At 52.1% G+C, this 111,472-nt stretch overlaps 3 protein-coding genes, 1 long non-coding RNA gene and 1 other non-coding gene across 7 annotated transcripts; 3 read left to right on the top strand and 2 right to left on the bottom strand.

Annotated features, from left to right (window-relative positions):
• Positions 1 to 16,617: 16,617 nt before the first annotated feature.
• LOC123604899 (complement C3-like) lies at positions 16,618 to 19,256 on the bottom strand. The gene is made up of 8 exons (XM_045491049.1): positions 19,194 to 19,256; positions 18,767 to 18,853; positions 18,511 to 18,556; positions 17,999 to 18,088; positions 17,597 to 17,704; positions 17,389 to 17,508; positions 17,175 to 17,307; positions 16,618 to 16,750 (listed from the first exon to the last, which is right to left on the bottom strand). The coding sequence occupies exons 1-8, from the start codon at positions 19,254 to 19,256 to the stop codon at positions 16,618 to 16,620; spliced, it is 780 nt and encodes a 259-aa protein (XP_045347005.1).
• A 25,319-nt stretch (positions 19,257 to 44,575) lies between these two features.
• Positions 44,576 to 57,555, top strand: LOC123605250. The gene is made up of 3 exons (XR_006715687.1): positions 44,576 to 44,862; positions 52,514 to 53,071; positions 57,447 to 57,555. It is a non-coding gene; the product is annotated as an uncharacterized LOC123605250 (long non-coding RNA).
• Positions 49,660 to 49,732, top strand: TRNAE-CUC. The gene has a single exon. It is a non-coding gene; the product is annotated as a tRNA-Glu (tRNA).
• Positions 54,936 to 61,191, bottom strand: RDH8 (retinol dehydrogenase 8). Its single transcript, XM_045491836.1, has 6 exons — positions 61,058 to 61,191; positions 58,194 to 58,355; positions 57,384 to 57,563; positions 56,322 to 56,415; positions 55,850 to 56,033; positions 54,936 to 55,726 (listed from the first exon to the last, which is right to left on the bottom strand). The coding sequence occupies exons 1-6, from the start codon at positions 61,158 to 61,160 to the stop codon at positions 55,511 to 55,513; spliced, it is 939 nt and encodes a 312-aa protein (XP_045347792.1). The 5' UTR covers positions 61,161 to 61,191; the 3' UTR covers positions 54,936 to 55,510.
• Positions 61,192 to 62,882: 1,691 nt separating this feature from the next.
• On the top strand, positions 62,883 to 98,964 carry COL5A3 (collagen type V alpha 3 chain). 3 transcript variants are annotated; one of them, XM_045491834.1, is made up of 67 exons: positions 62,883 to 63,116; positions 66,965 to 67,123; positions 67,217 to 67,406; positions 67,482 to 67,638; positions 68,231 to 68,335; positions 68,655 to 68,810; positions 70,614 to 70,727; positions 70,842 to 70,988; positions 72,037 to 72,084; positions 72,158 to 72,199; positions 72,513 to 72,575; positions 72,942 to 73,016; positions 73,113 to 73,196; positions 73,379 to 73,435; positions 73,527 to 73,580; positions 73,775 to 73,828; positions 74,397 to 74,450; positions 74,532 to 74,585; positions 74,772 to 74,825; positions 75,170 to 75,214; positions 75,322 to 75,375; positions 75,558 to 75,602; positions 75,763 to 75,816; positions 75,969 to 76,013; positions 76,935 to 76,988; positions 77,083 to 77,127; positions 77,272 to 77,325; positions 78,813 to 78,857; positions 78,974 to 79,027; positions 79,170 to 79,277; positions 79,718 to 79,771; positions 82,697 to 82,750; positions 83,198 to 83,242; positions 83,499 to 83,552; positions 83,664 to 83,708; positions 84,082 to 84,135; positions 84,235 to 84,288; positions 84,379 to 84,432; positions 84,571 to 84,678; positions 84,843 to 84,932; positions 85,192 to 85,245; positions 86,059 to 86,166; positions 86,283 to 86,390; positions 86,487 to 86,540; positions 86,988 to 87,041; positions 87,684 to 87,791; positions 87,866 to 87,919; positions 88,123 to 88,176; positions 88,292 to 88,345; positions 88,482 to 88,535; positions 89,087 to 89,194; positions 90,033 to 90,086; positions 90,249 to 90,302; positions 90,598 to 90,651; positions 90,788 to 90,841; positions 91,016 to 91,123; positions 91,270 to 91,323; positions 91,792 to 91,845; positions 92,043 to 92,150; positions 92,452 to 92,505; positions 92,586 to 92,621; positions 93,054 to 93,107; positions 93,692 to 93,905; positions 93,994 to 94,106; positions 95,878 to 95,946; positions 97,680 to 97,919; positions 98,001 to 98,964. In XM_045491834.1, the coding sequence occupies exons 1-67, from the start codon at positions 63,029 to 63,031 to the stop codon at positions 98,145 to 98,147; spliced, it is 5,247 nt and encodes a 1,748-aa protein (XP_045347790.1). In that variant the 5' UTR covers positions 62,883 to 63,028; the 3' UTR covers positions 98,148 to 98,964. The 3 variants fall into 3 exon arrangements, with proteins under 3 accessions (XP_045347790.1, XP_045347789.1, XP_045347791.1); XM_045491833.1 differs by having other exon boundaries at positions 66,962 to 67,123; XM_045491835.1 differs by lacking the exons at positions 76,935 to 76,988; positions 77,083 to 77,127; positions 77,272 to 77,325; ... (1 more) ...; positions 78,974 to 79,027; positions 79,170 to 79,277 and having other exon boundaries at positions 66,962 to 67,123.
• The last annotated feature ends 12,508 nt before the right edge of the window (positions 98,965 to 111,472 follow it).

The raw sequence follows: 111,472 nt of genomic DNA, 5'->3' as shown, positions 1-111,472 counted from the left end.
AGATATATGTAATAGGACAGAAGACAGTAGGTGCTACAATGAAAAATGAACTGGGGTAAGAGTATGGGTAAAGGGGGGGGGATCAGGGAAGGTGGTAGCAAGTAACCTCTGAGGGGAGACCTAAAAGGAGGTGGGTGAAGAGAGTTGTAGGCAGAATGAGCAGCAAGTGCAAAGGTCCTGAGGTAGGAGCATGGGACTGTTGTGACCAGTTGTAGTTGTTCTCTATTTGCTGCATAACAAATTATCCCCAGAATCAGTGACTTAAAACAATAAACTTACTGTCTCATATAGTTTTTTGTGGATCAGGGAATCTAGGAGTGGCTTTGTTGTGCTTTCTAGCTCCGGGTCTCTCATAAATATCGTGGTCAAGATTTTGGTCCGGGGCTGCAGTCACCTGAATGTTTGACTGGGGCTCGAGGGTCTGCTTCCAAGATGGCTCATTCAACATGGCTGGCTGGTGGGTGCTTGTTGGCCTGATGCCTCAATTCCTCCCTACGTGGGCCGCTTGAGTATGCCCCCAACTTGGCTGCTGGCCTCCCCAGGGCAAGTGATCCAACAAGAGAAGAAAAGCCAGGTGTATCTTTTATGACCTAGTGTTGGAAGTCACGCAGCATCCCTTCCACTGCTACCCTCTGTGTGTTAAAATCAAGTCACCAGATTCAGTTTATATTCAGGGCGAGGGAATCAAGACCCCACCTTCTGCCCATTCCCATCCTCCCATCTCCTGCTGGAGTGTCTCTGGCTGCACCGGAAGGCAAGGAGAACAGGGAGCCAGTCACTCTGCCAGTCTCTCAGGATGCAGAGTATTAGACAGTTGATCTGGAAGGACAAACAGCCGATACAACCGGAGCATTTGTAGAATTGGGGCATTTGTAGATGGACAGAAAAACAAACATTTCCAGCGATCACATGGGGGCGCTGTCTACCCACCAACAGTTCACTGAGCTTTGTGACCATCTTGGCCCGGCTGACAGTGTGGCTTGTTTGTACAGTGTGGTATGAGCATTACTGCCTTTCATCCTTTGTCTTCGTAAAAAGGTGTGGAGAGGGAGAAGATACATGCGCTGATAACACTGATAAGAAGTGTAGCCTCTGACACGTTGGTATAATTGAGTCAAAGACTGAGCCATTAACTGGGGCACCTGGCTGGCTCAGCTGCTTAAGTGTCCGACTTTGGCTCGGGTCATGATCTCACAGTTTGTGGGTTCGAGCCCCACGTCTGGCTCTGCGCTTTGGATCCTCAGTCTCCCTCTCTCTCTGCCCCTCCTCTCTGTCAAAAAGAAATAAACGTTAAAAAAAAAAAAAAAAAAAAAAAAAAAGACCGAGTCCTTACTGTTCAATCCAGTCATTAATTTGACAGAAAGTGCTGGGCACCATTTCTGCCCTTCCAGAACTCATGGTCTTTTTTTTTTTTTTTTTTTCAACGTTTATTTATTTTTGGGACAGAGAGAGACAGAGCATGAACGGGGGAGGGGCAGAGAGAGAGGGAGACACAGAATCGGAAACAGGCTCCAGGCTCTGAGCCATCAGCCCAGAGCCCGACGCGGGGCTCGAACTCACGGACCGCGAGATCGTGACCTGGCTGAAGTCGGACGCTTAACCGACTGCGCCACCCAGGCGCCCCGAGAACTCATGGTCTTAATGATAAAGAGAAACATGAAGCAGATAATATCACAAGTAATTATTATATTTATGATCTATACCAAAAAAAAAAAAAAAAAGAGTAGTAACTGAAGGGTCCATGAGAAAGGGGGACAACATGGGAACCTGACCTGGGGCAGGGTGTTCAGGGAGGGCTTCCTGGAGGAGGTACCTCTTGAGCTGAAGTCCTAACACTTTGAAACACTGTGAGAAGTGTTTGAAACTATGTATTTCATATGATCCTCTCCGTAACCTGATGAGGGGGGGTGCGGGGGTGGGGTGGGGGTGGGGTGCCGGGGTGGGTGATATTACCAATGGGAAAACAGGTTCAGGAACTTACTTGAGGCTCTCCGAAGGATGAAGAAGTTTCCTACTTGAATAGATGGAGCACGTATGCATGAGGTGGGAAGGGGTTTGTCCATTACAGGAAGCTAAAGGCCACTATGGCCAAGGGCTTAGTGAGTGGCGGGGGGAGTGGAGGGAAGGGAAGCTCTTGACTTTCAGCCGGACCCTTTGAGGCGTAAGCCTTTGAGGCATAAGCCTTTGAGGCATAAGCTGGGTGACCAGTTTAATTGTGGAGAAAACGGACACAATTGGAACATGGGTGTGTTTTTCTTATTTTCCCTCCCTTCCCCTATGTTCATCTGTTGCGTTTCTTAAATTCCACATACGAGTAAGATCATAGGTGTCTGTCTTTCTCGGACTGACTTATTTCGCTTAGCATAATACCCTCCAGTTCCAGCCTCCTTATTGGGAGAATGTGTGTGCTTTTCATAATCTAGTCAATTTCCCCCCAGTTTTACCAAATGAAGAAATTTAGCAGTGCCCAGAAGTGGGGGGGCGGGGGGGAAGGAACTCTCCAAACTGTTAGTGAGGGCATCTGTTGGTAAAACCTTTGGGGAGGGCACTTTGGCAAAACATACTAAAGCATTATGCATGCTTTTTTTTTTTTTTTTTTTTTTTTTTTTTACAGTTTATTTGTTTGAGAGAGAGAGAGCCTGATTGGGGGAGGGACAGAGAGAGAGAGAAGAGAGAGAGAGAGAGAGAGAGAACCCCAAGCAGGCTCCACACTGACAGTGCAGAACTCATGTGGGGCTCGAACTCGTGAACCCATCAGATCATGACCTCAGCCAAAATCAAGGGTTGGATGCTTAACTAACTGAGCCACCCAGGCACCCCAATTATTATGCATGCTGTTTTTTAAATTATTATTGTATTATTTTTTTAATGTTTATTTACTTTGGAGAGAGAGAGAGACAGAGAGAGAGAGAGTACAAGCAGGGGAGGGGCAGAGAGAGAGGGAGACACAGGATCTGAAGCACCCTCCAGGCTCTGAGCTGTCAGCACAGAGTCCAATGCAGGGCTTGAACCCACAAACCTTGAGATTGTGACCTGAGCCGAAGTCAGACGCTCAACCGACTGAGCCACCCAAGCGCCTCTCCACATTGGATATTTCTGTAACAATTGCATTTTTTTTTTTTTGCAATAAGCACTCATCACTTATGTAAGCAGAACCAAAAAAATACACAATAAGATAAATCCAATTACTTAAAAAAATTACATGCAAATCCATCTTTGACAATGACACCTAAGAGATGCAAAGTAGCTTCAGATTTCATAATTTGCAGACTCCTTAGTAAATGCGATGTCCTTTACAGCATAGAAATCTATTGTTTGAGTTTTGCGAAATCAGCTTTAAACACATTTCCAAGAATGCTTTATGTGTGAAGGTTGGGCAACTTGCTTGGGGCTCTGCTCAAATGACTTCAGGAAGTGGAAAAATTGCAGTGGCTAAGGTTCCCTGGATGTACGCACGGTGTGCTGGGTGCCAGGGTCTCGGGGGGGGGGGTGGGGGTGGGGGTGGTATCTTCAGGGCTTTCAGCCACTCAATCTTCCCTCCACCTTCTGGCTTCAGCATCACTGTCCCTTTTTCAGATGAAGGATCTGAGTTTCAGAGTGGCTAAGCAGAATGTGCAGGACACCCAGCTAGTAGGCGACATTGCCAGGACTTGAGCGCAGGCTTGCTGACCACAACACTCCTTCAAGCTGGGATTGAGGCTGGAGAGTAGAAAGGGCAAGGGGGGTACGCTTTGGAACCAGTCTGGGTTTGAGCCAATGGCTAACTCTTCCTTAGGCTTTCTGGGACTCTGTTTCCCCATCTCTGAAAGGGGAATAGAGTTGTACAGTTTTCACGAGTTAGTTTAGATAAGCCATGTAGACCTTTGCCATGGGCCACATGTGGCATCTGAGCTCCTGATATGTGGCAGATCCTAATCCAGATGTGCTATCAGTGGTGAACGCACACTGATTTTGAAGACTTAGGTAAAACAACACATCACTGTTTTTTGTTTTTTTTTTTAATTCAAGTTAGACGCAGTGTACTCTTGGCTTCACGAGTAGAAGCCGGTGATTCATCGCTTACATATGACACCCAGTGCTCATCCCAAAAAGCGCCCTCCTTAATGCCCATCACCCATCCAACCCATCCCCCCACCCACCTCCCTCCGGCAACCCTCAGTTTGTTCTCTGTATTTAAAGAGTCTCTTATGGTTTGCCTCCTTCTCTGTGTTTATCTTCCTTTTCCTTCCCTTCTCCTATGTTCATCTGTTGAGTTTCTCCAATTCCACATATGAGTGAAATCATATGATATCTGTCTCTCTCTGACTTTTTTCGCTTAGTATAATACCCTCTATTCCGTCCACGTTGTCCCTGGCTTTTTTTTTTTTTTTTTTTTTTTTTTTTACCTTGTTACATGTTAAAGTGATAATGTGTCGGATATACTGGGCTACATACAATTATCATAATTAATTTCCCTGGTTCCTTTTTACCTTGTTAATGGGACAGCTAGAAAATGTAAATGCAACTTGCTTTATAATGCCATGGGATTGTGCTTAGAGGATACAAAGCAAATAGTAACCTTCCAAGGGGCATGTAGCTATTTTTATTTCCATACCACCTTGGTTTATGTTGTGCTTCCTGAGGTGTGGGCTGTGGGAAGACAGTCCTCTGCCTGGTGGCCCTGTCTCTGTTCCTGGCAGCAGAACCATGCAAGGGTTAATCATTGACCCCATGTTCCAGAAACTGACAGGGAAAGTATTGGGAAAGTGTGTGAAGTACCCGCACCAGACCCTGAGCTCTGGGCCATCCCAGATGACTTCATCTCGTCAGAGTTGCCATTTTGAAATTTCAGAAATTGTGGCTAGCTCTCTGCACCAAAACAGGACACTTTGCCCTTTCTTTTCCTGATTACAAAAGTATAGTGTGCTTGTTCTAAAAAAAAAAAAAAAGTTAAGCATTAAGAAATGTTTGATTTGGAAAGAGGAAATCTGTCTACACAGAAAAATAAAACCTTAAGTTATAATTTTGTCTGTGACCATTGGGGTATATCCATAAGCATGGAGGAAAGGAGCCATCAGGACATATAAGCAAACTGGATAGTTCTGGTTGCTGGGGAGGAGAAAAGGATGGGGGCTTCCTGAGGGGGCCCCTACGTTTTCTTTTCTATATGTCTGCTTTTTGGGGAATCTTTTTGCTAGGATGTCCTCAAGTGTCATTGAAAATAATAACAACAGGGGTGCCTGGGTGGCGCAGTTGGTTAAGCATCCGACTTCAGCCAGGTCACGATCTCGCGGTCCGGGAGTTCGAGCCCCGAGTCGGGCTCTGGGCTGATGGCTCAGAGCCTGGAGCCTGCTTCCGATTCTGTGTCTCCCTCTCTCTCTGCCCCTCCCCCGTTCATGCTCTGTCTCTCTCTGTCCCAAAAATAAATAAACGTTGAAAAAAAAATAAAATAAAAAAATAAAAAAATAAAATAAAATAAAAAATAAAAAGAAAAAAAAAAAGAAAATAATAACAACAATACAACATTGCCCTTGCCCCAGGATAACTCCCATTAAATCTGATGTATATTTTCCCCAGATCTTTGTCCTTTGAACTACCTCTTTTTCTTTTTTTTTTTTTTAAGTTTTTAAACGTAAAGTCCAGTTAGCTAACATACAGTGTCATATTAGCTTCAGTTGTACAATATAGTGATGGAACACGTCTATATAGCACTCGGTGCTCATCACAACAATGAACTACTTATGTTTCTATCTGACTTCATCGTGGTGATATTCAAAGAAAAACAGGAACTTAAACAAACGTGTCTGGATATCTGAACAAACAGCGTTGGGGATTGAAAGCGGAACTTTGTTACCAGGAACTCCAGGAAGATACGCAACCTTTCAGTGCCTCTGTCTTCTCACTCACAAAACAGGAAGAAGACTGTCCCCATCTCAAAGAGTCGCAAGGAGAAGAAAACGTGTTAATGTGCGTGCTAATGTGCATGTGCAGTGCTTAGACCAGAGCCTGCACGTAACAGGTGCTCAGTAAGTGTTATGTTTTGACTCTTGTTACAAGATGCAGTCTCAGACCAGAGCCCAAGACCTCTCTCTCTCTGCCACTTACTCACGGGGGACCCTGAGCCCATGGCTGAACCTCCTGAAGCCCTTTGTTTGCTCATCCATAAAATGGGAACATGGCACTCATGCCTATTGTAGGGTTTAATAAATAAATGAGAGAATGAGCCACACTGGAGATACCCACTCTGCTTTCAAGGGGTCCCTAGGGGCCTCAAGAAACTACCATAATGCTCCATATGTACGTCCAGGCTGGCGGAGGAGGGAGCATCTGGCCGATGTTCCAGAAGGAGGTGTTATGTGGGGTGCAAGAAGCTTTAGCATGGAGTTGGGTGAGAGAAGGAGGAAGAGCTGAGCTAGGAGTTCTCAAACTTCCTGGAGCATCAGAAGCTCACTGGCAGCTTATTCCAAGGCAATTTCCCAAGTGCCCACCCTGGGTCTATTGGAGATGCTCCCGCACATCATGGGGGTCTTGTCCATTCACTAAATGCCGAATGCCAGGCGTTGCTCTGGGAGTGAGGAACATAGGCAAACATCTCTGCCCTCCAGGAGCTGTAGGCTTGTATCTTTCACCACTCTGGGGAGTTTTCAGCCGTTACTTCTTCAAACATTTTTTCTGTGCCACAATTCTTTCCCCTCTTTTTCTGGAACTCTGATGACAGGAGTCTTGGACCTTTTAATATTATCCCACAGCTCTGTTGTTGAGATTGGCTACTCTCTAGTGCCCTACCCTCCAGTTCATTGCCTCTTTCCTTTTCAATCTCCATCCTGCTACTTAGCCCATCCAGTGAATTATTAATTTTGGTTATTGTTGGTTTCAAGATTTCCATGTGGTTCTTTTTCTTTTCTTTTATGTGGTTCTTTTTCTTTTTTTTAAATTTTTTTTTCAACGTTTATTTATTTTTGAGACAGAGAGAGACAGAGCATGAACGGGGGAGGGGCAGAGAGAGAGGGAGACACAGAATCGGAAACAGGCTCCAGGCTCTGAGCCATCAGCCCAGAGCCTGACGCGGGGCTCGAACTCCCGGACCGCGAGATCGTGACCTGGCTGAAGTCGGACGCTTAACCGACTGCGCCACCCAGGCGCCCCAATGTGGTTCTTTTTCTAAACAACTATTTCTCTATTGAGGCTTTAGTGTGTTTCTGTTAGTTCAAGAGTGTTTGCCCTTACTTCTCAGGTATAGTTATAACAACTGCTTTAAAGTATTTGATAATTCTAAGGGCACCTGGGTGTTGCAGTCAGTTAAGTGTCTGACTCTTGATCTCGGCTCAGGTTGTGATCTCACAGTTCATGAGTTTGAGCCCCGCATCGGGCTCTGTGCTGATGGTGCAGAACTTGCTTGGGATTCTGTCTCTCCTTCTCTCTGCCCTTCCTCCGCTTGTGTTCTCTCTCTCTCTCTCTCTCTCTCTCTCGTAAATAAATAAACTTAAAAAAATTAAAAAATAAAGTATTTGATAATTCTAACATCTGCATCATTTTAGGGTTGCCACCTGATTTTCTTTTCCTTTGTGCGTGGTTAGGGATGCCGCACGTGTTCATATGTTGAGTAATTTTGGATTGAATTCTGGAAATTTTGGATATTATATATAACACGATGTTAAATTGTGATATGCTGGATCTTGTTTAAATCCTACGGAGAATGTTGATATTTTGTTTGGGCAGGCAGGCAAGCAACTCAGGTTCAGGTTGCAAGTTTCAACCCACTTTCTCCAAGATGTGGTTCTAATATCAGTCTGGTTTTCAAAGCCATTGCAGTGCTGTTTGGATCTATCCTGTGTGTGCAGCACCCATTCTCTATGACCTATAGGTCTTCCTTGCCTGCTCATCAGACCAGGATTTTTTTTTTTTTTTTGCATTTGTGTGTGTGTGTGTGTGTGTGTGTGTAAAGAATTCTTTTTGTCTTCCCCTAGTGAGTAGTTCTGAGTTTTGGGCTGCCTTTAAGTCTAGGCTGGGAAATACCAGAGGAAAATAATGACAAAATCATTGCTGGTTTAGTGGCAATTTGAGTTGTGGTTTCCTTCCTCATCCAGACTGCTACCACTTACTTAAAAAAAAAAAAAAAAAAAAAGACTTGGGCGCCTGGGTGGCTCAGTTGTGATTGACTTCCGCTCGGGTCATGATTTCACAGTTCATGAGTTCTAGTCCCGTAACGGGTGAGCTCGAGCCCCACTTTGGGTGAATATGTGCCCCACTTTGGGTTAAAAAAAAACAACAACACGAGCCCTGGGTAAGCCCCTCTTTTCTCTCTCAAAAAAATAGACTTAATTTTTTTTAGAGCATTTATAGTTTACAGAAAAATTGGGCAGAGAATACAGAGGCTTCCCATGTACCCTTCCCCTACCCCAGTTTCTTCCATTATTAACATCTTGCATTTTTATGGTACACTTGTTATAATTGATGAACCAATACAAACGCATTATTATTAAGTAAAGTCCACGATTTACATTAGGCTTCACTATTCGTGTTGTATAGTTCTGTGGGTTTGGCCAAATGCATAATGTCATGTATCCACCCCTACAGGATCATGCAGAATAGTTTCATTGTCCTAAAAAAAACCCTGTGCTCCACCTAGGCATCCCTTTCCATCTACCCCCACCAACCCCTGGCAGCCAATGATCTTTCCACTGTCTCTATAGTTTCGTCTTTTCCAGGAAGTCACCTCGTTGGAATCATACGGTGCATAACCTTTTCGTACGGTTTCTTCCACTTGTTTCCTCCACGTCTTTTTAAATTTTATATTATTATTATTATTTTTTAATTTTTTTCAACATTTATTTATTTTTGGGACAGAGAGAGACAGAGCATGAACGGGGGAGGGGCAGAGAGAGAGGGAGACACAGAATTGGAAACAGGCTCAGGCTCTGAGCCATCAGCCCAGAGCCTGACGCGGGGCTTGAACTCATGAACCGCGAGATCGTGACCCGGCTGAAGTCGGACGCTTAACCGACTGCGCCACCCAGGCGCCCCTAAATTTTATATTATTTTTAATTTTTTCAAATGTTTGTCTTTGAAAGAGAGAGAGAGAGAGAGACAGAGTGTGAGCAGGGGAGGGGCAGAGAGAGAGGGAGACACAGAATCTGAAACAGGCTCCAGGCTCTGAGCTGTCAGCACAGAGCCCGATGCGGGGCTCGAACTCACGGGCTGCAAGATCATGACCTGAGCTGAAGTCAGACGCTCAACCGACTGAGCCACCCAGGCACCCCGATATTGTTAGTGCTTTGGATTTTACCCATTCTTTTTTTTTTGTTTTGTTTTAAGTTTATTTATTTATTTCTTTTGAGAGGGAGAGAGAGAGAGAGAGAGAGAGAGAGAGAGAGTCTGTGCTGTCAGCGTGGACCCTGCCTCCAGGCTTCATCTTACCAACCGTGACCTTGTGACCTGAGCCGAAATCAAGAGTCAGAAACTTAATGGACTGAGCCACTCAGGTGCCCCTCTTATCATTGAATCTTAAGAATTCTTTGATCCTCTGTATATTTCGGATACAAGTCCTTTACTGGAGTTGCGTTTTGCAAATATTTTCTCCCATTTGTGGCTTGTCCTTACATTGTCTTAATCCATCTTTTCTTCAGAGTCCTCAGGTAGCTGTTCTGTACATTCATGGGTGAGACGGGGTAGACTGCTCCTTCCATCCTGATGAGAGCCAGAAGCCCTGGGCTGGAGTATTACAAAAATTTTTTTTTAATGTTTATTTATTTTTGAGAGAGAGAGAGAGACAGAGTGCAAGAAGGGGAGGGGCAGAGAAAGAGGGAGACACAGAATCCAAAGCAGGCTCCGGGCTCCTAGCTGTCAGCACACAGCCTGATGTAGGGCTTGAACTCACGAACCACGGGATCATGACCTGAGCTGAAGTCTGGAGCTTAATGGACTGAATCACCCAGGTGCCCCTCACTCAGAACATTTTCAAGGTTCATCTATGTAGAGTATCAGTACTGCAGGTTTTTTTTTTCCCTTTTCCTTTTCTTTTCTTTTTAACCTCCGAATAGTATTCCGTTGTATGGGTATTTTGTCTATTTCTCCCGAGTTGTTATTTTTTCTTCAGGTTTTATTACTTTTTATTTCAGTAATGGTAATAGTCGTTTGAGGGCACTGGAGGAGCTGCCTTCGGCAGCGGCCTTATTAGCTGCTTTTCCCTTTGCCAGCATGCCCTGCTTCTGCTTTGCCAGGCGCTTCCTGGCAGAATAATGGGTCCCAAGGTAGCGGTCGCGCCCTGGGAGGCCTTGGGCCACCCGGATGCACTGCTTCAGCTGCTTGGACAATTCTGCCTGTAGCTCTCGCCTTCCCTCTGGGGACAGGCTGTCAGCCTTTCGTGGGTGATGTTGTCAATTTCATGATTGACTTGCTAGTTTCTTGTCCATTACATCTCTGCTTCAAACGCGCTCCAGACGTCCTTTTGCTGGCACTCAGCCCCGCCCCGCCCCCGGCAGAATTCCCCGTGCAAGCAGTTAATACCTGTACTTTGCATGCTGCCGCTCTCAGACTCACGAGGGTCACGGTTCAGTGCACGAGGAAGTCAAAGGCCTTCGTCACGTAGGTGATGGGTTGGGCAGCGAGGTCTGCAGCGAGAGGGTTCTGGATACACATCCTTGGTCCTTGTCCCGGTCGTTCTGCAGGGCAGTGGAGCGCGCAGTAGGCTTTGCTTTTGGAGGGGTTGCCCCCTCCTTTGCCTGCGTCCCTTGCCTAATTTGCCCGCTGTTGCTCCTAGGCATTCTTTTTTATTCTTTTTAAATTTTTTTGTATATATTTTAAAGTAATCTCGGGGCGCCTGGGTGGCGCAGTCGGTTAAGCGTCCGACTTCAGCCAGGTCACGATCTCACGGTCCGTGAGTTCGAGCCCTGCGTCGGGCTCCGGGCTGATGGCTCAGAGCCTGGAGCCTGTTTCCGATTCTGTGTCTCCCTCTCTCTCTGCCCCTCCCCCGTTCATGCTCTGTCTCTCTCTGTCCCAAAAATAAATAAAAACGTTGAAAAAAAAATTTAAAGTAATCTCTACACCCAGTGTGGGGCTCGAACTTACAGCCCTGAGATCAAGAGCCACCATGCTCCATCTACTGAGGCAAACAGGCGCCCAGCTCCTGAGTACTCTTAAATAAAACTTTCTCGCTAAATTAGCCAGAGTTGTTTAAAAAAATTAGCCAGAGTTGTTTGGTTTCTGTGATTAAGCTAACAACCTTTACTAATCGTTAAATCTACACTGTTCATGTGTGACGGACATGATTTAAGAGTGAAAGAAATGTGCAGAGAAAAGTAGGGTTGGAACTTCATGCAGCCTCAGAGAGAGGAATTGCATATTTATATATGTGCATAGGTAGATACGTATCTGTATCTAGGTTATGCTTGTATGTGTAAGCTTTTAGTGCCCTGCTTTCCATTTCCTTGGTCTACGTGGGTTTCAATTGCACCTGTTAGGGACAATTCCATGCAATGCAAATTGCTCCCTCAAGAGGGCGTATGAATTTTTCTGTTCTTTCCTTCAGCGTCTCCTTGGTTCTCAGCATGTGCAGCTGTTAATGCCCTTCGGGGCAACTCTCACCCAGGAGCTGGCAGGTAACCAGGAGAACAGGGGCTAGTAGATAAATAAAACTAGCAGACTGAATCCAACCTCACATTAAGTAGGTTGTATGCCATGGCCAAGTGGGATCTATCCCAGGATATGTTCAGGGATTAGAAGACTCAAGCAGGTATTTGCACATCAGTGTTCACAGCAGCATTATTTACAACAGTCAAAAGGTGGAAATGACCCAAATGTCTATGGACAGATGAATGGACAAACAAAATACTGTGTATCCATACAATGGAATATTATTCGGCCATAAAAGAGACAAAGAACAAAGAACATTGGAAACATGCCAAGTGAAAGAAGCTAGAAATAAAAGGCTGCATATTGCCTGATTCCCTTTTATGGTATATCCAGAATAGGCAAATCCATAGGGACAGAAAGCAGATTAGTGGTTACCAGGGGATGGGAGGGGACATGGCGAGTGATTACTTAATGGGAACAGAGTGTTTCTCTGGAGTGATGAAAAACATTTTGAAACTGGAGAGAGGTGGTGATTGCTAAATATTGTAAATATATTAAGTGCCACTGAATTATACAGTTTAAAATGCTTAATTTTATGTTATGTGAATTTCAGCTCAGTAAAAAATAGAGACCTCAATCTATGGTGCAGTGAAAATATATACTGCCAACGCTATGAGGATCTAATTTAGTAGTACATGTGAAAGTTTAAATTTACTTACAAGGAGCCGCCTGAAAGATCTCCCCATGCCCCAAAGAGAATACTTTGAGCAAAAAAATCGAGTAGTATTGGGGGGTGCTTGGGTGACTCAGTCAGTTAGGCGCCTGACTCTTGGTTTCGGGTCAGGTCACGATCCCACAGTTTGTGAGATTCAGCCCCATGTCGGGCTCTGCGCTGACAGCACAGAGCCTGCTTGGGATTCTCTCTCACCCTCTCTCTGTCCCTCCCCTGCACATGCTCTCGCTCTCTCAAAATGAATAAACTTAAAAAAATCAAGTAGTATTGGGTTATAATCCAATTAGTCCAATTGAATAAGTTAACACATGGGGGAGAAGAGACTAGTATCCTGTGCAGAAGAATTCCAAATAATTTATGTAGATATTCTGCTCTCAAGCAAGGGGAACATAACTTCCCCATAGTACTGACTGGTAGAGAAGCTTTTCTCTAAAGACTGCCTTATGGAAAAGGGAGCAGGGATAGTACTTTAAAGTGGAGCAACCTGACAAACACTCCTTCAGCCAGTTGATCAAGGTCAACATCATTAGTCATGAATCATGTTGATTTATATACCCTTAATATGTGAAAATGGCATTTCACTTCTGCAATATTCCTCCTATAACCCCACAATTCTAATCATGAGAGAACATCAGATACATCCCAACAAGGGGTCATAATGCAATCTCCCTGCCCAATGTTCTCTCGAAGCTGTTAGGGACACAAAAACCAAGAAGCCAGAGATATTGTCGCAACCAAGAGGAGCCCAAGGAGCCATGAGGGGTAAATGTAATCTGGTGTCCTGGATGAGGTCTTGGAACAGAAAATGGACATTGGGGGAGAACTAAGGAAATCTAAACTGTGGATTTCAGGGAACAAAAATGTAACAATTTTGGTTTGTTAATTATAACAAATGTATCATAGTAATGTAAGGTGTTAATAATAGGAAAACTACAGAGGTATATAGAAACTCTGTACTGTCTTCTCAATTGTTCTGCAACTTTAACACTTATCTAAAAAATGAACCCTATTTAAAAAATGGGCCCATCCTTTGCCATCAAGAGACATCTGCGCATGGTGTTGAGTGCATAGACTCTGGAACCAGATTGCTTGGGCTCAAATCCCAAACTCTGTCACTAATTGTCGGTGGTTGGTAGCCTCCAAGATGGCCTCCAGGGACCCCTGAGAGTCATGCCCTTTGTAGTCCTTGTCCTCGCTGAATTGTGTTGGCTCGTGTGACCAATAGAATGTTGTGGAAATGATGCTGTACAGTTTCCGAGGCTGGATCTTTAAAGGCACTGTGGCTTCCTCCTTGCGCTTTCTCTCTGATCACTCACTCTGGGGAAAGCCAGCTGCCATATCATGAGGACACTCAAGCAACCTTGTGAAGAGGTCCACATGGCTGGGGATTGAGTCCTTCCATCAAGAGCCACCAGCAGCTTGCCAGCTACGTGAGGGAGCTACCTTGGAGGTGGCTTCTCCAGCCTCAGCCGAACTTTCAGATGACAACAGCCCCACCTGACATTTTAATTGCAATCTTGTGAGAGACCCCTAAGCCCAAATCGTGCAGCTCACTAGCTCCCTGTGGATTCCCAACCCACCAAAACTGTGAATGATAATACTTACCATTTAAGCCTCTAAGCTTTGGGGTAATTTGTTCCATAGCAATAGATAACTAAGGGACTAATTCAGGGGTAGGCACTTTTTTCCCCCCTAAAGGACAAGATAATAAATATTTTAGGCTGTTCAGGTCACATACAATCTCTGTTATACATTCTTCTTCTTCTTTTAACTCTTTGAAAATGTAAAAAAAAAAATTCTTAGCTTGAGGGCTGTACAGAAACAAGCCATGAACTGAGCTTCCTCCTTGCTGGCTTCTTTCCTTCTTCCTTCCTTTACCTTCTCCCTTCCCCCCTCCTCCCTTTCTTCTCTCTCACTCTTTCGTGTATTCAGTCATTAATTCAGCAAAATGAGCACCTACTATGTGCCGGGCCTTGTGCGAGCTGCTGCAGTTATATTTGTGATTAGGACAGACATCCTTTCTGCTCTCCTGGGACTCCCAGCCCAGTAGGGGAGACAGACGACAAAGCCGTAAGTTAAGAACCCAGTGCTAGAGGGACTGCAAGGCATCCAGAATGGCTTGATCTTGGTGTGTCAATGCCCCTCCCCTGCCCCTCCCCTGCATTATGCCTTGTAGCATCTACCCCTAGGAAACGAGCAGGTTGGGGGGAGAGATAAAGGTCCAATTTCAGCTAGCCGGGGTGGCTGGGGCAGGCCTCTCTGAGTGGAGATTGGAAGGATGAAGAGAAAGAAGTCATGGGAAAGGTGTTTGGGCAGAAGGAACAGCTTATGCAAAAGCCCAGAGGCAAGGAAGAGCTAGGAGTTTTGGGGAACCATGGGGAAAGCTAGTGTGGCTGGGGTGAGTGGGGTGGAGAGTGGGGGGCCAGGGGGTCAGGGAGGTGATGGGGCCACAATGCCGCGCCTTGAAGGCTTTGGTGTCTGAGTGATAGGGGCTTGGGAGGGCTTTGAGCAGAAGTTGTTTGACCTGCTTTTCTCTCTAACCTGTGGATTCTAGCAACTCCACTCTCTCCCATGGCCTCTTGTCTTCCTCACTGAAAGGCCAGTGAACATCTATTGAATGTTAACTATACACTGGCACTCACAATTACTCTCTGGGAAGTAATTAAAGATGAGGAAACCCGGGGTGCCTGGGTGGCTCAGTCGGTTGAATGTCCGACTCTTGATTTTGGCTCAGGTCATGCCTCAGTCGTGAGATCGAGCCTCATGCTGAGCATAGAGCCTGCTTGGGATTTTCTCTCTCCCTCTCTCTCCCTCTGCCCCTCCCCTGCACGCATGCTCTTTCTCTCTCAAAATAAATAAACATTAAAAAAAAAAAAGATGAGGAAACCAAAGCAAAGAGAGGTGAGTAATCATGCTAAGGTCACACAGTCAGGAAGAAGTGGAAGCAGAATTTGAACTCGGGCAGTTGCCACCATGCTCTCTTGTGGCCCCACAGCTCCAGCCTCCTCCCCAGATTTCCTGCCATCAACTCAGTTTTCACCCATCAACCAGCTGGGCTGGTCAGTTCCTCTCCTGCTCAAATATCTTCCGTGACTCCCTACTACCCTTAATAATGACCAAGCCCTCTAGCCTGGTATTTCAAACCTTTTATGAAGTCAGCTCACCCAGCAGCCTCCCAGGCCCGCCTTTCTGGTTCTCCTTCTCATCTCAGTCCCTCATTGACACACCAAGACCAAGGCATTCTGGATGCCTTGCAGTCCCTCTAGCACTCTTGGGGGTTCCTGGAGCCACGTGGGTTGCTGCCTTGGCTTGGCAGAGCTTTCAGTCCCATCCCAGGCCACATTGATAAAACTTATTCACTTTCCCCTGCCCCTTGTCTTAGCTCCCCAGTTGCCTGGGGCTCCCCATCTAACCTTCAGTCAGGACCAGGTACAGCATGGGCACCGAATTCATCCATCAACTCATGCATTCATTAGATAATCATTTCGTGAGCACCTACTCTGTTCCAGCACTTGCTGTAGGAACTGAGAATATCGCAATGAACAAGACAGACATGACCCCTGGTTTTAAGGAGCTGACACTGTAAGGCAGGAGAAATGCCTATTTAACAATCAAGCCAATAACTGTTACATGCGATATATTTATAGGTGTTGTTTAGAGAACGAAACAGGGTAAGCAGAGAGAGAGTGACAGAAGGGGGTCTATTTTAGATATGTCATTAAAGCAAGTATCTTTGAGGAAGTGACTTTTTTAAAAAGTTTGTTTATTTTGAGAGAGAGAGAGAGAGAGAGAGAGAGAGAACATGTGCGTGAGAGTGGGAGAGAGGCAGAGAAAGAGGGAGAGGGGGAGACAATCCCAAGCAGGCTCTGCACTGTCAGCGTGGAGCCCGAAGTGGGGCTCGGACTCATGAACCACGAGATCATGACCTGAGCTGAAATCAAATCAGAAGCTTAACCGCCTGAGCCACTCAGGTGCCCCAGAAGTGACATTTAAACAGAGTCCAAATAAGGGAAGCGTTCAGTCAATGCAGATATCTGGAGGAAGGGTGTAGTTGGTGGAGGGAACAGTGAGTGCAAAGGCCCTGAGGTGGGAATCAATGTGGGTGTTGGAAGGACACAAAGGAGGCCAGTGTAATTGAAATGGAGTAGGAGGGAGAGGGAAGAGGCGGGTCCACGCGATCGTAGGGCAGGTTGTGCGGGGCCTCCGATGAATGCTGAGCAGGGATAAATGTATGGAGTTTGGGTGTGATACTCCATGCTCTTTATTTGGGGTTAAGCCCAGTGGCCTGGGCCTGCTTGGAACAACCACCTGAGGGCAGCAGGCACCTCAGAGTCTTAGGACTCACGGCCATGTGTGCTCACATATTCTGAAAATCCTTCCAGCTGGTCCAGCAACTTCTTCTTGCCCACATCCCCTTCTGCTGGCCAATTCATGAGGCATGTCTCCTTGCCCAGGACACAGATGTAACTGTGGGTGAGAGATGGCAAGGAGGGTGAGGAGAGCCTGGTGCCCTGGGGGCGTGGAGCCCTCCCTGCCTTGCTCCTCTGTCCTGATTGGCAGCCTCCCACAGCCACAGGTTGTATGTCCACTCCAGCAGGCCCTCTTGGGTCCCCCAGCCTCCACATGGCTGGGGATCAGAAAAGGCGCCCCTTCCTCTGAGTCCTTATGGCCCCCTATTGGAAAGCCGAATCTATGTCTACATCTGCAACATCTCCTTGTGAATGGTGTTCCCCGGCATTGTTCAGTGCACAGTCTGCACCTCCCTTCAGGGCAGCCTCGAAACCCAGGACTCCTGCTGTTGGGTGACAAGTGCTAATAGGAGGTGTTGACACCAGGGGCTGGGCCAGGGGGCCATGCCTGAGTCCTGGGACAGCAGGAGTCCCCCACGTACTGAGATTGGACTCTCCACAGGTCTGATGTGTGGCCCATGATGTATGTCTCCCGTTCTTGCAGCCCCAGGGAGTCATGGCAGGTGGCATGAGAGACGAATTTCCTCCTGGCGAGGGCCAGGGCAGAGTCTGTACCTGGAGGAGAGAAAACCCGGGGTGAGAATGTACACAGGCCTGGCTCCTTCCCCCACTGGGACCCTCGGGGTAGAACCCCACCCTGCCTCTTCTGCCCCGTCGGACATACAACACTCTTGATGATGGCTTGGGGTTTCACGTTGTAGTAGATGTAGGGATTGGAGGTGGAGGCCTTCACAGACTCCAGCTTGACCTTGTATACTGGGAAAGCAAGGGCTGGAGGGTGTCCCGTTGGCATCTGGCCCGCAGGTGGACCTCCTCCTGTCCCCCCGCCACTTCCCACACTCACCAAAGTCCATGCCTGCCTCACAGGCTGCCGCCTGGAGCTCCTCCTGTCTCAGTAGGGCGCTGTCCTTCCTCAGAGATGGGCACCGTTCTGGAAGGTCAGCGGCTCGGGCTGCGCCGAGGGAGGGGGCTTCACCCCCCCCCCCGGTCTGTAGGGTGCTCTCTGTCTTCCTCCAGCTCTCCTTCTAGTCTCTTTCTCCCATCTGAGTCTCTTTATGTCTCGCTCCATTTTTGGCTGTGCCTGAGCGTATGTGACAGTCTCTGCCTCTGGGTCTCCTTTTCTCTGTCTTCCTATCTCACCATCTCTCTCGGTCTAAACTCAGCCCTAAGAGACAGCCAGGAGGTGATGCAGGGCTCCTGGGTCCCTAGCCTGGCAGCCCTGGCCTCGGCGTCTCCAGGACCTCACCCTCCGCACATCTGCACACGTCTTGGTGACAGATCTTGCGCATGGAAGAGTGCTCTGTGGGCAGGTTGAAGCGAGAGCCGCACCTCCGAGCTGAAAGAGGGACGAACCGCTGTGGGGTTGGCTTGGGCTCGCCTTCCTGGGGGCCGGGTCACCGCCTGGCTCCGCCCCCAAGCCCCGCCCCTCTCCCCACCTGGCCCTGCCCAGTCATTCTCTCCTCAGGCCCCTCCCCCTTGAAGACTCCTCCCTTCTCGCCCTGCGGGCCTTGCCCGGTCACTTCTCCGTCCCATCCCCTTCCAGACTCCCCACAACTCTGACCACCCAGGAAGGCCACGCCCCTTATCACCACATCCCTCTCGGTCCCTTTTAGCAGCCTTCTTGCTGCCCCAGTGCCCAGCCCCCTCTGGGCCACGCCTCAAACCCCCGTCCTGGCCCCGCCCCTCATCCTTTCCTCCTGGCCCTGTTCTTCTCAGTCCTCTTGGGGGATACCTGTGCACCCCCAGATCCCTGCTTACAAGGCTGGTAGTAGTCGTATACGGTGACCTGGGCGGCCTGCAGGAACTGCGGAAGGGAATCCTGTCTGAGCCACTGACCACGGGGCACTGACCACAGGGCCTTGGCCATAACCACTGACGACGTGACCTTGCGGCCTGAGGAGCTGACCTCAGACTGCATGGCTCTCTGGCAACACTACCCAAGGTGCTGACCGTGGATACTCTGCCCACCGGGTGGCCCACGGGCCCCTGGAGGAGGACACCCAAGCTTCCTCACCTTCTCCAGGTAGAGGACAACGGTGCTGTCGCTGTAGCTCGTCTTGGTCTCACACTGGAAGGCGTACATCTCCACGTTGCTTGTCAGCTGGGGCAGAGGGTGAGGCCTGCAGGTTGGCAGAGACACCCCCCCTCCAACCCTCTTCCCGCTGCCCGGAGGTCCCCAGCTCTAAGAGCTCTAGTCAGTGTGAAGTAACTCTCAGAGCTCCCAGCCCTTGTCCCATCAATGCCAGTGTCAGGGAAACGGAGGCCCCATCAGGGCAAGGCCTTGCCTAAGGTCATGCAGGGAGACAATCAGAAGTGACCATGGCTACTGACCATGGGGCACTAACCTTGGGGCCTTGACCCCCGTGCCCACACGGGGACTGTGGGATGTTGCTAGGGCATTCCCACCCTGCTCAGCAGCGGGCAGGTGGGACCTCTGTTACCTGTTCGAGGTCATTCTGGTTGGGGTAGAAGCCAGTGAGCAGGGAGACCTCCATGATGCTCATGGTGGCCTCTTGATTTCCCTGGAACCTGGGGATTTCACAGCCCCAGTCTTTCTTCACTCTCCTCCTTCTTCTCCCCCCATGCTCCCCCTGCCATCATCTCAGGCCTGGATGAATGCAGTCAGTAGCCTCCTCCTGGGTCTCCCCGCTACTCCTCTGCCCCCAGCAGCATACAGTTTAGCGAACAGGAGTCTCGTGTGTTGCCTCCTTGCTTAACAATTTTAGCAGGCGCTTTGTCTCATCCATCCACTTCACCCCCTCTCACCCCAGCCTTCATGTGATTGCTCTTAAGCATCTCTCTCCTGCCCCTGGACCTTGGCATATGCTGTTCTCTCAGCCTGGAGTCCTCACTCCTCTCTCTCTCTCTGCCCTGAAAGATCCTTCTTCCATCTTTACAATTTCCACTGATCCCTCCCTCCCTCTGGGAAGCCTTCTCCACCCCATGCACCTTGTCATTCTCTAGTTTGCCCTCCTGTGCCTCTGTAGACCTCTCCTTGGCCATATTTAATCACAGCTGTCATTCTAAATTGATTCTGGATGATTATATGGTGATTGTCCGTCTCCCCTGATAGGCTGTGAGCTCCATCAGGCAGAGAGGGGCTGCCTTGCTCACGGCTGTGCCCTCAGTTCCTAGAACAGAGCTCAACCCATGTTTTTATCTGGGGCAGATCTGGGTGAGGGCATTTGAGGGAAAGGGCAGGACTGGGGTGAGGGCTGGGGTGTCTGGAGAAGATGGGGATGGGGAGGCGGCAGGCTTGGAACCAGTTCTGGGCATCCGGGACGTGGAACATGTTCACGGTGGCGGAGTCCAGCATCCCGGGACAGGGAAGGCTGGGGGACACGACTGGACAAGCAGGGGAGGGGAAGGGAGGGCAAGATGGGAGGCAGGCTGAGGGGGCATGCACGGAAAAGCAAGCCTGGCTGGTTCCCACCCTCCATTCAGTATGCAGGAAGAGCTGGCAAGGGGTCTGGATGCTGGGAAGCGAGGCCTTCCTCCTGCCCAGCCCAAGATCCTGGTGCCCTGACCTTGTCTCCGCCCAGAGCTGGAAGGTCTCTTTGCCTTTTTTATTATCTGCAGAGAGAAGGCGGGAGTTTAGAGGCTGGGTAACACAGCTTCCTGGGTTCAAATCCTGGCTCTACTGTGTGACTTTGGGCAAGGTGCTTTAGCTCTCTGTGCTTTAGTTACCTAAACTGTAAATGAGGAGCATAATATTCCCAGCCCAGCCAGTCTGTAAGGATTTAATGAGTTAATAGGAGCAAAGGTCTTAACATCGTGCTTTATCACTCCTTGGTAACTGTCAGTTACTATTATTCTCATCAGTACTCCTATTGCTACCGCCACTATTATTATTATTGTTATTTTATTTTATTTTTATTAAAAAGTGTGGCCCAAACCAAATCCTTGGTCACCTTCATACCTGAAAGTCCTGGGGCTGGGGAGGCTCATTCCCCTCATCCCCACATTGAGTTCCCACTGGCGGAGTCTTGTCTCTTCCTTCTTGGTACCCCACCCAGACTAGGAACTCTAGAATCCCATTTCTGGTCATCTCCACATCCCCTACCCCGGTTCAGCCCCCATCGTCTCCCACAGGACCGGTGCAGTCGCTTCCTCCCGTGTCCCCCAGTTTCTCCCATTGCCTTCTACAGTCTGTGCCAGCGGGAGCCTGTGCAAACCTTCTCTCTCAGAACACTCCATGGCTCCCACTTCACTCAGCAAAAACCAGTGATCTCACTATGGCCGCAAGTCCTGGCATCATCTGCCCCCATAACCTCTCCAGCTCTTTTTCCTAAAACCCTACTCTTTGCTCCTCTGTGGGCACAATGGCCTCTTCAAACCGGGTGAGCTCATTCTTGCTTCCAGGCCTTTGCACCTGCCATTCCACCTGCTTGGAATGCTATTCCCTCAGATCCTTCATGGCTCATTCTCTCCCTTCTTTGGTGTCTGAGCTCAAATGCCATCTCCTCAGAGAGCTTCCCCTGGACCTCCTCCAAGTGTGTATCATCTTTTCCTGCTTTATTTGGTATGGTACTTATCATCACCTTCTACATATTTATTTTTATAGTGTAGATTGTTATAAATAAATAGCAGGAATATAATATATTTATTGTTGTATTACTGTTTGTCCCTCGCTACTAGAATGTGGGACCCAGGAGAAGATCATGCCTGTGTTCCCAGGGTCCAGAAACATGGCATGGCACAGTAAATTCTCAACAAGTATTTGTTGAATAGTTGAATAAGGCAATAAATGTGCTTACTGAATGATAGCTAAAATAAAGTGATGAAAAAGAAGGGCTGGAGTCCCCGGGTCTAGGCTCACCTTCCAGGGCACTATGGAGACTCACATTCCGGTGGTACAGGGCGCAGGTGCCCTCCTAGGACTCTGGGGACCTGTAGTACATGGTCAGGATCTGCCGGGGCAGGAAAGGTGTCAGAGACCATTCCCAACCACTCCCTTCCTCCTCACTCCAGTCCTCGCCTGCCCAGGTTCTGCCCCTGTGGATAATTCGCTTCAAAGTCTACCCCCTTCCCATAATTCTTGGGTACAGTGACCAGAACACTCTTTAGGTTCTAGACCACCTCAGTGTAATAGGACTTTCTTCAGTAATGTAAATAGTCCCTACCTGCACTGTTCATGTGGTAAACACTAGCCATATGTAGTTATTGAGCACTTGAAATGTGGCTAGTGCAACTGAGGAACTGAATGTTTAACTTTACTTAATTTAAATTTCACTGAGGCTCATGGGGGAGTGTGACATGCCCAAAGTCACACAACGAAGTCAGAGATTCAACCGTGACTCCATTGCCAGAAACATGAAAACAGGCTGGCTCAAATTTAGTGAACAGGGCATCTGTCCTTCTGGGCCACAGGGCATGGAGCCAGAAGATATAATGGAGCCCCTAGATGTTGGGGAAAGGGTAGAGTTATCCTCCAGGCATTGGAAGGCATGCTGGAGGGAGAATCTTCCTTTGGAGAGCAAAGAGACACCCTTCAGGGACTCAGCATGGGAGGGCAGACAGGTCCAAAGATCTCTGGCTTCTATCTCTCCTGACTCTTGAATTATAACAAGTGAAGACCTTTCTGAGTCTCTCCTTCCCTAACTGGTGAATGGAGTCCATATTTTTACCAACTTTCTATGGGCAGGCTTTGGGGTGTCCTTAACTTGGTTCCTAGCAAATAGTAGTGCCCTAAGTTGTAGTTAAAATTATTGCTAATTTTGATCTTGTCTTGCAGTCTAGATTGCCTCTGTTTCTACCAGTGGCGGGGTGGAGGGGGGTGCGGGGCTGGGCTCCAGTTAAGGATCTCAGGGTGGGACACCAGACCTACCGAGGTTGTGCCTCTCCCACTGCCACTGGCTTTGATCTCTAGGTCATCCTGGGCAGAGAACTGAAAGGAAGTGAGGAGAATTTGAACATGAAGGAAGCATCAAACCATGGATCCAATGCAGTGGGGTTGGGGAAGAAAGCATGCATGGGCACTGAGGCCTCAGTAACTTCCCTATCTTGGGGCCTAGTGACTCACTGCTCACCTGTCTCCATGTAGATGGTTTTTCTTTTCCTTTTTTTTTTTAACATTTATTCATTAAAAGTTTTTTTTTAATGTTTATTTATTTTTGAGAGAGACAGAGACAGAGCATGAGAGGCAGAGAGGCAGAGAGAGAGGGAGACACAGAGCCTGAAGCAGGCTCCAGGCTCTGAGCTGTCAGCACAGAGCCTGATGCGGGGTTCGAACTCACAGACCGTGAGATCATAACCTGAGCCGAAGTCGGACGCCCAACCGACTGAGCCACCCAGGCTCCCCTGAACATTTATTCATTTTTGAGAGACAGAGAGAGACAGAGCGTGAGTGAAGGAGGGGCAGAGGGAAGGAGACAGAGAATCTGAAGCAGGCTCCAGGCTCTGAGCTGTCAGCACAGAGCCTGATGCGGGGCTCGAACTCATGGACTGAGAGATCATGACCTGAGCAGAAGTCGGACACTTAACTGAGACACCCAGGCGCCCCTACTTTTCCTTTTTGGAAGAGTATTTGTGGTGGCTACACTGTCACTAGATCAACTACAACTGCCAACTCGGGCTCTGTCCTAATGTATGTCTGTTCAATCTGTCCACTTTGCAGTGTCTCCAGAGTTCCTTGTGCATGGAACCACCGCAAGACTTTTCTCCCTGGCATCTTTGCATCTACTCTTGTTTCCATCATACATTATTCCTTCAGTATAGACATTGGTTGTGAGATAACCTTGGAGAGGGAGACTGGCAGGGACATGACTCTTGGCCTCATCCCCAATGCAGACTTCATGTCTGCCCCTCAGTGCCCTACCTTTGCTGACCGCTGCTGGTAGGCATTGTTCTGATCCATGATCCACTCCAAGTTCAAGGCTCTCTTGGGGACGCTTATGTGGACGCGGAGATCCTGGACATCCTCGAAAGGGACAGCTTTGCGGAAGCCGGTGAGGGCCTCAAGGGCCACCACAGTGGTTTGGTGTTGGGATGGGGCTGAGTATCAGCACCACTGACAGCGCCCAGGGCAACACCCAGTGTGGCAAATCAGCACCACGGGCAGCTCCTTCCGGTGGGCCAAACTCGTCAGGACCTCGGCTAGCGCCCCTCCCCAGTCCCCTCTTTTCGGGACCCGGGTCACCTAGGTGGACTTGAGGCCTCCGCCTAGCTCCCGCTTCTCCAGTAGCCACTGGGCAATGGCGTGCGTCTCATTGTAGCGACCTAACTCCAGCTTCTGTATCAGCGCATAGGCTGTGGCCTCAGTGGTGTACCGGGAGTTCTCATCCAGGTGGCCCACTGGCCAGTGGGTTTTATCTGGGAGGTGGATGGCCACTTTGTCTTCCAGAACAGGGTCCATCTACCTAAACCTATCCTCTCCTTGTGTCATCTGGCCCAAGTGTTCTCATCTGCTATTTTATTGAGCACTTACTTTATGTGAAACTCTTTGAGGAGGCATATGGACATTTTATTTTCAGAACACTTTAGGAGACAGGGACGCTATTTAGAGATGTGGAAATTAAGGTTAAGAGAAGCTCTTCCAGGTTCCACCAGTCCCACTGCAAGCAAGTTTCTCTAACTCCATTCCTCTTGACTCGAGTAATGGAGAGGATGGGATAAGGGACCTTGGAGATGAGATAGGTACGGCCTGGAATGCACAGTTAACCACATGTTATGACCTTTCTATCCTTGAGCACGTCCAGCATTTTCCCAGTTCAGCGTATTTGCACATGCCATTCTCTTAGCTTGCAACGTCCTTGGCCTTTCACACAGGCCCTTTTCACAGAGCCAGTTCCCAGTTCTCCAATCCATACCCCTCTCCTCTCATCATCTCTCCCACCCATCCTGCATGTTATCATCTCAGTGCTTGTATCAATTTGTAGTTCTTTATTGATCTGTTTGTCTTTGTTTTCTTTTCCTCAGGGAAGGTGGGATCTTTGAGAGCAAGGACCATATTAATCTTGTTCACCTTGGTTTCTTGGCGTCTGAGCTCAAGGGGTGGCACACCATAGATGCTCAGTAAACGCTAAGGGATTCATCACACATTGCTGGATTTTAAATCACACAATCTCCCTCCCCCTGCCCCCCATGACTGTGGTTAACACACAGTTGATTAAGAAGTGGCCCACACTCACTACGGCTGGCAAAGCTGTCCAGGCGATCATTGGCTCGGGGGCTCTCAGTGAGGGCCAGAGCATAGGAGACTATGGCTACTGCAAAGGTTGTCTGAATTTAGGGAAGCCGTTTCTCCAGGAAGCTACGGGCTCGCTCCATGCTGGTGGTCAAATTCTGGAAGGTCAGAGAGAAGAAACTAGATGGGAGAGATTGGAGGAGAGGGGTCTAGGAGTTAGAAGACAGGGATGCACTGAGAGGGACATCAGGATGGGGGAACTTCCTGTGGGCAGAGGGTATAGAGGACTCTGCAGAGCCTGACCTCCTCTTTGGGTCTTACCTGTATCTTTCGGCTGCACAGTTCCTTTCCCTCATCTAGCGCAACCGGGACAAGAGCTGTGAGAGATATGTCTGCTTCAGAGCCTCGGTAGCCACCCTGTGGACGCAGGATCACACCCATGCTCCCCAGTGTCTTGGAGAGACTTTCCCCAACCTCTCCCGCATGACCTTGACAAACTCCCAGGTGCTCGGCTCTGGGCTGGAGGATGCTGGAAGCAGGATGGGGAGAGAGGAGGAGGAGGAACCACCCAGAACTCTGCCTGTGTGGGGGTCTGCATCATGAACCAAAGCCAACAGCCACGGAAGGTGATGCGCTAAACTCTACACTATCTCAGAGCATTCTTTCAGCAGCTCCATTTTCCTGATAAGGAAAGCGACGGTCAGAGAGGTGGTCTCCCCGTTGGTGGTAAATGACTGACTTAAGGTGTGAGTTCCTCTTTAGTCTGCTAGCTCTACCTTCAGCATCTGCTGGGTTGAATAGTGTCCCTCCCTCCCCTGAAAAAAATTCATGTCCACTCAGAACATCAGAATATGATCTTACTTGGAAATGGGGTCTTTGCAGATGTAATTGGTTAAGCTAAGAAGACATCATACTTATTAGAGTGGGCCTTATCCAGGGATTAGTGTACTTATAAGAAGACCATATGAAGACACACAAAAAGAAGGATGGACAGAGGTGGGAGGGTTGCAGCTACCGGTCAAGGAATGCTAAGGACTGCCAGAAGTCATCAAGCCAGAAGAGACAAGGAAGCGTTCTCCCCTAGAGCCTTCAGAAAGAGCATGGCCCTGCTGATGCCTTGATCTGGGACTTCTGGTCTTCAGAACTGTGACAAAATAAATACATTTCTGTAGTTTGGAGCCATCCAGTTTGTGGTACTTTTTACAGGAGTCCCAGGGAATTAATTCCCACCCCACAGTGGCCAAAGAAGCCTGTGAACTCTTGAATCAGATTGTGTCCCTCCTCAGTTTGGAACCTTCCATGGCTCCCATCTCACTTGGAGGAAAAGCTCAAGTCCTCCCTGCAGCCCAAAAGGCCCTGTGCAGTCTGTCCCATCCCCTCCCTCACCTTCTCCTCCTTCTCTCCTGTTGCTCATTCTGTCCCAGCCACAGGGGACTCCTCACTATTCCTCAAACATATTGGGCACTTCCAGTCTCAGGGCCTTTGCACATGCTGTTCCCTCTGCTTGGAACACTGTTTTCCTAATTATCCACATGACTTGCTCCCTCACCTCCTCACCTCCTCAGGTCCATACAAATATCATCTTTTCATGAAGCCTTCCAAAATTACCGCCCCACCACCTTGGTTCCCCTTTCCCCGCATCTTTCCCCATATCACTTTTAACAAGTCATGTCGTCTAGGTGTCTATCATGCTTATCTCCACACCATGAGAGCAGAGATTTTTGTCTATTTTGTTTGCCCCAGGTCCTCGGTGTTTAAAGCAGTGCCCAGCACACTGCAGGTGCCTGAGAAATGTTTGCTGGTGGAAAGAAACTCTGATCTGTGAGCCTGTGAAACCTGTGTGACCCTTCTCTGTACCACCTTCCTGTACAGCATCTGGCTCCTGCTCACACAGTGAGCAGGCCTCCACACTCCCTAACTCCCCGTTTCATCGGGGGACGCAATCTGTCTTTGCTGAGTTCCTGCATTCACCCAGAGTTTTGTTCAGCAAACATTTGCCAACTGTGATAAACCAGATCTGCTCACCTCCCTGGAAGGGCTCACAGAGCAGGGAAAGCAAACCCTGAGCAGACTATTTCAAGTCCTAAGGCCCCCCAAGACCCTGTGGGTTTCAGGGCCTGGCATCTCTCCTCCTTCTCAGGCCTCAGGACAAGCTATCCCCTTCCCCAATTTTGGGTTCTGTTCCCTTCCTTTTCCGCAAACGTGCCAGAGCCTCAGGGCCTTTGCACATGCTGCTCCTTTTGCCTGGCGCTCTCTTTGCCATTCTTCTCCCACCAACTGTGTTCCTTCATCAGCTTGCTGCTTGGTTGACATTTCCTTTTGCAGGTTTCCTTGACCAGAAATGGCCCCTCTCCTGGTATTTCTTTCCCATGGAACTTAGCACAATTGTGATTTAAACAATCACCGGTTATAATTATTTGGTGAATTTCTGTCTTCCTCCCACACCCCAGTTTGTGAGTACTACAAGGGAGAGGCTGTAAATGTCTTGTTTACCACCACATCTCCCCTGTGTGTAGTACAAAGCATGGTTGGAACACAGCAGTTGCTGGGTAAATATCTGTTGAATCAGTGAATGATAACCCTACTGTCATAGGTATGATCATAGAGACAGGCACAGGGCTGGTATTCAAGGAAGGCTCCTGGAGGAGGTGGGTCTGAGCTAAGTCTAAAGAGAAAACAGAATTTGGCCAGGCAAAGAAAAGAAAGGGGATGGAGTGTGGCTATTCCGTGCAGAGAGGGTCTCATAAGCAAAGGGATCTGTGATCAGAGAGTAGTGAGGGGCAAGGCTTGGGAGGAGATACAGAAGAGAGGATATAATAGAGAGATGTTGTCATAGACACTTGGGAGCCATGGAAGGTGTTTGAGCACGGATGAGACATCCCAGGCTGTTTGAAAGCTACTTCCGGAGGCTGATGTGGAGGTACGCCTGGTAGGGATGGGTGTGTTGGCTGGGGAGCTGCGAAGGCCCAAGCCCAGAGCGAAGACAGCCAAGAAGTGGAGCCTACTGCAAGTGGGGGTGAGAGACAGATGGCGTCCCAGATATGCCCAGCCTCTTGGACATTGTAACAGAGCGCAGGGTGGTCCAGAGCAGAGGGACGTGATGCTGGGTGCCGGGCCCTGGCTTTTTCCTGTTCTCGTTTTACCCATAAACAGGTCGGGGACCTGAGATTTGCCTATCAGTGCACAGAGCCCTGGGTTTTATTGGGGCAGCCCAGGCAGGGGGGCAGTGGGCACCACAATTACAGGGCCCTTCCCCAAGAAGTGCCCATCTTCCGCCTGCCTCTGGGTGATGATCCAGTTGTCAGTGGCACAGAGAGACATGGGTTGTCATGGTGGAGTAGACCAGGGCAAAGACCCGGAACACGTAGCTCGTGAGCCTGTCGGGGGCGGGGGGGGGGGGGAGGCGGGGCGGGTGATGACTGGGAATCACAGCCAAGGGGATTCTAGGACAGGGGCCTCTACACCAGGGGGAGTCTGCACAATGGACCTCACTGCTCCAGCCTGACCCTTCCTTCGCTGCTCCCCAGGTCTGCAGCACGGACATTAACAACCTTTCTCTCTGACATTCAGACACCAGCTCTCTGTTCAACAATAACCTTCAAGTAACACTCAGGCACTGTCCTCCCCAAAGTGACCCCTACACCGTAGACTCCCAGGTAACCTTCAGGGAATACCCAAGTAGCAATAGCTCTGGCCCGAAGGCTGCCTGCCCCAAGACCTGTGGTATGGGTGCTCCTGGGGTCATCAAGCCGCAGGCTGGTCCTCGAGTTTCATTAGGAACGGTGCCGGCAGGACTCCCAACCTCCTCGTCCTTACCAGGTGCACAGGTGGCGGAGAACTTTCGGGGAGATTTGGCATTTGGGTGTGGCTATGAAGGGGGGTCAGTTGTCAGGCATAATCTGGGGGGGGGCAAGGTATGGGTGTGACTTGGGGGTGCATCACGTCTAGATGTAACCATACAAGGGGACTTGTCTAGGTGTATCAGGAGGTGGCCGCAGGGCCCAGGTGCGACCGTGGGAGCCAGTGTGCTGTGTCATCTGGGAGGAACCTGGGAAATCGCCCCATCGGGGTACTCTGGGGAAGGGTGTGACTGGGAATTGTCAGAGGGATTGTGGGAGGTGAAACCCAGGAAAAGGGGTACCCTGGGGGCCACTACCTGGGGGTTTCCTCGGGGGCTGTTTCTTGGCTATAAACTAGGGGTGTCACCGTGTCTTTGCAGCTTAGGGGAGTCTACCCCTGGGTGTCATCTTGGAAGGGCACCTCTCAGATGCATTGTGAACACTGCTACTTGAGTATTACCTGAAGGTTGCTTGGGGGCTTATGGTTTGGGTGTGACTTTGGGGGTCACAGCGTCTGGGTGTTACCTGAGGGTTATTGTTGAAAGCACCTGGATGGAGAGTTGGTGTCTGAGCGTAACTGGGAAGAGGGCTCAGTGCCCAAACTAATGTGAGCGTCTCTGTCTGGGTAGAAGCAGGCACGTGAGTCTCTGGTTGTTACCTGGGAAGTTTGGCTATAACCTGGGAAGTTGTAACGGGGAGACCACCGCCTGGGATTATTCTGGAGTTTTCTGCTTGGCGTTCCCTAGGGGTGCAACCCAAGGCATGGCATTGATTGGGTGTAACCTAGGACAGTGACTGGGTATAATCTGGGGGTGGTTGCTTTGGGGTAAAGCAGGGTGTCTGTTGTCAGGCTATAGCCTGGAAGAGGGGTCCACATGAAGGAGTAATGTGGGGGTCACTGTTGGGGTCACCTGGGGGACTTGGTAACAGGGTATAATCTGGGAGTTGAGTCAGAGTGTGAATGTTCTTGTCTGGGACAGTCCCATGGGGACCGCCCCCAGCCCTGGGGGTGCCCCCAGCCACCCTTCCAGAGAGTCCCACTCTCACTGCGGTCCCAGGAGGGAACCCAGTCTCACCGCTGATGATGTTCTCTATCACCTTGTCCCTGAGTTCCACTCCAACCTTGCCCCACTGGCCGGCGGCATCCAAAAAGCAGGTCAGGATGATCACAGGTGCCAAGGAGCTCAGCGTCTGCTCAGGGCAACCAGTCGGGACCCTCAGCAGCCTCCGCGTTCTTTTAGGTGTCAGGGTGCCCAGGATTGTCTCACCAAGGATGTCACCTGTCTGGTGGGCAGAGTCATCTCAGGAATGACCTAAGCCGACATGGCTCCCTGATGACCCCACACAGACATCCCATCCTTTCCCTGTGCCTGGGCAGGCCGGGGCGGACCCAGCTCCCTGGTCTCCCACCCCCTCACCTAGGAGTCACCTCTGTCCTAAGCACCTTGGACACTGACAAACATTTCTGCCTCTGTATTGGGCACCTTGTTCAAAAAGTCCTGTCTTTCAGTCCCTCCCTCCATCCTGGTGTGGCCCCAGGATCCCACATGCCCCCACCCACAAACCTTGGGGGTTCAGAAGGATGCTGTGGGATATTTGCTGTATCTGCCCTCCTGCCTGTGAGACACAATGACGAAGCAAGTTAAAAACAACAGCAACGATAGTAATAATGACAATCACAATCGCAGTAGGAAGAGGCATTGGTTAGCTATAAAGAGCACAGACTCTGTATCCCAAATGCCTGGGTTCAAATCCCAACCCTTCTGTGTCCTAGCTGTGTGGCCTTGGGCAAATTACTTAACTTCTCTGTGCCTCGGTTTTCTCATACATAAAAGGTGCCTACCTCATATGGTTGTTCTAACAGCTCAATGAGTTGCTAATTTTTTTTTGTTTATTTTTGAGAGACAGAGCGTGAGCGGAGAAGGGGCATAGAGAGGGAGACACAGAATCTGAAGGAGGCTCCAGGCTCTGAGCTGTCAGCACAAACTCTGACACGGGGCTTGAGCCCATGAACGGTGAGATCATGACCTGAGCTGAAGCCGGACGCTTAACTGACTGAGCCACCCAGTTGTGAAATCTAAATATAAATAATTTTTTATGTGAAATATAAATAATTTTCCCAGCTCTCTGATTCTTCCTGGGAGTGATGATTATTCCCATCGTGCAAATGAGGACACGAAGGCTCAGAAAAGTTGAGTAAGTTGTCCAAGGTCACACGGCAGAGACAAAGCTTGAGCCCAAGTCTGACAACAAAGTCCCAAAGTGGGGGCTCTGTGACTGAACTTTCAAATTCATTCCCTTGCACCTCACTCGCATTGAAGAGGCCTGGTTGCTTTTTATTTTTTTTTTTCAACGTTTATTTATTTTTGGGACAGAGAGAGACAGAGCATGAACGGGGGAGGGGCAGAGAGAGAGGGAGACACAGAATCGGAAACAGGCTCCAGGCTCTGAGCCATCAGCCCAGAGCCCGACGCGGGGCTCGAACTCACAGACCGCGAGATCGTGACCTGGCTGAAGTCGGACGCTTAACCGACTGCGCCACCCAGGCGCCCCCTGGTTGCTTTTTAAAATAACATTTTTTTTTAATGTTTATTTGTTTTTGAGAGAGAGAGAGACAGAGCACAAGCAGGGGAGGGTCAGAGAGAGAGGGAGACACAGAATCCAGAGCAGGCTCCAGGCTCTGAGCTGTCAGCACAGAGCCCGATGTGGGGCTCGAACCCACAAACTGTGAGATTGTGACCTGAACCAAAGTCGGGCGCTCAACCGACTGAGCCACCCAGGCGTCTGTCTGTCCTGTGATCATAGCCTAGGCCCAGGGGAAGCCCCACTGTCTGCACTAATAACAGGGGTGGGGGCACCCATTACCTTGACCAGGAGTGTCTTCTTCACGTGGTCCTCGACCCCATAGCCCACAACCCTGGCCTCCACGTCCACTTTGCCAGTCTCAAGCCTGACACTGATGTGCTGTGTGGCCTCAAGAAAGCCCCTTAACCTCTTTGTGCCTCAATTTGCTCCCATCGAAACGAAAAGCAATGGTAGCAGCCGTTTGCTGGGGTGATTGTGCATTTTCTACGAGAAAAATACCTCAGGAGCTTTTCAAAAGGACAGCCACCTCGCTGGCCCCTTTGAATGATGGACACACTCCAGCCCCTTTATGAAATACACTGACAGATGGTCTGTGGGCAGGGGAGGGCTCAGGCTTCACCTTGACCTGGCGGCTCCTGAAACTGTACAGCACGGCTTGGATCTGGACCTGCTCATCCCTGACCATGGAGGAGGGCAACTTGAGATCCACCAAGAACGATTTCATAACTGTCAGCTCAGAGGGATCTGAGACGCAGAGACCTACAGCCAAGGGAGTACGTTGGCATTAAGCAGAGGCCAGCTGTCCCAGGGCTGAGCAGGGCCACCGTTCTCCCAACTCCTCGGCGCTGGGCTTGTGGGGTCACCTTGTCCAGCCTTGAGGCTGACAGCCACAAACTGCCACGTGGTGATGGAATCTGGCACAGTCACAAGGGTGCTGTTGTAGGAGAGGCTTCTGAAAGTGGCAGGGGTCGGGGGTGGACATCAGTGAGTTCGTGCTGCCTGGACAGAGCCTCTGCATTGGGAGGTTACTGTCCAGGGGCCAGTGGGTCACCCCATTGGAGGCCACCATCACTAGAAGGTCATCTTTTGGGAGGAACCGTCGGATTTGTATCGTCATACAGGGAGGTGCCTGTCATGGGACTATACTGAGAGCTCAATGTCACCACTGGGGACACTGGCTCTGACTGGCACCCACTGATGCACGGAAGGACCAGGAACCAGCTGCTGGCGTGGAGGCTGTGGTCCTACCCTGACTTACTTTTCGGCAGTGTAAACTTCTTCCAGAGCCAACTCTCAGGGAACAAGGTCCGGACAGGCTGGCCCTCCATGAAGATGTCACCAAAGTCCTCGTCTTCATCGGCTGCAGGGGGTAGATGTGGGGCAGCGTCTCTCCCACGTGTCTGTCCCCTGGCCCGCCAGACTCCTCAGTGAGGTCCTCCCACCCCATTCCCGCATGGCCCATATCATCCCTTGACTTGTCCCATGGCACTTTATGCCCCTCAAGCAAGCCCCAGCCCCCTGCCTCCGGCCATGACCTCCTCACATGTCCCCCAAAGCAGCTGTTCCTCTGGGGCCTCCCAAGTCAGGGTCTCAGGCAGGTCCTCTCCTCATACGCCAGCCCCGCCGGGGTCTCCAGGAGCCCCGCCTCACGGCACTTTCGTGCCAGGTCCATCTTGAACTTGTTCCCTGGGGGCCAGAGTTAGGGGGACAGAGGAAGGGTTGAGCGGGACCGGAGGAAGCTGGAACCCATCCGCCTCAATGCCATGCACATCCTGCCTCGATTTAGCCATAACTCTGGCAGGAGCTGGTTCTAGCACTTTGCCTGTATTGTCCCTCTGAAGCCTCACATTGAACCCATGCGGTGGGTTCTGATGAGGGAGCTCAGCAACAGAGAGGTTAACTCACTGGCCCAAGGTCACACAGCTCCCAGGTGGCAGAGCTGGGACTAAAATTCATGTTTCTGTTGCTTCTGCTTCTCCTTCTTCCCCGCCCCCTCTCTTCCTTCTTGACAGGGGTTGGTAATGCGTGTTTATGTATTAGAGACACCAGTTACAATTTCTGATTTTCATCTTGTATTTTTTAAACATGATGGGGCACCTGGGTGGCTCAGTCGGTTGAGTGTCCGACTTCGGCTCAGGTCATGATCCCATGGTGGGTGGGTTCGAGCCCCGCGTCGGGCTCTGTGCTGACAGCTCGGAGCCCGGAGCCTGCCACGGATTCTGTGTCTCCCTCTCTCTCTGCCCCTCCCCGCTCATGCTCTGTCTCTCTCAAAAATAAATAAACATTAAAAAATAAAACAAATAAAATAACAATGAAAGCCTAAAACTTGTTGTAAAGCATGATGTCAAGTTGAATGCTTCTAAGTTAGCAAAATGAAGAAATGCTCTTAAAGATGAAAATATAGCAATTCGAAAATCTTGTTGTCTACCATATGCCATGATTGTACTTACACAATATAACTTATCATTGCCGTGAATAACACAACACTTTATATCATAAACTTTTCGAAGGAGGTGAGCATGATTTTTTTAAAAAGTAGGTTCCACAACTAATGTGGAGCTTGAATTCACGACCCCGGGATCAAGAGTAGCGTGTTCTACGGACTGAGCCAGTGAGGCGCCCCAGCATGATTTTTTTAAAGTATCAAATTAGAGTTAAGGTTTTACTTCAATTTTTATTAGGCTTCTATGACCTTCTCTTTATGTTGAACTGCAAAGTCATAGGCGCCTGGGTGGTTCAGTTGGTGGAACGTCTGGCTTCGGCTCAGGGCACGAACTCGTGATTTGTGAGTTCAAGCCCCGTATCGAGCTTGTTGCCATCAGCCAGTTGGTGCAGAACCTGCTTCAGATCCTCTGTCCCCCTCTCTCTCTGCCCCTCCCCTGCTTGTGCTTGCTCTCTCTCTCAAAAAATAAATAAAACACTTAAAAAAATAATAAAAGAACCACAAAGTCATTAGCATTGCTCGAAGAGACTGAAAAATCTAATATTCATATAATCCATGCTTCCAACACCACTCGGTGCTGACTCCCATCTTCCTTGAACTGCAGGCTCAGAACTCTTTGTCTGGTCAACACCTTGGCCTTGGGGATGGCAAGGCTTGCTAGCTATTATCCACTGGCACTCAGCACCCATCTCTTCTTTTGCCCTCTTTTTATAAATTTTTAAATGTTTATTTCTTATTGACAGACACAGACAGTGCACGAGCAGGGGAGGGGCAGAGAGAGACGCACAGAATCCGAAGCAGGCTCCAGGCTCCGAGCCGTCAGCACAGAGCCCGATGCGGGGCTTGAACCCATGAACCGTGAGATCGTGACCTGAGCTGAAGTTGGACGCTCAACCGATGGAGCCACTCAGGCGCCCCTGCCTATGTTCCCTCTTGTATCATAGGGAAATTCTAGACATCTAGAAGCTACATTTCCCAGACTCTCTTGCTGCTAGGATTCTGGATGGGATTAGATTCTGCCACTGAGATGCTCTTGTGTAAGATTTGGAAGGTGGGAGAAGTGGAGACTGTCTTCCCTACAACAATGGTAGTTGATAGGTGAGCCCCGGTCTATGTGTGTTTCTGTTATTGGCACAATTCTGTACTTCATTATCTACCCACCAGCATCGTCAGAGATATCACCAGTCGTTTCCTGAGATTTCATGCATTGCAAGAACTACAGTGAGGTGATGTTGAGTCCCAGCAATCAGCTTTTCACCTCCACTTCTGTAGTCCGTCTAATGGTTTTGAGAGCACCAAACTCCCATCATTAAATCCTTCCCTCTCTACTTGAAGTACCTAGAGTGGTTTTTGTTTCCTGGTACCTCGAGTGGTCTTTGTTTTCTGAATACAGTAGGTTAGGGAGCCAGGAGGGGCATGTCCAGCTTTAGCTCTGACCTGCATTCCTCTTGGTCCCCAGCCTCTTCAGGGAGCAGCGATGGCATGTGGCAGTGGGGCTCTGAGGGCAGTGCCAGTCCAGCGGTCAGAGAGAAGAATGAGGGAGCCATTGTCAAGATCATTATAAACACCCTTGATATTTATTGGATGCTTACTGAATTCTCAGTGCTTTCTATGCGTCATTTCACTGAATCCCATGGTTTCCTCACGTTCAAGATTCACCACTTAAAAGCTGTGCAGTCTTCAGCAAGTCACTTAACCTCTCTAAGCATTAATTTCTCCAGCTATGAAAAATGGTATAATCATAGTTCTATCCATGAGATTATGCATATAAAAGTACTTAACACAGTGTCCAGCTTGTAGTAGACAGGAACTATTATTGAGATCACCATTTATAGCTGAAAGGACACTCCTAGTTGTCCCTGGTATCCAACCCCCCCAACTGTGGCAACGAAACCTCCCTCTGTTGCATATCACTCAGAATGAAGACTACGTTTCCCAGCCTCCCTTGCAACCAGGTGGGGCTACATGACTGAGTTCTGGCAAATGAGATATGAGAAAATATCTCCTCCTCCCACGTCCCTTCATACTCTTGCCTGGCATGAGGTCCTAATGACGTACCACCTTGGAATGTAGCAGGGCAACAAACTAGAAGGAGCCTGAGTCCCAGAATGACCTCAGAACTGTTACTGAGTGAGAAATAAACTTCTACTTTGTTTAAGCTACTGTTGGTTTGTTATTTCTATTATTATCCCCATTTTATGGATGGAGAAATTAAGCCTCCAAGAGGAAATATAACTGGCTCACTGTAAGTGGGAGAGTCGTAGATTTTAGCCTGACAGCAAATCCCATGTTCTCAACACTAGACAGCACTGCCCACCCCTTCCCCACCACTGCCCTTCCCAAACCTGAGCTTGCCAGGGTGTCTATCCCCCTGCCCATCGTCAGGTCCAATCCAGCATCGTTGAACACAGCAAGTCTGTCTTTCCCACTTCCTACTGTACAGCCAATGTCATGTTCCTCCACCACATCCCAGACCTGGGGGTTAAGAGAGGGACATGGATTTCAGGGAAGGAACAATGGTGCACTGTAATTGCTAGCTCAAATAATAATTCTCACACCATCTCACATTTGTCGAGCTCTTATTACCTTCCAATCTCTATGCTGTGCACTAGCTCCTTGAATACTTGCAACCATCAATGCATCCCATTTTGCAGATGGAGAAGCTGAGGCCCCAGTTAGAGCCTCCAGGCAACCTCTTTGCCCAAAGCCCACACATTCTCTCACCTTCTTCTGTGTGGGCTTGTGTTTGCTGTTCAAGACATAGACAGCCTTGTCCACGGCCACCAGCCTCACTGTGGCCTCAGCACCACCTATCACCTTCACTTCCACCTGGCGGTTGGGCTCCAAAGGCTGGAAGGGTCCTTCATTCTTCAAACCAACCTTCAGCTGAGCCAGGAAAAAGAGAGATGTCAGGAAAAGGGGCTCATATGCTACCAAGGGGCTTTCCCAAGTCAATTTTCAAGTTTATGCTCCTTATGGCTCTGATGGAACATCCAGGAACTTCACCAGGCCAATCCCAACTCCACACATTTACTTGCATAGTCTACATGCCCAAGGTTGAGCTTTTAAGGGCACATGCCCTCTTCCTCTCCCCTGCCCCCCGACTGGGAGCCCTTCAGCTTGGACAGACTCTCTGTCTATGCTTTATGATGGTGATGTACAACTTTAAGGAATTGGGCTCACCGTCCCCATGCATCTGTCATTCATGTCGACCCATATGGAGTCAGCCACCAGTTCAGGGTCCTGACCTTTTGCCCTGGGCAGTAAATAAAAGGCCAGGATGCAGAAGGAGGGCAGCGTCTCTGAAATCACATCAGAGATAATGGCTGATATGTAGACACTCCCATGCCTTTTTAACTGATGTTTGGCATACACAATCTGGCCCTTACTCAGGACCTTGGAGACAAGGGAGGCCAAGAATGAGAAAGGTAAGGTCAACCTTTTCTTGAGGCTGTCCCAGCTCACAAGGGAGACCCGCATTCCCTTTGCTTCAGCCCCTTAGTCTGAGGCCACCCCAGATGGTTCCCACCTTCATACCACTGTTCACAGTTCCTCCAAACCAGCTAGCCAGGGATGTTCCAAGGAAGGAATTTCTTGGCCTAGGTTTTAGTCCAAGACACTCACCAGGATGGTGACGTGAGTGATCTGGTTCTTGGTTGCAGGATTCTGATGTCTCGTGTTAAGGCTCAACTGGATGCTGCTGCCAACTTCTGTGCCCAACATCTTTACCTCAATGTACAGGAAGTTCCTGGACCCATCCTGAGTCAAGTAAGGCCATGCCGTCACCCTGGCTGAAGCCTGCACTTCTGGCTGGAGAGGCTCATGGTTTTCTAGCTGGGAAGTGTGATGGGCAAGTAAATTCCCAGCCCTTCTAGCTCACACAGCCCCACCATCCCTGCCCCATTAGGTCGGTACCAAGATAGGGAGCTGCTCCAGATCTACATCTGTGTTGGTGGTCAAAGTGGCCACTCCACTGGCTGAGGTGTACGCTTTATGGTTTTGGCATTGGACAAGGACTCTAGAGGCTGGGGACCCATCAGGATTCGAGACAAAGACCTGAGGTGGAATCTGGGGAGAGATGAAGGACAGACCTGGGGGTGGCCTGGCACAAGAGGTGGAGTACTGGGAATCTGATCTGGACAGGACTGCCTTGTATAGCTGTACAAGTTGTGCACTGAACAACACCAGGGGCACCATTCATATTAGAGTCTTTGAGAATGGCACCTCCTCAAGTCTTGCAGTGTGCAACCATACGTGGTGGCCCTGGGTGTTGGTGTGCTGGTGGGGTGGAGGTGGAGGGAATTAGAATGGAGAGATGTGGAGGGCTTGGGGACAATTTTAGTAGGATTGACATCAAAGGATGTCTTTAGTTTTCCTAATGTCCATCAGACATCTTAAAGTTACCCAAAAGGAATGCATGTAAAAACAGCATGCTTGCTGTGCAAATGTAGCCTTGGAATACTCCCTTGAGCATCACCTTCTAGGCTGACTGTGGCCACTAAACCCCTCACAGAGAAACTATGGAGCCATCCCAGTGCTTTGGGGGGACCTGGGCTGAGACTTGAGAGAGCCTTGGGGTTGGTCTGAGAGCAGGATGGATTCAGTTCTCAAACAGATGGACTGTGGATAGCAGGTGAGTCCAATGTGGGTTTTTGTCTCCTGAGAGGGGTCTGTTAGGGAAAAGGGGCCCTGAGTCCCTGGATGGAGTAAAGTCAGACTCTGATCCTAAAGCAGAAGGGCATCCCAGGCTTGAAATACTGGGGGGTCCTGGTGAACTTGATGTTGTATGGGTTCCGGACGATCTTCACCCCGGAGGTCTCAGCCTGGACCATCTCACCCCCTGGAGAGACAGGGTGACTGTGAGGTCTATGGATGAGGGTCAGTTTCTTGGGAGTGGCAGTGCTGCTGGTACGGGAGGCCCATCTTTGTGAGGACAGGGAAAGACGATAGCACAATCTCAGCTCCTCCCAGTCTTTCTAGCATTTTTGCATTTCTCTGATGAGGAAACTGAGGCTGGGAGGTAGCCCATTGTCACATGGGTGGAATGTCTAGGTTGGGTAAGGACAGGGTCCAGACTTCAGCCAGTGGCTTGGGGGAGGGTGGCACCGGTGGAGAACACGGTGACATTGACAAAGATTGAGTCCCCAATGAAGTCCTCTTCTGGGCCTTGGAATGTGGACATCAGCGTGTCCTTCTGAAGGGAGACGTGGCCCAGGCCTTCTGAGATCTGCTCTCAGAATCAGGGAGAGAAGAGGAGATGGTTTCTTGGGGGAATAGAGGAGAGTTGATGGAGGGGGAAGCTGGTGGGGAGAGGTCAAGGCTCAGTTACCTCCACTCTCTGCAGGGAACTCTGGGTGGGCATCCGGCGGGAATCCAGCTTCACCCTGAAGATGGCCAGAGCATGTCCATCCACTGGCTTGTTGCATATGTACCTGGGGGGTGGAGGGTCATCCCACTGGCTCTGAAGCACCCACACAACCTCGAGACCTGAAGGGATGGTCCCTACTACCTACAGGTGGCAGATGTGGTCCGGACAACCTGATGGAACAACGTAGTTGGCCAAGAATATCTCACGGGTAGCAAAGAGTACCTTTACCATCCTTAAGTGCTACAGAAGTGGCCTGCTTCTCTACCCATTCAGTTTCTCGACATTCCTGGTCTTCTGGCCAAGTTGGGGATAAGGGGACTCACCGGGCCTGGATGTCCACACCCAGAGCCTCATTGTTGAGTTAGAAGAAAATCTTATTTGGCATCAGCTGGACCTCAAATGATGGGAGAACTGGGTGGAGTACAAGCAGTGGATGCCCTCAGTATTTTGCTGTCTCCCCTGTCCCCGCCCTGTCCACTCTCTCCTCAGTGGCTCTGGCAAGCCCCAAGGACTGGAACACATGTCCTGTTCACCAGCATACAGCTTAGGCCCTGGTGCACAGTAGATGCACCACAAACCTTCCTTTCTATTTCCAATCCTGCTCCCTGCATGTCCCTCCTTGCCCTGCCCATCACATCCTACTCACCCTACGTCATCCCTGACGTCAACGGCCGCCTTGAACTTCTGCTTGGCTGCACTTTGGTAACTGGCTTCGATGCTCCAGGTCCCAAGACTGAGACCCAGAGAATGAGGAGAGATGGAGACTGAGAAGGAGAGCCTCCATCCATAGGGCTCCCAGCAGGGCACCTGACAATCTCTGGGAGGTGAGATTGCGAAGAAAAGAGCTCGCGAAGAAACCTTCCTTGGCCAGCAGATTCTGGCTGATCACGGTGATCCCCTCTGGGTTCTGTGGGGAGAGGGGGTGGGTGGTTCATGCCCCAGGCCTTTAGCACATGATATGACCTCAGTGTCTGGGAGCCACCTTCCCATCAGGAGAGGCCACCTTGATGTCCAGAGTGAATGTCCTGGTCACATGATCCATCTTGTGGTTCACAGCAAACACCCGGTATTGAACTGGAGGAAGAGGGAAAACTCTGAGTGTTGGATAGAATCTGGGGAGGGAGGTAGCCATCGGATCTTTTGCAGTGGGGGGACTTTGGATAGAGGGAGACCTCGAGAGGTGGGACATCTCAGGCATTGCTGGGGAGACTGGGAATGAGTCAGCATCTGCCCTAGGCCGAGTGCCCGGGGGCTGTACCCAAGTGCTCAGGGGTGTAGATAGTCTTGTCTGTCTGGGCGAATGTAGCCAGCGTGGGGAGCCCCCAGCACTATCTTCTCCATGAATGAAGAGTCCGAGAAGGGTGCCCAGCTTGCCCGGATGATGATGGACTGCTGCCCTGCTTGTGGGGGGTACACCAGGCTCTCGGATATCTGGGGAGAGATGCCCACGCTCCTCAGGCTCTGCTGAGGTCTCCATGCCTGGGAGCAAAGCCCTGGGCCAGATCTTGGAAAAACAATCGAATGGGGGCCCTCTGGCTCTGCCGTGGCCCCTGTACAAGGACATCTGGCAAAGGACTTCCAGCCAAGAGAAGGATGCAATCCAGTCCATGTTCAGTTCCTCAAGCCACCAGCAGAGGGCGCCTCCCATTAATTCCCACAGAGGCACCACCAGAGCTCATCACTGCCCTTCTTGGAGCCCAGACTCAGGGGACTTTGGATTTCTACCTGGACAGGACATACGAGGCGCAGTAAGTCTATCTAAACCCCGCATCTATTCTCCAGTGTCCCTCGTGTGGAGTCCCTCTAGAGTCTGCCCCTCTCCATCCTTGCTTCTGATCCAGAGCCTCCCTTTGTGGCCACCCATGCTGGCCTATCACCTACCATCACGGATGCCTGTTTCATAAAGTGGTTTTCCGGTGAGAGAATGAGCTGGCTCTTAGCCACCACTGTCTTCTTCATGGGGCCCATACGGTGAGGTTCACCTCGAGGGTCCCGGTGAGGGGCTGCGTGGAGTCCGAGTGAGCCTGTACGTGGATGTTCTCAGGGCTGCCGACCCGTAGGGCTCGGAGGGTCACCAAGATGTACCTGTCAGTAGACACGCGCAGGGACATGGTGGGGGGGGGGACCCGAGTGGGGGCGGCAGCAGCAGAGAGGCAGGGTCTCATGCAGGGAATCATGCAGACAACAGATATGCAGGCAATAGCTGAGTGCCCTCAGTTTCCCAGACTCACAGTGGCTCAGCGTGGGCAAGAGGGGTCCCCAAGAGGAGTAGAAGCAACCCCATGGGCCAGGACAAGTCCATGGTGGCGGGGGCGGGGAGGGGGAGGCTGATGTGTGCAGTGACAGGCCACAGACACCTGTCCTCTTGTCCATCCCAGCTCTGGTCTGTTTGCGTTGGCCTGGCCTGGTTGAGTTAACATCTAAACAGACGTGGGAGGGGACCCCCATAAATCCAATGGGGGAAGAAGAGGTTGCCCCCCCCTCCTCAGCCACCCTCCACGGAGGCCGGGGACAGCTGCACTAAGACGCATTCCAGGGTCGCCTCGGTGGCTGAATCGGTTAAGCATCCGACTTCAGCTCGGATCATGATCTCGAGGTTCTTGGGTTCGAGCCCCGCAGAGGGCTCTGTGCTGACAGCTCAGAGTCTGGAACCTGCTTCGGATTCTGTGTCTCCCTCCCTCTCTGCCCCTCCCCCACTTGCACTTTGTCTCTCTCTCTCTCTCTCTCAAAAATAAATAAACATTAAGAAAAAAAAAGTATTCCAGCTCCCCACTTGGGGGCCTGAGTGGTGGTGGTGAGGGGAGGGGTTGTCCTTTCCATGACCCGTGAGATCTTATCCTGAAGCCTTCCCCTCTACCAGCAAGGAGCCCAGGCCGCGTGCGTTGGGAGGCTGAACTCAGAGCTTGGTTAGGATTGACTGGTAGGGGCAGGAAGAAACAAGATAGTCCCTGCCTCTGCCCTTATGTAATCGGTGAGTTGCTGGGGTAGCTGCTCCAACAGGGGCTGTACAGGCTTTATGTATTCATTTCTTGGGTCACAGGCGTGAGCAGCCACGGCAGTGAGCCATCTGGCCCCAGGACCCACTATAAGGGAAGCGTCTCAAAAATGCACGGGTCAAATCCTCTCGCTGGGCTTCAGATCTTTCTGCACAATTACACTTGGTAAATTGTGACCATTGTCCATTGTTCTTAAATCATGCCAAGCTCTCTGGGCTCCTTTTTCCAGAAGGCAAATTATACATCTTGAACCAGGGACACAAACACATCATGCTTGAAGCATCTCTGGAAGAAGGCTTTCTCTATCCCGAAATAATTTTCACTGCCTGTTTAATATGCCCTTTAGAGATGTTGGAGCCTCTTTGTGGTCCTGCCTCTGAGAAGCAGAGGGGGCCGCAGACAAGTTTGTCTGGTTCTTCGTTTCTCAGTGAAGCCATTGCTGCCAGCTCGCAGCGCCTGGGAAAGCCCAGAGCTTCCAAAAAAATGACAATATGCACTTATCGAACAAAGATTGGATAGGTAGTTACTATGAGCCCAGTCCCCCCTTAGCATGCTGAGGACACAGAAGTGACCACAAGACAAAGTCCCTGCCCCTGTGGAGTGGACATTTCCTGAGGACTTGCTAAGGGCCCATGATGCATTTCCTCCTTAAACTTCACAGCCTCTTGTTAATTAGGTTCAACCCTCGCCTGCTTTCCAGACTCTACCTTTGCAGAGAGCTGGAAAACCAGACGTGTCCGAAACAAAGGGGGAAGGTGGAATCGAATCATTTATTCCTCGGGCATTTATTGAGCACCTGCTGTGTGCCAGGTGCTGTTCTACATGCTTTGTGTACACCGACAGAAGTCTCACATTTATGCTGAAGTGAGAATTACCACCCATTGTACAGATGAGGAAGCTGAGGCCCAGTGAAGGTAAGCAACTTGCCTCATGGCAGGCGGGTGAGCCGTGAGGCTCTGGGGAATACTCTTGAGACCATGGTAAACAATCTGTTATGAACCCAAGAATCAACAGAATCAAATAAAGGCCTGGGTCAGGGGAGCAGGTGAGACCCAATTTGGAAGGTTCTAGAACACTGGTGTCCATTCGGGGTGGCGTATTCCACTGCTGTTCCCTGCTCTCCGGGAATCTCCGCTGGTTCTGTTCAGCCGTCCCTCAGCTGGGTGTGAGCTCTCCCCCTCACATCTTTGTGACCACCCCAGGTGTCCACATCCTCCCTCTGTCCCAGGGGCTCCTAGGTGTCCAGAGCAAGGGGTCGTCCAAAGGTGAAGGATGGCAGGGGCGCTGTTCTCAGTCCCTCCCACCTTTCTGTCCAGTCTGGGCTCCCTGTTACTCTGCCAGTATCTCTGTCTCCCGAGGGAACTCTTTTTTTTTTTTTTTTAATTTATTTTGAGAGAGAGCATGAGCAGGGGAGCAGGGGAGGGGCAGAGAGAGAGGCGGGGAGAGAGAATCCCAAGTAGGCTCCACACCGCCAGCACAGAACCTGATGCAGGGGCTTGAACCCATGAACCAGGAGATCATGACCTGAGCTGAAACCAAGAGTCAGATGCTCAACTGACTGAGTCACCCCCGAGTGGGAATCCTTGTTAGGTAAACACATCTGAGGCTTTTGAAGCCTGCTCGACCTCCCTTGAGTTTCGGTTTTGACTTGGGGGAGGGCCCAGCACCGCCCTCGGTAGAGGGAGCAACAGAGGAGGCGGGGAAACACTTCGAAAACAAACGGTGTGTGTGTGGGGGGGGGGGTGGTGTCTGTGACACAGCTTAGTCATCCAGTGAATGACGGATGATCAGATTGATGGAGGAGTTGAACAAATGGATGGAGGCAAAAGTGGGTGCTGGGTGAATGAGCGACAGGAGCCCGCGTCTCATGAAGAATGAGCATTTGCTCAACAACTAATAAAATAAATGAAATAAATCTGAGCACCACTTGCATGGCTGGCTTTGTTGTCGGCGCGTGGGGGGGGGGGGGGACACAGCAGGGAACAGGACGGAAACCCCTTCCCCTGGGGTGTGGGTGTTTACTGTGGCTGCCATCACCTGGACTGTCCCTTTGGGTCCTCTCGGCAGTCTCAGGACCCACTGACCCATTTTGCAGATGCAAAAACCTAGGCACCAGAAGGTGAAGCGTCCTGCCCGAAACTGTGCAGCTAGGAAGCTGGGGCACAGGGAGGTTAAGTGAGTCGCCTTAGGTCACACAGCAAGTTCAGCGAACCTGTGTGAGAGGGAGCCGGAGAAGGGTAGGGGGTCGGCGGGCGACCCGCCGTGGGCTCCACCCGGGTCCGCTACGGCAGTTAAAGGTCGAGTCCAACTTTCGGCCACGAGAGGGCGCCAGCGAGCCTCAGGCCAGCCCAGGAGCGCTCGGCCCCCTCCCGCAGGAATGCGGGTGGTGGAGGGAGGGGACGTTGGCCACGCGCCCAGAGCAGCTGCTGCTGCCGCTCGGATTCCGCCCGCCTTCCCCTCCCTGGGACCCGGGGTTTGCAGCAAGGAGGCCGGGGCGGGAGGGACGGCGTTGCAGGGATGTGTGGCCTCTGTTTTCGCTCCCTCCTCCTCCAGGCTTCCAGCCCACAGCTTCCCGGGAAAGGCCGGGCCGGATCCAGGAGGCAAGAAATAATACAAATACCAGCATTTCAGCGAACGGCTGTCATTTGTGAAACACTTCAGTCCTGGCACTTAGCAGGGGCTCTCTCGCCAGCAGCCCTTCCATTTCACAGATGAGGAAACCGATGCTCAGAAAGGTGGCGTTTCTTGCTCAGGTAGGAGGTGTCAGGAGCGTCTCGGTCCAGATGAGGCCGCCAGGACGCGTTCTGCTTGGTCACCTTGTGTGTCAGCCCAGGCTCCTCGGTCACTTCTCGGTCCCTGAGGCTTCGGGAACTGGCTTTGCCTCCTGATCCCTAAGGACACGCCCCAGATGCCTCTGGTTCCCGGTCCAAGGAGGCCTGCTAGCAGTGACAAATTTCAGGGGAAGCTTGTTCCTTGCTGTGGGGGAGGAAGAAGAATTCAGCAGTCGCATTTGGGGTTGATTACTGGGTCTGAGAACACCGCGATAGGCGCCCTAACAGAAGTGAAAGCCTGATCAGGGAAAACTGCCCCCAAATAAGCAGCTAGGAGGGCCCAGAGAAACCTTCTAACCCACCCAGGCTGGGGAATCAAAGAAGGCATCCTGGAGGAAGCGGTATTTAGGCCGAGACCCGAAAGTCTGAAAGTCTCAGGACAGTAAGAGGAATCTGGTGGAGGGTTAGGGGTGGGAGACAGAAGAAGGTTTTGTTTCAGGGGGAGGGAACAGCCCACGTGAAGACGTGGAAGAGACGTGGTGCATTTGCGGAGTCGTAAGAAAAGGGTCTTGAAATGCTTAATAGGCTACAGGGAGTCTCATTTTTAAAATTTGTTTGATTTAAAACATTTTTAGTTTATTTATTTATTTTGAGCAAGAGAGCGCGAGAGCAAACGGGGGAGGGGCGGAGAGAGAGGATCCCAAGCAGGTTCCGCACTGTCAGCACAGAGCCTGTCGCTGGACTTGAACTCACTAACAGCGAGATCATGACCTGAACTGAAATCAAGAGTTGGATGCTTAACCCCGACCGAGCCACCCAGGTGTCCCAGACACGGATTCATTTTGATGCCTTAATTTACGCACCCATTCTTTCAGGTGTCAGATATTTGGGTATCTATCATGTGCCACATACTCTAGTAGGGGTTGGGGGTGTGGTCGAGGAGAGGGCAGTCTCCTCCCCAGGGAGGTGACATTCTAGTGGGGGGAGACAGGCAGGAAACATAACTTTCGTGTATGTCAGGTATCGACAAATAAAGCAGGTTCAGGGGATAGGGCGATAGGGTACGATCTTATGGCCTCTCTGAGAAGGTGACATCTGAGCACCTTCATGAACCGAAGGAGGGAGCCATGTGGCTCTCTGGGAAAAGCGTTCTAGGCAGATGGAACAGCAAATACAAAGGCCCTGAGGTAGGAATGTGCATGGAGCATTTAAGAAATAGTAAGGAAGGGCGCCTGGGTGGCTCAGTCGGTTAAGCGGCCGGCTTCAGCTCAGGTCATGATCTTGAGGTTCATTAGTTCGAGCCCCACATCGGGTTCTGTGCTGACAGCTCGGAGCCTGGAGTCTGCTTTGGATTCCGTGTCTGCCTCTCTCTCCCTGCCCCTTCCCTGCTCCTTCTCTGTCTCTCAGAGAAAATAAATAAATGTTAAAAAAAAATTAAAAAAAAAAAAAGAAATAGTAAGGAGGTCAGTGTTTCCAGAATGAAGCAGGTGAAAGGGAGAGAGTAGAAGATAATTTGGGATTAATATTTAAGGGTCAGAACATGTAGGAGGCCTCATAGCTGTGGATTTTGAGTCTAAGTAAGAGGGGGAACCATTGGAGAATTTTGAAAAGAAAAGCAATATTATCTTTCCGTTTTAACAGAATTAGTCTGGGCAGGTCCTTTCTTCCTCTGACCTGAAATCTAAAGGTGATTTTCACTTAGTTCAAAGCAATAAGAAGGGCAAATAATTCCATGACATAAAAATAAGGCCACATTATTTCACAGAAAAGTTGAAAAAATGGGGGAAGAGTGCACTTCATATTACAGGCACCCTAATCTCCATAATATGTAAAGAATTTCTAAGAATTGGGGCGCCTGGGTGGCGCAGTCGATTAAGCGTCCGACTTCAGCCAGGTCACGATCTCGCGGTCCGTGAGTTCGAGCCCCGCGTCAGGCTCTGGGCTGATGGCTCAGAGCCTGTTGCCTGTTTCCGATTCTGTGTCTCCCTCTCTCTCTGCCCCTCCCCCGTTCATGCTCTGTCTCTCTCTGTCCCAAAAATAAATAAACGTTGAAAAAAAAATTAAGAATTTCTAAGAATTAATAATAAAAATATAAACAATCCAGGGGCGCCTAGGTGGCTCAGTCAGTTAAGCGTCCGACTCTTGGTTTTGGCTCAGGTCAGGATCTCACAGTTGGTGAGTTCAAACCCCACATAGGACTCCGTGCTGGCAGTGCGGGACCTGCTGGGGATTCCCTCTCTCTTCCTCTCTTTCTGCCCCCCCCCTCAAAAAAATATAGATAAGCAGTCCAATAGAAAAACTTGAGCAAGGGGCACCTGGGTGGCTCAGTCGGTTGAGCATCTGACGCCGGCTCAGGTCATGCTTAGGTCATGATCTCGCGGTTTGTGCGTTCGAGCCCCATGTCGGGCTAGTGCTGACATCTCAGAGCCTGGAGCCTGCTTTGGACTCTGTGTCTCCCTCTCTCTCTCTCTCTCTCTGTCCTTTCCCCCACTCGCACTCTCTCTCTGTCTCTCAAAAATAAATAAAAGCGTTAAAAAGTCAGAAAACCTTGAGCAAAATGTGTGATCGGGATGTTCACAAAAAATGAAATACAAAAGGTTCTTTGACATGTGAAAGGACAGCCTGACTCACAATAAGGGAAATGCAAGTTAATATAAGAGAAATGTACACTGGGTGTTGTATGGTAACCAATTTGACAATAGATTTCATATTAAAAAAAAATAATAAGGGGCGCCTGGGTGGCTCAGTCGGTTGGGCGGCCGACTTCAGCTCAGGTCATGATCTTGAGGTCCGTGGGTTCGAGCCCCGCGTCGGGCTCTGTGCTGACAGCTCAGAGCCTGGAGCCTGTTTCAGATTCTGTGTCTCCCTCTCTCTGACCCTGCCCCGTTCATGCTCTGTCTCTCTCTGTCTCAAAAATAAATAAACGTTAAAAAATTTTTTTTTAAAAATAATAATAAAAAAATAAAACAGTATGGTTAAAAAAAAAAAGAGAAACGTGAAGTACTGATTTTTACCCATCAGGTTGGCCAAAATTTAGAAGACTAATCACGCACAGTGCGGTGAGGCTATGAGGAAGTGACCATGTTAACATATGGACATCAGTCCTTCCCAATAGAGATGAATTTGATAATGTTCGTAGAAACGACAAATGCATAGTGTCTTTGGCCAAGTAATCCCAAGACAGAGACGCTTGCACACGTGTGAAATGATGTATGCACACAAGGTCATCCGTTGCAGCCGTTTACACAATAGGAGAAGATTGGAGGGAGCCCAAAGATTCATCAGTACAGGACCAGTTGCATAAATTATTGTCCATTTACACAATGCAATATTTTGCAGCTGTGCAAAGGAATGAGAATGTCTGCTCGGGCTGATCGGGAAACACTTCCAGGATGTAGTATTCAAGGAAAGATCTCATAGTATGCTGCTTTTTGTGAAAAAGATCATATATATATATATATATATATATATTCAGTTTTTCCAGTATATTTATTTTTTTTAATGCGGTAAAATCTGCACAACGTAAAACTTATCATTTTAGCCATTTTTTTTTTAAATTTTTTTTTTCAACGTTTATTTATTTTTGGGACACAGAGAGACAGAGCATGAACGGGGGAGGGGCAGAGAGAGAGGGAGACACAGAATCGGAAACAGGCTCCAGGCTCCGAGCCATCAGCCCAGAGCCTGACGCGGGGCTCGAACTCCCGGACCGCGAGATCGTGACCTGGCTGAAGTCAGACGCTTAACCGACTGCGCCACCCAGGCGCCCCTCATTTTAGCCATTTTTAACGTACAGTGGAATGCTATCAAGCACATTCACATCGCCGTGCGACCATCCCCACCATCCATCTCTAGAACGTTCCGCCTTCTCAAACTGAAACTCTGTCCCCACGAAACACTTACTTCCCATTCCCCCTCCCCCAGCCTCTGTTAACCTCTGTTTTACTTTTTTGTCTATGGATTAGCATAAGTGGAATCGTACAATGTATTTATCCTTTTGTGTCTGGCTTATATCCCTCCGCTTAATGTCTTCGAGGTTCACCCATGGTGTAGCAGGTGCCAGAATTTTCCTCCTTTTTAAGGTGGAATAACATTCCTTTGCGTGTATATACCACGGTTTGCTTATCAGTTTTTTTCTTGTATAATCAGAAAGAAAATCTGGATATCGCGTTCTGTCTGTCTGTCTCTCTCTCAAAAACAAATAAACATTAAAAAAAATTTTTTTAAATGGGGCACCTGGGTGGCTCAGTTGGTTGGGTGGCCGACTTCAGCTCAGGTCATGATCTCACAGTCCATGAGTCAGAGCCCCATGTCTGGCTCTGTGCTGACACCTGGGAACCTGGAGCCTGCTTCGGATTCTGTGTCTCCTTCTCTCTCTCCGCCCTCCCCCATTCGTGCTCTGTCTGTCTGTCTGTCTCTCTCTCTCAAAAATAAATAAACATTAAAAAATTAAAAAAAAAGAAAGAAAATCTAGATAGATAACTCGAGGTGGGGGGTGTCGGGAATTGGGCAGTTGAGGGAAAGGGGAGGGCAGGAGAATTTTTTAAAATATTTATTTATTTTTGAGAGAGGGGGAGAGAGAGAACATGAGCAGGGGAGGGGAAAAGGTGGCGGGGGGGAGGATCTGAAGCAGGCTCTGTGCTGACAGCAGAGAGCCCGATGCAGGGCTCAAACCCATAAGCTGTGAGATCATGACCTGTGCCGAAATTGGACGCCCAACTGACTGAGCCACCCGGGCACCCCTAGGAGAATTGTTTTTTAAAGTATTCTTTCAGGTGTGCCTGGCTGACTCAGTCAGTAGAGCATGTGACTCTCAATCTCAGGGTTGTGAGTTCAAGCCCCACGCTGGGCATTGAGCCTACTTAAAAAAAAAAAAAAAAAATATATATATATATATATATATATATATGCACATATATATTGATTTTTTAAAGCACTGAGCATTTTAGCTAGTCAAAAGCTGATTTTAAACATCCTCTGGGGGGGGGGTGCCTGGGTGGCTCAGTTGGTTGAGCATCCGACTTCAGCTCAGGTCATGATCTCGCGGTTCGTGAGTTCAAGCCCCGCCTCGGGCTCTGTGCTGACAGCTCGGAGCCTGGAACCTGCTTCGGATTCTGTGTCTCCCTCTCTCTGCCCCTTCCCCGCTCATGCTCTGTCTCTCTCTCTCAAAGGTGAATAAACGTTAAAAAAAATAATTTAAAGATCCTCTGGGCTGTTGCGTGGAGAATGGATTGTAGGGGGAGCGAGTGCAGAAGCGGGGAGGGGGCTGGTGCAATGCTCCAGGTGAGAAATGATGGTGGTTGGACTAGGGTGGGGGCCCAGAAGGTGTTGCAAAACGGTTGGTTGGATATATTTGAATATATTTTACAGGTCAAGTGAGCAAGATCTGATTAACTGTGAGGTATGATGACTCCGAGAGTTTTGGCGTGAGCAATCAGAACAGACTTCCCTCTGCTAAGATGGGGAGAGAGGACAGAGGGGCAGGTGTGAGTGCAGAAATCGAGAACCAAGGGTTAGTGCGTCAACACCTTCTGAACGTCGGCCTATTTCTGTTGTAAGCAATAGCATCCAGCTACAATGTAGTAACAGTCCCTGCCCCAAAACACGCACTCTGCTTTTGCTTTTGTGTTGCCATCTGGATTGGTGGTGATTCTTCTTTATCTGCAACAGAAACTGGCTCAGGGTGATTTAAGCTGCAAAGGAATTTACCCGGTTGGATGCTGGGGGCTAATGAAATCACCAGCCTTCGAAGATGGACAGGGACAAAGTGGGGGTGCAGGGCAGGAGCTTAAATCCTCCTCCTGAATCCAACCTGAAACTCTGGCTTTCCGTGACACTTCTGTCAATGCCCCTGTCTCTCTTGCCACCTCCCTTTCCTGATCCCTCCTCCTTTGGGGGGGGGTGGGTTCTCAACTCTAAACCCTGTGCATCTGTTGAGTGGAATCGGGGTCACATGCTCACTTCCGTAGCTGCTGGGGAATCTGAGAAGAAGGTCTGGTATGTTCTCACACCAGGAGTCTATGAGTCTGGGGTTCAGAATACTGTATGCCCCACCTGTAAATAACTACCAAGTTTGGCTTCACGTACGGTGACTTTGATGGCTTTTCCTTGTTGGCAAGAAGATAAATTTGTCTTTTAAAATAATTTATTTGGGGCGCCTGGGTGGCTCAGTCGGTTAAGCGGCCGACTTCGGCTCAGGTCATGATCTCGCGGTCCGTGAGTTCGAGCCCCGCGTCAGGCTCTGGGCTGACAGCTCAGCCTGGAGCCTGTTTCAGATTCTGTGTCTCCCTCTCTCTGACCCTCCCCCGTTCATGCTCTGTCTCAAAAATAAATAAACGTTAAAAAAAAGTTTAAAAATAAATAAATAAAATAATTTATTTATTTATTTTTTATTTTTTTTTTCAACGTTTTATTTATTTTTGGGACAGAGAGAGAGACAGAGCATGAACGGGGGAGGGGCAGAGAGAGAGGGAGACACAGAATCGGAAACAGGCTCCAGGCTCTGAGCGTCAGCCCAGAGCCTGACGCGGGGCTCGAACTCACGGACCGCGAGATCGTGACCTGGCTGAAGTCGGACGCTTAACCGACTGCGCCACCCAGGCGCCCCATAAAATAATTTATTTAAGGGAGTTTTTGGTTTTTTTTTTTTAAACAAGAGAATATTGGACATAGAATTCAGGACAGTGGAGACTCTTGGGGTAAGGCAGGCAGCAAATATCAATAATGTTCTAATGGTGGAGTCTGATGGTGGGCTCGTGTGTATGTGTTTTGCTCCCCTGGTCTTTTGCACACATGCATGATGTCAGTCGGAGTCCCAGATGGAAAGAGATAGTACACTCAAAGCGGGTAATTTGGGGCTCCATGGAGACAGGGACAATTGCAAAAGTAGAGACAGAAGGTGGGTAGCCCTATGGAGTGCAGTGCCATTCTGCTGGCCTCTGGGGGGTCCTATCACCATCTTTAGCTGAAAGGGGCAAGAGGGGAGTGGCTCTTAGACACTGGAGCTGGGGCCTCAGCTGGGACCATCTGCCATAAGGCAGTGGCCCCCGTGGAGGGAGCTCTGGGGAGGGGGGGACAAATACTCTGGCCTTTCTCCTCCCAGCCTCTCATCCCCCGCTGATGCCTCCTATCGGCAGAGCCCCACACAACCAAAAACTAGATGCGGAGGAAACCGGCTGATGTAAACCTTGGGTGAACCTCTTGAGGCAGCCCAAAGACCTTTTTACACACGTGTGCCCCTTATATTCTTTTTAAAAATGTGTTTAAAGTTTAAATTGAGATGTAGGGGCGCCTGGGTGGCGCAGTCGGTTAAGCATCCGACTTCAGCCAGGTCACGATCTCGCGGTCCGTGAGTTCGAGCCCCGCGTCGGGCTCTGGGCTGATGGCTCAGAGCCTGGAGCCTGCTTCCGATTCTGTGTCTCCCTCTCTCTCTGACCCTCCCCCGTTCATGCTCTGTCTCTCTCTGTCTCAAAAATAAATAAAAACATTAAAAAAAATTAAAAAAAAAATAAATTGAGATGTAATTCATATACCGTGAAATCTGCCATTTTAAAGCGTGAGATTCAGTGGTTTGGGTCAAGTCACAAGGCTGTGCAACGGGCGTCATGATCTAATTTCATACATTCTTTTGTAGGTATTTCCAACACGCTTGAGAAATCCAATGTCGGGGAGGGGAAAGGAGGGGCGCATTTGAGAAAAAAATAGTAAGCAGCTCCATTATCTCTGACTCAAAGACATGTTTGGAGGGCCCTGGACTCAGTTTCCCTTTTCCTAGAAGATGTTACTAGAGGCCCCTGGAGGTCAGCATAGACTGAGTTGGAGAGACCCAGGCTTGATTCCTGCCCCTCCCTCTGCTCTGGACAACCTCGGTTTCCTCATTTATGAACTGGGCAGCTTCTGAGTGCCTCTGTCTACTAAGGCTGCAAAGAGCAAACATTGATGAAAACCCCTTCGCCCGGGGCCTGGCCCTCCAAGGTGGTAGCCAGACGTGAAGCATCACAAAGACTCCACCTCCAGCGCGTGGGACTCTTCCTGTCATTTCGGTGCTGTTACCGTTAGCTCTGCTCTCCGGGAGATGTCACCAGCACGTCACCTGCCCAGGGTCACCCAGTGAACAAGAAACAGAATCAACATTGGACACGGAGTCAGTCCATTTGCTTCCGAATTCTCCACATGAGGACCAAGAAACTTGGTAATACTCTCTTGGGGGCTCCAGTAGGACCCTTAGTACTTAAAATTTTTTTTTAAGGTTTATTTATTTATTTTAAGAGAGCGAGAGAGCAGGGGAGGGGCAGAGAGAGAGAGAGAGAGAGAGAGTCCCAAGCATGCTCCACACTGTGAGCGTGAAGCCCGATGTGGGACTCAAACTCATAAACTACAAGATCATGACCTGAGGGGCGCCTGGGTGGCGCAGTCGGTTAAGCGTCCGACTTCAGCTCAGGTCATGATCTCACGGTCCGCGAGTTCAAGCCCCGCGTCGGGCTCTGTGCTGACAGTTCAAAGCCTGGAGCCTGTTTCCGATTCTGTGTCTCCCTCTCTCTCTGACCCTCCCCCATTCATGCTCTGTCTCTCTCTGTCTCAAAAATAAATAAAACGTTAAAAAAAATTAAAAAAAAAAAAAAAAGATCATGACCTGAGCCAAAATCATGGGTCGGATGCTTAACCAACTGAGCCACCCAGGCTCCTGCTTTTTAAAAATTTTAAACTGTGGGGGTGCCTGGGTGACTCAGTCGGTTAAGTATCTGACATCAGCTCAGGTCATGATCTCTCATGGCTCATGAGTTTGACCCCGCGTGGGGCTCTCCTCTGTCAGCCCAGACCCCGCTTCAGATCTTCTGTCTCCTTCTCTCTCTGCCCCTCACCCACTCACGCCCTCTCTCTCTCTCTCTCTCTCTCAAAAATAAACATAAAAAATAATGAAAAATAAAAATTTTAATTGTGATAAAATGTACATAACACGAAATTTTCCATCTTCACTATTTTTAAGTGTTCAGTTCTGTGGCGTTAAGTACATTCTCGTGGTTGTGCAGCCCTCCCTACCACCCATCTCCAGAACTCATTATGTCTTGCAAACTGAGACTCTGTCCCCCCAAAACACTGCCTCCCCACCCCCTCCTGGAGCCCACCATCTACTTCCTATCTCTGTGAATGGGACTCCTCTAGGGACCTCATCCAAGTGGAATCCTACAGTATCTGTCCTTTCGTGTCTAGCTTATTTCACGGAGTATAATGCTCTCGAGGTTTATTCGTGTTGTAGCAGGTGTTGGAACTGACTTCCTTTTTTTTTTATTTTTTTTTTAATTTTTTTTAACGTTTATTTATTTTTGAGACAGAGAGAGACAGAGCATGAACGGGGGAGGGGCAGAGAGAGAGGGAGACACAGAATCGGAAACAGGCTCCAGGCTCCGAGCCATCAGCCCAGAGCCCGACGCGGGGCTCGAACTCACGGAACGCGAGATCGTGACCTGAGCTGAAATCGGACGCTTAACCGACTGCGCCACCCAGGCGCCCCTCTTTCTTTCTTTTTTTTTTTTTTTTAATTTTTTTTTAACGTTTATTTATTTTTGAGACAGAGAGAGACAGAGCATGAACGGGGGAGGGGCAGAGAGAGAGTTGACTTCCTTTTTAAGGCTGAATAACATTCCATCGTGTGGATGTACCTCATTGTGTTCATCCAGTCTTCTGTTGATGGACCCGTTGATGGGGTTGCTTCCACATTTGGCCGTTGTGAATCATGCTGCCATGAATGTGGGTGTGCCAATATCTCCTTGAGACCCTGCTTTCAGTTCTTTGGGGTCACACCCAGAAATGGAACTGCTGAGTCACGTGATAATTCTGTCTCGTTTTTTGAGGAACTATCGCGCTATTTTCCATAGTGACCGTACCATTTTACATTCTCACCGACAGTGCACAAGGCTTCCAATTTCTTCACCTTGTCACCAACACTTGTTATTTTCTCGAGTTTTGTTTTTTGCGCGGTTTATTTATAGCAGTCGTTCTAATGTGTGTGAAGTGAACCTTATTGCTTTTTAAATTTTTTATTTAGACACAGGGAGTTGAGCTTTATTAAATATTTAATATAGGGATTGCTAGTGGTAACAAATATATATCTGATGAAAAAAATATACATGTGCCGCTCGCTGGTGAGTGCATGAAACATTTTGCTGATGGGCTGTGTGACCGGAAAAGTCTTGAAGACCCCTTAGTCAACTCGGTTCTATGTAGAGGGCGTTTTAGATCATCCTTGTATTTCCAGGCCCAAGATAATAAAGTCCAGAGGTTGAATGAGGCAGTCTATTTCATCTTTCAAGGTCCAGCAACAATGTCCCCTCCTCCAGGAAGCCTACCTTGCCTTCCCAGACACAGCTCCAGCCTCCCTACTCTGGGGTCCTCAGCCCAGGGTCCAAGGCTCCCTCTTTCTGCCCCAGCCCTGACCATGGTGAGGGGGGTCGGGGTGTGTGTGCCTGGAGGCTGAGGGATTTCTGGGGCCCCACCAAGGCCCAGGCACAGAGTGGGTCAGGCAGGTTGCTGAGTGCATGAATGAATGAAGAGTCCGTAGAGGCCTCTGAGATCGGTATGAACTGAAGACGCCTGGCTGTGCAGAGGTGGGGAGGGTCGGGTGAAGCTCTGCTCACCGGGGCCATATTCGGATGCGGAGGCAGCCGCAGGCCAGACATCGGAGGCCAAGGTTGAGGAAGCGCGTCCAGCGGAAGAGCAGGCGGTGGGAGGTGCGCACGTAAAGGCTGCCGGAGGGGTCCACAGCCTTGAGTGCAGCCAGCGGGGTGTAGCGGGCGTTGGTCTGTCGGCGCAGGGGGGGTCTGGGTGAACTGATGACCTTGACGATGATCTATGTATGGGGTGGAGCCCTGAGTTCGTGGATTCAGGGAGGCGGGGTTTGCAGGGTGAGGCACCCTCCCATCCCCTCCGAGCCGCGTCTTTGGGGCTCTGCGCTCCCCCTCCCCCCACTCACCTGGGCCACATCCTGTGGGCTCTGCCCTACGGAGCGAAAGAGCTCCCTGGAGGCTGGGAGGTAGAAATCTCGGAAGTAGTGCAAGGTGTCAGGGTCGGTGTCTGGGAACTCGGCGGTGGAAACCTGCTCCAGGAGCTTCCCCTCAAAGTCAGTGACCACTGGACCAGGTTCCACCAGGGTGATGCTGGGGATATAGGGAGGGGCACCGGGGTCTGGTACCCCGACCCCCTCGCGGCCCCATTGACGTCCCTCTCCTCCTCGCTCTCCCCATCCTTCCTGGTTCCCCAGCCCATCCACTGCCCTTCCCCTGGTACAGCCCGTCCTCTTCCCATACCTCCATTTTCCTCGTTCCTGATTCCATTTCCCCACCATCACTGCCTTCCCACCCCACTCCTCCTCGCTGCCTCGTTTCCCTTGTCTTTCCCCACCGCTGTCTCCCGTTCCCCCGTCACTACCCAAACGCCCGCCTCACAAGATGTTGAACTGCAGCAGCTGGACAGCCAGGCTCTCAAAGAATCCCTCCAGGGCGAACTTGGAGGCTGCATAGACTTCATTGAACACGACACCTGAGAGGATTGGAGGAGGTTGAGCCCTTTGGGGTCTGGGTGATGGGCTTGTGGGTCCCGAGGGACATGGGGTCTTCAGGAGACAGAGCAAAGAGGGTTTGAAGATCAGGACGAGGGGCTATCGAGGGCCAACGTGGTGAGTGTGTGTATGTGTGATGGGAGCATATGGGCTCAGGATTAGGTTGTCCTGGGTTGCCCTGTGCTCCACCTGTCCTTAGCCCTGGAAAACCCTTCTTCCCTCCATCCTCTAAACCTCTGGGCCACTTGAGCATAGGATTTCCAGGGCCCCTGAAGGCAAGTCCGATTCACTGGGGCTCTTATCTGTTTTTATTAAGAGGGAATGTAGCCCCTGAGGTTAGGAGGTGCAGCTGGGAGAGGGACCAAAGAGATGGGGCTGAGTAGTAGAATCAGATTCTTAACAAGTAAGGGGGATTCTTTAAGGGGCCCGCTGAGGAGGGGGGCGGATCCCAGGGAGTTTCCTTGGGGAGGAAGGGAGTCTAGAGGGACCCAAGGAGGAAAGACCCAGGAGCCTGGATGGCAAACAGGTGGTCTCCGTAGCAGGCCAATAGCAGACAGCACTGAGCAATCACTGCTCCCCGTTTCTGCAGAACCTCAGAGCCCCAGAGCTAGATGTCGCCAGGGCTTGGTTGGAGGTGTTTGGCAAGAAAACGTCACAGAGGAGTTCTGACGGTTCTTTCGGGTTTGGGGAGATGGGCGAGACTTGTAGAGGTGTTGGGAAGTAGGTCTGATACTGGATGTGGATGGCCATTGGCAGTATTTGTAAGACCACTGCCTCTTCTTACAGTATGGTGGACACAGACTCTTCCCGAAATTCTTCCTTCAGAGCTTTGGGATCCTTCCCCACACGGGCTCGTTTGGAGTATGAGCTAAAACCTATTTGCCATCCTTCCGGCCTGGGGAGGGTCAGACACCGGGGGGATTCGCAGGGATGGGTCCCCAGGGCTTACCCTGCAGCCCCATCACACTGCTGACCACCACAATATGGCCGTTTCTCCTTTTCTTCATGCCAGGAAGCACAGCTCTGACGAGACGCACAGCCCCGAAAAAGTTGGTATCGAAGACGTTCTGCATGGCAGCTAGGCTGAGCCCCTCCAAGGGCCCCACCAGGCCCACGCCAGCATTATTCACTAAGGGGGGGCGAGGTTACATTGAGGTCCCCCAAACCTTTCTAGTGCCACTCCTGTGGGGACACTCCCTGGATCATCCCATCCCCTGCTCCAAATTCAGGGCCAGGCCAGAGTATCTCGAGTGGAAGAGTGTGGAGCCCTGGTGATTTTTACATATAGTTTAACATTTGTTATAGGGACCCTGAACCCTGGGGGGGGGGGAAGGGCTGCTGGGAACAGCCTCCCCTGAATACATGAGCCGTTCAGCTCTGACCCCACATTGCATCAAAACAGCCACACCTGCCCTCCTTCAAAAGCCTCTGAGGGAACTTGTGTTGCTTCTTCAACAGAAGCTCTTTCCCCAAAATGACTCATCAGAGTAATTTTTCCAACTGCATATGGTTTTCTCCAAATGTGGGAAGTTCTATTCAATAAAATCCATCCTACACCCAGGACTCAAGTTTATTCTTGTATCCTTAATAAACAGGTACCCTGGGCTTTTAGCCGGCTTGTCTACCCCTTCTGTCCAGGGCTACAGGTTTCTGGTGAAGCAGGAAAGCTGGTGCTCAGACAGTGGAGAGGACTCGCTGGGACGAGGACCTGTGGTTAGGGCAGGGAGGGGAGTGACCCCCGGGGGCTGTTCGGTCTCACCCAGCACGTCCACTTCCCCTCCCTGGATGCAGCTGAGACACTGGGCCACTGACTCGTCACTGCACACGTCCAGCTGGGCCACGGTGAGGGTCTGCCCCAGAGCCTCTCCAGCAGCTGCTTCCAGTGCCCCCTTCTTTCCCAGGTCCCTCATGGTGGCCACCACTGGGAACAGAGACCGGTGTTGGGTCAGGCACTGGGCTCCTTTTCCCTCTGCATTCATTTAAGTGTATTTCCATAATCTTGCATGAACAGTCACAGAGGGATGGGGACCCATAAGTTTACATACTTACACTCACTACACGGCCACGAATGCATATTTGTGTACATTCACTTACATGTACTTTCATCCATTCATTCATCCATGCTTTACTGAGCACCTACTTAGTATCCACTATGCCCTATTCTAGGTGCTGAGGCTGTTGAATGAAATGAGATAGGCAAAGTCCCTGGCTTCACAGAATGTATAGCCCAGGAAGGAAGCCAATAAAGTAAACATAGAACATATAGGGGCGCCTGGGTGGCGCAGTCGGTTAAGCGTCCGACTTCAGCCAGGTCACGATCTCGCGGTCCGTGAGTTCGAGCCCCGCGTCAGGCTCTGGGCTGATGGCTCAGAGCCTGGAGCCTGCTTCCGATTCTGTGTCTCCCTCTCTCTCTGCCCCTCCCCCGTTCATGCTCTGTCTCTCTCTGTCCCAAAAATAAATAAACGTTGAAAAAAAAAAAAATTTTAAAAAACATAGAACATATTGCCTTGAGGAAAGAAATACATACTTAGGGTCAGTGTGTGTGTGTGTGTGTGTGTGTGTGTGTGTGTACATGCAAATAGCCACATTTCCGTCATCTACAGAAATTTCAGCTTGTTGAATACCTGCCATGTGCCAAACACTGTGCTGAACACTTTTATAAACCCTACCTCTAATCCTTCCAATGATTAGGACTCTAATCCTCCCTATGATTAGGCCACTGACTAATTTTCCAAAGATGGCCACAATATCTTTCATTGCATACGCTCTTTGAGAACTTTGCTGCTCCCCCTCAAGTCATGAAATCTCATGTCCCTCTCCTTGAATCTTGTGACTAGCCGGGAGTCAATAGAATAGGGTGAAGGTAACATTGGATGGCCTCTGGGATTCAGCCAGAAAAGATGCTGCAGTTTCTGCCTCGTTTGCTGTAACGTTCACTCTCAAAATCTTCAGCCACCTTGTAGCGGCCCAGCTATCCCGAGACTACCTTGCTGGGAGGAAGCCCAAGCTAGCCAGATAGAGGGACCACATGGAGAAGCCCTGAGGTTCATGCCTGCCCAGGCCCATGACTACCCCGCACTGTTCCAGTTGTAGCCTTTGACCCTGAGTCAGAACTGCCTGGCCGAGCCCTTCCAAATTTATGGCCTTTGTAAAGCATGAGAGACAGATGATTACAGTTGTTCTATTACACCATAAGTTTTGGGATGATTTGCTACTTAGCAATAGAAGCCAGGACAAGTAGGTGAAGTGGCTGACACACTGAGGCTCAGCAAAGTGAAGTTCCTTGTCTGTCCCGTCCCTACAACAACCTGGGTTTGTTGGCATGCTGAGCTCAAATACCTGCGTACCTGTTTGTACCCCTCGTGCGTGTACCCACAGTCACACATGCACAGCCCTGGTGGGCACTTTCACGTGATCCGTGGGCCCGTGTGATTCATGGGTGTTGCACAGATGAATGGGATCCCATGCATCTACATACAGTGACAAGTGTGGCCACAGGGACTGGGTTGCCTGGGTTCAAATCCGGGCTCTGCCACTTTCCAGCTGGGCGACCTTTGGCCCAATGTGCCTCAGTTTCCTCATTTCTAAGATGGAGCTAATGGTAATGGCCACCTCATAGAGGTGATACGGGGATTAACTGATACACGTGATGCGTGACACTTTGATCAGAACCTGGCACATTGTAAGCACTCGGCAAACATCCTTCACACCTGATCTTCGCCAAAAGGCCGGGAAGTGATTGAATACACATCCTCCAGCAGTTTTACACACTCACTGCGTGTGCACAGAGACACATGCAGTGCTCTGGCTTCCTTGCACCCTGGCCCTCAGACTGTCACACCCAAAGCTGTGTGTGTGTCTAAGAGGGCAGAGGGCTGGGAGAATCAGCCCCGCCAACTGGGGCAATGCCCTTGCCCCCTGCAACCTCCTCTTACGTAGTGGCCCTGTGCCCACTTCAGCTCCAGCGTGCTCTGGGTCAGAGGTTCCCGGGGAGGGGGGGTGGGGTGCAGACTGGGGCACTTTACTCCAGAGTTGCAGGAGGCCAGGTCCCTAGATTTAGAGCCCCCACCCCCACCCCCTTAAGCCCCCAAGGTCAGGGTCACTTAAGAGGCTTATTTCGGAGCGGTAATCAGGGGAGGGGTGGGGGAGGGGAGTCCTAGGGAATGCCAAGTGGAGCCTCCGGGAAGCCCTCCCCACCAGCCCTTTAAAAAATATCACCAACCTCCCACTTCCTACCACACTCTACCCTTGTTTTAGTTTGCTTCTTAGCACTTATTGGCACTAGACATATTATACAATTTTAAAATCTGTTTATTGTCTGTTCTCCCTCTCCTCCCTCACACCACTGCTCGGGGCAGAGATTTTTGTCTATTTTGTTCAGAGCTGTATTTCCAGCACCTTGAATAGTGCCTGACGCCCAGTAGGTACACAAGAAATATTGGTTGGATGAAGGGGCGATTCCTGAGCAGAGGTGGGAAGGGGGCCTCCATGTGTCCTGGGTCCTCCTCGAGCCCACAAATACAGCTGAAGGGATGGGCTAGTGGAAATAGTGCCAGGACGGCTGAAGGTCCTCAGAAGCCGTGCCCACCCCTGCCCTTCCCGGCCCCACCCTGGGCCTCTAACCTTGGTAGCGCTGCCTGTGGTCATGAGCCAGCTGTACTGCGAGCTCCAGGCCAATTCCCGACGAGCAGCCTGAGATCAGTACAGTCCGGGGTGCGTCGGCCATGTTGATCCCTCCCTGGATGGGTGACCTCTGCTGGCCAGCACCTGACTCCTGCCACCCATCCCTTGGCTCCTCTGCCCCCTCCTAGACACCCTCCAACGGATTCCCCGCAAGGCGAAGGGGTCCCAGATGATGCCAATTCCGAACGGACCCTGGACAGGCAGCTGGGAGGAAACCTTTAACTTCAAAATAGCCTCTTTCCTTTATCTGTGAAAAATTTCTTCTCCTCACTGCTACACTCATAACTAGGGTCTTTTTATTATGATATCAAATTATTTAGGGCTGGGGGAACTAGCAGGGGTATTCCCTTCCTGTCTCTATTCTGGGCAAAGAATCTCTGATTGGAGGGAGAGAATGAGAGAAAATGACAGCGAGTGTGGTCCCAGAAGGGTCCTTTCAAAAAGGGGAATGGGCATAGATATGTCGGAAGATGGGGTTAGACTAGGAAGAACTTCCCAGCAAGGCAGGGCAGGGCAGGGCAGGGCAGGGCAGTATCTTTATGAGAATCTTTTAGCAGGAGAAGTCTTAGCCTCAAGGTCCCTGAGGAGGGAGGAGGAGCAGCTTGGGGAGATTCCCTCTCTCTCCCCAAGCCACAGCCCCCATTTCACCCTCAGGCCAGATGGGGCCCCACCCCTCCTCTCCTGGGACACAGAGACTCTTTGTCCGTGGAGCCAGAGCCTGGGAGGGAGACACTGCCGGCTTCTCCCTCTTCTCCATGGTGGGGCAGTTTAGGGCCCAGGATACGCCCCTTGGGTTCCTCCTTGCAGAAGCACCCTGAGATCCTGCAAGTCTGTGCTTGTTCAATTGCACAGACAGCTCCATGTGACCCCCTGGGGGGGGGAGGGAACTTCACAGTGGGGGGTCCCAGTGGGATGAGAGACAGCTCTGCCTCACCCCAGACGTGGCAGGGATCCACCTCCCCGCCACCTCCCCCTGCGGCAGTGCCCTGTTTTCAGATAGGGCAAGACTCCCCCATTTAATAGGGGCATATGTGAAGATTTGGAATTGGGGCTAGGGCATCCATTTGGGGACCTGAGTCAGGGAGAGGGGAGAGGAAGGCTAGAGATGGAGATGGGACCCTTTGTTTCAAGGTTAAGAGTTTGGGGGGAAGTAGAGAGCTATGTTTTGGAATGCATGTCGAGGGTTTGGGGGTCAGGCCAGGACATCCAATTCTGGAATTTAGGTGGGGAAAGGAGAGTTTGGGGTAAAGCTGGGAACCGCACTTTGTAATCTGGGGTGAGGTTGGAGGTGGGATCAGGATTGTCTATTTAGACACCTGAAGGGAAGGCCTTGGGATGAAGCTGGTACCTTTCATAGTGTGACTAAGCACTGGGGTAAAGGAAATGAGTGAGAATTGGGCATCAGGCTGGAACCCCATTTGGGGGCCTGGGTGAGACAGAATAGATTTGGTACAAAGCTATACCCCTTAATTCCAGGGCTTGGATGGAGGCTGAAGGTTTGAATGAGGCTAAGACTTCCCTTGAGGGAGCCTGTTAGGAGGAAAGAGTTTGGGGTAAGTCTGGGACCCCGAATTCTAAGGCTGGGTGGGAGTGACCCTTTTCCTCCACTGTGGGGTGGGGCATAGAGGACCCAGCTCCTTGCCCAGGGCTCCGGCCTTGGCCGGCCAATCAGCACTCAGCACAAACTTTCCCAACTCCCCCACCAGCTGTCAGCCACCCCCCCCCTCCCTCCAGCGAGCCCCGCCCGGCCGGGCTCTGGAGCGCAGGGCGAGGCCAGGGCGGGGTCTCCCGCAGTCTCCTGCCGATCCCGAGTGGAGCCGGCCGCGGCAAGTGAGCGCACGGAGCCCGAGGAGACGCCGCGCCCCGTAGACGCCCCGGCCGGTCCCCGCCTTGCATGTGGGGCCCGCCGGGATGGGGAGTCGCCGAGGCCTGAGCCAGCCGCGGGCCGGCCTCTGCCTGCTCCTGGCCTCGCTGCAGCTTCTGCTCCGGACGCAGGCCGGTGAGTCCAGAGGGAGGAGATAGGAAAAGGACCCCGGTGCAGGATCTAACGAGGTCCTAAAGATGGGGTGGAGTCAGGAATGGGGGGGGGGCGTACAGGGGGGGGGGCGTGCGCGTTGCGCGTGGATAGGGTGTTGTGTTTGGGCTCGCGTGTCAGACTCTGGGCGATTTGTGGGTGTGACAGCTGGCGGGAGGGGGGAAACGTGTGGCCGTGTTTTACTGGTGGATGCGTTGGAATGAATGCGACGTAGAGTTGTGTGTGCGGCAATGTGTGTGTGAGGCCATTTGAAGTGAAATCGTGTGTGGGGAAAGTGGGTGTGGGAGTTGACGACTATTGTATGAATGTGGGTGATGGGTGATTCCTGGCCAAGGGTATGGTGATTGTGAGTTGTGGGTGTGTCTGTGTGGGGCTGACCTAAGAGAATAATCGTGTGAGTGTTACGCGTATGATTGTTTGTCTTTGGGTGACCCGATGAGGGTCCGTTGTGATTCTGGGGCGTAAACAATCGCCCATGAGGACGTGAGTGGGTGATTCTGGGGGTGAAGGTGAGTGGGGACGAGTAAGGGAGGGGGCTAATCGGGGACTCAGAGTTTCCTTTCCATCTCCCCTAATGGCTGCATCCTATTCTTCCTCTCCCTCCTCTGCCTCCAATTGGCGCGCGCCCACCTCCTCGGTCCCCACTTCTCCCCCCTCCCCCCACCCCGCGCTCCCCAGAGCCGCGATCAGCACCATGGACAGGGCCTCGGGAGGGCCGCGGTGAGGGGCGAGGCGGGGCGGGGCGCGGGGCGGGGCGGGGCGGAGCGCGGGCGGGGGCGGAAGTGGAAGTTGCTCCCCCCAGCCGAGCGAGCTGCGGGTGTTTTTCCCGAGGAATTTCTCAGGGGCCCCAAGGGTCCCGGGGGCCGGCGGACGGGTGAGTCAGCGCTGACGCACGCCCAGCTGCGCGCTTTTGGCTGGACGCCGAGCTCCGCCCCACAGCGTTCGCGGTTGGGGGCGCCCAGGGGTTTGGGAAGGTTGTGGTCCCTCAAGTGGCATCCCTGGTCTGAGAGAGGCTGGGCTAGAGCCTCCTGGAAATCGCTCCCTAGGATGAGCTCAGTCCCCCAACACACACACACACACACACACACACACACCCCATCCTGCACTTTCTCACTTTCTCTGGAGTTCAGGGAGGTGCCTGTTCACGTGGATTATCCTAAATTGGCCTATGTCCCATTCCCATGCTGACGCATCCATACATTCGTGCCATCATAGGCATCCATTCAAAATATAAGCCCTCTGGGACACCCCAAAGTGAAACACCGGGGCCCACGCCCCAGGCAACCCCAGCAGCCACCCGCCACAGGGTCACAGCCTTTGTCACCCTCCTACACGTTCCAACTCTTGCACATGTGTGCACTGGTATCCACACAACACAGTCAGCATTCACAACCAGTCACCTGCTCGCCGACTTGTCCGTGCTCTCCCATGTGACCACAGTTCCCCATCTCAAGTGTCGCCTATTATAATCACGGACTCACCTGCGTGACCAGCTGGACTGTGACCTCACTGCCAGGAGATACCCACCCACACATCAAATAGCTGCACCTCGCTCTCCATTGTCGGCCAAATCCTTGGCCTATGCTGACAACGTGCTCAGCCATTCCCTGGTCCATACAGAGTCATGCACTTGCTTACACAATCTCATGTACACAGTAGCACCCACACCCATACCTGTGCTCTCCTGAACATCTGAGGAGATCCCAACCATGCCCCAGCCTAGTTAGGCCCTGCCTGCCTCCCTTCATATCCTAGACCCCATCCAACATCTTCCTGGGGCCCTGACCAGCACAGGAGAGAGAGTGGGGGAAGGTCAGGCTGGGTCCCTGACAGACCCCCACCCTCTGACCCTGCAGGCAGGACTCAATGCCTCTTGTGTGTCCCCTTGTCACAAAGCCAGCCATGAAAAGAAAGGGCAGTCAGTTTCTGAAAGGTCACTACAGAAGATATGCAAGATTGAAGCAAGAGACATTTGGGTTAGGTGCTGAGAAGGACTTTTTAAATGTGAGTGAGCAGCTGGTTGAGGGGACACCCATTCCTGCTGCATTGAGACAGGGGTCTGGGTGAGGGGAAAGCCTGGGAGAGCCACACTGTACGGGGTCGTGACTCTCAGCCCTCCCTTGGGCTCCAGCCTGGAGAGGGGGCAGCTGGGATGATCACTCCATGGGGGAGTGACCCTTGTGGTTGACAGAGCCTGGGAGCCCAGATCTTAGTCTCAGGGGACTGTAACCCAAATACCTCTTAATGACAGCCTAGCCAGAGAACAGGCAATTAGAGACGGGGCTGGTGGTGGCAGCAGCAGAACAGGGGTGTGTGTGTATGTGTGTGTGTGTGTGTGTGTGTGTGTGTGTGTGTATGGAGAGAGAGGGGGATGAGGAGAGTAACCCCTGCCAGATATGCGGTATATATGTATATGTATATCTATCTATCTATCATCTATCTATCTATCTATAGAGAGAGAGAGGGAGAGGGAGAGAGAGGAGGGACAGAGGGACAGAGAGACAGAGAGGAAGGAGAACCAATGAAGTACCAGGAGACACACAGAAAGAGCTAGGAAACAAGAGAGTGAGAGAGACAGACTGATTCAGAGTTGGATGCAGAGAAAGACCTGGAAAGACCAACACAGAAAGTGGGACAGAGAGAGGGCAGGGAGGGGGAGAGGAGAAAGACAGAACAGGAGGTTGGAGGCAAGAGTGAGCGGAGGCTGGAATAAGGGTCTGTAAATCTGGAGAATGAAGGTCTGACCCAGGAGGAGCTGGGATGGGGGTCCCTCATCCAAGCCCCTAACTCCCCCAAGTCTGGCCCCCCACCCTCACTCCCAATGGTGAGGTCAGTAGAACCGCCCCCAGGGTGAGGTCATGGACAGATTTGACAGAATCTGACTCCTGCCAAGAGGCTGGGTCAGGGGGTCAGTGGGACAGTCTGCTGGGGGGAGGGGAGAGCAGGCAGGGGCTTTGGGCCCAGAGGAAGCCCCCGCCCTCCCCTGCCCAAGCCATGTGGTTCCACTTAGCACTGGCCTGCTGTGTGGGGTGGGGCTGGTAGGATGGCCTGGATTACGATCTGGTTGGGCCAGACCAATTCCCTCCTTTGCTAGGATAAGAGGGATAGGGTCAGAGGGAGGAGGTCAGGAGGGATAGGGTCAGAGGGAGGAGGTCAGGAGGTTATTAGAGAGAGGCAGTCATCAGGAGGAGGTCAGAGAAGGTGATAAAATGGGGAGGTCACAGGTCAGATGGAGGAGACTGGGTTAGGCAGAAGGAGGAGGTCATGGGTGATGGTGATCAAGGAGGGGGTCAGAAGGAAGAAGTCAGGAGAGGTAGTGGTGAAAGGGAGTAGATCATGGGTGATGATCAGGGAGGAGGAATTCAGAGGAAGTGGCAGTCAAAGGAGGAGGTCAGAGGGAGGAGGTGGGGGAAACACACACTAGGAGCCCCCCCTCTCCAAGCGGGTTTCCCCTGGCAGGGGGCTTCAGGCTGGGAAGCAGCCCCAGGGAGTTGGTGCGGGGGAGAGCAGAGAGGGGGACAGTCTGGCTCTGGGACTCAGGCCAGGAAGCCTTGATTCATCCCAGAAGTAGGTCAGCTTTTTTTTTTTTTTCCCCTACCAAAAACCAAGCGGGGGGGTGGTGGGGAACAGGAGTCAATAGGCTGATGAGGCTGAAACAGCTGTGGGGTGGTGAGATGGGTCAGGTCCCGCTCCTGCTCCTTCTCTCTGACCCACAAACACCGTGGGGGGCTGAAGCCCCCAAACCTGAGCTACTCACATGGAGTCCTAGATTTGTTTTAACTGCCCTGCACCCCGGCTTCTCTCTACAGCAGACCCTGTGGATGTGCTGAAGGCCCTGGGTGTGCGAGGGGGCCAGGCTGGGGTCTCTGAAGGGCCTGGCTTCTGCCCCCAGAGGTCCCCGGAGGGTGACCGGGCATTCAGGGTTGGCAAGGCCACCACACTTGGCATCCCTACGTGGGAGCTTTTTCCAGGTGAGTCAGTGCAGGAGGGGTTGGGGGGGTCATCCTGGGAGCGTGGGTCTCTGCCAGGCCCTCTAAGCTGCCCCTTTCCCTCTGCCCCTTCAGATGGGCACTTTCCCGAGAACTTTTCCTTGCTGATCACTCTGCGGGGCCAGCCAGCCAACCAATCTGTCCTTCTGTCCATTTATGATGAGGGTGGTGCTCGGCAGCTGGGCCTGGCTCTGGGGCCAGCTCTGGGTCTCCTAGGTGACTCCTTCAGCCCCCTCCCCCAGCAGGTCAACCTCATGGATGGCAGGTGAGTATAGGGAAGGTTGGGGTCCAGAGAGAAGTGGGGTGAGAAGCACCCCCCACTGAGACTGTCCTCTTGCAGGTGGCACCGTGTGGCAATCAGTGTGGATGGCAGGATGGTGACTCTGGTGGCCGACTGTGAACCTCAGCCCCCCACGTTGGGCCAGGGGCCTCGATTCATTAGCACGTCTGGACTCACTGTGTTGGGAACCCAGGACCTCGGGGAGGAGACTTTTGAGGTAGGGATTCAGTGGTCGGGGAAACTGAGGCAGGGGACGGGAAGGCGTTTTGTCCAGCTTCACCCCAGGTCCAGGAAGCTGAGGAGAGGGAGTGGAATGCATCGCTGTGCATCTTGTGGTGCGTGAGATTGTAGAGCCACAAAACAACAGTACGTGATAGTGCATACTTGACTCGTGGTAGAATACGGTGGAGACGTGGGACTGTACTGGTTGCTACGATGGTGTGTGACTGTGTGTGGTTGTGATGTGTGTCCCCTCCAGGGGGCCAGGGACCACATTCATCTTGTTCCCCTCCTTATCCCCAATACCTTAAAGGGCACCTGGCACATATTAGGTGTCAGGTGCCTGGGGGCAAAGGAATAAATGTGCCTCTGATGGGACAGGTGTTGTAGGGTATGATTTATGGCTGTGATTTGGTGTGACCGTGACAGAATCTTCCTCCCTCTCAGAGGGATTGTGGGGGCTGTGGTGGGGCCACCCCCTCTTTATACTTATGGGGCCCTGGGTAGAGAAATAGCAAGCCTTGGTGCTTGGAATAGGGTGTCAGAGTCAGCCTGTGGCTTTCTTTCCCTGGCCCCCATCCTCTCCCCAGGGAGATATTCAGGAGTTGCTGATAAGTCCAGATCCTCAGGCTGCCTTCCAGGCCTGTGAGCGGTACCTTCCTGGCTGTGACAACCTGGACCCTATAGCCACAGGGGTAAGTGAGGGGTTTGTCCTGAGGTCAGGCTGCATCATCCCTGGATCCAGATCTCAGGAATGAATGAATTCTGACCCCTACCTGGGACTGAGTGACTCCTGCCCTCGAGAAGATCCTAGGCATGAGTGACCTTGATCTAAGTCACATAACTGAGTGATTCTTGGATCCAGATCGTATGCTTGACCCTAGGTCACAGGACTGAGTGAGCCCTGGGTTCAAAACATGGGACCAATGAGCCATGTGCCAGCGTGGTCCCAGATGACTGAGCCATGGGGGCTCCACTGAGGGGCTCTGGACCTGATGGAGGTCCTCTTCCCAGGCCCCCCAGGGTGAGCCAGAAACTCCAGCCCCTCGACGTAAGGGGAAGGGAAAAGGGAAGAAAAAAGGGCGAGGTCGTAAGGGGAAGGGCAGGAAGAAGAAAAAGAACAAGGAGACTTTGACCCCAAGCCTACCTCCTGGCTCCCTGGAGAACCAGGTAAGGGATCTGCAGCCACTCACCTCTGCTCTTTGACTGCCTGACCTCTGGTCTCTGATTCCTACTGACTGCTGGTACCTCATCCAAGTTCTATGCCTTTGGTCTCCAATCCCTGACCTTTGACTTGTCTCAGCTGACTGATAACTATGTCTGTGTGGCAGGGGGGCTGGTACTGTCTTATGAGCTTTCTCATCTCTGCTCCTCAATGTCCAATTTTTGGGGCTGGAGGAAAAGGGCAAACCCAGATGATTACCTTATATTAGGAGGTTCTTGATGGAGGCTACTGCTTAAGGGCAGCAATTAGCTGGAGTGAATAATGGGTTCATTAGTTAGAGTGTCATTGTTTGGGATTGATTGGTCTAGGTAACTGGTGAGGGTTATTCATTGGAGAAGTCTAATTGGGGGGCACTATTTGGCTTTCCTGATAGAGATTGCGGGTTGGGAGGTCACTAAAGGGAGATATTGATTGCGGTTGATGTTTGAGAGGTTCCTAAGTGGGGGTCATTGTTGGAAGTCATTGATAGAGACCACTGTTGGTGTTATTGTTGTCACTGGTTTAGGGTTAATGGGAAGGGGCCATTGATGGGGATTATTAGTTGGGAAGGAAGGTAGGTCGTCAGTAGGGGACCACTGATTAGAAGGCACTAGTGGGGTCACCAGTTATAGTCACCAGTTGGAGAAATGACTTTCAGGGGTCATGGATGAGATAATTGGTTTGGGAGTCCCTGATGGATTATTAGTTGGGAAGGCATTGATGGGTCACTGATTAGTGAAATTACTGTTTGGGGTCATTGGTGGGGTAGCAATATATGGGCTCGCTCATGGTTGCTTGTTGTTGGAGGATCACTGGTTAGGGGAATAATTGATTAGGGGGTCACTGGTAAGGCTCAGTAGTTGAGGGTCTACTAGCTAGTACTTGTTGTGGAGGGGGTCATTGGTTGGGGAGGTCACTGGATGGGAGAGTAAATGGTTGTAGTCATTGACTGCAGGGGCCGCTGATGGATCACTAGTTACAGGAATAACTAGTTATAGGAATAAAGGCCAGTGATGTGAGTTATTAGTTGGAGGGGTCATTGGTTAAGTCCCTTAGTGGGATCATTAGTCAGGGGATATTGATGGGGGTCATTAATTAGGGAGTCACTAATGGGCCCCTGGTTGTAGGAATCATTAGAGGTCATTAATGGGATTCATTAGCTGGTGAGTCACGGGGTAGGCATCCTTGGTGCAGGCCATTGGTTGGGGGAGAGTCACTGGTTACATTCCATCTGTTCTCACTGATGTACTAACTCAGTGGAGAGAAAGAAATGATCACTTCAGGCCCAGAAAAAGAACCCCTCCCCAACCCCTTCCTCAGGAAGGGCCTGGGCCTCTACTACCCTCTTTGTGCCTTTGACCAAATTTCTCTACAGCTGTCCAGGCCTCTCTAATTGTGGCCTGGCTGGCTGACCACTGAGCTCTGCCTTGGGAGAAGACATGTGGGGTGGGCTTCTTGGAGTCTGGCCCCGAGTACTGGACCTTGACTGTGGTTATCGAGCCAGCCCCACTCTGCCTTCTAGGTCTCCCAGACCTGACCCCGCCTGGCTCTTCTTCCACACAAGAGGCCTCCCCCTGCTGGCGGCTGTCCTGATCCAGTCAGAACACATTTGCCTCCATTGACCAGTCCCAGTCCCCTACCTTACACCCCGCTGATGGTTTTTTGGGGGAGTCCTCCTTTGTTTCCTTCCTCGGACTGGGCATTGCTGGGGGCGGGGGCAGGGTCTAGCTTCCCCTGGGGGACTGATACTTCTTCTGTCCCTGCTGCAGACCTCCACTGACATCCCCCAAACAGAGACACCAGCTTCAACTTTACCTCCGATTCCCACGCCTTTGGTCATGACCACCACTGTGACTATTGGCCACAATGTCACCATGCTAGAGGTCGGTGGGAAGTGGACGGGGCTGGAAGGGAAGGGAAGGGAAAGTCCTGGGAACTGGTGGCGGCAGACAATGAGGACATCAGGGACGAACTTGGGTCTGTCACAATGTTCTCAGGGGCCCCTGGACCCTGACAGTGGAACAGAACTGAGGACCCTGGAGACTAAGTTAGCCAAAGAAGACAAAGAAGGAGGTGGCCCTACCATTGTCCCTGTCTTCCGGGCAGCAGAGCAGCCGTCACAGACTCAGTTCCAGATTTTTTCTGTGAGTCTGAGTATTTGGGTGGGGGGGGGGGCGGGGAGGAGGTCCTGCCTGGAACCACATAGGACCACATTTTCTCTTTTGCCTTCTTTTAATCTTGCCTAGAATGCCTTCCCACCACCCCACTGTAGTTGCTAAATATTATCACTATGCTGATGTGACAGGAACTTCGCGAATGGATGGCTCTGTCTATAGAATTATGTGTTTGGCCTTTAGTCCAAGCGTGATGAGAAAGCTCTTGATCAAGCTCATGGAGCCTGATCGGACTTGGAGCTTTAAAAGCTCTTTCTGGCTGCTGAACAGCATATGGACTGTAGGGGGAGCCAGAGGGGCAGCAGGGAAACCAGTGGTCTGTGCAGCAAGAGCCTGGTGACCTGGAGCAAGGTGGTGACAGTGGGGACAGAAAGAAGTGGACAGATCTGGGCCTGTCTTACTACTGGAGATGGAGAAAGATGCGAGGATGACTTAGCCGATGCATGGTGGCACCTTTGAACAAGATGGGGACGCCTAAAGGAAGAGCGGGTGGAAAGCATCAAGGGTCCCATTTTGGATGTACTAAACTGGCAACCCCTGCTTGGCATCCAAATGGAGATGCCAAGTGGGTGATTGTTTAGAAGATTCTGGAGTTCAAGGGACATGGTCTAGGCTGGAGATAAAGACTTGGGAACCATCAACCGGAGGGATGCTACCTTTAGCCAAGGGATTGGACAAGATTGCTTCAGAAAATAGTGCAGACTGGGAAGGGTCCCAGGTTCTAGCCTTGGTATTGGGCAAGGGAGGAGGGGAATGCTCATAGCCAACCTACCCTGAGGGCTTGTTATGTGTCGACCATTGTTTTAATTTATTCTTCTTCCTGGGGGACATACACTGTTATCATTTGCCTACTGACTCTGCAGGTGAGGCCATAGGAGTCAAATAAATTGTTCCCTGTCACCAGATAGTGAGAGGCAGCTCCAGGATTAGGACCCCACAGCACACCCTGAAGTTCATGCTCTTCTCCTTGACCATGGTCAGGGCTCACATCTCTTTTCTGTTCATTCCCCTGCCCCAGGGTGCTGGAGAGAAGGGAGCAAAAGGGGAACCAGCAGTGATTGAACAGGTGAGGGGCCTGGGGCTAGGAGGAGGTGGAGAGGTCTAGGCTAGAACGGGGGTCACACTCATTTCTCCCTCAGGGACAGCAGTTTGAGGGACCTCCAGGAGCCCCAGGACCCCGAGTGAGTGATGACTGCACCCCCCTCTTCCTTTCTATTCTAGTTGGGGTATTTGAGACCCTGGGTGGAGGGTTGAGGTGTAACATTGCCATATCGTTAAAAGATTATTGCATATTTGAGGCTCAAAGGGTGAATCAAAATAGGGGTTGGGATGTAAAGTTGGGGGGTGGTATGGGTCAATATAGTACTGAGGGGCCAGGAATGGCTCGGTGATGGGTAAGGAGGTCTGCATGGGGTCAGAGTCAGTGGTGGGTCAGAAGTTGGCCTGGCTCGAGCTTTGCACTCCTTATGAACCTCTGTTCTCTGTCCCCAACAGGGGGTGGTCGGCCCCTCAGGCCCTCCCGGCCCCCCAGGATTCCCTGGAGACCCTGGTCTACCGGTAAGAGACTCCCTCTGGGTTGTATCCTTTTGGGGGGGTGAGGTTTGGGGCCATGTGGCCGCAGGTGGGCACGTGTATGTCTGAACATGGATCTGGGAGGCAGGGACTGAGGACACCACACCGAAGCTGGCACTGGCCCCACTTGCTCATCTCTCTTTCCATCTGTGAATTGTCACTCTGGCCCATGTCCTGTCTCTGGGGGTGTATCCCCTGCTTTTCTCCTTCCATCTGTCTCTATCCCTGAGTGTCCTTCATCTCTTTCTCCCTATGTCTCTGTCTCTCCCCTCTCCCCCTCTATCCCTATCTCTCATCTCTGTCTGTCTATCTCTCTGCCTCCATCCCCCTCTGTGTCTCTCCCTCTCTCAGGGTCCTGCTGGCCTCCCCGGAATCCCTGGCATCGATGGGATCCGGGGTCTACCAGGCACTGTGATCATGATGCCGGTAAGAGGGGGATAGGGTAGCACATCCTTGGGGGGTGTAGTCCTGACCCAGGAGGGGCCTCTCCTTGGGCCCCCCTCATGACTAGCTGCCCCCTAGTTCCAGTTTGCAAGCAGCTCCCTCAAAGGACCCCCAGTCTCCTTCCAGCAAGCCCAGGCGCAGGCAGTCCTGCAACAGGCTCAGGTGAGTGGAAGATAATCAGGGGACCAACGGGGGGTAATGGGAGGACATTGAGGGAATGACAGAGATGGGGATAATGGAGGCTAGTTGGGGGGCAGGTGGATGTTTGTCTCCTGAAGATGCTCTTTTGGAGGGTGTTGGGGTTTTGTGGGAGACCTGAGGATCTGTTTCCCCCATCTTTCCAGCTGTCTATGAAAGGTCCTCCTGGCCCGGTGGGGCTCACTGGGCGCCCAGGCCCTGTGGTGAGTAAGGAGCCTGTACAGAGGAGGGGGACACATCAGTGGAGAAGGGCAACCTCCCTCTAATTCCATTTCCCCATCTCTTTCCTCCAAGGGTCTCCCTGGGTATCCCGGTCAGAAAGGAGAGATGGGAGAAATGGGGCCACAGGTGAGACTGGTGGGGATGGGGCCAGGATTGGAGGGGAAGGGTCTTCTCCCGGAGCCACGGGATAAAGTGCTGTTTGAGGACAATGACAAAGGGGCTGAGGATACCTTTGCAATTGCTGCCCTTCCTAGAGAATGATTAAAAATAAGTCCTTTCTCCTTCTTGTTCTCCTTTTTCTTCCTCCTTTTCTCTCCTAGGGTCCCCGAGGCCTTCAGGGACCTCTTGGGCCCCCTGGCCGGGAGGGAAAGATGGTGAGTAACTCGTAAGTCTTTAGGCCATCCCTCATCTATCCCTCAACACCCAACAGGAGTCTTGGCTCTGTGCCCGCAGGGTCTGCTGGTGTCATTGGTGGGATAAGGGCACTGAGGACGGAGAATGGCAGCTCCACTGAGTTTGTCACAAAGGGATCTGGTCAGGTCACAGAGCCAAGGAGGACTTTCTAGAGAGAATGATGCTTGAACTGAGGTCTGAGGTATAACCAAGTAAACAGGAGAGGAAGGGCATTCCAGTAGAAGGAACAGCATGCGCAAAAGAAAAGACTGGTATACTGAGGGAGATGATGAGCAAGATAATTCCAGACAATTTTTAAATGCAGCGGGGAATGAAGAACTGGGACAATTAATGGAGACCGGAGATTTTAATTTTTGTGATCCTGGTGATGTGCACTCGGGGAAAGGGCCTGGAGATAAAGAACAGTGGACGGGTTTGAGATGTGTTTGGGAGGTTAAACTGGTACACAGAGAATCCCCCAGGATTCCTCATGAGGGAGGAGCTCAACAGACAGCGATAGGTGTCTTGATGTTGTCACCTCCCTGACAGGGCCGCTCTGGAGCAGATGGGGCCCGGGGCCTCCCAGGGGACACAGGACCTAAGGTAGGTGATAAGGTCAGGTTCGGGACTTGGAGGGACGGTTGGGTCGAGGATTCGGGGTTCAGGCGGTGTCTCTTTGTGCAGGGTGATCGGGGCTTTGACGGCCTGCCAGGGCTGCCTGGTGAGAAGGGCCAAAGGGTGAGTGTGTGAGGCCCCTCCTGCATGTCAAGCCTCCCAGTATTCAGGATGCCCTCCCCACCCCCAGGGTCAGAATCCCCATCCCCATGTCCGAGCTCTCATTCCTGTGCCGCATGTCCTTCCCTGGGAGGCTGGTCTCTACCCTCACATCTCCACTCTGAACGCCCCCCCCCCTCCTAACTCCAGGGTGACTTTGGCCATGTGGGGCAACCTGGCCCCCCAGGAGAGGATGGTGAGAAGGTAAGTTTGGGGAAGAGAGGGAATGGTTTAGAGTGAGAGTCAGAGAGGAATGGAGTCTTCAGGGGCCGGGATGAGAGGTGAGGGTCTGTGCTGGAGGGCCGGGGTCCTCAGTGGGGCTCAAAAAGATAGGCTGAGGGCTGGGAGCTAGGACCAGAGTTGGTAGGTGGGACTCAGGTTTGGGGTCAGGGGCCCGAACTGAATCACGTGTGCTCAGTCTGTTGGTTACTGCCTTACACTCTGGCTCTGGGATCCCCTGGAAGAGGTGCCCAGATGAGGGAAGGTGGTTTTCTGAGGGTTATACTCCCCACCACCCCCCTCACCGAGTGATGAATGCTTTCCCACAGGGAGCAGAGGGACCTCCGGGGCCCACAGGCCAGGCTGGGGAACCGGTGAGTACCAGGGCCCTCAGGCCCCTTTGCCTGGCCCAGGGGAGGGAGCCAGGACTCACGGGGCCTCAGAGCAGGGGTGCTGGAATAATGCTCCTACCTCCTTGCAGGGCCCCCGAGGACTGATCGGCCCTAGAGGCTCCCCTGGTCCCCTGGGACGCCCGGTGAGACTGTCGCTATCTGTCTACCTCTCTGCTTGTCTTCCTCTCACCTCTGTCTCCTCTGCGTGCCCATTTCTGTTACCTGATTTCACTGCCTGCTCATCTTCCCACCTGTACCTCTCGGTGTCTCAGACTCAGGCTCCTGTGTGGTATCTGCCCGGGTCTCACACCCTCTCCTCCCCCAGGGTGTACTTGGGATTGATGGTGCTCCGGGAGCCAAGGGAAATGTGGTACGTGTCCCGCCTTCTGACCCCTGGCGCTTTCTGATGCGCTGACCCCGTGGCCATCTGTCCATATCCCTGTGCACTCCCCTGGCCCCCTTGTCAACTTCGCTGGCACTTCCAAGCTGGGGTCCCTTCCAGAGCCACAGCACCCCCACTTTCTCCCCAGGGTCCTCCGGGAGAACCAGGCCCTCCAGGACAGCAGGGAAATCCTGGATCCCAGGTTTGAGCTATCGATTTCAATAACCGGGGTTTGACAGTAGTCGGCCATGGTCATAGACCCCTCCCAGCCTCCCCACTCCCCAGCTCATTGCTCATTTCTCATGTCTTCCTTCACCTTCCTTTTTTTTTTTCTTTCTTTCTTTATGTCCCCAGGGACTCCCTGGCCCCCAGGGGCCCATTGGCACTCCTGGGGAGAAGGTGAGTGACAACCCCACCTACCACCACCTTCTCCTGTCTTCTTCCTTCAATTCTGCTGCAGGAAAAGCTTCCCACCAGGGCCCTGTGGTTAGCCCTGGATAATGGTGAATCGCAACAATCCTTCAGCAAGCTGAGAGTTAAAAAAAAAAAAAAAAAAAAAAAAATCACTGACGGGAAAGGGTTGATTGGGAGAAACGGAAATAAGGGCACATTGTCAGGGTTTAGGGGAACCCACAGAAGCCACCGTCATCAAAAATATTAGCGAGATCCATGGGCCAGGAAGGCCTTTCTCTGGGGTCCTGTGGTGTCATCTTTATTCCCCGGCACATGTGTTCCCTCTCCCTCAGCAGACAGGCTTTTTCCTGCACGTGTCTTTGTCCACCCCCCGCCAGTCCCGTTTCTGCACGATTTATCACCATTTCAGCCCCCAGCTCCGCATGGCCTGATAGTTTCTTTACCTAAACCCACCTGATCATAGTTCCTATGAAGTGAGACGTCGCTTGCCTCAAATTTTCAGAAGAAAATGATTGGTTTAGTCGGACCCAGTGCCTGCCTCTGGACCTATCAACTATTCGCAGAACACAGGGGGTCACCTCATGCCTGCCTAGGCCCACCTCTCTCAGATGAAGGTGGAGGCACTTCTAAAGAAAGGGGTATAGCTGGGGAGTCCCCCAGCCCAACGTGTTCCTCACCCTGTTTTTACCTCCTTTGTCTCCACTCTCCCAGGAGTGAAGGATTTCTGAGGCTCAGAGAGGGAAAGGGGCTGGCCCAGGGTCACTCAGTAAGACTGGGCAGAGCTAGGGAGAGGTTTCGTAGCCTGTGGGGTGTGCTTGTTCTGTGACCTTGATGTCGCTGCATGTCTGAGCAGGGCTGTTCTTGGTGGGATGCCAGACTGAGACTCTGTGTCTCTCCCTACTGTAGGGCCCCCCTGGAAACCCAGGTATTCCAGGCATTCAAGGATCGGATGGCCCTCCGGTGAGAAGTGGGTGCTGGCAGAAGGAGGAAGGAGAAGGGGGAGGCTTGGGAATTTGGATGGTAAATCCAGGTCCCTGACAACTTCTTTCCCCAGGGTCACCCAGGCCCTGAGGGTCCCACAGGAGAGAAAGGGGCCCAGGTGAGTGGCCTGGAGAGAGGCCGGGTTGGGGATGAGGGTTGGTAGGGCAGGGCCAGGAGTCAGGGGCTCATGAGGAGAGGAATGAGGGCACTGGTAACATGGAGGGGGAAGGACAGGACGGCACTGATCTTCTCTCCATCCCAGGGTCCACCAGGGTCAGCAGGACCCCCGGGCTATCCTGGACCTCGGGGTGTGAAGGTAGGTGATGCTTGGGGCGCATAAGTAGGGGTGATTCATTGGCATGAGCTCCAGGGAACCAGCTTCATGGTAAACCTGTGCACATGTGCTGAGAGGTATCGATCTGCAGGAAAGGTGTGGTGGGAGTGGGGTTTCAATCTGAGTGACAATATGTAGAAATGTGTGTGTTACCTGGAGCTGAACAGCCAAAGGGAGGTACCGTCATGTAGTTATCACCTTGTAACTGAGAATAGTTAGGCCCATGAAGGGCCTAAGCTCAGTCCAGATCAGCACTCTGTAGTGAAGCAGACAGTTTATGTCTTACCTCAAGCCCAGGGCCATATGATCTTCAAGCACAGAAATGCTGGGATAAGCCAAGAGCCGTACTGTTGACCGAGGGCAGGGACGTTGGACTTCACATTTGTATGAGTCCAGTCACGTTGTAGCCAAGTATGGTACCTGTGGTCTGAGAACAGAGTTTGGTGGTAGCCAAGAGGCACTTGTCACATTTTTGCACTGGAGGTAAGCTCAGTTATCTCCGAGCCAAGGAGGTGGTTCCATTGCAGCTGGCCACAGAGTCCTATGGGTGGCCAAAGTCAGAGTTATGTTGTAACCAGCCATAATTATAGAGAGCGAGTTGAAGGCCATGTTGTAGCTGAGTCTAGTTTCGTTGTAGCCAGGGTCAGAGAATCACGGTAGCCAAGCTTGGTTACACTGCAGTCAAAGGAATTGCCCGGAGGCAGGCGAGGGTCAAAATACTTGTACTGTATTTAAGTACAACTTCATTGTCGTCTTGGAGCTCAGTTAAACCTTGTGTCTCTGCGGCTGGAGACGGTCATGCTATCGTCAAAACACGGTTATGTTGTAACCAAGTGCAATTTCATTACAGTCTCTGAGCTCAGTTACACGTGTCTTTCTGTGGCTGGAGACAGTCATGCTATTGTCAAAACACAGTTAGGCTGTTTCCAAGTGCAATTTCTTTATAGTCTCTGAGCTCAGTCACGTTGTAGCCAAGTGCAGTTTTCACTGCAACCCAAGCCCGGGGTTTGGGCACCTGGGCTTGAACTGAGCAGCCTTGGTGTAGCTAAGCACAGACTGGCTTTGTTGCCAGGCACAGAGTCGCATTGTAGCCAGCACAACGGGGAACATTCCTTTGCCTTTAGAATGAGACTGGGGCCTGGAATGTTCATCCTCATTCTCCCGCCAGAAGGAACTGTGGACACTGTGTCCCCGGGAGATTGGAATCAATTACTCGGAAATTTGGCCTTCCCTGCACACCCCCACACAGATGACCTTGGGAGGCTGCCAGTGGGAAGAGGGGCGGAGAGGCAGCCTCTTGCACACCACACTAGCAAGGCTTTGGAGAAGGGTCATTTCCTCCGAGGCTGCCCCCTTCCACTCGTGTCCAATATCCTTTTGGGACTGTCCTGACTGTTTTGGGACAGGGAACTGAGTTGGAAGGCCCTTCTGAAGCAGGAGAGGGACTGGAGGTCTCTTTTGTTTTTCAGGGTACCTCTGGCAACCGTGGCCTCCAGGGGGAGAAAGGAGAGAAGGTGAGAAGGAAGGGGAGTCCTGGTTGAGGGGAGCCCTAATAACGGGCTTCTGGCTGTGTCCCTTCCCTGAAACCCTGACCTCTGACCTCGGGCCTCTAACACTCTCTCTCCCCCAGGGAGAGGATGGCTTCCCAGGCTTCAAGGGCGATGGGGGGCTTAAAGGAGATCGGGTAAGATGATTTCCAGATGAGGGATCTAGTGGTCCTGGGGAGTTTGGGGAAGACATTGGTGGGGGTGGGGGTGCTCGGGCTAAGACAGGGAGCTGGAGGCGGCCGGAGTGACACAGGGCCTGATACCGCCTTTCTATTGCAGGGACCCCCCGGGCCCCCCGGTCCTCGGGGAGAAGATGGTCCCGAAGGGCTGAAGGGGCAGGAGGGGCTGGCCGGCGAGGAGGGGCCCCCAGGCTCAGCTGGGGAGAAGGTAAATGGACCGTGGTCACCCTCTCCAGTCTACCCTGCAGCTTCCCATCCTGCAGCGAAGGTGTTCCCTGGCCCTTTGCCTTCTGCCCTTGGCTGTTTTGTCTCCAGCCTCAGGAGACTGCTACCTCGCTTACCGTCTCTGATTCCTTCACTCATCATGATAGAGAGATTGCACATACTACATTATCTGATTTTTATCCCCACCGCGGGCCACGGGCATTTTTACCCCCATTTTGCAGACAAAGAAACTGAGGTTCGCAACAGAATTGAATGGAATGAGTTGCCCAAAGACATGCCTGTAGCAGGCAGGAGTCAAGACTTGAACTCATGTTTCCCTGAATTCTACGCTGTTGTCCCGGCCCCCTGTCCCAGCCATCCTGCCCTTTCTTTCCTGATCCTCAGGGTTCAACTCCTGACCTTTGTCCCATAATTTTTCTGCAGGGCAAGCTGGGGTTGCCAGGTCTCCCAGGTTACCCAGGACGTCCAGGCCCTAAGGTAAGAAGCTAAGGGGTTAGGGGTGGGCCAGGGCAGGACTCAGAGACTAATCAGCATCTGGAGGGCCAGGCTGTGGTCTGGGGGACTGAGCCATCCACCCCACGGGTCACTGAGAGACGGCGAAGACGTGAGCTTTCGCATCAGACTTGGGTTCAGATACCGACCCCTTACCTGCTAAGTGACCTTGGTCAAGTCTCTTGAACCCACTTGCTTGTTGCAAAATGGAGATCCTGTATTTGTCTCATCAACTTGATTATAGTAACATTGATAATTTTGGTAATCAAACTATAGGATCCTTCTTATTTGGTGTGATTGAGGTCGGTTCAAAGTCAGTAAGGAGGAGAATCACAAAAAATACACATCTGACCTCTCTCTCCTCCCTCTCTGCCCCTCCCCCACTCATGTTCACGCACACACTCTCTCTGTCTCTCAAGATAAATAAACTAAAAAAACAACACACACACACACACAAAACAGAAATGGCCTCCTAAATGACTCAGTCAGTGAAGCGTCTGACTCTTGATATTGGCTCAGGTCATGACCTCATAGTTTGTGAGATCGAGCCCCACATCGGGCTCTGTGCTGACAGTGTGGAGCCTGCTTGGGATTCTTTCTTTCCCTCTCTCTCTCTCTCTTTCCTCCTTCCCCTCCCCTGCTCCTGCTCTCTCTCTCTCTCTCTTTCAAAATAAATAAACTTTAAAAAATACATATTTGACATATCTTGAATTATAACACATTAAAATGCACTTATATAAAATGTGCGTTTGTTTTGCCAATGTTTTGATGGATGAGGCTGCTGATTAGACATGTATTTCTGCCTAAACCACACCCTCATTACATCACTGATGATTTATAGTGTGGGTTTATATAAAATGAAGCAGAAACTTGGGCACTTGGGAAGAGAGCTGAGTGCAGAATCCTTCCAGAGTGCCACAGTTTGTCATTTCCATCTGGCAGTCATCTTATGCGTGCCTAACTTGACAGTGACTTTTTTTTTCAGTGACTTCCCTCTCTATAGAGAGTCTTTTCCATTTGACTTAGGTTCAATAGATGTCTTTTTTTTTTTTTCCATTCTTCATTCCATCCATTCACTGAGTCACATGACTCCAAGAGCAGGGGCAACTGACATAAACCGATTTGGGAGGAAAACTCAAGGCACCGTAACTTAGAATAGAACTCAATCTGCTGGAGCAGAAGTTCATGGGAGTTAGAGCAAAGCCTCCTAGCCACGACCAGTCTGTGTGTTTTGGGCATCGCGTGCTACACGGCAGAAGGCATGGTGTGTTGGTTGAGTTGAGGTGCCTTAGCCAGTGTCAGGGTCTTAGCGCTGTAACAAAAATACTTTAGATCGGGGGGGGGGGAGGGGCTGAAATAACAGAAATTTATTTCTCACAGTTTTGGATGCTAGAAGTCTGAGACCAAAGATTTAGCATGGCAGTGGGAGAGAAAGAGAGACAAGGAGAGGGAAGAAGGGAGGGAGAGAGAGACAGAGAGACCTAGACTCCTTTTCTTTTTAAAGTTTTTCTCATTTTATTTATTTTAAAGAGAGAAGGTGGGGCAGAGGGGCAGAGGGAGAGAGAGAGAGAATCCCAAGCAGGCTCCACACTGTCAGCGCAGAGCCCGAGATGGGGCTCGGACTCACGAACCGTGAGATCATGACCTGAGCCAGTCAGATGCTTAACCGACTGAACCACCCAGGCGCCCCTCCAAATGACCATTCTTCAACATAGGGCTTCAACGTATGAATTTTGAGGGGACACAAACATTCAGTCCATAGCAGTCAGTGATAATCAGCATGAATGATGACAGCTGATATTTCATAAGCACTTACTATGTGCCACACACAGTGTAAAATGCTTTCTATTCATTTTTCTGTTTAATCCTCACCAGGGACACCTGGGTGGCTTAGTCAGTTAAGCGCCCGACTTCGGCTCAGGTCATGATCTCATGATCCGTGAGTTCGCGTCCCACGTTGGGCTCTGTGCTGTCAGATCGGAGCCTGGAGCCGGCTTCGGATTCTGTGTCTCCCTCTCTCTCTGCCCCTCCCCTGCTCATGCTCTGTCTCTCTCTGTGTCTCAAAAAATGAATAAACATTAAAAAAAATTTTTTTTTAATCTTCACCAAAAACTTGTGAGGGAGGTATCATTGGTGTCCCCAGGCTACAAATGAGGAAACTGATGCTCAGAGAGGGTAGGCCATTTGTCCAGGGCCACACAGCTAATCCAGTGGGGGGTCTGGGATTCAAAACATGGTGAGGAGCGGGAGGGGATAGCAGAACCTGTGATGTGTTCCTCTGTGGGGACGGGGGAGGATGCCTCCAAACGGGCAGGACAGCATGGACTGGGGTCAGTCAGTTAACCAATATCCAGTAAGCCCTGACTGTGTACCAGGTTGAGGGGATTAAGATCAGGAGATCAGAGCACCATGTCAGAGCAGAGAAAACAGACAACGGATGAGTAAGCAAGTGAACAAGGTCATTTCAATATAAATATTATGGGAAAACAAAATAGGACAAGGTGACAGAGGGTGACTTGGAAGACGTAGTGGTCAGGATGGTGGCAGAAGGCTTCTCTAAGGAACTGACATGTAAATGAGATCCAGACGATAGGGATACCTGCCTGTGTGGGGACCTGAGAGACGAGCATTTTAGACGAAGGAAGCAGCCAGTGCAAAGGCCCTGAGGCAGGAGTGTACTGGTGTGCCTGAGTAGCATGGAGGAGGCCAGTGTGGCTGAAGTGGAGGGAGCAAGGGGTGAGCGAGGGGTAAGAGGAGGGCAGAGGGCTGCTTGGGAGGAGGATGGGCCTGGAAGGACCAAAGGAACTTCTGGAAAGGACGGAGTGGCTGAAGGGTGAGGGGTCAACTTTGCTGACCACCCACTCCACAACCACCACCCCCCATCTTTTCTCTCTGTTTCTCTCAACTCAGGGATCTACTGGCTTTCCTGGGCCGCTGGGACCATTAGGAGAAAAAGGGAAGCGGGTGAGTCTGGGGGCCGGGGGAAGGGTAGGGCTTATTCGGGGGAACACGTGCAGCTCTGCACGGCAGCGGGTAGGCCCCCGTAGCTAAGCCTGGAAGCACTTGTCTGCATGCATATTCCCATCTGCGGTGCGGGGCACAGGTAGGTGTGACCCCACCTCGCGTTACTGTGCGTGAGTCTGCGTGTACGGGTGCCTCTCGGTGTAGATCAGATGGGGTCTGGGTGTTACAGCCTGTGGGCCTGCGGTAAACAAGGACATAAGCCTGCATGCACGTGCGTGGCCGTGGACATAAACGTGCGTAGGGGTGTGTGTGTGTGTGTGTGTGTGTGAAAGGCTTGTGAAGAAATGTACAGCAGGTGCCTTTCTGGGTCTGTGCCCGGTTGTGTGTGTTTCCCGTCTTTGTGCCATAACTGTCTTCTGCTTCCCCGTCACCTGATTTGTTCTCCAGGGCAAAGCGGGGCAGCCGGGCCTGGAAGGAGAGCGGGGGCCACCAGTAAGAAGAGTGAATGCTCCCCTATCCTGCTGGGCCTTGGGGGGCAGGGCTGCGAGGAGGGGCTGCAAGAGGAGAGGCGGGGGGTGGGGGGGCGGGAATCGTGAGCGGGCAGGGCAGAGCGTCTGGGGTCTGGGTTATGTCCGTGTCCCTGGTGGGGCAAGGAGGGGTCACGACGGGAGGCGGCCCAGACGAGTCGGGCTTGTCTCCTAGATTCCCGCACCCTCTCACTTCTCATCTTTGCTTCTTTGCTACTCAGGGCTCCCGTGGAGAGAGGGGCCAACCGGGTCCCACCGGGCAACCGGGCCCCAAGGTATGGGCTGGGTGGGTGATCGGGCCCTCGTGTGGGCCCCCCCGGCCCGGGCTCCCCCGGCCCTCCCTGTGAGTTTGTCCTGCAGCCTGAATCCCATCCACTCTGTCCTAGGGTGATGTGGGCCAGGACGGGGCCTCTGGGATCCCTGGGGAAAAGGTGAGTGTGTGTGTGTGTGTGTGTGTGTGTGTGTGTGTGTGTGTGTGTGTTTCGGGATAGGAGACGAACCCAGGAGGTGGTTAGGGTGCAGTGGAAGGAACGCAGCCTCTGAAGTCCGGAGCTGTGAGTTCAAGCCCTAGCTCTGCCACTCAGCTGCTGCGTGACCTTGGGCGAGTCACTCCACCTCTCTGGGCCTCAGTTTCCCCCTCTATAAAATGGGAATAACCACAAAGGGCTGCAGTGACAATTGGAATGAATGACTGCGGGTGCGTGTTTGGCCCCCTGCCCGGCATGCAGAAAGCACTCCGCGTGCTCGGTATGTGGGGCTCGGGGGGCAGGAGGGATGAGACCGTGGCTTCTGGTTCCATTTCAGGGCCTCCCAGGTCTGCAGGGCCCTCCTGGATTCCCCGGGCCAAAGGGTCCCCCTGTAAGTGCGTGCACCCTGGGTGGGGGGGGCCCGGAGGGAAGCCAGGGAGTGGGGAGACTCCTTAGTGCCGTCTCATCTCCCTCCCACCCTGCTCCCCAGGGTCCCCAGGGGAAGGACGGGCGTCCCGGGCACCCTGGACAGAGAGGAGAACTGGTGAGTGGCCCCTTGACTTCTGACCCCTCACCCCCTGAGGCTCTCTGGTTCTCTCTCCCATGTGACACCCCTTTAAATTTTTCTCCCCAGGGCTTCCAAGGTCAGACAGGCCCACCTGGACCAGCTGGTGTCGTGGGTCCTCAGGTCAGAAGGGAGCCCACAGGTCTTTCCAGTTTTGCAGATATTTCGGGGGGAGGTGCATCTCAGACAGACCTCCCCCCCCCCCCCACCGCCCCCGACCCCGGGCGGCCTCCATTCAAGAGAAGCTTCCTTCCTCTCCAGGGAAAGACAGGAGAAGCGGGACCTCTGGGCGAGAGGGGCCCCCCAGGCCCGCCTGGACCTCCGGGTGAACAAGGTCTTCCGGGCCTGGAAGGCAGAGAGGGTGTCAAGGTGAGACCCTACCCCCTAAGAAATCTGGCTGAGTGGCCCCAGAGATTGGCCCCATGCCACCCCAAGGCTCAGAATCAGCTCCGTGGGGGAGGGGCCCAGATTCACAGAGGGGGAAGCACCTCCGCACCTCTCTGGAGGCTGACCTTCCCCCTGCACTCCCGTAGGGAGACCTGGGGCCACCCGGGCCCCTTGGGAAGGAAGGGCCGCCTGGACCCAGGGGCTTCCCCGGCCCCCAAGGAGCCCCTGGGGACCCCGTGAGTATTCTTTGGAACCCCTCCTAAATGTGCCTGGCCGGCCTGTGAAGCAGAGAAGGAAAGGGGGGCTCGGGGGGAGGGACATGGTGATGGCATCCCGGGTGCGGTAAAGGAATCATAGCTGGAGGGACCTAAAGGAGAGAGACCCCTGACCTTCAGTGCTCAGGAGGAAGGTGGGACCTGTGAGCCCCCAGAGTGAAGACAGGACCTGGGCCACACCCTTGGGGGGGTCTCTTGACTGAATCATCTCCTCCCTCAGGGACCTATTGGTTTAAAGGGTGACAAAGGCCCCCTGGGCCCCGTTGGAGCCAATGTAAGTGTAACCCCATCTGCTGGGTGGGGGGCAGTGTGTGTGTGTGTGGGGGGGCTTGGGGCATCTGGGAAGCTGGGCATCGCTATGATTAAGTCCACTATTTTGGGTGTCAGACAGGCCTGGGTCACCCTCGTGACCTCAGTTTTCTCATCTGTAACACAGCCCCGCCCCACAGACTGTAAATCTCAGTGAGATGATCCGTCTGACACGTACTTACCTGCATGCCAGACATCAACATATAAAAACCTGCCTTCTCCTGAAGCTTCTGTTCTAGTTGGTGATGAATGACACAGAGAAGGGGGAGTAGGGAGAGAGCAGTTGAAATGGGTTGGTCAAGGAAGGCCCCCTGAGAAGCTGACATTTGAGCTGAGACCTGAAGGAGGTGAAGGAGGAGCCATGCGGATATACAGGGGAAGGGTGTTCCAGGCAGAGGGAATAGCATGTGCAAAGGCCCTGTGGTTGGGGTGTGCTAGCATGTTGGAGGAAATGCTGAAGAGGCCTGTGTGACTGGAAAGAAGTGAGGACGGGTGAGTGGGAGGCGGAGAGGGCAGGAGGTGATGAGGCAACTCGTGCAGAGCCTTGTGGGCTACCAGGAGGACTTCGCATTTGCCCTGAGTGAGGTGGGAGCCGTGGAGGGCTGTGGGCAGAGGGACATGTGTACCCTGACTCAGGTGTCCCTCTGGCCACTGTGCGGAAGGGAACAGATGGATATGACGCTGGTTAACTACCTACCTCAGTGCCTGGTGGCTTGAAACCCCCTCTATCCATGAGAACTTTTGCTATTTTTCCCACACTTCTCACCCCTGTTTCCAGGGCCCTCCTGGGGAGCGGGGTCCTGTGGGCCCGGCAGGAGGCATGGGGCTTCCTGGCCAAAGTGGAGGCCAAGGCCCTGTTGGCCCTGCAGGCGAGAAGGGGTCCCCGGTAAGTGCCTGCCTGCTACAGTCCTCAAGCATCCTCAGGACCCAGCACCCCCCACATCCCCGGACCTTCACCTCTGCCCTGGCCCCTGACCATCCCCTCTTCCACTCCCCCATCAGGGCGAACGTGGCTCCCCTGGCCCCACCGGCAAAGATGGGATCCCAGGGCCCCTGGGGCTTCCTGGACCGCCGGGAGCTGTTGGGCCTTCTGGCGAGGATGGGGACAAGGTGAGTTCACGGACACAAGAGCTCGTGGAGGAGGGGCTGGGGGGCTCAGGGTAGGGAGAGGCCATGTTGGTCCTCCCTCACCTGTTTCCTCTGCAGGGGGAAGTGGGTGCCCCTGGCAACAAAGGGAGCAAAGGCGATAAAGGGGATGCGGTGAGTGTGGGGGCCAGTGAGGGAGGTGGGCCTGGGGGAAGGCAGAGGGATGTGAAGGATGAGGGGGATAGCTGGGACCCCAGGAGAATGGGAAGGGTGCTGAGATGGCTACCCTCTCCTCTCCCTTTCCTTGGTGGCCATCTTTCTGTCTGTGACTCTGCATGGCCCTGGGGCATCACCTCCCCAGCTTCCCTCTAGGACCTTCAGCCACAGCGTCGCATCTGTGAGCCAGCTCAGTCCCTGGAGGGACTTCTGGGGAAAAGTCCTAGTGATCCAAGCATTGGACGATGTCTGTATCTGATCCCACTTGTTGGTGGCTAGGACGACAGGATTGTGGGGGAAGCAGCTCTTGCTTCCTGGTGGGGGCAGTGGGAGGCAGTGAATGTCATCTTGAACGCGCTCCCAATCTTGAATTTGAGGTGTTTTTGGCTGTGTTCCCTCCCCCAGGGCCCGCCTGGACCAACAGGGGTACGGGGTCCCGTGGGACACCCAGGCTCCCCGGTGAGTGCTCTTGGCTTTGTGGCCATTGCCTGGATCCCAGATGGGAAGGGACAGCGTCCTCCACCATGACCCAGACCCAAACTCAACCCCACCCCTACCCCTCTGTGATGACACCCAACAGGAACTCATCCCAGAGTCTGGCTCAATCCCAACCTCAACCTGAACCCTGAAGGGCATCGCAGTTCCAGTCTCAACCCCACTTATGACCTGAACCTCAATCCCAGCTTAAACTTTATCTTCAAATCTGAGCCTTGACCCAGTCCTACCCTGAAGCCCAACTTTGACCCACCCTCCAGTGCTGACCCCAAACCTGGACCCAAACTTTGAATCTGACTTTGGCCCCAATGTCAAGCCCGACCCTAAATTTCACCTCCACCTCGTCGGAACACTGCTCATGACCTTGACCTCAACCCACCACCCAATGCCCATCTCACCACTCGCTGCCCATCTGAAAACTTTGACTCAACTCTTGACTTAATTCCCAAACTCTGTACCCTTAACCTGTACCCCCACCTCCAAGCCCAACCCTGACCCTTTCCAAACTTAATCCCAAACCTGACTGCAACCGTTAACCTGACTTTGACCCTGTCTCCCACCCTTGACCCACACCCTCACTGTGCCCTGTTTCTGTCCTTCTCCCAGGGAGCAGATGGGGCTCAGGGACGCAGGGGACCACCAGGCCTCTTTGGACAGAAAGGAGATGATGGAGTGAGAGGCTTCGTTGGGGTGATTGGCCCCCCTGGCCTGCAGGTGTGTGTCTGAGTTTGGGGGCGTGGCCTCTTTCCCCACACTCTGTGCTCCAATCTTGCTTCTTTGTTCCACAGGGACTGCCGGGCCCTCCTGGAGAGAAAGGGGAGGTCGGAGATGTAGGGTCCATGGTATGGACAACCTGGGGAAGGTGGGAGGGCACGAGGAAAGCAGGGTGGTGGTGACCGTTGGACTGATTTGGAGGTGGTGGTGTCACAGGGCACATTGTCATTTTAAGATGATGCTGGGAACCGGCATTAAGGATGGCGTTTGTGGTTAGTGGTGCCTTTGAGGGGTCGTGAGGTCACTGGATGCTATTCTGACTGTCTCACAGGGTCCCCATGGAGCTCCGGGCCCTAGGGGCCCCCATGGCCCCAGTGGATCGGAGGTGAGGACCCTCTGTGAGGGGTGGGCAGGATGCCTGAGAGGTGGGGACATCCATTTCCCACGAAGGGGCTGTTGGCAACCTGCAGTCCCACTTCTACCCCTTGCTGTCTCTCCAGGGCCCTCCAGGGCTGCCTGGGGGAGTTGGTCAGCCGGGCGCTGTGGGCGAGAAGGTGAGAGAAAGGGGGCAGGGGACTGCCTAGGGTTGGGAAGGCACAGCCAGTCTTGCTTGGGGGTGGCTGTTCTGGGGAGCTCCTTCCTGTCTGTCATAATCAGACCTCTCCTTACCCTCAACTTCGCCTCCTACAGGGTGAGCCAGGGGAGGCTGGAGACCCAGGACCCCCAGGAACCCCAGGCATCCCTGTGAGTGACTGTGTCCTGTGCCCCTGCACCCATCTCAGGGAACCTCTGACCCCTGGGCATCTTGGGGCACCTTGACTCCTGGGCAGACCAGAGTCACCCATTGACCCAGGACCTATGGGTAGCCCCAGTTGTCTTGATGACAGAGCCCTGGACGGTCTTAGATAGGGCTGCTACACAGAGTTCTTCAGGTTGTACACTGCACAAGGGTGTGGGGCTGAGAGAGGGGGTGGGGGCTCGGATCCAAGCCATACACCCTGAGTTGGGGATGAACTTCCCAGAGGGATCCCCTTTTCTAATTCACTCCAATGTGGCATGTGGGCTAGACCAAACTTGGTCATGATCTCTGAGCACCTGGGCCATCCTTGCCCCTGACTCCTATAAGTCCTAGATCCTGTGACCTCTGACTCTTGGACAGTCTAGGCTACTCTGACCCCTGGCCCCAGGAAGTCCCAGACTACCCAGATTCTTGAGTCCAGGGATGCTGACCCTTGACCCCTGACCCTGGACTCTTGTCTAGGCTATTCTGACCTCCGACCTCTATTTCTACAAAGGGGCCCAAGGGAGAAATTGGTGAAAAGGGGGACTCAGGTCCATCTGGGGCTGCTGGACCCCCAGGCAAGAAAGGCCCCCCTGGAGAGGATGGAGTCAAAGGGAACGTGGTGAGTCCTCGGAGAAGAGGAGGCAGACATGGGGAGGGGCCTTGACCCTGCTCCCCGACTTCTAGAGCAGGGCTTCCCTCCTCCAACCTGCTGGCCCCCGAGCCACCCAGAACGTGGCTGACAATGACCAAAGGCACGCTTGTATGTCACGGGATGGGGTGGAAGTTGCTCCCACACAGAACCGATCTGGAAATGTTGGCAACAGAGCTGGGGCTGATGTGGGATTTAGCACCAGGGTGGAGGCTGAGACCGCCCCCCCTCCCCCGGCCACGGCAGTGGGGCTTGGGGTGGCTGGCAGGGCAGTGAGGAGCTCCGGAGTCTGTGGGACCTCAGTTTGCATCTCACCCCTTTTCTGAGGGTCAGTCCTGTTGAGTCGTGGGCTGGGAGACACCTGATCGATGAAGTGAGGTGATGCATGTGATGCCCCTAGGTCACCGCCTACACGCGTTAGACTGTAGAAAGCTCTCTCTCCCAGGGCAGGGATTTTGTGTTTTGTTCACTAGTGTGTCCTCAGCAGCCCAAGCTGTGCCTGGGCGCTGTTCACCTGTCAGACAAATGCTCGGTAATTCAGAAATGTGATTATTCGGGGGCGCCTGGGTGGCGCAGTCGGTTAAGCGTCTGACTTCAGCCAGGTCACGATCTCGCGGTCCGTGAGTTCCAGCCCCGCGTCAGGCTCTGGGCTGATGGCTCAGAGCCTGGAGCCTGTTTCCGATTCTGTGTCTCCCTCTCTCTCTGCCCCTCCCCCGTTCATGCTCTGTCTCTCTCTGTCCCAAAAATAAATAAACGTTGAAAAAAAAATTAAAAAAAAAATGTGATTATTCGTCATTCTGTCTTCCAGGGCCCCACTGGGCTCCCAGGAGATCTAGGCCCCCCCGGAGACCCAGGAGTTTCGGTGTGTGTGAGCCCCCCATTCCCACAATATATTCCTAATTCTGCCCCCATCTCGCCTCCCTCCACAGACTTGGGCAAGGTCAGGGGAGCACATAAGCTTTATGTGTCCCCAAGCTTCACCCCAAACTCGTATTGCCTCCATGACCCCTCCCATCCCCCACAGGGTATAGACGGCTCCCCAGGAGAGAAGGGAGACCCTGGTGATGTTGGGGGACCGGTGAGTGGGGGAGCAGAGCATGTCGTGCTGGCAGAGGGGGGTTGGGGCTGGTGAGTGGGTAGACTGGGGGGCTGGAGGAGTAGGCTGATGAGGTACCCAGGGCCCCCATACAGCACCTGCTTTGCCGCTCTGGGCCTTCACCACGACGGTGAGCAGCTTAATGGAGGAGGTGGGAGACGGCTGGTGCTGTGGGGATGTCTGGGGAAGGCCGTCCTGGGATCACAGGCATCCTGACACATAGCCCTGTTCAACCGACGTGAGCTAATACTACCCTCGTACTGTTACATATCCATAGGGTCCGCCTGGAGCTTCTGGGGAGCCTGGCCCCCCTGGGCCCCCTGGCAAGAGGGTAAGTGAGACCTGCCTCCTGGCTGACCTGGCTCCAGCTTTGATCCACTCACCCCCACAGGCCCCCACAGGCCCCGCCCACCTCCACAGGCCCCCTCACCCCCAAAGCATCCCTCCTACACTCTTTCCCTCCTCAGGGTCCTTCAGGCCGCATGGGTCCAGAAGGCAAAGAAGGGGAGAAAGGGGCCAAGGTGAGTACCTCCCCCTGCCCAGGGAGGGTCCCCGTGTTGATCCTCGGCCAACAGATGGGCCATCAGAATGGGTGCCCCAATTCCTTCCCCCTCCCTGATGGTTCTTGGCTGGGAGGCCGGGAGGAAGGAACTGTCTGACACTTTCTGCCCTTCCCTTGCCCTGGTCTGTTTCAGGGGGAACCAGGTCCTGACGGGCCCCCAGGGATGACGGGCCCAGTGGGGGCTCGAGGGCCCCCTGGACGTGTGGGGCCTGAGGGTCTTCGGGGGATCCCCGGCCCTGTGGTGAGTAGGGTGGGATCAGACCCTCTGTGTGTGACCCACCTTATGCTTTCTAATCACAGCCTGAGGTGGCTGACCCTGGAGGGCGGTGGGGGCATCTACACGGGGTCTGGCCGAGTGCAGCACCCCTACGTTCTGCTTCATCCTAGGGTGAACCAGGCCTCCTGGGACCTCCTGGACTGATGGGCCCTCCTGGACCCCTGGTAAGAGACCTCTTTGTCCCTGGTGTCTCGGCATGGAGAACCACACTGGGCATCCAGTGGCCACCTGGTGCCGTGGGCTCACCCCTCACTGACAGTCCATCTGACCACCTGTACTAACCATCTATCTTGATGGTCTTATCCTGATGGTCTATACCGACCCTCCATCTTGGTGGTTTATACCGACCACAGTGACCATCATGACAAGCCAAACTGACCATCTATGTTGATAGTCAACACTGACCACCCACGGCGATCCTGACCACGGACCATTCATACTGGACCTCCTCCAGCCAGCCTTTCATTATCCCTTGTCATCACCCCTCTCTCCTGACCATTCCCATGACCACATCCCTGGTAATTCCCATTTGAAACATGAGTAATTTCCCATTTGACTACCCTCCAATCACCCACATGAACCTTGAGATTTTGTGTTTGAGCCTGACTAACTGAGCTTCACTCTCCTTCCAGGGGCCCTCTGGCCTTCCAGGATTGAAGGGAGATGCTGGCCCCAAGGGGGAAAAAGTAAGGATACCTCCTTCCATTATTCTCCCCCAGTTACCTCTGTCTCCTCCACATTTACCTCCCTCCCTGGCCAGAGGGCTGAGAATTTGGGGTCTCCTCTGCTCCCAACCTCATTACCCCGAGGCTCTAGAAGAAAAATCCTCTAGAAATCCCCCCACCATATTTCTTTCCCCGTGTGTGCCTCTCTCGTCCTCCAGGGCCACATTGGATTAATTGGCCTCATCGGCCCCCCTGGGGAAGCTGGTGAGAAAGGGGATCAGGGGTTGCCAGGCGTGCAGGGCCCCCCCGGCCCCAAGGGAGAACCCGTGAGTGTGTGTTCTACCCCAAGTGGAAAGAATGTGTTCAGAGGAAGGGGTGGGTGGGGGGGCAGAATTGGGGCTTATTTGGAGACTGTGGGGGTTGGGGGCTTGGGAAGCCTGGTCTAGAATGATAAGAGTTGTGTCTGGGGAAAATGGCGGGGGGGGGGGTGTCTCCATCTAGGAATTTGTGGGTTGGAGGCTGTGTCTGTGGCCTGTTTTTTGAGGGGACTGGAGGCTTGTCTGGGGGATGTGCCTGGATCACAGGGGTGAACCCCCATCAGTGATGACCTTGGTGTCCTTTCTTCAGGGTCCCCCCGGTCCCATCGGCTCTCTGGGCCCCCCTGGGCCCCCAGGTGTGGCGGTGAGTAAGAGGGGTTTGTGGGGTGGGGTCACCGTGGTAGGGCAGCTGGGACTCCAGCCCTCCCTGTCTCTACCTCACAGGGTCCTCTGGGACAGAAGGGCTCAAAAGGTTCCCCGGTGAGTATGCCCTGCTCCCTCAGGCTCCCACATCCCGGCTTCCCACCCCTTTCAACGGCACCACACCCTCAATCCCTTTGCATTCATTCATTTACTCATTCAATCATGCATTCGACTATTTACTCAACACCTACCGTTGTATTTTTTTCAAATCTAAACTGCCACCGATTGTGAGATGCACCATTATTTTAGAAACTACTGTGAAGAAAAAACAGTTCTGACAAGGAAACTATGACTTGCCAAAGATGTTAGATTTTGATTTCGGAGATGTTAAAATGTGGAAAGGAAATGAGTGTTTTATAGTGGGGGCTAAAAAATTGCAGTTCCCTCCCCCAGTGCTGTGTGAGTGAGTGAGTGTGTGTGTGAGTGTGTGTGTTGGCAGGAAGGGGTCTCCATAGACAGAGTTCACTCCCAAGTGACTTCTCTCTGCAGGGATCCTTTGGTCCCCGTGGCGACACTGGCCCCCCTGGCCCCCCTGGCCCTCCGGTAGGTTCCGCAGGGAATATGTTGGGAGTGTCTGTCCCACTGGGTCCCCAAGTGCCCAGAACTGGGTGGGGCACACAGCAGGTGCTCAGGGCACCCAGGTGGGGAGGGAGGTGTCTTGAAAGCTGAGGGAGGATGCCGGCTCTGTTGGAGGGTTTAGGGGAACACCCATGGGGGCTCTGACTGGGTCTTGTCTTGCTTGACTCTGTCTCCCCCACCATCTCTCCCTCCGTCCCTTCCATCTCTCCTGGCCTCTGTCTCTATTTCAAATACTTGTTGCACAATTTTGCCTCTGTTTCTTTCTCTCCCTCTGCTTTCTTTACCTCCCCTTGCGGATCCCTCCACGGTGTTACTGCTTCGGCCTTTCCCCATCACGGGGTCTTTCTTTCTCTCCCTCCTATGTGTCCCTGTCCGTCTCTGCCTCTCGATGGCCCCCGTCCCTTTTTGATCTCTCTCTCCCTTTTCCTATCTATCCCCACCCCTGTGTCTCTCTGCCTCCCTTGTCTCTCTCCTCTTTGCTTGTCTCTCTTCCTGTCTCTTCCTCCCGCATCTCTGCTCTCCCCTCTGCCGCCCCCGCCCCCGCTCAGGGTCCCCCGGCCGAGCTGCACGGGCTGCGCCGGCGGCGGCGACGGCGGCGCTCTGTGCCCCTGGAGGGCCCGGAGGGCGGCCTGGAGGAGGTGCTGGCGTCGCTCACGTCGCTGAGCTTCGAACTGGAGCAGATGCGGCGCCCTCCCGGCACAGCTGAGCGTCCGGGCCTCGTATGCAGTGAGCTGCACCGCAACCACCCGCACCTGCAGGATGGTGAGGTCCCGCCCCTGCCTGGGCCCCGTGGGCAGGAAGCCGTAGGGTCCCGCCCCCGACTCACTGACCCCACCTGGCTCTGCGGCAGGGGAGTACTGGATTGACCCCAACCAGGGCTGTGCGCGGGACGCGCTCAGGGTTTTCTGCAACTTCACGGCTGGAGGAGAGACCTGCCTCTATCCCGACAAGAAGTTTGAGACCGTGAGTGCCTGGGCGGGGTGGGGGCAGGGGGCGCAGGGAGAAAGAGGGCACCGGAAGCCGTATCACCCGGGCCCGTCCTCCCGCCTCCACCAAAGGCTGTCCCCTGCTTCCCCTCCCTGCCCAACACACACACAGGCTTTGTCTGGGACCTTATCCTAACTTCATCCGACATTTGTTGAGCACCTGCTGTATGCCAAGGCCTGTGAAGGTCTGAGGGTCTGGGACCACAGCCGAGAATCACACAAAACAAAACTCTGCTTTTATGGAGCTCACCTTCTAGGAGAAAATCTAGTGAAGGAAACAATAATGGTGGCAGATCTTTAAATAGTGCTGTATGTGTGCCAGGCTGTTCTGAGCACTTAGCTGCATCAACACTGAGGCCCAGTTCTGCCATCATCCCCCAGAGAGGGAAACTGAGGCACAGAGAAGTTACCCGAGGATTACCCAAGGCAGGCTGGCTCTAGAGTCCCAGCCCTTAACCTCCTGTAGGCACTGCCTCCTGATCCGCTATCTGAGGGGCCTGTGGACTCATTGCGCTCCAGGCTGTGGGCTGGGAGGTGAGACCACCTGGGCCCCCAGGAATACTGGGCTTCTCCATCAGGCTCAGCAGCAGAGGGCAGTGGGCAGGCAGCAGCAACTCTAGAACCCCGGGTTGGGATATAAACTGGGGGGAATAGGGTTTTTTTTTTCGTCTGCAAAACGGAGCTCAGGAAGGTATGGACTGGTTGTACAGTTGAGCGCTGATGCAATGTATCAGGAACACTGATTAGACACTGACGATGGGCGGTGCTGTGCTAATGCCTCTGCTGCTGGTAAAGTATGTAGCCAGCACAGAACCTGCAAAAATGCATGGTGATGTCCCTCTTATTTATGATTTTTTTAAAAATTTTTTTTTCAACATTTATTTATTTTTGGGACAGAGAGAGACAGAGCATGAACGGGGGAGGGGCAGAGAGAGAGGGAGACACAGAGTCGGAAACAGGCTCCAGGCTCTGAGCCATCAGCCCAGAGCCCGACGCGGGGCTCGAACTCACGGACCGCGAGATCGTGACCTGGCTGAAGTCGGACGCTTAACCGACTGCGCCACCCAGGCGCCCCTATTTATAATTATTTTTGACTGGCCAGAGCCCTGGTTTAGTGGGAGCTCAACCCTCCGCCTCCCCCGCACCCTTACACACTAGTGGATGGGAATACAGACAAGCTCAGACCACGTAGGATTTGATCTCTAAACAGTTGCTGGTATCTGAGCCTCTCCCGCCAGCTCAGCTTCCTCCTGCCCAGAGGTGTTGGGGAGGGGTGTGAAGACTGATCCAGGTTTGGGTTCCTCAGACACAGACCGTGAGACAAAGACTTGAGGGCGAGTCATTTACTTGGGAGGAGATTGCAGGAGGCACCAGGAGAGGAGGGGGGAAGTGAGAGGGGACTGGGGGAGGCAGCCGATGAGGGTTAAAATGTCACCATTGGGCACTGAAGGCTCAGTTCCACTGGGAGACTTCTGGGAGATGGTGTGGGACAGGCAGGTGGGGGAGGGAGAGGGAGCTGAGCATTTATCCATCCATTCTTGTCATTGGTGGAGAGCTGCCTCAGAGGGCAGGGACTCCCAACCCCATGGTCTGCCCTGTGCACCGGTCAAGCCAACTCCCATGGCCAGAGAACAACAGCTCAAGGGTCCGGGGTATACAGTCTGCAACTTTCAGCGCTGGGAGGTAAATACAGGAAGACATGGCCGGCACCCAGGCCATCTACACTGACTACCCCCGCCCATCCCCAGGTGAAAATGGCCTCCTGGTCCAAGGAAAAGCCGGGAAACTGGTACAGCACATTCCGTCGAGGGAAGAAGGTGAGCGGCTGGAGACCGGGGTGGGGGATCGTATGAAAACTGGTGGGAACTGGCATGCGGAGTTGGAGGAGGGGCTCTGAGGGATGAGAGGAACAGGGCAGACTCACCTCTGCCTTCATGGTGATTGCAGGCTTGGTAGGGGTAGCAGACTGGGGGCAGGGGAGGGGTGTGTGGAGCGTCAGATGTGAATGGGGGAAGCCCAGGGTATGGTGGAAATCCAGAGGCAGTGCTGCAAGTCCCAGAGGCGTGCTGGTAGCAGTCACAGATCAACTGAGGCCTAAAGAATGAGCTGGGTTAGCAAGTTAGGGAGGACAAGGAAAAGTGTTCCAGTCAGAGGGAACAGCATACACAAAGGTCCAGAGTTAAAAGAGGGTCTGGGGAATTGAAAGAAAAAGCCACTCGCCCTGCTCTAGAAAGTGTGAAGGGGAATGTGGTAAGAAAGGAGGCTGGGGAGGCAGGCGAGGGCTAGGCCCACCTCCCCAGAAAGACCTGCGAGCAGCAGGGAGCCATGGAATGTGTTTAAGTGAGGGAAGGACCCACATCTAACCTCTCAGTTAGAAAAATGCTTGCGGGGCAGGTAGGGAGGGGCCGGTGACTGGCATGTTGGCCCAAGGGAGTGAAGAGGTGGCCCAGGCTGGAGCTGGTGCTGTGGGGGTGGGGAGGAGGGCATGGCTTGGAAAATCTAAGAGAGAGGCCAATAGGACCTAGTCACTGATGAAATGGAAGGGAGGGAGGAGAAGGTTGGTGGGCTGGTGTCTGGTGACATTCTGAGATATGTAGATGAGAAGCACAGGTTTGATGGGTGGGGGGATTTGGGGTTCAGCTTGGGAACTGTTTACATGACATACGTGTATCTGCCAAGCACTGGGAATGTAGCAGCAAATAATAAACACAGTTCCTGACTTCCTGAAGTTGATACTCTACCGGGAGCATAACCAAGGAAGCAGGCAGACGGGAACCCAAGAAACAAAGCTATAATATAACGTGGGGGTATCTTGGTTTGGGTTCCCCCCAAAACAGACCCTTCCACACAGACTCAGTTGCAAGTACTTTATCTGGGAGGTGATTCCAGAAAACATCGGTAGGGGCACATGGAAATGATACAGAGATGAGAAGGAGGCCAGAAGGGACGTATTACCCAGCAGGCTCTCTCAGGCCCGTGATATGTTAATAATATATTTTATTTGACCCAGTGCATCTAAAATAGTGTCATATCAATATAAAGGTTACTGAGGCATTTAAAATTTCTCCCCTACGAGTTTTGCAGAGTCTGACCCATATTTTACGTTTATAGCACATCGTAATTTGGGCACTAAATTTCATTGGAGGTTCTTGATCCATACTTAGATTTCATAAAATCTGCCTTTGAAAAAGTAGGTTCGCACACTCGAGTTGTTCCACACCTAAGTTCTCTGATACCTGGATGGAGGCTCAGTTATTAGTTATGAATTAAAGTAAAAGCATAAATACAAATTTTTAATTAAACAGTTAAGTAACATGGTTGAAGGTTTCCATCTGATTGGCCACATTTCAAGTGCTCGGTAGCCACGTGCGCTCGGGGGGCTCACAGGGGAACTGTGGGGGGCTGGATGGCGGGTAAGGCCACCCCCAAAGAAGGGGACGTGGCAGAGGTCGTGGGTCTGCCAGGGGATGGAGAGCCTGGGAGGGAGGTTCCGCAGAAGGAGTAGGGGTGACTGGGGGCACCCTCACCTCCTGCTTTGTCCCACCCCCAGTTCTCCTACGTGGACGCTGATGGGTCTCCGGTGAACGTGGTGCAGATGACCTTCCTGAAGTTGCTGAGTGCCACAGCCCGCCAGAGCTTCACCTACTCCTGCCAGAACTCTGCCGCCTGGCTGGACGAAGCTGCAGGCGACTACGGCCGCTCCCTCCGTTTCCTCGGGGCCAACGGGGAAGAGGTGTCCTTCAACCAGACGACAGCAGCCACCATCGCTGTCCCCTACGATGGCTGCCGGGTAAGGGGAAGGGCAGGGGCCGGCCAGAGTGGGGAGAGGCTTTGGCTGCCCTCCTGCTAACTCCCCGTTCTGTCTTCCCAGCTCCGCAAGGGACAGACGAAGACCCTCTTGGAGTTCAGCTCTTCCCAAGTGGGGTTTCTGCCTCTGTGGGACGTGGCGGCTACTGACTTCGGCCAGACGAACCAGAAGTTTGGGTTTGAACTGGGCCCTGTCTGCTTTAGCAGCTGAGAGTCTTGGGGTGGGAGGGATAATGAGGGAGCCCCAGACGGGGCACTTTTGGTGCTGAGGCTTTGAAGCCACCGTATTTATCGTGTCCTGTGACTGTGGAGCCAGGGGAGAGTCTACTCATCACGGTCAAGCAGTCTTCCTTCTCCGTTCCAGGGGGCCGGGGGCTGCACTCCCCTGGCTCAAGTCTAGCCTCCCTTCACTGCACCACAGCTGACATACTGTAGTCTGGCTCTGCCTGCCTGCCCAGCCCTCAGCTCCCCACCCCCGAGGCCCCATGCAATGAACTTCTAACTCAGAGCTGATGAATGCCCCCCATGCCTGCCTCCCCACTCCTCAGTCAGTGCCCCCAACACCTGGTGGTGCTCCCCTTTCCAATAGTTAAGCACTGGATGTCTCCTGATCCCAGGCTGGGACCCCTTCGCTCATTCCTATTTTCAGGTGGGTTCACAGTGAAGGAACCGAAGTCAGGCTACAGAGGGAAGAGTGGGGGCTTCCCTGGACTGAGCTGGGTGCTCCTTCCACTGCCTCAGCCCAGCTCTGAGTACTGCCCCCACCCATATCTCCCCGAACTCACCTTGCCATGCCAGGTGGTAGGGGAGCCAAGATGGTGGGGGTGAGTCGGGATCCTAATGGTGCTGCCCTATTTATACCTGGGTCTGTATTAAAAGGGAAAATCCCCTCTGTTGTATATTTAATCTGCTTCCTCCTTTAGGGAAGGCTGGGATATGATGAGAGAGATTCTAGCATGATCCCCACCCCTCCGGGGCCATAGGGCATATTTGGCATCTCAAGTCTGAGAATAAACCAGTGAACTGTGTCCCTGTGTCTTTCATCTAGTGCTGCCTCTATCTTTCTTAAGGTCAGGCTCTTGTCTCACCTGAGGTTATCTGCCACCACCTGTCTTAAAAGTGTCTTTTGGTAGAGGTGGCTTTGGGAGGTGGGGGAAACCAATTATAATGGTACTCACCGGAGACGATGGGTCTGTTTACCATTTCAGAACCCTAGAAGAAGAGTCAAAAATCACCGGATCTCTAAGAGAGATCTTAAATGTTTTCAGCACACAAAAAAGAAATTTTAATTATGTGTTGTGATGCCGGTGTTAGCTAATGCTACGGTTGTGATCAGTATACAAGTGTATCAAATCAACAGGTTGTATGCTTAGACTTAGACAATGTCATATGTCAATTCTATGTCAATAAAGCTGGAAAAAAATGTGAACCTATTAGGAATACACCAAACTTAGAGAGAGAGAGAGGGAGAGAATAGCTAGATCTTTCTGTTGATCTTGGTTAGTCCTGGAGTCATTGGCTGAGCTGAGGGTGAGGGAATGGATCAAGAGGTGACATGGGATGTGGTTTGGGTTTGAGATGAAATGACTAGAAGTCAAAGATCTGGGTGGCGAGTCAGGAGATGAGTTGGGGGGAGAGAGAATTGAGTTACATGTTGAGCCTCGGGGTGAGTTGGGTGTTAGAGGGTAGAGGTTGGTCGAGTTATGTTGAAAATGGCTTGAAGATGAGTCATTGGAGGCTGCTTTGGAGTCAGTTGAGTGCGTTTGCGGTGGATTAATGATGGGATCTGCTGAACTGGAGGTTGGGAAATCAGTGGATTGAGGTAAAGGTCTGGAGTTGGAGGTTGTACTGACGTGAGTTAGGGTTGATGTGGGAGGTAGGATGAACTGAGTAGAACTAAGTAGGGGTTGCTATGAATGGGGAGTGAGGATTGGAAGTTTGGCAAGTCAAGATGGCATCAGTTAAGATCTGAGTTGGGTTTGAGGCAGCTTGAATTGGAGGTTAGATGTTGGGCTGAGGTTTTTTAAAGTAGATTTATTGAGATGTAATTCATTTACCATATAATTCACCCATTTAAGGTATACAATTAAATGGTTTTTAGTACATTCACAGACTTGTGCAACCATCACCACAATCAATTTTAGAAGCTTTCATCACCTCAAAAAGAAATCCCATATCCATTAGCAGTCACTTTCCATTTCCCCCAAACCTTTCAGTGGTAGGCAACCACTAATCTTTCTGTCCCTATGGATTTGCCCATTCTGGGCATTTCATAAATGGAATCATATAATATGTGGCCCTTTGGTTCTGAGTACTTCACTCCTGTTTATTGCTGAATAATATTCCATTGTCTGGAATTTTTCCATTGTCGGAAACAATTCCATTGTTTATCCATTCATCGGACATTGCCCAGTTGAGTGCCAAATTGGAGTGATGGAGGGCTGGTGTAGTTGAGTTGGGTCAGGTGGGATTGGGTAGGTATAGGTTTCAGGTTGGGGTGAATGGTCTCCCTCAAAGCCAGGCCTTACCCTACCACCTCTGCCACCAGGCCCCACAAGGCCCCCTGAATGCTTGCCCTGGATTCCCTCATGCATTCAATAAACATTACTAGATTGTAACTCTATGAAGAATGTTGGGGCTCAGAGGTTGATTGATGAGTTCACTCATTCATTCATTTACTTAGTTGCTTGTTTTATTGTCTCGACTATTTACTCGGTGCCAGACACTGTTCCAAATGCTGGGGTAGAAGAGAGATGTGGGGATCTTACTCCTGAGGGAGATGGACTAGACAGACATACAGCTATGTAATGTGATTTCAGGAAAATCAAACAAGTTACAGCGTGATGGAGTGGTGTAAATTTGAGATGAGGTGGTCACAGGAGAGACCTCACTGAAGAGGTAATATTTGAGCACAGACACCTGAAGGATGAGGGGAAAAGCCATGCGAAATTTGGGGAAGTATCCCCCCACACAGAGAAGAACCCAGAAGCCCTCAAAAAACGAATGAAGACTCTTGAGGAGATGGTGTTTCCCTTGGTCCCCTCTTCTCCCGATTTGTTGCTTTTGCTGATTTTTCCACACTGTTCTATCAACCCCACTGTGCACCCAGGCCTGCTTCCCATTTATTTCCTCTTCCAAACCTCCTTAACTCAAGAATGCATATGGTAACACCAATGCTATGTGTTTTCCTCTTCCTGAGAATCCCTAATTGAGAACACATTTCCCAGCTTGCCTTGCAGTTAGGTTGGGGCACGTGCCTGGGTCTTGGCCAGTAGGATGTGGGTAACCATACAACCTCCTGCTTGATCCCCTGAGCCCTTTCAGTCCGTGATGGCCTCGGAGATCACATCTGTAAGTAAGAGGAGGGTCTCCTATGGAACCAGAAAGAAAGGAGCCACCCTCCCTGAGATACTGCTTGTAGGAAAACTACAAGGAGAGGTCCATCAATAACTTGATTGCGTTAGGCCCTGGAGATGTTGAAGGGTTGCTTATTACAGCAGCTATTATTAATTATCCTGACGAACCCAGCAAAGGAATCCAACTTTTACTAAAGATCAGCATGGAAGCGTGTGTGCACACTGGGAGGTCCCATTGCAACAAGGTCAACAACTTAGAATTTAATATGCAATATCTTTGTTCTTGAAAGTCCCCCCACTGTCGGGGCGCCTGGGTGGCTCAGTCGGTTAAGCGTCCGACTTCGGCTCAGGTCATGATCTCGCGGTATGTGAGTTCGAGCCCCGCGTTGGGCTCTGTGCCGACTGCTCAGAGCCTGGAGCCTGTTTCAGATTCTGTGTCTCCCTCTCTCTCTGCCCCTCCCCCGTTCATGCTCTGTCTCTCTCTGTCCCCAAAATAAATAAACGTTGAAAAAATTGCTTCTAATACACAGCCCAGGGTTTACAAACGCAAGTCGGCCCGCTTCTGGTTTTGCGACTCCAGTCCCACCCCTGGGGCAGGTGTTTTGGAAGGGAGGAACAATTCATAATGTAATGAATACTCGTTGATTAGCTAAAAGCTGGTTGAAGAATTAGAATCTCGGCCCTGCTAAATGAAGGTAATTGACAAAGGTGTAAGGAGGGAATTCTGGACCGCATGTGTATTTACCCAGCATCGTGGCCAGCACCCAGGCGGCTGCTGGGAAAACCCCCAGCTGATTTGCATATTCAGTGGCCATAATTAATCACAGCACTTGTGCTTCCTGAGCTCAAGTGTTCTGAACTGGGGGCGGGGCAGGGCGGCCAGTGTGAGAGCCGCCCGTGGCTTCACACATGGTTGTAGGGGGTGGGTGGAGTAGCAGATTTAACCCAGACGCACACGGCGTTGGAAATAGTCATGTTCGGTGACATACACCGACCAAGGGCCCACAGAATCAGACCCTCGTCTTGTCCCGCCCCAGATCCCCAGGCAGACTCAGAGAGGCAGTCCCACGTTATACCCAGCCCTACACCTCCAGCCGGTTCCAGACGTGCTGACACGCGTAGCAGGCCACACACACAGTTGCACACACCCAGTTGTGCCTGGACACACAGCCAAAGCCCACATCTCACACACACACACACACACGCGCACGCAGTCATGTTCATAAACCCACACTTAGATGTGCAGCCACACCTGAGACCCCCGTTGTCAGAATGCGAGCTGCTGCATCCCGGGGTCTGACATCCCGGGGTCTGCCAGGCAGGCAGAGGGACACACAGGCCCACACAGGGAGACCTGCCACCAGCACGAACTGCAGGCACGGGCCCAGCTAAACTGACGTCATTCACGTTTCGAGGTCCCCTCCCCCACACCACACATTCATCCATTCGTTGAAGCACCTGCTCTGTGCCAGGCACTACTGTAGGGTCTGGTGATCCAGCAGGGAATAAAACAAGGGTCCGTTTGCCCTCGTGGAGTTTACACTCGAGTGGGGCCAACAGGCAGTAAGCAAATACACAGGTGACACGTCAAGTGGTGCTATGAAGAAAAAGAAGGCAGGGGCGCCTGGGTGGCTCAGTCGGTGAAGCCTCAGACTTTGGCTCGGGTCACGATCTCACGGTTTGTGGGTTCGAGCCCCGTGTCGGGCTCTGTGTTGACAGCTCAGAGCCTAGAACCTGCTTCCGATTCTGTGTCTCCCTCTCTCTCTGCCCCTCCCTTGCTTGCTCTCTCTCTCTCTCTCTCAAAAATAAACATTAAAAAAAAAAAAAGAAAGAAAAAGAAGGCAGAGAGGAGGACAAGAAAAAGGTGTTCTTTGAGACAGGGTGGTCAGGGAAGGCTGCCTGGAGGAGGCATCCTTGAAGCAGAGGCTCACACAGAGAGAGGGAGGGTGCTTTGTGACTTCTCACCGACACTGACAACAAGGTACAGATTTACAAACAGGCATGTGCCATGCAAACTTACAAGGGCCTGTCCCCACAAGAGCGGATGTGTGCCCTTGTGTCCAGGGTGCCCCAGACACCAGAGTTTTCTTTGGAGAGTGTGGGCCTGTACCTTAAAGGGACAGGGGAGATCCTAGGGAGACAGCAGAAGCTGAGCAAACAGAGGACCAGATTGATCTTGAGAGGCTGTCCTGTCCGTTCCAAGCTGGTCTCACTTTTATACATGCTTCTCCTCCACCCTTGGTATATTTCTTACTTGATTTCATTACTTCTGTGTTAAAAAACGTAAAATTTACCATCTTAATCATTTTTAAGTGTACACTTCATTACTGTTAAGTACATTCACATCGCTGTGCGACAGACGGACCTCTAGAAGTTTTTAATCTTGTAAAACTGTATCTCGGTCCCCATTAAACAACTCCCCGCGCCCGTCCCCCAGCCCCTGGCACCCACCATCTACGTTTAGTGCCTATGATTTCCGCTATTCTAAGGACCTCCTACAGGTAGAATTATACAGTACTTGTCTTTTGCGATTGGCTTATTTCCCTGAGCATAATGTCCTCAAGGGTCCTTGTAGTGTGTCAGAATTTCCTTCTCTTTTAAGGCTGAATACTATTCCTTTGGATGGACATACCACATCTTTTTATCCATCAACAGACACTTGGGTTGCTTCCAACTCTTGGCTGCTGTGAATAATGCTGCTATTGTGAACACGGGTTTGCAAATATCTCTTCAAGACCCTGCTTTCACTTCTTTTGGACCTATACTCGAAATGTGTTTGCATGGGGGTGCGTGGCTGGCTCTGTCAGAAGAGCGTGTGACTCTAGATCGCGGGGCCATGAGTTTGAGCCCCATGTTGGATGTAGAGATTACTAAAAAAAAAAAAAAAAAATTAATGAGCTTAAAAAAAATTGTTTGCACAGAGGCATGCACCATATGATAAGACGCACGGGTCTTAAGTGTTCTGTGTGATGAATTTTGACGACGGTCTACATGCCCTAAAGAAGATATAGACTGTTTCCAATGCCCCCAGGAAGTTCCTCGTATCCCTTGCCATGACCCCTCCAAGACACCACCTCTTCTTGGGTACGTTTCTAGTGTTGCAAAGCCAATGAATGAAACATGGAAGGTGTATGGAGGCAGTGTGGTATCTTGGCTAGAGCCAAGCCCTCTGGTCCGGGTTCACCTTCTTCACTGGGGCAAGCGTGACCTTCACTGTGCCCCACAGTCTCCACAGCTGTGACGACGGGGTGCCTGAGAGCATCTAAACGTCAGGCTGTGTGAGGGTTAAATTACTTAAAATAGGTCACTTAGAGCAATGCTCTAAGTCATGCGGCAAGTGCTGTAAAAATGTTGCCATTATAAAAAATACATATGGGGGGAACTTTATGATAAACACGTGCCCACCGCCCACCCTAAAAAATAAAATGCTGCACGCACATTTGAAGCTGTTGTACCCATTTCTGCCATCATCTGCCTTTCTTTCCCCCGATTATGGGTAAATGAGTGTGGAGAATTAAGGTGTTTAAAAAATGTGACCAAATATACCTCACATACCCTTTACCCTTTAGCCATTTTTAAGTGTCTCGTCTGGTGGCATTAAGCACGTTCACGCTGTTGGGCACACATCACTGCCATCCGTCTCCAGAACTTTGTCCTTTTCCCACACTGAAGCTCCGTCCCCATTAAACGCGATGCCCCGTTTCTGTCTTCCCTTGAGTGCGGGGATTTCTGTCCTCAAGAGTATTTCCCGGTGTTTACTGCACGCAGGGGGGGCTGTATCCATGGGTGATGCATAGTTTGGCAGGTTTTGAAACTATCTCTGACTGTTACAATATTGAAGACGCTTTGGCAACTTGCTTTGTTAGCTCAGCCACAGGCTTTGTATCTTCTCCATCTAGACACAAGTATTTCTACAAGTATTTCTAGTCGTGTCTTTGTAAGTGCTTCCCTCAGCACGGTTATCGGTTATCCGTGGGACTCACAAACTTTTAGGTGCTTTCCATTTTGTTCCTGTTCAAACATCCCAGCACGTGTCTTTGGGCACAAGGATAAACGGGTCTGGGGTGTATGAATATACATGAATGGAAATTCTGGGTTATGGGGAAGGTACGTCTTCAGCTGTCCTGGGTACGATCTTCACACTGGCTGCCCCAACCACACTCTACCCCTTTCCACCCACCAGTCTTCCAAGCTTCCAAGGCTCCCTGTTGGCCCTGAGTTAAAGTCCAAGTCTTTGTACCTGGCAGCTCTGGCCTCATTTGTCACCGTCCCTCACCAGGAGAGCTAGCCTCCTGTGCTTTGCTGCCTCAGGGCCTTTGCATCTGCTCTTTTCTCTGCTCACTGAGCCCTGCCAGTTCTTGCTCAGCTTTTGGCTCTGAAACACCCTGCCCCCAGGCCAGATCAGGGCTCTCCAAACATGCTCAGAGAACTCTGCCCATCTGTTCGTGCACCAAACTCTCAATTATTTTAGGGCAGGAACTTTCTTGTTTGTAGCCACAAATCCAGTGCAGGTGAGGCCCGGGGCCAGTGGCGTGTCTCTACTGGTGGATGAATGGAGAAGCCAGGGCTGCGCAGAGACCTGAATTCCAATCCCAGCTCGACCACTTCCTGGCTGTGTGACCTCAGGCAAGAAGCTTAACCTCTCTGAGCCCCTCACTTGCCTCTCCTCTAAAACCCTTCCCAGGGCTGGTGCAGGGGTTGAAGTGAGCCCCAGCCAGGTCTGGCTCAGGGTAGACCCCTCTTGGTAGGAGCTGCTGTGATTCTGAGCCAAGTTCCGGGCCTGTAACCTCAGATTAGGGCCTTGCTTCTTCCTGGCTTGGCAGGGCTGGGAAGCGATGCTGGGTCTCCTTGTCCCGCCAACTCATGCCTCAATTCCCAGGCCGGTAATGGGAACCACATGCGCTGGACACAGGCCCACCCGTCCTCCGTCCCCCCCCCTCCTCCCCTAGAGAGGCCTCCTTAGTCATTCTGTCCACCTCCCTCTTCCCACAACCTCATTCCCACGCTGCCCTGGCCTGGGGTTTGCGTGTCAGAGGGTGTCTGTGCAGTGTTGTAGGTCCCCGCGGGTCCCTGTGTGTGTGTGACGGGGTCTGAGGCGTAGGTCTGTGGGCGTGTCTTGTACAAGCTGTCTGCCTCTGTCGTGCGTGTGTGCTTGTGTGTGAACTACCTGCCTACTTTGTGAGTCATCTGGTAGGTTTGCACACGTGTTCCCGTATGAACTGTTGTGCCCGTTTTACGAACCTCCACACGGGGCTGCGTGGTTGTGGTGCGTCTGTCTTCATGTGGCTAAATTGTGGATTTGTGGGCGATGAGTTGTGGATTTGTGGGTGAACTGCATGTCCATACTGGGGAACTATGTGTGTGAGCTGTGTGCCTGAATGGTGGGGTTTGTGTATTTCTTGTGTTGGGGGTCTGTGTGTGTGTGTTGGGTCAGGTGTGTTCGTGAGATAATTGTGGCTTCTTGGGTAATTGTGGCTGGTTCCTCTCCGATGTTCTTCCCCCTTCTGACAGCAGATGTGTGTTTCTGTGGGCCCTTGAGCTTGGGATGTGTGTATCTGGCTGTGTGTTGCATGTGGTTGTGTGTGCTCGTTCTGGGTGACACCGTTGTGTCTCGGTGTGATGTGCCTGGACCTTGTATCCCAGTACAGTATCCCTGGGTGACCGTGTGCCCATGTCGTGTGTTTGTGTGCCAGTTTGGGCAACTAGGGACAAGTTCCTGTTCCCACAGCTAGGTCGTTCAGTGTGTGTGTATGTGTGTGCATGTGTGGATGCTTATGTGTGTGTGTGTGCTTATGTGTGGGTATGTTTGCATGCATGTGCATGTGTGTGTGTTTGTGTGTATGTGTGTGCATGTGTGGGGTGTGTGCATGTGTGGGTGTGTTTGCATGTGTGTGCATGTGTGTGTGTATATGTGTGTGTGCTTATGTGGGTATGTTTGCATGTGTGTGCATGTGTGGGTATGTGTGCATGTATGGGTGCTTATGTGTGTGTGTGTGCTTATGTGTGGGTATGTTTGTATGTGTGTGCTTGTGTGTATGTGTGGAGTCTGTGCGTGTGTGGGTGTGTTTGCATGTGTGTGCATGGGTGTGTGTGTATGTGTGTGTGCTTATGTGTGGGTATGTTTGCATGCATGTGCGGGTGCTTATGTGTGTGTGTGTGCTTATTTGTGGGTATGTGTTCATGCGTGTGCATGTGTGGGTGTGTTTTATGAATGTGTGTGGGTGTGTGCATGAGTGTGCATGTGTGGGTGTGCGTGTGTGGGTGTGCCTGCCCGTGTGTGTGTCTGCGTGAAGCCTGGAAGGGAGGGAGTCCCAGTGCTGGCAGAAGCTCCCCAGTGAGAAATGCCCAACAAAAGGAAAGAACGGGGCTGAACCATGGAGGCAGCCGGCAGGGAGCCCCCGTGGATGAGGGCTGACCTCAGGAGCCTCTCCTGGGACATGGAAGGAGGGCTGTGCTCCATTCTGCGCAAGCACTTGGAGGTGTGGGATTGGGAGCCCTGGATCTGGAGGGCATTGGAATGGCCCCCGTGAAGATGCATGGGCTTGGAAGGCCAAGATGCAATGCTCGACTCCCCTGGGAGGGGCCAGGCCTTCTCGACGCCATGTGAAGACCACAGGGTCCGGCCCAGGTATCCCCTTGCAACCGCAGCATAAAGAACCTCATGTCAGCAGGTGTCTGGAGGGTCAGTTGGTTGAGGATCCGACTTCGGCTCAGGTCATGATCTCACGGTTCCTGAGTTCAAGCCCTACATCAGGCTCTGCGCTGACAGCTCAGAGCCTGGAGCCTGCTTCGGATTCTGTGCCCCTCTCTGCCCCTTCCCTGCTCTCTCTCTCTCTCTCTCTCAAAAACAAAATAAACATTAAAAAATAAGTTAAAAAAGAACTTCATGTCTGGAGTCAGACATGAACCAAATTGTGGTCTTAGCTCTGCTGTACGTCCTCTCTGTGGCCTTCATACAGTGTCTTAAGCTCTCTGAACCTCAATCTCTCCATCTGAAAAGTGGGACAGAGCAGATGATGTCAGTGCCTTGCCCATATCCCCTTGGCCGTGACACGTTCCTCTGCACACTTCTGCCAGCCTCAGGGCTCAGTCCACATACTGGCCAGGCCAGAAATGCCGAAGAGTGGGCACCCCTGGGGACAGCCCTCCCCCAATGACACGCAGGACCTGGAGAACAAACGGCCACCTCCATTGCCCTCAAGCAGGACAACTGCGAGGAACAGATTCCACACTCTCTCCCAAGGGTCCCCAGCAGGACTGACCCTCGGTTGCCTGTGTGGATTTGGCAAGAAAGGAAAGACGCACAACAAATAACCCAGTTTTGGAGATGAGAAATGGAGAAAGAATCCTGATGATGTCCCAGGACCCCTGGATCCAGCCATGCCTGAATCCATCTACCCCTGGAGTTTTTTTCAGCCGTGTGAGCTGATATTCTTTTTTTTGTTGTTGTTAAGACAGTTCTAGCTGCCTTTCTGCCACTTGCTACCAAAGGACCTCTGAGTAATACATATACAGAGGGATCCACAAGAGCAAAGGCATGTGTAGACACGCGTGGCATAGATTCTTTCACTCATTAACTTCTTGATCATCTCCATGTCAGGCCACGTGCAGAGGGAAAACAAAGCTCTGGATGTTTCTTCCTCTGGCTAGACTCAGGAAGGGGTCACAGTAAAGACAATGGCTGCCCAGGCACCAATTAGGAGAAGCCAATGGTGAGCTGGTGAGAGCTGGCAGGGACCCAATGCTCCTTTGTCCTGCCTCCATGCATGGTGGAGGGCAGACTTTGCCCAGAGCCAGACCCTGAGTCACCTGGTCCACGGTTTTGCCGCATGAGGTCTCTCAAGAAGCTGATCTGTCTTCACTGATGGTCCACGGTCCTGATCACTACCCTGACCACACAGGAAGGTAGACACCATGCTCATCATAGCATTGACCGTGGTGCTGACCTTGAAGCTGACAACAGTGCAACCAGGACGCTGAGTCTGAGCCTGATCAGGACGTGACCTGATCATAATTTTGACCTCGGTACGGCCAGGTCACTGTCCAAAGCAAGATCAGAACAATGACTGCAGCATGGCCAGGACAGTGATTGTGACCCTGAGGACATTCAGCCAGGAAACTGACCATCACGCTGACAACAACACAACCAGGAATGACCCGTAGAGACCACAGAACTGACCACAATGCTGACCCCAGTAGAACCAGGCTGCTGATGGCAGCACAGATCCCAGTTCAATAGGACATTGACCACAGTGTGATCAGGACAGATTGCTAGTGACCACAGCTGTGGCCGTGACCACAGCATTGAATGTATTGGCCAGGGTCCAGTGAGAAAAACAAAGCTCACACCAGGTGGTTCAGCAACAAACTTTCACATGGGGATTTAGCCACAGAGACGTTAGTTAAGCTTTTTTTAAAGAGTAAATGGGAGGGGCGCCTGGGTGGCGCAGTCGGTTAAGCGTCCGACTTCAGCCAGGTCACGATCTCGCGGTCCGTGAGTTCGAGCCCCGCGTCGGGCTCTGGGCTGATGGCTCAGAGCCTGGAGCCTGTTTCCGATTCTGTGTCTCCCTCTCTCTCTGCCCCTCCCCCGTTCATGCTCTGTCTCTCTCTGTCCCAAAAATAAAGAAACGTTGAAAAAAAAATTAAAAAAAAAAAGAGTAAATGGGAGAAGTGAACTGATTCTAGAGTGAGTAGCAAGCCACCATCTTCCCAAGAGCTGAAGTAACTGAAGGGACGAAGTAGTTAGCAGAGTCCAGAACCTGCCACCACCTGATAGGAGCTGAACCACCAAGGGGACTCTGGTCCCAGTGGGGCTGAGACCACAGAGGAGACACAACAGCCACTGCCAGAAACACTGAAAGGAGAGAGAGGGGGAGAAATACTCTGGCTTCTTCCCACCCCCACTCCCCACCCCATTGGCTGAGCCTCACCGGATGCAAGGGAGCCTGGGAAATGTAGTTTGCAGAGGCCACACCCCTGAAACAGCAGAGCTGGGGAAGGAGGGGGAATGGACCTAAGGACATACTGACCAATGTCAACTGCATAGCACAGGCCATGCTTGACCATGACAATGACATGAGCCCAGAGGATGTTGTTCATGGTCCTGAAACAGCTCTAACAAGGGCACCACTCTGTAGTAAGGGGACTGTGCAGGGCCTCCCCTCCCCCCACTGTTAACCACAGCCCGCGCTCGGTCAAAAGCTTATAGGTTCCACTAACCAACAACATCCCTTTTCTTCTCTACACCTACTGCGGGCTTGGCCTGAGTTGTCAGCAAAGGGCAATTTCCCATTGTTATTTTTTTTTTTTAAGTCTATTTATTTATATTGAGAGAGAGAGAGAGAGAGAGAGAGAGAGAAGCACGCAAGCAGGGGAGGGGCAGAGAGAGAGGGAGAGAGAGAATCCCAAGCAGTCTCCACACTATCAGCTTGAAGCAGGACACAAGGTTGGAACTCGTGAACTGTGAAATCCTGACCTAAGCCTAAATCAAGAGTCGGGTGCTCAAACGACTGAGTCACCTAGGCACCCCAGCAATCTCCCATTTGGGAAAGGAGGTAGAGGGATGGATGGGATATGGGATGCCTTCCCTGACTCAGATTCTGTTCTGTGTCCCACACCCCATGGCCAATTTCCTCAACTCCATGCTTCACTGTGGTAACGTTCTCAGGGGGTTGAGGGCTGGTTGGGGGCTCTATCTTAAGGGTCACAGATGTCTCCCTACAACTCCATGAGGAAACAGGTCTCCTGAGAGAAGGAAAGCTCTTTGCCTAAGGTCACATGGCCAAGACGTTACAGGACCAGGGTCAAACCCCTGTCCATTGGACACCATCCTCTTTCTTGCTTTGACAAAAGCACCCACAGCATGTTATCTGCCTGGCATACGGTAGGGTCAGAGAAGTGCCAGGCCTCCCCACCCCTCTGTTAGAGCTGATTCCCCTGTAACCTGACGGGCTTGCTCCCCACCCCCCCCACCCCCACCAAAAAAGCCTCTGACAAGGAAGGGAAGGAAGCCGACTGCGACTAAGAGTGGGGAGAGGCAGAGAAAGGCTGGAGGCTGGACCAGGACGCCCTTCATATGCAAATGGCTTCTCGTTGGAGGCGCGTGAATATTTCGATCCTCTCGGGATCTGGGGATCTGGTCTCCCATCTTGGGCCATGGGAAGGGGGGTGAGAAACTCTC

This window comes from Leopardus geoffroyi, chromosome A2 (assembly GCF_018350155.1).
Source record: "Leopardus geoffroyi isolate Oge1 chromosome A2, O.geoffroyi_Oge1_pat1.0, whole genome shotgun sequence".
Lineage (NCBI taxonomy): Eukaryota > Metazoa > Chordata > Mammalia > Carnivora > Felidae > Leopardus > Leopardus geoffroyi.
The sequence above is the reverse complement of the archived record's forward strand: the minus strand, read 5'-3'. Positions and strand labels throughout refer to the sequence as shown.

Bases quoted from the DNA above. Each gene is read 5' to 3' on its own strand.
- LOC123604899 (XM_045491049.1), bottom strand. From the start codon at position 19,256: ATGAGCATCATGGAGGTCTCCCTGCTCACTGGCTTCTACCCCAACCAG. The intron at 18,557-18,766 runs GTGAGGAAGCTT...TCCCTTCCGCAG, and splicing joins TTGTCCTCTACCTGGAGAAG to TTCCTGCAGGCCGCCCAGGT. The intron at 17,308-17,388 runs GTGGGGTTCTAC...TCTCTCCTCCAG, and splicing joins GACGGGGCAGAAGAGGCAGG to GTACAGACTCTGCCCTGGCC.
- COL5A3 (XM_045491833.1), top strand. From the start codon at position 63,029: ATGGGGAGTCGCCGAGGCCTGAGCCAGCCGCGGGCCGGCCTCTGCCTG. The intron at 63,117-66,961 runs GTGAGTCCAGAG...TTCTCTCTACAG, and splicing joins TCTGCTCCGGACGCAGGCCG to CAGACCCTGTGGATGTGCTG. The intron at 90,303-90,597 runs GTGAGTGGGGGA...ACATATCCATAG, and splicing joins CTGGTGATGTTGGGGGACCG to GGTCCGCCTGGAGCTTCTGG.
- RDH8 (XM_045491836.1), bottom strand. From the start codon at position 61,160: ATGGCCGACGCACCCCGGACTGTACTGATCTCAGGCTGCTCGTCGGGA. The intron at 57,564-58,193 runs GTGAGACCGAAC...GCCCCCCCTTAG, and splicing joins AGGGGAAGTGGACGTGCTGG to TGAATAATGCTGGCGTGGGC. The intron at 55,727-55,849 runs GTGAGTGGGGGG...CCCCATACATAG, and splicing joins GCCCACAGGATGTGGCCCAG to ATCATCGTCAAGGTCATCAG.